This window comes from Emiliania huxleyi, assembly GCF_000372725.1.
Source record: "Emiliania huxleyi CCMP1516 unplaced genomic scaffold EMIHUscaffold_40, whole genome shotgun sequence".
Lineage (NCBI taxonomy): Eukaryota > Haptophyta > Isochrysidales > Noelaerhabdaceae > Emiliania > Emiliania huxleyi.
The window spans coordinates 148,925-277,930 of record NW_005198965.1 but is presented as its reverse complement, the minus strand read 5'-3'; the positions used below and the strand labels follow the sequence as shown (position 1 = coordinate 277,930).

The 129,006-nt window shown below is 65.9% G+C and overlaps 37 protein-coding genes across 37 annotated transcripts; 15 read left to right on the top strand and 22 right to left on the bottom strand.

Annotated features, from left to right (window-relative positions):
* Positions 1 to 1,564: 1,564 nt before the first annotated feature.
* Positions 1,565 to 2,718, bottom strand: EMIHUDRAFT_436278 (hypothetical protein). The gene has a single exon (XM_005770140.1). It carries the CDS (start codon positions 2,690 to 2,692, stop codon positions 1,799 to 1,801), a length of 894 nt encoding a protein of 297 aa, XP_005770197.1. The 5' UTR covers positions 2,693 to 2,718; the 3' UTR covers positions 1,565 to 1,798.
* A 132-nt stretch (positions 2,719 to 2,850) lies between these two features.
* EMIHUDRAFT_209731 (hypothetical protein) lies at positions 2,851 to 3,113 on the bottom strand (the record flags this gene model as incomplete). Its single annotated transcript, XM_005770139.1, has 2 exons — positions 2,851 to 2,893; positions 2,986 to 3,113. The coding sequence occupies 2 exons, from the start codon at positions 3,111 to 3,113 to the stop codon at positions 2,851 to 2,853; spliced, it is 171 nt and encodes a 56-aa protein (XP_005770196.1).
* Positions 3,114 to 4,610: 1,497 nt separating this feature from the next.
* EMIHUDRAFT_355724 (hypothetical protein) lies at positions 4,611 to 5,337 on the top strand. Its single transcript, XM_005770138.1, has one exon. The coding sequence runs from the start codon at positions 4,672 to 4,674 to the stop codon at positions 5,266 to 5,268; it is 597 nt and encodes a 198-aa protein (XP_005770195.1). The 5' UTR covers positions 4,611 to 4,671; the 3' UTR covers positions 5,269 to 5,337.
* Positions 5,338 to 5,537: 200 nt separating this feature from the next.
* EMIHUDRAFT_355722 (hypothetical protein) lies at positions 5,538 to 6,069 on the top strand. The gene is given in 2 exon segments (XM_005770137.1): positions 5,538 to 5,956; positions 5,976 to 6,069. The coding sequence occupies 1 exon segment, from the start codon at positions 5,576 to 5,578 to the stop codon at positions 5,843 to 5,845; it is 270 nt and encodes an 89-aa protein (XP_005770194.1). The 5' UTR covers positions 5,538 to 5,575; the 3' UTR covers positions 5,846 to 5,956; positions 5,976 to 6,069.
* An 865-nt stretch (positions 6,070 to 6,934) lies between these two features.
* Positions 6,935 to 8,939, bottom strand: EMIHUDRAFT_102464 (hypothetical protein; the record flags this gene model as incomplete). Its single annotated transcript, XM_005770136.1, has 5 exons — positions 6,935 to 7,291; positions 7,336 to 7,417; positions 7,568 to 7,978; positions 8,298 to 8,512; positions 8,634 to 8,939. The coding sequence occupies 5 exons, from the start codon at positions 8,937 to 8,939 to the stop codon at positions 6,935 to 6,937; spliced, it is 1,371 nt and encodes a 456-aa protein (XP_005770193.1).
* Positions 8,940 to 9,662: 723 nt separating this feature from the next.
* On the top strand, positions 9,663 to 10,226 carry EMIHUDRAFT_209727 (hypothetical protein; the record flags this gene model as incomplete). The annotated part of the gene is made up of 1 exon (XM_005770135.1): positions 9,663 to 10,226. The coding sequence occupies one exon, from the start codon at positions 9,663 to 9,665 to the stop codon at positions 10,224 to 10,226; it is 564 nt and encodes a 187-aa protein (XP_005770192.1).
* Positions 10,227 to 10,588: 362 nt separating this feature from the next.
* Positions 10,589 to 11,890, bottom strand: EMIHUDRAFT_102463 (hypothetical protein; the record flags this gene model as incomplete). The annotated part of the gene is made up of 1 exon (XM_005770134.1): positions 10,589 to 11,890. One exon carries the CDS (start codon positions 11,888 to 11,890, stop codon positions 10,589 to 10,591), a length of 1,302 nt encoding a protein of 433 aa, XP_005770191.1.
* Positions 11,891 to 14,793: 2,903 nt separating this feature from the next.
* EMIHUDRAFT_451310 (putative mitochondrial J-type chaperone) lies at positions 14,794 to 16,003 on the bottom strand (the record flags this gene model as incomplete). Its single annotated transcript, XM_005770133.1, has 7 exons — positions 14,794 to 14,991; positions 15,064 to 15,099; positions 15,168 to 15,265; positions 15,334 to 15,388; positions 15,463 to 15,531; positions 15,643 to 15,774; positions 15,842 to 16,003. The coding sequence occupies 7 exons, from the start codon at positions 16,001 to 16,003 to the stop codon at positions 14,953 to 14,955; spliced, it is 591 nt and encodes a 196-aa protein (XP_005770190.1). The 3' UTR covers positions 14,794 to 14,952.
* Positions 16,004 to 17,135: 1,132 nt separating this feature from the next.
* On the bottom strand, positions 17,136 to 18,543 carry EMIHUDRAFT_436273 (hypothetical protein). Its single transcript, XM_005770132.1, has one exon. The coding sequence runs from the start codon at positions 18,509 to 18,511 to the stop codon at positions 17,243 to 17,245; it is 1,269 nt and encodes a 422-aa protein (XP_005770189.1). The 5' UTR covers positions 18,512 to 18,543; the 3' UTR covers positions 17,136 to 17,242.
* Positions 18,544 to 19,314: 771 nt separating this feature from the next.
* EMIHUDRAFT_209721 (hypothetical protein) lies at positions 19,315 to 19,797 on the bottom strand (the record flags this gene model as incomplete). Its single annotated transcript, XM_005770131.1, has 1 exon — positions 19,315 to 19,797. The coding sequence occupies one exon, from the start codon at positions 19,795 to 19,797 to the stop codon at positions 19,315 to 19,317; it is 483 nt and encodes a 160-aa protein (XP_005770188.1).
* Positions 19,798 to 20,345: 548 nt separating this feature from the next.
* EMIHUDRAFT_436270 (Hypothetical protein) lies at positions 20,346 to 21,253 on the bottom strand. Its single transcript, XM_005770130.1, has 4 exons — positions 21,056 to 21,253; positions 20,929 to 20,982; positions 20,777 to 20,836; positions 20,346 to 20,689 (listed from the first exon to the last, which is right to left on the bottom strand). Exons 1-4 carry the CDS (start codon positions 21,056 to 21,058, stop codon positions 20,504 to 20,506), a joined length of 303 nt encoding a protein of 100 aa, XP_005770187.1. The 5' UTR covers positions 21,059 to 21,253; the 3' UTR covers positions 20,346 to 20,503.
* A 5,578-nt stretch (positions 21,254 to 26,831) lies between these two features.
* EMIHUDRAFT_436269 (hypothetical protein) lies at positions 26,832 to 28,996 on the bottom strand (the record flags this gene model as incomplete). The annotated part of the gene is made up of 1 exon (XM_005770129.1): positions 26,832 to 28,996. A coding segment is annotated over exon 1 (1,713 nt), but the record flags the coding sequence as incomplete, so codon positions are not given.
* A 3,147-nt stretch (positions 28,997 to 32,143) lies between these two features.
* Positions 32,144 to 33,310, top strand: EMIHUDRAFT_355706 (hypothetical protein). Its single transcript, XM_005770128.1, has 2 exons — positions 32,144 to 32,696; positions 32,773 to 33,310. Exons 1-2 carry the CDS (start codon positions 32,150 to 32,152, stop codon positions 32,925 to 32,927), a joined length of 702 nt encoding a protein of 233 aa, XP_005770185.1. The 5' UTR covers positions 32,144 to 32,149; the 3' UTR covers positions 32,928 to 33,310.
* On the bottom strand, positions 33,289 to 36,847 carry EMIHUDRAFT_464140 (hypothetical protein; the record flags this gene model as incomplete). The annotated part of the gene is made up of 3 exons (XM_005770127.1): positions 33,289 to 34,471; positions 34,637 to 34,681; positions 35,615 to 36,847. 3 exons carry the CDS (start codon positions 36,845 to 36,847, stop codon positions 33,680 to 33,682), a joined length of 2,070 nt encoding a protein of 689 aa, XP_005770184.1. The 3' UTR covers positions 33,289 to 33,679.
* A 649-nt stretch (positions 36,848 to 37,496) lies between these two features.
* Positions 37,497 to 38,195, bottom strand: EMIHUDRAFT_355702 (Hypothetical protein; the record flags this gene model as incomplete). Its single annotated transcript, XM_005770126.1, is given in 3 exon segments — positions 37,497 to 37,523; positions 37,605 to 37,628; positions 37,642 to 38,195. Coding segments are annotated over 3 exon segments (274 nt in total), but the record flags the coding sequence as incomplete, so codon positions are not given.
* Positions 38,196 to 45,639: 7,444 nt separating this feature from the next.
* EMIHUDRAFT_209710 (hypothetical protein) lies at positions 45,640 to 46,668 on the top strand (the record flags this gene model as incomplete). Its single annotated transcript, XM_005770125.1, has 2 exons — positions 45,640 to 45,710; positions 45,882 to 46,668. The coding sequence occupies 2 exons, from the start codon at positions 45,640 to 45,642 to the stop codon at positions 46,666 to 46,668; spliced, it is 858 nt and encodes a 285-aa protein (XP_005770182.1).
* Positions 46,669 to 47,193: 525 nt separating this feature from the next.
* On the bottom strand, positions 47,194 to 48,108 carry EMIHUDRAFT_65821 (adenylate kinase; the record flags this gene model as incomplete). The annotated part of the gene is made up of 3 exons (XM_005770124.1): positions 47,194 to 47,412; positions 47,575 to 47,754; positions 47,848 to 48,108. The coding sequence occupies 3 exons, from the start codon at positions 48,106 to 48,108 to the stop codon at positions 47,194 to 47,196; spliced, it is 660 nt and encodes a 219-aa protein (XP_005770181.1).
* A 779-nt stretch (positions 48,109 to 48,887) lies between these two features.
* EMIHUDRAFT_451307 (hypothetical protein) lies at positions 48,888 to 54,569 on the top strand (the record flags this gene model as incomplete). The annotated part of the gene is made up of 9 exons (XM_005770123.1): positions 48,888 to 49,940; positions 50,005 to 51,387; positions 51,502 to 51,807; positions 52,399 to 52,507; positions 52,585 to 52,619; positions 52,869 to 53,105; positions 53,193 to 53,279; positions 53,338 to 53,438; positions 53,516 to 54,569. Exons 1-9 carry the CDS (start codon positions 48,933 to 48,935, stop codon positions 54,567 to 54,569), a joined length of 4,320 nt encoding a protein of 1,439 aa, XP_005770180.1. The 5' UTR covers positions 48,888 to 48,932.
* A 1,511-nt stretch (positions 54,570 to 56,080) lies between these two features.
* Positions 56,081 to 58,743, top strand: EMIHUDRAFT_209706 (hypothetical protein; the record flags this gene model as incomplete). The annotated part of the gene is made up of 4 exons (XM_005770122.1): positions 56,081 to 56,971; positions 57,218 to 57,340; positions 57,863 to 58,335; positions 58,410 to 58,743. 4 exons carry the CDS (start codon positions 56,081 to 56,083, stop codon positions 58,741 to 58,743), a joined length of 1,821 nt encoding a protein of 606 aa, XP_005770179.1.
* Positions 58,744 to 58,979: 236 nt separating this feature from the next.
* EMIHUDRAFT_355695 (hypothetical protein) lies at positions 58,980 to 61,017 on the bottom strand. The gene is made up of 6 exons (XM_005770121.1): positions 60,840 to 61,017; positions 60,496 to 60,774; positions 60,361 to 60,423; positions 60,198 to 60,238; positions 59,493 to 60,002; positions 58,980 to 59,423 (listed from the first exon to the last, which is right to left on the bottom strand). The coding sequence occupies exons 1-6, from the start codon at positions 60,940 to 60,942 to the stop codon at positions 59,247 to 59,249; spliced, it is 1,173 nt and encodes a 390-aa protein (XP_005770178.1). The 5' UTR covers positions 60,943 to 61,017; the 3' UTR covers positions 58,980 to 59,246.
* Positions 61,018 to 61,371: 354 nt separating this feature from the next.
* Positions 61,372 to 64,658, top strand: EMIHUDRAFT_427424 (hypothetical protein; the record flags this gene model as incomplete). The annotated part of the gene is made up of 3 exons (XM_005770120.1): positions 61,372 to 61,652; positions 61,749 to 62,079; positions 63,281 to 64,658. The coding sequence occupies 3 exons, from the start codon at positions 61,372 to 61,374 to the stop codon at positions 63,818 to 63,820; spliced, it is 1,152 nt and encodes a 383-aa protein (XP_005770177.1). The 3' UTR covers positions 63,821 to 64,658.
* Positions 64,659 to 67,697: 3,039 nt separating this feature from the next.
* EMIHUDRAFT_451302 (hypothetical protein) lies at positions 67,698 to 70,193 on the bottom strand (the record flags this gene model as incomplete). Its single annotated transcript, XM_005770119.1, has 5 exons — positions 67,698 to 67,856; positions 68,052 to 68,588; positions 68,666 to 69,462; positions 69,634 to 70,051; positions 70,119 to 70,193. The coding sequence occupies 5 exons, from the start codon at positions 70,191 to 70,193 to the stop codon at positions 67,698 to 67,700; spliced, it is 1,986 nt and encodes a 661-aa protein (XP_005770176.1).
* Positions 70,194 to 70,666: 473 nt separating this feature from the next.
* EMIHUDRAFT_209699 (hypothetical protein) lies at positions 70,667 to 71,141 on the bottom strand (the record flags this gene model as incomplete). Its single annotated transcript, XM_005770118.1, has 2 exons — positions 70,667 to 70,860; positions 71,054 to 71,141. 2 exons carry the CDS (start codon positions 71,139 to 71,141, stop codon positions 70,667 to 70,669), a joined length of 282 nt encoding a protein of 93 aa, XP_005770175.1.
* Positions 71,142 to 71,270: 129 nt separating this feature from the next.
* EMIHUDRAFT_209698 (hypothetical protein) lies at positions 71,271 to 74,101 on the bottom strand (the record flags this gene model as incomplete). The annotated part of the gene is made up of 6 exons (XM_005770117.1): positions 71,271 to 71,776; positions 71,848 to 72,083; positions 72,197 to 72,942; positions 73,190 to 73,264; positions 73,638 to 73,766; positions 73,868 to 74,101. The coding sequence occupies 6 exons, from the start codon at positions 74,099 to 74,101 to the stop codon at positions 71,271 to 71,273; spliced, it is 1,926 nt and encodes a 641-aa protein (XP_005770174.1).
* An 859-nt stretch (positions 74,102 to 74,960) lies between these two features.
* Positions 74,961 to 78,148, bottom strand: EMIHUDRAFT_102453 (hypothetical protein; the record flags this gene model as incomplete). Its single annotated transcript, XM_005770116.1, has 10 exons — positions 74,961 to 75,182; positions 75,401 to 75,713; positions 75,802 to 75,986; positions 76,171 to 76,260; positions 76,349 to 76,497; positions 76,586 to 76,752; positions 76,829 to 76,866; positions 76,940 to 77,410; positions 77,484 to 77,602; positions 77,884 to 78,148. The coding sequence occupies 10 exons, from the start codon at positions 78,146 to 78,148 to the stop codon at positions 74,961 to 74,963; spliced, it is 2,019 nt and encodes a 672-aa protein (XP_005770173.1).
* An 801-nt stretch (positions 78,149 to 78,949) lies between these two features.
* EMIHUDRAFT_209695 (hypothetical protein) lies at positions 78,950 to 80,595 on the bottom strand (the record flags this gene model as incomplete). Its single annotated transcript, XM_005770115.1, has 4 exons — positions 78,950 to 79,036; positions 79,190 to 79,594; positions 79,782 to 79,962; positions 80,141 to 80,595. 4 exons carry the CDS (start codon positions 80,593 to 80,595, stop codon positions 78,950 to 78,952), a joined length of 1,128 nt encoding a protein of 375 aa, XP_005770172.1.
* A 2,546-nt stretch (positions 80,596 to 83,141) lies between these two features.
* EMIHUDRAFT_56235 (hypothetical protein) lies at positions 83,142 to 83,615 on the top strand (the record flags this gene model as incomplete). Its single annotated transcript, XM_005770114.1, has 1 exon — positions 83,142 to 83,615. A coding segment is annotated over one exon (474 nt), but the record flags the coding sequence as incomplete, so codon positions are not given.
* A 4,815-nt stretch (positions 83,616 to 88,430) lies between these two features.
* EMIHUDRAFT_102450 (hypothetical protein) lies at positions 88,431 to 89,895 on the top strand (the record flags this gene model as incomplete). The annotated part of the gene is made up of 2 exons (XM_005770113.1): positions 88,431 to 89,385; positions 89,489 to 89,895. 2 exons carry the CDS (start codon positions 88,431 to 88,433, stop codon positions 89,893 to 89,895), a joined length of 1,362 nt encoding a protein of 453 aa, XP_005770170.1.
* A 4,574-nt stretch (positions 89,896 to 94,469) lies between these two features.
* Positions 94,470 to 95,342, top strand: EMIHUDRAFT_55801 (hypothetical protein; the record flags this gene model as incomplete). The annotated part of the gene is made up of 1 exon (XM_005770112.1): positions 94,470 to 95,342. A coding segment is annotated over one exon (873 nt), but the record flags the coding sequence as incomplete, so codon positions are not given.
* A 207-nt stretch (positions 95,343 to 95,549) lies between these two features.
* Positions 95,550 to 96,366, bottom strand: EMIHUDRAFT_310744 (hypothetical protein; the record flags this gene model as incomplete). The annotated part of the gene is made up of 4 exons (XM_005770111.1): positions 95,550 to 95,800; positions 95,842 to 95,961; positions 96,011 to 96,161; positions 96,202 to 96,366. The coding sequence occupies 4 exons, from the start codon at positions 96,364 to 96,366 to the stop codon at positions 95,550 to 95,552; spliced, it is 687 nt and encodes a 228-aa protein (XP_005770168.1).
* Positions 96,367 to 101,004: 4,638 nt separating this feature from the next.
* EMIHUDRAFT_57763 (hypothetical protein) lies at positions 101,005 to 101,476 on the top strand (the record flags this gene model as incomplete). Its single annotated transcript, XM_005770110.1, has 2 exons — positions 101,005 to 101,262; positions 101,297 to 101,476. Coding segments are annotated over 2 exons (438 nt in total), but the record flags the coding sequence as incomplete, so codon positions are not given.
* An 8,716-nt stretch (positions 101,477 to 110,192) lies between these two features.
* Positions 110,193 to 111,013, bottom strand: EMIHUDRAFT_436254 (hypothetical protein). The gene has a single exon (XM_005770109.1). It carries the CDS (start codon positions 110,754 to 110,756, stop codon positions 110,379 to 110,381), a length of 378 nt encoding a protein of 125 aa, XP_005770166.1. The 5' UTR covers positions 110,757 to 111,013; the 3' UTR covers positions 110,193 to 110,378.
* A 1,907-nt stretch (positions 111,014 to 112,920) lies between these two features.
* EMIHUDRAFT_436247 (hypothetical protein) lies at positions 112,921 to 113,933 on the bottom strand (the record flags this gene model as incomplete). Its single annotated transcript, XM_005770108.1, has 3 exons — positions 112,921 to 113,040; positions 113,065 to 113,743; positions 113,824 to 113,933. Coding segments are annotated over 3 exons (825 nt in total), but the record flags the coding sequence as incomplete, so codon positions are not given.
* Positions 113,934 to 115,754: 1,821 nt separating this feature from the next.
* Positions 115,755 to 118,122, top strand: EMIHUDRAFT_209682 (hypothetical protein; the record flags this gene model as incomplete). Its single annotated transcript, XM_005770107.1, has 5 exons — positions 115,755 to 115,910; positions 115,990 to 116,267; positions 116,340 to 116,752; positions 116,855 to 116,906; positions 116,988 to 118,122. The coding sequence occupies 5 exons, from the start codon at positions 115,755 to 115,757 to the stop codon at positions 118,120 to 118,122; spliced, it is 2,034 nt and encodes a 677-aa protein (XP_005770164.1).
* A 313-nt stretch (positions 118,123 to 118,435) lies between these two features.
* On the top strand, positions 118,436 to 119,204 carry EMIHUDRAFT_451301 (hypothetical protein; the record flags this gene model as incomplete). Its single annotated transcript, XM_005770106.1, has 3 exons — positions 118,436 to 118,504; positions 118,574 to 118,620; positions 118,688 to 119,204. The coding sequence occupies 3 exons, from the start codon at positions 118,436 to 118,438 to the stop codon at positions 118,914 to 118,916; spliced, it is 345 nt and encodes a 114-aa protein (XP_005770163.1). The 3' UTR covers positions 118,917 to 119,204.
* A 4,236-nt stretch (positions 119,205 to 123,440) lies between these two features.
* Positions 123,441 to 123,817, top strand: EMIHUDRAFT_436244 (hypothetical protein; the record flags this gene model as incomplete). The annotated part of the gene is made up of 1 exon (XM_005770105.1): positions 123,441 to 123,817. A coding segment is annotated over one exon (356 nt), but the record flags the coding sequence as incomplete, so codon positions are not given.
* A 1,973-nt stretch (positions 123,818 to 125,790) lies between these two features.
* On the bottom strand, positions 125,791 to 126,402 carry EMIHUDRAFT_209676 (hypothetical protein; the record flags this gene model as incomplete). Its single annotated transcript, XM_005770104.1, has 3 exons — positions 125,791 to 125,939; positions 126,020 to 126,085; positions 126,216 to 126,402. The coding sequence occupies 3 exons, from the start codon at positions 126,400 to 126,402 to the stop codon at positions 125,791 to 125,793; spliced, it is 402 nt and encodes a 133-aa protein (XP_005770161.1).
* Positions 126,403 to 129,006: the final 2,604 nt, after the last annotated feature.

Here is a 129,006-nt window from a genome sequence, read left to right as displayed (position 1 = left end):
AGAGCGTTTTGCGTCCCGGCGGGTGGGAGAGCATGTGTCGTTCTGATGTGTCACTGTGTGCGTCACATCGATGTGGATAACAAGCACGGTCGATCCGTCAAAGCGATACACTCGTGTCACGTTGGACGGCTTGCACGGAGCTCTGACTGTGCCAGGCTGCCAGCACACAGAAAGAGAGCCCCCGCGCGGCAAGAAGAGCTCGATGGGGAGCGAGAACCGTCAGATTTTCAGGTGTAACCTGAACGCTGAAGTCCGTCGCGACGCGCTCAATCCCTCCCAAGCAAAAGCCTGTGGCTCCCATCCCTCCCTTGGGTTGTCTGTTTTCTTTCTTTCTTTTCCGAGAATCGGCGATTTCCCCTTCAAGACCTCACGCCCCCCACAGAAAGCGGTTTTTGCCATAAAATAATGCTGTTTTCGTTGGGCCGATTTTCGCTAAGGACGAGGACATGCGTAGGCCGCACCTCTAGCGAAGCCGCCACAGAGTGGGAGACTCCTATCACCGTCCCTGCCACCCACGGCGTGAGCCTTGGCCGCCTCTGTCAGTGTGCCCGTGATAGTGAGAGACTGCCAGTGAGAAGCCGGAGGAAGGTCGCTAGTCGAGAGAGATCGCCAGAGGAATAAGGAGTCCACCGTGCTGCGAACCTGTCGCTGTCCCTTGTCAGGAGCAGGAGAACTAGGAGAGCGCAACCAGTAGGAGCGGCCCGCGCCTGCCCCCGTGCCGCCGGGTGCAACTTTGTCCTATACGAGAGGGGAATCCCTGGGGCCCTGTCGTGTGGGTGAACCCTGCCCAGCCCCCCTCCGTGTCGCGATGCGCTCCCCACTCCCGTTCCCCTGTGTCCCTGATCGTCCTTCCAAAATCCTGCTCGTGCAGGTAGGGACCCTGTCCTCCCCCCATCCCTCGTCTGGTTTGTCTGTTTTCTTTCTTTCTTTCTTTCTTTCGAGAATCGGCGAGGGACTGCGAAGAGAGATAGGAAGAGGCAGACGCCCAAGGGTGGGCGACGGCTAGCGCACCACACTCCTCTCCTCAAAATCCCTGTGTGGTGGCGGCGTGCCGTCCTCCCATCCCTCCCTTGGTTGTCCGTTTTCTGTCTTTCTTTTTTGAGTACGCTCTCAAGTCAGAAGTGAGAAGATGAAACAGCCAGGAGAGAGAACGACGAGAGTGGGAAGATCGCGCGAGGTGGCATGACGGTCGCTGCGAGAATTAGCGAGAAACTGCAAAGAGAGATATGAAGAGGTAGACGACCGAGGGTGAGTCACACACACACACACACACACTCACACGAGGGTGGGCGACGCCGACGCGCGACGGCTAGCACTCCACTCCTCTCCTTAAAATCCCTGTGTGCCGGTGCGTGGCGGCGTGCCGTCATCCCATCCCTCCCTTGGGTTGTCTGTTCTTTCTTTTTCTTTCTTAAGACCCCGCCCCCCCCGGCTGTGCACCCTGCTTTTACAAAAAAAAATCTGGCGCAGCGTTTGTTTTTTCAGTTTTGTTTTTTGTTGTTGGGGATGTTGCGGATGTTGTCTTGTGACATATAGTTGTGCCTTGTGCGGCTTGGTGTGGGGGGAAATAAATTAAACTGGCTCATCTCAACAAAACCGCTAATAGTTGAGCTGAGGTGGGAGCTGGGAGGGCGTCTACAGTGAATCACTGACAGTGTGGAGCGCTGTGTGTGTGTGTGTGTGTGTGTGTGTAAGAAACACGGTGGCCATGGCGGCGATGGTGGTGGCGGGCTGTGACCGATCACAATGACGGCGCGGCGTCGCCACCCCCGCTGCCGGCCGCTACGTCTACGGCGGCTCACAGAACCTGCTCCGTCGTGACGCGGCCGTCCATCAGCACGACGCGCAGCTGGCCTCCTCCGCCCACCCACGACGCGTCGCTCACTCGCCGCCGGCCGCAGCACGACCGCCCCTCCGCGCCGGAAAGCCGCCGCTGCACCGCCACGCCGACCGCAAAGTAGAGAAGGGTGGAGAGGCACTGCCCCCAGACGAAGGGCGACCCGCGGTGCTCGCTCGCCGCCGACGGGTCCACCACCCACAGGAAGCGCGCGTCGATGCGCGAGAAGGCGAGGAGGGCAAGGCCAGGCACGAGCCCCACGGCGCCAGCCGCGGCGGTGGCGAAGACCATGAGCGGCTTCTGCTGGTGCGCGAGGAGCACCGCGCCGACCAGGCCGGCCACGCCGATGCAGATAAAGTAGGTGAGGTCGCGATGGAGAAACACGACGCCCGTGGCGACGCGGTGCAAGCCGAGCTCGTAGCTCCAGAAGCCGAGTGCGCCGCCCGCGCAGAGGCCCACGGACGCAAAGGCCAGCGTGAGGAGCCGCAGCGCCAGGCCGCCCACCGCCACGCCGACCAAGAGTGGCGCGGCGCAGAGCGCGACGCAGTTTGCCGCCGCGGATGCGAGGGAGAGGCCGGAGAGGGCGGCGTCGGTGGCGAGGAGGGTGGCGAGGTAAGCGACGACTCCGGCGGAGAGGAAGAAGGCGAGACGAGAGAGTCGCTCTCCAGCGAGGAGGAGGAGCAACGACCCTACAGTCAGCGCGATGGCCACGGGCAGGGAGCCTTCGAGCGAGGCCTCGAGAGCGTGTGCCTCCTGCTCGACCCAGCCCGTGGCGGCTGAGGCGTTGAAGCGGAGCACGTACGGCAGGAGCGGCGAGACCGGGCAGCTCGGGTCGAGCGGGTAGGAGTCCACCATGAAAAGCAAGCTCGGATGACCCGTCTTTTGCGGTCGTCTTGTGGCAAGAAAAAATAAACCGCGGACGCTTGACTCCGTTGGGCCACGGTGACTAGGGAAGGGGAAGCAGAGTTCAGCAACGTATTCACGAGCGCATGATTTTCAGTGCTGATTTTAAGTTACGAAACGACGACAACACAAAAGTCGACTCGCATCGGTGCCCTTGCCCATAACGGGCGGAGCTATTCTCGCGTCCACACCACACGTTCACAAAGTCTTGTTGGTTCTAAAATCTCTCAAACTTAACCAAGTACATTGCCGGCATCACGCCGCCCAATGTCTCGTGCGAGGCTCTCGAGTTTGCACAACCGCATCCGCAGTCCTTTGAGAGCATTGCTCGCGCCGACGCCTCGCCCCAGGCGCTCCGCGACTTGGCCTGCATATACTTTTCCGGCAAACAAAAAGGAAAACAGAGGGTCCCCAGCACTTTGCGTTTCCGGAAATTTCCAGGGAAAACAGAGGGTGTTTGGTGCTCCATTCTGGAAACTCGGGAGTTTCCCTGAGTCTGAGAGCTGGTCTGGGGCAAAATCTGAGGCAAAATTGAGGAAATCGGCACGATACCCAGGCGGTCGCAGGGTATTTTCCAGGTATACCCGGGGTTTTCCAGGTACGGATGTAGAGCTCTACAGCTTGAGCACTTGAGCACTGGATAGGGTCGATTCCGCATGGTACGGGACCCCTCGATCGTCTCGCCCTCCCTCACTGGTGTGTTCATTGGGGGGGGTCATAACAAACACGGTACAGGATCGAGGTGCACGCTGCTGAGGCAGTGTCGTGGTGTCGTCCCCCCTCTCCCCGACGGCGATGGCGGTGTGACCGATCGAGCTACAAGAGGAACTTGTTCAGCAGGATCCGGGATAGTCAGATGCACTACCTCACTGGGCCTGAGATCACCGTACGACAGCATCCCGTCACCGTCTCGGATTTATGTGGGTCGAACCACTCCGGGATGGGCAAGCCCATCAATTTTCGTTTCGTATCTCCCCTGCACCTGCAGGCGATGGCGAGAGAGGGATGAGTGGAGCCGAAACGGAAGGGGAGAGGAGGAAAGGCGGGGGCGGGGCGGGGAGGGGGGGGGGGGGGCTCAGATGGTCAAAGACTGCAGTCATAGCAGCTTGTAGACGTATTACACACACAAAGGCTCATAGCAACTCGGAGGCGTATTACACACACAAAGACTCCCAGCCACCCGGATCACCTCAGACAGCCTCCCCCCGTACCCGACCGGCCTCCCTCTGACTGCGCGCCGGCTGCTTCTTTCGCCTGGGGTACCGCCGCCCCCCCTACAGCTCTCCAGCGCTCTCCAGCGCTCTCCAGCGCTCTACAGCTCTACAGCTCTACAGCGCTCTACACTCTACAACTACATCCTCTCTCTACACACTACACCCTCCCTCAGGGCACAGGGGCACGCCGCAGGCGGGGCGGCAAGGCGGCATGCCGCGGCTCAACTTGAGAGGTGTTCATCTTGACGGCGGTCGCCGACGCTGCTCGAACGGCAGTTGTCGACCGCCGGCAGTTGACCGGCAAGATGAAGTCCACTGCGTTCGCAAAAAATACCATCGGAACCGTCTGTCTTGCCAAGGCGCACAATAGTCCTCACTCAGTCTGGCAAAGACCAGTTTCTTCATCCCGGGCCGCCATTAAATAAATGGCGACTGGCAGAGGCTTGTCAGAGCAACTGGATTTCACCAAAATCCAGGGCAAAGTGTGGGAGGAAGTCTCGAGAGTCCAAGTGTGGAACGCTACAAAAACCCCGAACTTAGTTTATCCCAAGAGCTCCCCGAGCCCGAGTCCCTTCCAGCTACCGACGCGGTGGCCGAAGCTAGATTTCTGTCACCAGCTTGCGCTTCCGCAAAATGGCCGGCGGCAGCAGCGAGTCCGACGAGGACGGTGCATGGCAGACTGGTGGCGAGAAGACGCTCGACCGCCGCGAGTTTCACATGCCAAATGCTGGTGCTACGTTGCACATCTCGCAGGGCTCGCTCAGCCATACGACTTGGTCGACCGGCGCGGGCACTGTGGTGTGGGAGGCTGCGGACGCCACGGTGCGCCATTTGGATACCTCCTTCGCACCGAATGGTCTTCGTGGGAAGCGTGTCGTCGAGTTGGGAGCAGGCACGGGCGTGTGTGGCATCGCGTGCGCGGCTCTCGGCGCCACTGTCGTCCTGACCGACCTGCCCGAGGTGCTGCCGATCGCAAAGTCAAACGCCGCCGCGTCGCCGTGGCACGAGCGGATCTCCGTGCAGCCACTCAACTGGGCCGACGCTGCCGTGCCGGACGCCCTGACCTGCGCAGACCTCGTCGTCGCGTGCGACTGCATCTACCAGCCCGCTGCATACGGTGCGCTCGCCTCAGTCCTCGCCGCTCTCTCTTCGCCGTGCCTTATCGCGTGGCGTCCGCGCGGCAAGAGAGAGGCCGACTTCCTCGCGCAGGTCACGACGGCGTTCGCGCTCGAGCGCGTCGCCCACGCACAGGAGCGCGAGACGTCACTCGCGTGGTTGAGACCCGTGGATGCGAACATCAACTCGACGTGGTGACGTGTATTGACCCGATAGCGCTTAGCAGCCAGGGACCATTGTCCATTGTGAGCGTTTTTGTAACTCGCGTGGGGATAAACCATAAACGCGCGCCACGCCGCAAACAAACGGCAAAGACGCGCGCGCGGCTCGCGGCTCGCGGCAAAACACACACGTTCTAATATATGAGAACTTCTTCCCTTCTAAGCATCGCCCAGATCACACACGACACAGCTCACAGAACAGGGCTCGTCTCAGAGTTTGGCCCGTTACCCGTTTTATTTATTCGTTACTAGCTGAGGGGCTCGCTAAACGCTCGCCGAGCTCCATGCTGTGCAACACCACCTCCTCACTAATCGTCAGGGGCGCGGAGAGCGCAGTGCACTGCGGTGAGGCTGCGCAGCGGGGGCTCACCCCCTGCACCGCGCTCCGCGGCGCAGGGGAGGGCGGTCGGTGGCGGCGGCGGCGAGGTGCGAGGCGGTGGCGGCGGTGGTGCGGGCGGCGGGATGACAGGGGAGGCGGCGGGATTGACAGGGGAGGCGGCGGCCACGAGCGGAGCGGCGCGAGAAGGGGGGGGGGGGCGGCGAGGCGCCGGTGAGCGAGGCGCCCGCGCCATCAGAGGGACGCGCCGCTGCGAGATGGAGGGCGGCGGTGACGGAGGCGAGGCGCGAGGCCGCGGCGGCGGCGGCGGCGGCGGCGGCGGCGGCGGCGGCGGCGAACGGCGGCACCGAGTCTCGGTGAGCGGCGGCGGGAGGAGGAGCAGCGGCGGCGCTCGCTCGCTGTTGACGGGAGCGCTTTTGAGCCTGGGAGCCCATGCCACTGCGACCGGCGTGCCCGGGAACGGAGATCGCGCGCGCGCCGCCACTCACGACGCGCGCGCGATCTTCGCGGAGTCGGGTCCCCAGAGGGAAGCGGTCTTCTCGGCCGACGTCCAGCGGCGCGCAAGGAAGCAGGCGCAGCGGAGGCGGCCTAGCACCGGCTCGGCGCCGGGCGGTTGCGCTGCCCGCGAGCCGCGTCCTGAGCCTCGGCAGCGCGCTGCGCGGCGCGGCGCTCGCGCGCTGCTGCGGTGCCGAGAGCGGCATGATGGTTCGCCAGCTGAAGCTCGAGACTCCTCGGTACCACGAGTTCCTCCGGTCACGGGGATAAACGGCGGACGACGCGAGGCCCTTATATCTTTAGATAGGGCACACATACGACATAGAGGATAGGAAAAGTTTACCTCAGTCCTCACCTTACTTACCTGTAGGGGCGGCATAGCTCGAGGGGTAAAGCCGTATTGGTCGCATGGTCGAATTTGAGGGGCACGGCGCGGCGCGGACAAGAAAGTAGACGAACTCAAGAGAACTGCGCCAGTCACGAGTCAGCAGTATGTGCGCCAGCACACGCAGTCGCGCACACTCGCGCAGGATCCCAGAAACGTGTATGCCAGTTTTGCCAGGAGGGCGCCCCGAGAGTCAGACACGCACATACAGGCAAGCACACACATCAGACTGCCTCTCCAAGACAGCAAGGGGCGCTCAACTTCTCTCCAGCGTCTCTCCGCTCGACCTCAAGCATTGCTGCTCCTCGGTCTCCTCGACTGCACACACTGCACACACTGAGCGCTACACGAGCACGCCCACACCACGTCCGACGATCATCCCCCGACCCGGGAGCGAGTTATCCCACTCTGTCAACACCTTCACGTTCACTTCACTGCCTTGGCCGCGAGCAGGCCAATGAGCGCGCCGGCGGCAAACGCGGCGCCGGCGACGGCGAAGAGCGTCTCGTTCGTGGGCGGCCCCCCCGCGGACGCCTTGTAGGCGCCCGCCCCAGAGATCCGACCGGAGAGACGGCTGGCGTCGCTGTACTCGGTGAGGCGGCGGCCGGGGAGCATATCGACCATATCATCGGCCTGCACGGGGTCGATCTCCTCGTCGAACGTGAAAAGGCCCTCCTTCTCCATCTTCCGCACCGTCGCCAAATCCGCCTCGAGCTGCTTCGCGTCCGGGTTGGCGAGGATGAGCACGCCGACGGCGGTGAAGAGGTCGACGGTGAGCTCCACCTGTTTAAGCTGCAAATCTGAGATGCTGTTCAGGAGCTGTTTACGGCGGTACAGAACAGGCCGACGGTGAGCCGCGCCTTTGATCCGACGCCGATGGGCGTCTGCAGCGCGACGAAGGAAGCGAGCCTACGCTTCACGCTCCCACGATGTGAACGGCATCTCCTCACAGCGTCGCTTATATCACGCAAAGGAAGGGTGCGAGCCGCTTCATTTTTTCATAGCCGGGCATCGAGCGGACGGCGCCGCGGAAGAAGGAGACAAGCATCACCTGTTCACATGATGTGCAGGCGTTTAGAGACGCCATTCAACCCTTCGCGCCACCAAGGAGGGGTGAAGATTCGAGCCGTCTGACCCGCGGCCTTGAACTTTGGGTAGACGGCCGGAATCTTGTCGAACGCAGGCCCGTCGACGTGCGAGCTGACGGCGACGTCGGGTTGCGAGTACCCTCCCGTCAGCAGCTTCTCGAGCGGCACCCACGAGCCGTCCCACCCGTGCGAACGGCAGTTCATCTCGACCATGCACGGCCCATCCGCCGTCATCATCACCTCACCGTGCGTCGGCCCGTTGTCGAGCTTGAGCGCCTTGAGCACGCCGAGCGTGTACTTGATCAGCACCTGCGCCACCTCCGAGCTCGACTCCACAGGGATCATGCCGTAGTAGACGAAGGCGGAGCCGTTCGTCGGCCGCCTAGGGTATGAAGTCCGGGGACATGAGGGGCATGGACGCGGCACGGCGCAGGGCAATCAGAACATCGCGGGAACACAGAGACTTGGGGTTTCAAGAGGCTTGGGTTTCAGTATCTAGGGCAAGACTTGTCGTAGACCCAAACCATGATGACCTTGTGCACACCGCCGCGAGAGACGCAATCGACTACGTACTCCTGCGCGGAGTGTGCGTGGGACGCTGGGCGGGGTCTGGGAGGGCCGCGACGGCTCGAGAGGGCGGGTGAGGCGCCTTGCCCTTGAGGAACTCTTGGCAGAGCACCGCCGCGCCCTGCGCCCCGCACTTGCGCTGCGACTCCATGAGGAGCGTGAAGTGGGCCTTGGCCTCCTCCACCGTGTGGCAGAGCTTGACGCCGTCGGAGCCAGCGCTCTCGACCGGCTTGACCACCACCGGCATAGACTCGGTCGCGACAAAGTCCTTCACCTCGGTCCAAGTCGTGCCGAGCGCCTCCCGCACCGCGCGGAGGCCCGTCGCCTTGACGGCCCGCTGCTGGACGCTCTGCCGGGAGGTGGGGGCGCGGCGGTGACGGTGGCGGCTGCAGAGGGCGAGTGTCAGCGCGATAGGGCGGCGGCGCCTTGTTGCGGCGGTCACCGAGCGGGAAGATGCCGTTGCTTCGGACTCCGAGCTCGAGACTCAGCTTGTCGGCCAAGGTGACTCCTGTCTCGGCGCCGACGATGCACGCCGCAATCGGCATCCCGCCGGCCGCCGCTTTGACCGCCGCGGCTGTTTGGGGGATGGTCGACTTCTCCTCCACTTCGGCGTGATACTTGATGCCCTTGCAGACGTCGGGCACGTGCGCCCGCATGTCCTCCGAGCACTCCTCACTCCACGCGATGATCACGGAGTAGCCCCGCTGCATGGCTTCGACGGCCACGACGCCTCCCGTGGACACTGGGTCAACGACAATAAAGGCCTGCCCGCTCATGGCTCTGATTCGCTCGCCCCTTCGGTTGTCAAGAGGCGGGGTACACGGCTCGATGCCGCCGCGCGAACGGCCACAATCAAGATGAATAAACAGTTCAACTTCTCTCCCGAATAAGCGAAAAGTAGACTACACTGAAAAAGTTGGCCGGCCGTCGAATAGCGAGGTATGAGGAGGTCTGTCTCAGATCACACCCTCGCTGGCTGTTCGCTGTCCTCCCTTTGGTGTCCTAAGAAAGAAAGAAAGAAAACAGACTTGCCCCGTCTGGTTTTTTTTCGGCTGCAGATCAGTGCCTGACCTGTGCAGGTGTATTCTTTTTTTGCTTGGGCGGACAGCATGACGGGTTAGGTAGGGTAGGTCTGGGCCCTCCCGTCGGGGTTTTCCCTCTCTTCGCGCCGGAATTTTCAAGCAAAAAAAGGAAATTTTCCGCGGAAATCACGACGTCAACCCTCCCCAAGTGGGTGATCTGGTGCTTGTAGGGCTTGAGAGTGGCCTGTCATGTCTCAGGAAGGACTGTGGTTGCAGGAGAGTACCACCAACCATCACTGTAGTTGGTATAGTATCCCACCTTCACCCGGCAAGTGATTTCTTTTTTAGTTTCCCATAAGTAGGGTAGGTAGGTAGGTAGGTAGGTAGGGGCAGGGCAGGGGCCGGTCAGGTTTTTCCAGAATTTCATCATGCTGTCCGCCCAAGCAAAAATAAACTACACCTGACCTGTGGTGACATATGGCCTGGCCGCGAAGCGCCCAGGGTGCCGCCCGTCGAGCCCACGCGCTGAAGCGAGCGCTGCTGCGCCACCTCGCCGACGAGACGTACGTGAAGCTGGCCCCATCCAGGGTGGCTGGCGTTGGTGTCGTTGCGCTTCGTGACATACCCAGTGGCATCGACCCGTTCCGTCCCGCAAACGCGCACCTTTGCACGCCGGAGCCACATGTTCTAGTGACGGAGAACGAGCTCGATGCGCTCCCGGCATTAGTACGAGAGCACGCCCTCGACTTTTTCGCGCCGATCGACGACCCGGAGGACGCCAAGCGGCCTTTCCGCACGCAGAGCGGCGCTCGCGTCTACGGCATCCACGCGTGTGGGACGGCGGTCCTCGACGCGTCTTGGTTTGTGAACCACAGCGAACAGCCCAACCTCGAGCTAGTGAACTACGAGGGCTCAGCTTTCAACTCGTTCCGCACTCTGCGACCCGTGAGGGCGGGGGAAGAACTGTTGCACGACTACGCGCGGAGCTTCCCAGAGATCCACGCTCGGTGTGTCGCTGCGACCCGGCAATGCAAAAACTAGTAGCAAATAAAGTCGGAGTTCACAAAGTAGAGAGAGCGAGCAGAGTGCGAACTGGGGAATAAAGCCGTACCGAAAAAGAGTAAAACAAGAGCCGTAAAAACACTCTCTCTCGCTTCGCCTCGACCTCGAGAGCGACGAGCGCGCGCGCACACACCCACACACACCGACACGCAGAGACGCGCGGACTCTGAGAACAGTCACGCGGATCGCGGAACCACATGGCATACATGCACGTGCACATGCACGCGCGCGAGAACCGGCAACCGCGAGATCCGAGAGAAGAGGGCGCTCTGACAACGGCTCGGACGCGCACAAGTGCGCGCGTCCCCATTGTCGCTGGGTTTGCTCTGTGACGGACTGTGCTAGTACGTCTGCTCTATCCACTCAAACACGAGTGAGTCTGTGCGGTACGTGTCAGCTTGCGCGGGCTCGGAGCCGATTCGCTCCACCGCCGCGCCGAGGAGGAGGCGCCCCCTGTCGCGGAAGGAGTGGACGTACACGCAGCAGCCGGTCGGGAGGGACTGGAGCAGCTCCCACCCGCGGGGCGCGTGCGCGTACACGTCCACCGAGGCGTTGCAGGAGGTTCCGTCGCCCTGGTTTGCGACGGCGAGCAGCCGCCGGCCGCCCGCCCAGAGAGGCTCGAGATCGTGCGCGCCGACGGTGTCGAGCCGCTGCGCCTCGACGAGTGCTCGTCCGTCGAGGCGGTAGATGGCGGAAGAGACGCGCTGCGAGGCGTCGTCGCGCACGTTTGCGATCGCGAGCAGCGTCTCGCTCCCCTCCCCTCCCTCGACTGTGAAGCACTCGGCGTCGTGCGCCCCGAGCGTCGGCAGCTCCTGCAGCAGCTGCAGCGGCTGGGAGGCTGCCGGATCGAAAGCATAGACTGCGCTGGCGGTGCGGAAGGTGCCGCCCGCGTGCCACTGGGCAAACACGAGCACCGCCTCCCCGCTGGGCGCCTCGCAGCTGGCGAACTCGCAGATGCCGGTCGCGTTGGTCTGCAAGAAGAGCCGCCACTGCGCCGCTTGCGGGTCAAACTCAAAGAGGGCGACGCGGCGCTGCGCCACGAGCAAGAAGTCTCGGCTCGGGCCACCGGCGGTGCGCACGACAAAGTGGTGCGCGGCCGACGCCGCTTCGGTCGGCAGCAGCTGCACGGGCACGAACGGGCCTGCTCCGGGCGCGGCGCAGCTGCCGCAGCTCTGCTGGCACTGCTCGCGCATAAAGGTGGGGTTGTGCGCGCACTCGCCGGCTGTTTGCCAGTCGCGGCATGCGGCGTGCTGATCGCTGCACGGCGGCGGCGGCAGAGGCTCCGGCGGCGGAACCCGCGGGTCGCTCAGCTGGTAGACGGTGGAGACTGCGCCCCCGTAGTTGGCTACGATGGCGTGTGTGCGGCCGTCGGAGAGGCGTGCGATTTCCCAGTCGTGGGCCATGTCGGTCGGTAGCTCCTGCAGCTTCGTCAACGCTCCACCGGCAAAGGCAAAGACGTGAGAGGCGCCGCCCCAAAAGTTGGCAAGCACCAAGAGGGTGCGACCATCGCTTGTGTTCGCCGATGCCAGCCCCGCTGCCGCGTGGGATGGGAGCGTTGCCAACGGAACAAAGTAGCCTGGCCGTTCGTGCAGAGAGATGAGCCGCGGGAAACTGAGCGAGAGGACCGACGCATGCAAACACATTGGGTTTGTGTGGGAGACGTCGGCGGCGATGGCGGTGTGACCGATCAAGCTACAAGAGGGTTTTGTTCCGGGTTGTCGGATGCACTGCCTCACTGGGCCTGAGATCACCGCACCACCCTTCCCATCACACCGTGAGCGGTTTTCTCTCAACAAAAGAAACGAGAGAGCGAGGTGGCATCTCCTGTCTCGCGTCTACCCATACAACTATCGGTGAAGGGGGTGAACCGCGCCATCCTCGATCGCCGTGCAAAGCTCGCTTCCGAGCTCTCACTCCGCGCGTAGGGCCTTTGAGGGGCCTAGAGAACACCCACCCCACCCGCTCCCTTTTTCTGAAGTCATTCTTCGTCGTTCGGTTCCTGCCTGTCCGTTGACCCGCGCCGATGCAAAAAAGAAAACAACTAAATTAGTCTCACTCAGGCCTTTGCTTGTTTCGCTACGTACGGCTGCTGGGAGAGTGGGGGGCGAAGACTCGTCACAGCATCCAACTTTGAATGAACGTCGTCCTGAGCGCTCTTCCGTACGTTTGCCGCGAGTCCGGCGTGCTGCGTTTATCCGTGCCGCTTGGTGGTCTCCGGCGCCATGCTGGCCGGCCTGCTGGTCGCTGTGGCCCCGGCCCAGTTCAGACACCCCAGCTCGGTACACTCCCAGATAGAGTGCGCCGATGGGCTGCCGCGAGGCATGCTGATCGACTTTACTCGCACCGAGGAGCTTGTCAACAACCTCGGAGGCTACCCTAAGGTGGAGTGCCAAGAGGATGCGTGGAGACTGCCCGTGGTTGGCAACGAGCGATGCCCTTGCGGCTGCGGCTGCCGCTGCGTGAATGATGACACGCCGCCCGGCGTGCCCAGGGTGCTGCGGTACAGCCGGGTGATCCACATTTACGACGGCACCTCGACTGAGACATCGGAGGAGCTCGACCTGGTCGTGACCAACATGACGGAGTACATACCTTGGAAGTCGGGTGAAAACGGCCTCAGCGAACAGGGCGCGTTTCTGGAGATCAGCATACTGCAGGGCATGGAGACTACGTTTGAGGTCAGCTTCATGAAGCCAGACACGGAGGAGAAGAAAGCGGTGCCGTGGTGGAGGGCACAAGCGACACAGACAGCGACGGCATCCCCGACTACCTCGACCCCGACTCGGACGGCGACGGGTCGCCCGACGCGGAGGAGGGCAGCGGCGACTCGGACAGCGACGGCATCCCGGACCGCATCGAGAGCGGCACCGCCGACTCGGACAGCGACGGCACCCCGAACGAGGCCGACACGGACTCGGACAATGACAGACACGGACTCGGACAATGACAACGTCCCCGACGCGGTGGAGGGCACAAGCGACACAGACAGCGACGGCATCCCCGACTACCTCGACCCCGACTCGGACGGCGACGGGTCGCCCGACGCGGAGGAGGGCAGCGGCGACTCGGACAGCGACGGCATCCCGGACCGCATCGAGAGCGGCACCGCCGACTCGGACAGCGACGGCACCCCAGACGAGCAGGACTCAGCCTCCGGGCCTGACTCTGACAGTGATGGTGTCCCGGACGCTGAGGAGAGCAGTGGCGACACAGACAGCGACGGCATCCCCGACTACCTCGACCCCGACTCGGACGGCGACGGGTCGCCCGATGCTGAAGAAGGCGATGGCGACTCGGACAGCGACGGCATCCCGGACCGCATCGAGAGCGGCACCGCCGACTCGGACAGCGATGGGACCCCTGATGACATGGATCCAATCTACGATTGTAGTCCCAACTATCTCGATGTTGACACCGATGGCGACGGCTCAATCAGTAAGGCGGAGCTGGCGTCGATGATGGAGGCCGCCGGACTTCCAGCGTCTGATGCGGCAATAGACGCCGCTCTGTCAGGCCCCTTTCCTTCTCCACCCCCCGCTCCTCCGCCCAGTCTTTCGCTGCTTGAAGAAGCATGTGCCCAATTGCTCGGCCTCTCCAGCTATCTGGTGGGCACAGGTCCACTGACAGGCAAACTTCAAGCGCTTACCGCACCTCTTGGAGGCAGCTCGCAACTGCCTCCAAGCTTCTTCGCTACTGTTGATCTCGATGGCAACGGTGCGTTGGACAAGACGGAGCTTGGCGGGCTCCCTGGCCTGGGAACCGCCGCGGCGATCGATGCGTACCTGTGCGAAATCCTATCACCCCCACCCCCGCCACCTCCTGCCCCACCAACCATCTTGAGCAATCTTCAAGAGGCCTGTGAAAGGCTCTTGGGGCTGGGGAGCTATCTCAGGAGTCCCGCAAGCCTGAAGGACAAGATCAAGTCGCTTGCACCTACAGCTGGTTCTTACATATCTCCGACGAAGGGAGGCAAGTGCTACATCTCGGAGGCGCACTATCGAATCAGGATGCATCACCCGACTTGTGAGTGTCATCCATCGTGCGCTGAATGTGGCTTCTATCCCGAACCCGTTGGGTACAGAGACTGCATTTTGTGCGCAAGTGGGGCCGAACCAAGCCCGAGGTACAGTGACGGCACTGGGCAATGCAACTAGCAAGGGCCAAGGCCATGTCAATTTTCGTCTTCCACGTGTCGTCTTTGGGCGCCGCTAAGAGTCGCTCCACTCGGGGTACATTCACACATCTTGCTTGTTTTTGATACAGTGCTTCCTAGACTACATTCACTCATGTCACATATGCATTTGGGTTCAAGAGTCGTTTGGATATAAACCGGAGCGAGTCCCCGATTGTTTGAGTGCACCCACCACCAGGCGCGCAGGCCGCAGCACGCAGGGATCTGGATTCTGGTGCCGTGTCGGTGTGTTGTTTGATGTCGGTGTGTTGTTTGATGTGCCGTGTTATTTTTTACCCATGTGCGGAAACATCACGTGCTGGCGCACCACGCAGCACAGCTGGCGCGCGGCGAGAGACGACCTCCAGCTCCACCGCACGCAGACGCACGCCTCGGCGCGCAGGGGCGCCATACAGCGCAGAGAGAGGCGGTCCTATCACGTTACACATACTTTCGCGTAAGAGGGTTCAAAACAACACACCCTGCCGGCTCGACCGGCTTTGAATTGTGCGGCTCGAGGTCTGAGCGGACCGTTTACGTGTCGGTGCGCTCCGAGACGGCCTCCTCGATTCGCTGCGAGCAGCAAGACTCATGCGTGATCGGGCGTATGGGATTGGTGAGTGCAAGAGGCTGACAGCGCGGCACCTGCAGGTATTTGAGACGCGCCGTCAACAAGCGCGCCTAGCAAAAGTATGGGACGTGGCTGGCGACCGCGAAGGGTCCTCGCGCAGCCCTCTGCAGCAAGAAGCCTCGCTCAGGTCGGCGCCGGCGTCGCGAGAGTCGAACGCCGCTCCGAGCTGATCACACACCTCATCGATGGCACTGCTGTTGCTCTCCCGCATCGCGCCTAGTTCGAACGCGGCGATCGTCGCGCGCCGCGACGGTGCAGCGTGCTGCGAGAGACTCAACGCTCGCCAAGCCGCGCAACAGACGTGTCGGGGTCCTCGATCTCGAAGCGCGCCTCCATCACCTAGTGTGAGCCACCCGGTCTACAGGATAGAGCAGTGGCCTCTTGGCGGCGGCCTTTTTCCCGCACGCCCTCGCCTGCGCCAGGAAGCCATCGTCCAAGACCACTTCGCCCGCCGCTTCGTCACTCAGCGGTGCACCCAGCAGCTGTGAGCGGGGAGGGGAGAGGATAACAGGCGGGCACGGAGTGGATAACAGGCGGGCGCATTTGCTCGCGCGTCTGCGAGGCTGCCGCGGGGCTCTCGCTGCGCCTCGCGCCTCGAGCAGGTGCTCAGCGCGGCGATGCGGCCGGACGAGCGTGCTGTAGGCGTGAGTGATGCGAGCAGAGCGGTTGGCGGCCTCCTGCTGCTCCTGCTCTCCGCCGAGCGTGTGCCGGTCGGGGTGATGCTCCTAGAGCGCGCATCGGAGCAGTCAAGCACGTTGGCCAGCACCTGAAACCCGGTTGAGTCAAGCACACCGCCATCAGTCGTCGGTACGTGGTGCGGAGTGCTGCGGCATCGACGGCGAAGGCTCGTGGCACGTCGAGCTCGGCGTAGCAGTCGCGTGGCACTGCAGTGCCAGAGCACCAACGGCGAGACAAACGCGCCAAGAAGCCTCGGCGCGGCAGCGAGACCCGCATTTTGGCAAAAAAAAGGCCTCCGCGTGATACGGCGCTCTTGCCCGTCCCGATCCCGATCATCCGGCCAGGGGGGTGTGCTTCTCAGCCCCCTGGCCCTGATCTCCCTCTCCCCTCACGTTCAGTACGAGTGCATGGTCCTTGCTCTGGCTGGGGATATTTCCTCTCAGTAGGCGCTGCTTCGGGCTACATACACACATGACGGTGTGGTGCTGTGCAGCACACGACACTCGTGACAGTCACACGAGCCCTCGAGTCTTCAGTAAGCTGTGGCGCTGGAGCCTTCTCGTTTGTGGATCTGTCCTCAGATGATGGCGCCGATGCCGATGGTGCCGCACGGGATGCCGGTGATGCCGCATATGCCCTACGACCCGAATGTCATCCTGATGCCGAACGGCATGCCGGCCTACGTACCGGACCCCTACTGGAACCACGGACCGCCGCCCCAGGGGGGCTACATGGAGTCGGTCTACGTCTATGGGTCGGGCGACTGAGACAGCCGTCCGCCGTTTGGGAAGCACACTAGCTCAAGGTGCGGACGATTTTGAGCGGACAGCCGTGATGCGGGCCCGCTCCGACCGCGCCCACCGATGGCCTCGAGCGTATCGGGCCACGGCGACGACCTCCACCTTCGCTTGTTACATTTCCGCCTTTTCGCCCCGCCGCTTCTCTGTCTGTCGCGCAGGGCGAAACAAGGCCGCAGCACTCTAAAGGCCGCGCGCCGCCAGAGCTGCGTGGGCGGGCATACTACTCTCAGTACATTCGAGAGCGTCCATTACTTAGATAGACGCGTTTTCATGATCGATGCTGAAAACTAACGCGCCTGAAAAGAGGTATACATTGTATATGTAAATACACTCTAGAGAGTATCTCATGGTGATGGACGAGGGAGGGAGCAGGACTTTGCGGAGATCAGCAGGAGGATGTACGAAGAGATTAGGAGCAGCAGGGACCCGAGGGACCATGTGGAAGACGGCTAGTGCTAGTCCCCCATCTCGGGAGGACGACCCCGGCTAGTCGCCGACCACACCCACAAAGAACCCTGCACAAAGATATCGCAAGGGCGGGGACCTGTTCCTTTTTACCCATCTCACAGTAGAGAGGTGTCCGTTTTATTTATTTATTTATTTATGGTGATGGAAAACCCCTTTATCGGAGGGTACAGTAATATACAACGCACACGCGCCGCGCGCGGGCGCCCGCCCCCAGGTGTCGTAACCTGACGAGTGAAAACCTGCCTCTTCATGCGCTTCTCTCAACACATTCCACGCAGTCCACCTCGAGCCCGTGCAGCCCCTCCGGGAGGCCGCTGACCGTGCGGCTCGACACCTCGCCGTCCGGCGCCACCCGATAGGTCTCGAGCCCGCCCTTGACACAAGCGATGAGTGTGCTGCCCGCGCGATCAAAGGTAAACGAGCGTGGCGAGTCGCCCGCCGCGATGTCCTGCAGCGAGGCGAGACTTTGCGGGTCGAGTCCGCGGAGCGAGCCGCCTCGTGGCACGCCTCTAGTGGTCACGAGCAGCCGCCCGCTCGGCGGGTGGAGGGCGACCTCTGCCGCGGCGGCGAGGCCGAAGGGGAGGGCGGCCAGCAGCGCCACCTTGGTGGGAAGCAGCGACGCGAGGGAGCGCGCGATGCCGCAGCCGACGCTGCGAGGCATCGACTCGAAGCTCGCACACGTGTGCAGAGCCGGGCCAACGCTGCCGTCCGCCATGTCGAAGGCGTGCAGAGTGACGACGTTCGTGCACTCGCACAGCACCGCCAGCCGCTCGTGCTGAGCAGTGAAGGCGACGTGGCGAGGGCGCGGCCCCATGCTGGCGGCGACGAGAGCCTGGCCCGCTGAGCCGACGACCGGCGACTCGCCGAGCGAGCAGGGTTGTGGTTGGCCGAGCTGGCCGCTCGCCTGGTCGAGCGAGTAGACGACGAGGCAGGCCTGCCCGGCGTCGCAGCACACGAGCCAGCCTGGGCAGGCGGCCAGGCCGTGGCAATGCGGCGCGATCTCGCCGAATGCGGGCGCCTCGAACTTGCCTTGGCGGCGTTTGCCGGGCAGACGTGCGAAGGCCGCGTTGCGGGGCGAGCCGCCGGACGACATGTCAAAGACCTCGATGTCGCCAGACAGGTAGTGCGCGCATGCGCACAGTGTGCCTTGCCACACCGCGTGGCAGGGCTGGTAGCCTCGCATCTTGAGGTGGCAGGACGCCTCCTCCTCGCCGCCATCCACCTCGGTCAGCTCTCCATCGTCTGCGATGGCGTGCGTGCGGAGGATGCCCGGGCGCTTGTCCCAAAACGAGACGAAGGAGTAGAGCCATGTTCCTGACGGGTGCGCCGTCACCCATTCCACTCGAGGAGCTCCAGACAGCTTTGCGCTGAACCCAGCTGCCGAGCTGACAAGCGCGTCGCTTTCGGGCGCCACAGACAAGGAACCAGTGTGTCGAATGGTCCCGTCGTCTGCGAGGACGCCGGTGAGTACTGACGCGCTCTCGGTGCCGCAGTAGATGAAGGCGGAGCGAGTCATGGCTCGCAGCTGTCGGCGACACTGCTGGGGCCGCTCGTTCGGCGCACACCGCCAAAAAGAACTTTACGTGCGGACCACGCCAAAGCGCAAAGGATGGGCGACGGCTACTCGAGTAGCGCATCACACCCCTCTCCTTAAAATCCCTGTGTGGTGGCGGCGTGCCGTCCTCCCATCCCTCCCTTGGGTTGTCCGTTTTCTTTCTTTCTTTCCCGTGGGAACCCTGTCCTCCTCCCCCCATCCCTCGTTACTCGTTTGGGTTTGTCTATGTTCTTTCTTTTCCCCGTGGGAAGCCCCGCGCATACTCGTACGACAACAACGTCTGTCCCACACATCCATATGTAGAAAAGAATTGTTTCGCGCGAGAAATTCCTCAACGGACAACGCACAACGCTCAACACTTTCACTTTTGTGTGCACAACACACACACACACACACACACACACACACACACACACACACACACACACAAGAAATCTCTCTCTCTCCCCCTCACACACACACACACACACACACACACACACACACACACACACAAAACAAGATCACACACACACACACACACACACACACACACACACACACACACACACACACACACACACACACACACACACACACACACACACACACACACACACACACACACACTCGCACTGAGGGACGCGTCTCTTGTCGCAAGCCGTTCTACCCAAGTGGGGTAGGTTTAGCAGTGCCCACTCTCCGCCTTTCGCACGCTCCACCTGCCAGCACCAGCAGGGGGGATTGCAATACTTCCCTGGGAAGCTGGCCTCCATCAGAGCCTGTCAGAAGCACGTCAGGCAGCAGCCGAGGCTGCCATCGTCTCCACAGTGACCGTCCACGCAGAAGTTGGCGCCCTCGAGCGCGCGGGCGCTTTCCACCCGACCGTCGCGGGCCACGCGCCGGATTCCCTTGATGGCAGAGTATGGGTCGGGAGCGACGTGGCCGCATGAGTGCGGGGCGCCGAGGCACCTGCCGTGCTCACCCGAGCCCTCTTTACGGCAGACGCCGCACTCGCAGCTCGTGCCGCAGAGGCCAACCTCCGTGCAGGCCTTGACAGGCGAGGAGAAATTTGCGAGGTACGGACACAAGCCCGCCGTGACCGCCCACTCGCAGAGCTGGTTTGCAGGCGCGGGCAGCGACGTGCATCCGTCCTTTGCCCACTCGCATCCGTTCTTGATGACCTCCTTGACAGCGATCTCGCACGCCATACAGTAAGTGTTGTTCGTGGGCGGGGGCGCGGCGAGGAGCGCCAGCGCAACTTGCATCTCTGACGCCTCCCCTCCCTATCTCTGACGGCGCGGCGTGTCGGGCTGTCTGCTATAGCCCAGCCACTCCCAGCTGCTCGTATGAACAGAGTTCGTACACCGAGCAGAGGAGCAACTCGAGGAGATCCCTCGAGTTGTAGGTATATTGTTGGCAAATCAAGACACAGAGCTCTCACAGGATCACAGCGGGAGGAAAGCGGCGAGTCGCAATTCCAGGGGTCGTTGTGGCGGGCCACCCTGTCCAGAGAGGCATGGATGCCAATCTGGGGTCTCTCGACCGAGTCTATGAAGCCCTGGCCGCCTCCCGGTGGTGGCAGAGGTTATGGAACCAAGCGACGGAGATGGTGCGGGGGTACGGGTGTTCCAGGGGGTCACGCGGTCTCTCTTTCGCTACGTGTTCGACGTCGTCGAACAACGTTCGACCATGGCACTGTTCACAGCGCGCGCGGACGGCCGTTCTGCGAGTCCCGCTCCGCTGGACTTTTGTAAAGCACGCTTGTGGCAAGTTACAGACGCTAGTATCGACCTCAGGGACCCAAACATGAATTAATAATTAAGGCTCAAAGTATGGTCGAACAACCGTCGAACAAACAGGTCGAACAACGAAAAGAGACTAGTGCGACCGCTAGACGGCGGTCTCCGCCGGCCCCAAGGCTGCCCAGCCCCAGTACCACACCGGCCACGTACACCGTGGCGCTGGAGTCGGTCAGTGAGGCACTAGACGGGCTACGGAACCATGCGCGCGCCGGCCGGACAGGCTGCGCGCAGGGGCCGCGCCGCCTCGATTTCGCACCTCCGCTCCGCGGCCGGCTGAGGGGCTAGCTCGCCCGGCGACAAGCCCAGCCATCGCCCAGCGCCCCGTATCGACGGGGGGCACGCAAAAAGACCGCACCTACGACTAGGGTGAGCACGTGAGGGCGTCGGTGTGGGCCGCGGGCGGGCTGCCAGGAGGGCGCGGGTGGGAGCATGGGAGATGCACCACCGCTCGACGAAGACGCGCCCGACGAAGCCCTGCTAGCGGAGGATGGTCGGTCCTCACCTACTAGCGTCGGGCGTGTGCGAAAAAGAGCGCAAATCGGAGCTCAACTCGCGCGCGGCTGGGAAAGGGGTGTGGCACCCCTCCGAAGGCGCCTCGCGAGGAGCAGCTGCTGCCTCCAAACGCGCTCGGGCAGCACGTCGGCGCGCCTGCGGGGTGGGTAGAGGTGAAACTATGCTTGCTGACACGCGCATCCCGCACCACCCCCACGTCCGCGCGCACCATGCCGCCATCCCACCTCACAGCCAAGCGCCATCGCCGTCGGACGCGGCGACGCCGAGCGGTGGCCTCGCAGACGACGAGCGCGATGAGGCCGCCGCGCCGCCGGGGTGGCCGGCGCGTGCCAGCCGCTGGCCCGTCCAGCGTGGCGGGACCGGCTCGCCCATCCTGGCCCGCGCGCTTGCCGACGCGAGAAGATCGCGCGAGAGGGCAAAATGTGGCAAAAATGGCCCTGTTTGCAAACCTTCACGGCGACTTCACGTCGGAACGAGTCGGATCGACGACTCGCCGCCTGCACCAGCGTGTGCGCCTTGCAATTCTATACAGAATCGATACTTGGTACGTCTTCTCAATCGCTCGTGGAGAGGATCTACGGCCATTCTCCACTTGTGTTCGACGATGTCGAACAATGTTCGACATCGTCGAACACGATCGAGTAACCGCACGACAGAGGTGCTAATGAATGCACCGTTCCACGAGACACCCGCCACGAGCGATTTGTTAGATTGCGATCTCAAGTACGACGCAGATACTCTTGAGCACTTCAGCTCACCTTTCGGTTACGAAGGCCCGGAGTGTTCCTTTACCTCTCTTTTCTGATTTGACTACTGATCTCTTGATCTATTCTAGACGTGCCACATCACTAGACACGCCACGCCCCCGGGGCGGGTCCGGCGCCCAAGGGGCGCCGGCCAATTGCTCTAGTATTACACTGATTTATCAGATCGAACTTTAGTCTGCCGTCCTCAGCATACTCCCCAACGCGTTGTCGAAGACCGACAAACAAACCTCCCAGCAGGGCAATGCCGACAGAAGCCGCCAGTGCCAGCGCGGTGGCATTGGCAATCGACACCGTGTTCGCCGTCGACTCGCACAGTGAGAATGGTCACGACGCCGCCAGCCCCGGGTCCGATGGCTTGGACGACGAAGGCCAGCGCGCTAGAGGCGAGGACGGCAGCGAGAGTGCTGCGGTGATGGTGGACGCTGACGGAGCGGACGCTCCAGTGGTGGTGGGCGGTACTGTCGCCGTCGGCATCGCGATCGAGCCCCCCCGCGACGAGGGCCACCTGTCTGCAGCGGATCGGCCTGTGAGCTACAATTCAGTGCAAGCCGCTAGGAGGCTTCAGAGCGGCGCGACGCGCGGGTCGGCAAAGTGCCTTCTCTGCTTCAGCCTTCTGCTCGTGCCGACGCTTCCGGGCGTCATGGGCATTGTCTCCAGCCTGCAGCTGCTCCTACGTCCCGGCTGTCGGCCCGACACCCTCCGCCGCTCTCGCCTCTTTGCCAACGCCTGCGCTGTCCTCGCCTTCATCCACATCCTGCCGTCATGCTTCTGCATCTGGATCTCCTTCATCATCGACTGCCTCTTCACCTGCCGCTGGGGACCGGGCTACATGGTGGGCGTCGTGCTCATCGTCTTTTGCGTGCGTCACCGCGGGATCTTGGCGTGGAGCGCACGGGCGCGCCTGTGACTGGACTTCACCCGTGGACGCCCATAGGTGCTCAACGGGATCTTGCTGATGGCGGCCGTCTCCCACTCGCGCGAGGCGCTCATCTTACAGCGGGTAATCGGCGTGCAGCGCCGCGCCGAGGTGGCCACGCGACGAGACCACGTCGTGGTCGCGTCCGAGGCGGAGACGCCCGAGCCAGCGGTGGTCACAGGCGTCATCATCCAGGGCCCCGCGGAGATTAGCGTGGGAGTTGCGGCCGACTCCTCACCTCAGCACGAGGACCCAAACGAGGACCAGGCTGCGCAATCTGAGACTGTGGTGATTCGGCCATGACGATGTCGGTGCGGACGCGCGGGCGCGCACGCACCAACACACTGTGAGACACACCGATTCGTGAGACACAATCATTGTGCACAAAACTTTGGTGCATGATCGAGAAGCCTTCTCCGGCTTCCGCGTCTCTTGGGCGAGTAGGTAAATTATTGCTCTTGAACTTGTGTAGGATTGAGGCATGAGGCCGTTTTCAGCCTCAGCCTTTTCACAGAGGAACGTACGTATATGAACCAACATCAACACACATGCCGACATGGTACGTATAATGACGTCGTACGGCTCTAGAGGTGACACACCAGACATGCAGCGCGAGACATGCGCACAGACATAGACTCCACTCGGTGAGAGATCCACACATGTGGAGACACATATGAGACGAGAAACACGTCAGTATACCAGGTCGCCACACCAACGTACTGCAATGGAGCAGGGCAATTCTCGCTAAGCGCTTGAAGCACTCACCTCCCGCTAGAGCAGGGGCAGCGACGAGGCGCAGTCCTTTCTCAAGCTGCGATTCGGCAAGCCATCGCTCGAGCCGTCCGGGCCTAGCGCCTCGCCATTCTCGAGCATCTCAGTGCCATCGCGCGCGCTGCTGGCCGCCTCCGAGCTGCCCTCGACCGAGCTGAGGGACTCGCGCAGCCAGCCCAGCCAGGGGCTACCCACCCCTCCGCCCTGCTGCGGCGCCGGCCCCGCGGTGGGCGCCTCCTCGGGAGACGGCGACGAGTCGGAGGCCTTGGAGGCCGCCTCGCCCTCCTCCAGGGAACGGCCTCGCGACGAGATCCCGCGGTCGTAGCCTGACCGCGTGCCTGGGTCGCGCGCGAGGCCGGCCTGCAGGGCGCGCGTCGTGTCCTGCAGCAGATGGGTCACCCGCGTGGTGTCCCTCGCGTAGTAGCGGCCGCCGCTGCTGCCGCCACTGCTGCTGCAGTTGCCGCTGCCGCCATTGCCGCCATTGCTGCCGCCAACGCCGCTGAGCTGCTCGTTCGACGGGTCGCGCTGCGCGCTCCGCCCGCCCAGAGACCCGCTGCTCGTGTTTCGGGACCCCCTGCTCGCATACCGCGGCCCGTTGCTCTCGCGCGACCGGTTCTCGGACCTCTGAAGCGCCGAGGCGCGACAGGGCGGCGTCTCGCCGACGCCAAACGTGACGCGCAACTTCTGCCACTGCTGCTGGGCGCCGACCGCCGCCGGCGGGTGCGCGGGCGCGAGCGAGGAGCGGGTCGGCGCGAGGCCACCCCGCTTGAGCCGGAGCGCCGGATGGTGCGACGCGTGGATCTCCTGCGCGACCGCCTGCAGCTCGCTGGTCGAGACGTGGCGCAGCGACGGCACGTCGCCGGACGAGGCCCGCATCGACTCGTACTCGCGGCTGTACCCGCGCCCCGACAGCGGGCCGCTGAGCTGGCGGCCGCTCGGGGGCCGCTTTAGCGTTGAGAGGCCGGAGGTTGGCGAGCCGAGCCGCCCCGAGCGCGCCGACCACGCGCCGCCCGGATATGAGCCGGCGCCGAGGTCGGAGTCGTCCGTCCGCTCCTCGTCGAGCGTGGCGGCGAGCAGCGTCGGCAGGTCGTGCCCGAGCATGTTGAAGTACTTTGGCGGGAAGACGGTGCCGCGCGGCTGGCGCATCACCACCTCGTGCACCTCCGCCGCCGCAGAGTCGCCCTGGCGCGAGAGCGAGAGCACCATCGCCCACAGGCCGAGCACGGTGTCGACGATCTTGAGCCGGTCCTCGTCGAGCGTGAAGTCGCCCTCGAAGACGCGCGTCGCGTCGGCCAGCCAGTCCGGCGGCGCGCCGCCCGAGTGCGGCCGCCACTCCCCCAGCGGCGTCAGTCCGACGACGCCGTCCGCAAAGTACATCGAGTGCAAGCCGCGGCCGACGCAGAGGTGCGCCCACTGCTCAAGCCGCACCCAGCCGCGCCGCGCGTACGACGCCTCGTCGGCAAGCATGCCCGTATCGGTGTGCACCGTCGGCGGCGCGACCACGACGAAGTAGCGGCAGGCGGAGGCGTAGGTGCCGAGCGAGCCGATCGAGTTCCACTTCAGGTACTCGTTCGCCTGAGGGATGCTCACGTAGTCGACCCACACGTAGAGCTCGTCGGGCGGCACGCCCTCCAGCTCGCAGAGCCGCTCGCACGCGGCGAGGATGGCGGGGTAGTGCACGTTGTTCGGGTCGGGGCTGTCCCACGCCAGCCACTGGTGCGAGCAGAAGACCGTCGGCCGGTCGCGCACAAACGCCATGAAGGCGGGGTGCGAGTCGAGGATCGTGAGCTCGCCGCGGTCGCGCAGCGTCTCGTGCGGCAGCAGCGCGCCGTGCGTGCGCAGCCGGTCGAATGCGACAAACGCGGCGGGGTGCCGGAGCTCGACCACGGAGAGGATCGCGTCGTGCACGCGGTCCCTCGCCGCCTCCTCCTGCTTCTGCCGCGCGATGAGGGCGCGCTGCAGGCCACGGTAGCAGCGGAGCAGCCCCCAGCACGCGAGGGCGGACAGGAAGACGGAGAGGCCGAGCGCCACCAGCAGCAACGTGCCGGCGACCGAGGTGAGGAAGTCCTCCGGCTGCTCGGGCGTGCACGGGCAGTCGCACGCGAAGCTCTGCACGACTCTGCTAGCCGCGTCGTCACGCTTCTCCGCGGGGCACAGGCAGGAGCTCTCCTCGAAGAGGATGCCGCCCGCCCGCCCGGCCGGCGAGGCGGAGCAAGTCCCGCCCGCCTGCGCGCAGTCCGCGCCATCCACCGGGCAGCGCAGCAGCACCTCCCACTCGCCGGCGACGCCCTGCTCGAGCGGCGCGTCGCCGTCGGGAGCCACGAGGGGCGCGGCGAGGAGGTCGTTGTTCGCGTCGAAGCGCTTCCGCGCGTGCCGGTCCGCGACGGCGACGAGGTTTAGCGGCAGCGGCGCTCGCACGTTGACCACCGGCCGCACGCTGCACAAGCCGTTGTCGCAGGAGCCGGTCTGCCAGCGGCGGCCGCAATCGAAGTCGACCTTGCAGCGCTCGGCGGCGAGGAGCATGCGTGCAGTGCCGTTCGAGTCGAGCAGTCGCAGGTGGTCGGCCGCCTCGAAGGAGGCGTGCTCGACCATCGCCCCCTCCGACCAGCGCAGGCCCTCGTGCAGGGCGCCGAGCGGCACGCCCATCGGCGTGGGCACGCCAGAGCGGGTCTGGTACCAGAAGGAGCTCGTCACGACGCCGCCCTCCACCGAGTGCACCGCCGACCCGTGCGAGCCGTCGGCGAGATTGTAGTGGTTCACCACCATCGACCCGTCGCTCGAGGTGGCCAGCTCGCGCGCGATGGTGCCGTCGGCCCGCCCGTCGAAGCCGCGCAGCATCGACACGAAACCCTCGTAGTCGAGCGTCTCCTCGCCGCAATGCGTCGCTCCGCCAATGACGGCGCACTCCGGCCCAAACGAAGCCAGGTACGAGGGCGCGCGCACCGCCCTCTCTAGCGCCGCAAAGTCCTTCGTGTCTACCGCCGCGTAGAAGGCGTTGACGGCGGCGACGCCCGCCATGTTGGGCGCGCCGTGGCCGAGGGCGATGAGCTGCGCCGCCGCCTCCAGCTCTTCCCGCCTGCTGCGCGCGACGTCGTCGAGCCCACCGCGCCTCGCCTCGCCGCCGTCTCGCCGCGCCGCCGACATGGTCCGCACATACGGCGGCACGTACACGCTTTCGAGGTTGAAGCGGCTCCAGCGCAGCCGCACGCCAACCGCGTCGGCGGCGGAGAGTGGCCTGCCATTGGCGCCCCACAAGTAGCCCCGGTACGGCGCGTCGGTGTCGGCGCCGGCGGGCGGTCCCAGCTTCCAGCGGCAGGAGGTGCACGGTGAGGGGTACGCGTCGAAGGAGCCGTGCACGCGTGTGGCGGCGGCGGCGACCGCCTTGCCCGTGTCGGCGGGCGTCGCCGCCGTGCGGGCGGCGGGCGGCAGCAGCACAGCGGACGGCTGTGGCGGGGCGGCAGGCGGACCGGCGGGCGGGTTGTACGCGAGGCAGTACTTCGAGTCGCACGAGAGGCCGTGTGTGCCCGGCTCGCAGGCGCAGAGGCCGCGCACGCACGCGCCGCGGCCCGAGCAGTCGGCGTGTGTGTCGCACGCCGCCGCGGTGAATTTGTACGAGGCTCGGAAGCCCGAGCGGCGGCCGGCGCCGTCGGAGGTGAAGCGGATCAGCGGTGCGCCGCCATCGACAGGGATGGTGAGGAGGACGGGCCCGCCGGCGCCGGAGAGCTGCGCATGCTGCGTGCCGCTGCCGTCGTAGACCTCGACAAAATCGAAAGAGGGCTCGACGTCGTACTCGATCGAGAGGCGCAAGAAGCCGCGCCCCCTCCCCGTCTCCTCGCCCGCCGCCAGCCGCCAGCCGCACACAGCGTCGTTGACGTACCGCTCGCGCGGCTCGAGCGCGCGCGCCGACGAGGCGAGCACGCCCGACGCGCCGTGCAGCGTGCGCACGCCGAGGCAAGACGCGTACGAGCAATCGGCGCCACTCCGGCCGACGCCGCACTCGCAGAGCCCGCTCTCGGGTCGGCAAACGCCTCCCGGGCCGCACGACTTGTCGGTGGAGCAGCCCGGCGCGAGCCGCAGCGACGCGAGGAAGCCGGCGGCGGAGAAGCGCGACGGCTCCGCGCCCGGAGGCACGTACACTGCCTCGTCGAAGTGGTCCGACTCGAAGACGAAGCTGAAGCCGGCAGGGGCGACGAGCGGGGGCCAGGTCAGGTAGCCGGCACAGCCCGCCACGCCGCACTCGTCCTTGGCCTTGGCCTCGCCGCTGAGGGTGGCGATCAGGTCGCCGCTGGCCGCGTCGCGCACAACCACGCGGTCTCCTTGCCACACAAAGAAGCGCGGGAAAGTGAGCTCGACCAGCTGCGGCGGCGCGCCCGCGGAAACAGCCACGGCGGCCGCCCCACCGGCCGCCTCGGCCGCCACGCCAACCTTTGCCGCCGCCGACAAGCGCACCAAGCTGACGTCCTCGACACCGCCGTGGTCGTAGTCGACCTTGTGTCGGGTCGTCTCCACCGCCGCCGCCGCCACCGCCACCGCGAGCGCCTCCAAGCCGTCCTCGGGCTCGCTGCGCAGCGCCGCTGCTCGCCGCGCCGCCTCCGCAGGGCCGAGCACGAGCCACTCGCACCGCAAGTCGGCCGGGTAAGAGACGCCGCCGGCGGCGGGCGAGCCGTCTGTGAGGGTGGACGGCTCACGCTCGTCGAGCACGCGCAGCGTCGGCGCGCTGCACGCTGCGCCGGTGGCGGCCGCCGTTGGGTCTCGGGCAGGCAACGGCCCCGGCGATGCAGAGCGGAGCATGCCCAGCGTCGGCGTGGGCGGCGCGATGCCTGCCTTCAAGACGTCGGCCCGGACGGCCGCCTGGAAGAATGCGCGGGTCTGCGGCAGTTGGAGCCGCTCGTCGAGGTGGCCCGTCCGCAGCTCGCGCAGCAGGTGGCGGCCGTGCGGCAGCAGGGTGGGCACCGCCTTCTGCTCGTACACAAAGGCGGCGGCCCGCGAGAGGGCGCCCGCCGCAGACTCGTCGAAGGCGCACGCGTCGGAGAGCGCGAGCTGGCTGCACGAGAGCTGCTGCGTCGCGGTGAGGAACCGCGACTGGTCGAGCTGCGCAAACGTCTCGCGCCGGTCGGGCAGGGAGGACCCGTTCAGCCCGATCGCGTCGGCGATCGAGGCGAGGAACGAGTCGCGCGCCACCATCGAGAAGCCGGCGCTGCCGCCCTCGCCCGCGGCCTCGGCCTCGCGCAAGCACTGCTGCATATTAGCCGACGCGTCGTAGCTCTGGGAGGCGCTCTCGCTCACCTGGTCCTCCCCGCCGTCGAAGATGAAGTCGTCCGCGCCGTCGTCGTGCAAGTCGGGGTCGAGAAACTCGGGCGTGCCGTCGCCGTCGCTGTCGCCGGTGTTCGACTCGAGCCGGTCCGGGACACCGTCCCGGTCGGAGTCGCTCCAGCCCTCCTGGACGTCAGAGAGCCCGTCACCGTCCGAGTCGACCCCGCCGGCCGCGGCGATGGTGGCCCAGTCGGGGTCGAGGATGTCGGGCAGGCCGTCATTGTCCGAGTCCTCGTCCTGGGCGTCGGGCGTGCCGTCGCTGTCCGTATCCACGCTGTTGCTCTCGAGCCGGTCCGGGATGCCGTCCCGGTCGGAGTCGCCCGTGCCCTCCACAGCGTCAGGCAGACCGTCGCTGTCCGAGTCAGTGTCGAGGTCGTCGGGGATGCCGTCGCTGTCTGCGTCGTCGAAGTTCGACTCGAACCGGTCCGGGATGCCGTCGCCGTCTGCGTCGCCGTCGCCCTCCTGTGCGTCCGTCAACCCGTCGGCATCTGCGTCGAGGACGGCGTTCGCGTCGGCGGCGACGAGCCCCTCGGCCGCCTTGGTAAGCCCCTCCTCCCGCAGCCAGGCCGTGTCGAGCATCGCCATTAGCCGCACGACACGCGCAACAAAGGCCGTGTTCTCGTCCACAAAGGCGTTCCGCCCGACGATCCCGTTGAGCGTCGGCCGGCCCCACTCGGCGAGCAGGCCCGAGTTGACGAGAGTCTCGCCGCCGCGCGCCTGCATCGATCAAGCAGGCGCCGTCGCAAGAGGCGCGCGGTGGGAGCGGGCAGGGAAGGGCGGTGGGAGCGGGTCCCCGCCGTGGCGGCCTGCAGCTGCGAGCGCGTCGGGTTGGAGGCCCACGCGGCGTCGATGAGGCCCATGTCCCAGGCGGCGAGGAGGTCGTCGGGCGGAAGGAAGCGGAGATCGATCTGCACCTCGAAGAGCTCCATCAGGAAGGAGAGGTGGTAGTGCGCTGACGAGCCGAACGGCACGCCGACCGTGAGGCCGTCGAGGTCCTTGGGCGAGCGGATGTCCTTTTGCTGCGGCGCTGTGCGCGAGACGGTGCGCGCGACGAGCGCTTCGTCCGTGTTGACGACGCGGTTAATGTACAGCAGCGACAGCCCGACGCCGCGCGCGAGCGCCGTCGCGAGCGACGTCGAGTCGAGCAGGAACAGGTCGAGCAGCCCCGAGTCGAGCTGCGCCAATGCGTGCGAGCCGACCGAGCGCGGCACCGAGCACTCGACGCGATAACGAACGTCGGCAGTGGCCCAATCGAACCAGCCGCGCGCGCACGCCGCGACATACGGGTACGGCTCGGCGAATGGGCCGATCCGCACCAGCACCTCCCGCTGAGCAGCCGTGCTGCTGTTGCCTAGCGGCGGCGGCAGCGGCGGCGGCGGCGGCGGTCGGTGCACCCTGCTATGTGCGCTGCTGCTGTGCTGCCCCTCAAACAGCTGCGCGGGCCCCTCGCTCAGCAGCGCGCGGAAGAGCTCCTCAAAACTCGGCAACGCATCCGCTGTGTCAGAGGCCCACTTTGGGAAATCAGCGACGGCGGGAACCGCCGTCCGGCAGAGGCAGAGCGGCAGTAGCGAGAGGAGCCCCAGCCGCATTCACCACGGAGCGCTGCACAGCCGCCCGTCCAGCGTTGTCTGGCTGTACAGGCGGATCGGCGGACGCGCCAGCAGAGTTAGAGCCTGCCAAAGGCGGGCAACGCAGGCACAGCACCTTGCCGCTAAATAACGCAATGCGCCGCCCCAGCCGGTAGAGGGCCTCGTGTAGCCCTCCTTTTGGTATTTTAAATAACGCGATGTACCCAGCGGAGCTGGGAAGAGGACCGCCGCGAGCGGCGTGGCGTGGAGCGGTTGAGCATCCCTCCGGGGGCCCCTCTGCGCCGGGGAGGCGTTGTTGGAGGCTAGGACGCAAGCGTCCGTCGCCCTTTTCAAACTCGGGGCCCACTCCGCTACGCTCCGACCCGAATTTGGAGGGCCTAAAAGTTGCTGCGCAAAAGGGGTCGGACACAGGGCGCAGCTCATGTTAAGAGCTAGAAGGGGAGCTAGAGAGAACGACTACCCTGTCCCGTTATTGCGTACACCAACACCACAAAAGCTCTCTCTCTCCTGTCCTCACTCAGGGAAGTCAAGCCTACCGATCGACTAGCTGCCACGTTGCCGACCGAGAGCGGATCTCCTCCTGCTCCGCAAGGAGGGTGGCCAAGGCTAAAGTCTTGCCGGAGCCGGCGGGCGCGTTGACGACTTGGAGAAGGTCGCCCTTGTACTTGTACTTGTAGAGATGCTCGAGGGGGTGCTTTGTGGGGCGGTGCGCAGCCAGGCCAGCAGTGAGGGGAGGCGCACCCTCACTCTCCTCGGTTGCAGAGCTCGTCGGAGGCTGCGGCACGACGGGAGGGTCGCGACAGCAGTCCTCGGGCGAGCCGACGCGCATGTCCAACCAGCGCTGGGACTCGTTGTGACGGCAGACGCCGGCTGCCTCTCCAACCGCTTCTGCAGCGTCCTTCTTTGCCCGGTGCATGGGCTCGATCCGATTCCGCAGCGTGTCGTCCCCAGCGGCGGTGCGCGGGAGGCGGCCGCGGGCACGCTGGGCTCGATCAGCGGCTTTCCCTCAGTTGCTCCGAAAGCACGGATTTGGCGGACGTTCTTCGCTTCAATTTACCGAATGTCTTGGCACCACAGCTGAGGCTTGCCCCCGTCCACGGCGGACATCGTCGGATTTGCACGGTATTCGGATTTTGCTATTTATTTGCTCGTGTGGGCGTATATTGCAGATTTGTGAATGGTACCGCGTCTGCGACGCGGGCGCCTTGGCCCTTGCGAGCAGAGCCCTTAGGCCACCCTTTATATCTTGCGCGGTCAAAATGGCTGTGGGTTTGTGTTTTCTTTCTTTCATCTCGCAGCGACTTTCCAAGAAGTTGGGACTAAGAAAAATTTGATCTTTCTTTTTCGAGGGCGACGGCTAGCAACACACTCCTTCCTTTCCCGATCAGATCGTGAAATCCCGATCAGAAAAAGATTTTTAGGGCTCATTTGGGCCTTACGTATGAAGCGTGAACACAGCGTCACAAGTTTTGAACAGCGTTATTTCGCCCAGTTCACCCCCACAGGCTCAAAACACGTTTGTACAGCGCGGCGGCCGCGAAGGTGGCGTCGGACATCGCCGTGGGTGCGTCGTCCGTCCCCGCACAAGTCTGTGCGGATCGTTCCCGCCTCCGAGATTTCCTCATCTTCGCTCTCGATTCTCTCTCTCTCTCTCGTCTCTCTCTCTCTCTCTCTCTCTCTCTCTCTCTCTCTCTAGGTAGGTAGGTAGAAAGGTGAAGAACAGCCAGGCTCGGACTGGACACCAACGCGGTATGGGTGGACGCTGGACAGATGATGACGACACGCACGAGCGACACACAGACACAAACAGGCTCACAAGACACACAGCCAGCTGGCTGCCACACACCCTGAGTCGGCGTACACATAACTCAGGGCCACCTCCTCCCTGTCAAAAAAAAAAACGCCGACTTTCTTGCGAGCAGATTCCATTCATCTAGCCATTCATCATGGCCCTCACCTTCCTCTCAACCCCCTTTGCTCTCATTGTCCAGCTCGGCACCGCGCCGCTGCCCGCGCTCCGGCCGCCCGCCGCCCGGGTCCTCCTCAGCGCGGATGCCTCCGAGCTCATGGTGCGTGAGGCTGCGATGCGGGTCGTTGCGGCGGCCAACAAGTTTGGCAGCACGCAGGGCGAGGCAGCAGCAGAGTGGGTGATGGAGGCGATGAGCTCTCGCTCCGGCGAGGTGGACTGCGAGGAGCTGCTCGGCAAGCAGTTGGCGCTCTTCGACGAGTGCCTGGTTGAGGACTCGGCCAACTGCGAGGAGCTCGACGAGGCGCTCTCGTCGCTCGAGGCCCAGCTCAAGCAGGGCGAGGCGGGGCCGCTCGACATATTCGGACAGAGCAAGATGGATCGCGCAGCTGCGCGAGTGCGCACGGCTGCGGCCAAGTTCGGCGCCGATTACGGGAAGGTCGCCGAGCAGTGGATTGCGGACGTGCGTGGCAGCGGCAGCGAGGTGAGTCCGTTCGCGCTGCTCGAGCAGCAGATGTCCCTCTTCGGTGTTTCCGCCCGCCCAGCCCCCGGCGCGCGCGTGCCGCCCGGCCTCGACCTGCTACCTCGCTCCTCGCCCTTTAGGCGAGTGCCTCCTCGACGTCGATGAGGAGGGAGGCGGCGCCTCTGAGCGGTGCGAGGAGCTCTCCGAGGCGCTCGGCGCGCTCCAGCTGAGCCTCGGCGTCAAGGGCCGAGTCGTCGCGACGGCCAAGAACGCAGTCGCGCCGGAGCGCAAGTAGGCCAGTCGCTTTGCGCCATCTTCGCGAGGCGTTTGGCGGGACTCGAGCAGCGGCAGCGAATGCTAGTAGCAGCGGCTGGACGCCAGGAGGGTTCGGGAGCATGAACCATGTGAAAGGGCAGGGGGTGTGGGTGCAGTGTGCGCGTGACTGTCGCCACGGAGATTGCGCAGAGGTAGGTGATTCGGCGCTCTAGCGTGCGGCGCACGGAGAGAGAGTCGTGCACAGGCGTCACTGTCGCGCTCAACGCGTTGGTGCAGGATGCAGCGCGCATCAAGCTTCTCGTGGTCGTGCCAAGTGCCAGTGGGACGATGAACACACGCCTGGGTGCGTGTGCGTGTGCGTGTTTGGCGTCCCGTCCTTTACCTTGCCAAATTACCTCAAGAAACAGTCCAAACCTCTCCACTGTCGTGTTGTCCGCACACCGAGGTCAGAGAGCCCACGTGACCGCCACAGGGCTGTCACGGCCCCGCGGCGCCGCCCCCCGGCCCCCGGCCGCGCACCCAGGGTCTCAGGGACCCCCCCAGCGCCCCGAACAAAATAGCCGTCGTCTGGCACACACAGCCGACCCCAGAGTTTCTGCAACATCCTTTGCCCCGCGTCTCCCGCCTCTGGACTCCGCCGCTCTCGGCCTCTCGCTTCTCGGACTTCCTCCCCCCGCCCGCAGGTTCGCACCGCGCATCCACCCTGACAACACGTCACCAGTGGCAATGCGCGCGCGCCGCTTCGCTGTGTCGCCCCCTCGACGCCTCGGCTCAGCCGGAGATGCCATGCTGCATGGCGAGGTTGATCAGCTCCTGCTTCTTCTTTGGGAGCTTTGCGCCCGAGCCGAGCTTTTGTTTCAGCTTGGACTGGAGCACCGGCACCGCGAGCTGGGAGGCCGGGATGACGGACGAGCGGCGGTTCGTCCCGCTCGACGAGGCGAGCGCAGGGTCAGCCGCCTCGGCCGCCTCGGCCACCGGGTCGAGGGAGGGAGTGCGGACCGCGGAGCCGGACCGGTGCCGCTTGCCGGGCGCGGTCGCCTCGTCGTCGTCTGGCTGCGGGGGCGGGGCGGCGGCGTTGACCGCCTCCGCCGCCGCGAGCCGCTCCTTGAGATCCTCCACCTTGTCCGCCAGCCGCTTCGTCTCCACCTCCTTCATCTTCTTCTCGCGCGCCAAGTCTTCCTTTGCATTCTCGAGCGCCGAACGGCTCGCGCGCAGCTCGCCCTGCGCCTGGCCCCGCTCCCGGCCCGCCGCGGCGCTCGCCTCCCTCTCGGCCGCCAAGCTCGCCGCCGCCTCCTTGAGCTTCGCCTCGGCCGCGCTGAGCTTCTCCCTGAGCCCAGCAACCTCGCCCGACGCATCCGCCCTCGCCGAGGACAGCTCCGCCTGCGTCGCCGCAAGGCTCGCCTCGGCCGCCTTGGCGCGCCTCTCCGCGGCGGCGGCGGCGGCGGCGGCGGCGGCGGTCTCGGCCTTGGCCGCCTGCAGCGCCATCGCGTGCTCCGCGCTCGCCCGCCGCAAATCCTCCTTCGCCCTCTCCTCCGCATCGCGGCGCGCTCGCTCGAGGGTCGCCTAGCCCAGGGGGTGCAGCGAAGGAGCGGAGGGTGTGCAGTCGGGAGCGTGCGGCGTAGCGACTACGAGGGCTCCTACTCCGACGGGAGGCAGCCGAGTCCGTGTCCTCGCCAGCGCCAGTCGGGGAGACCGGCGAATGTGTGTCCGGCATCTAGAGAGCGTCGCCTCGACAGCGCCGCGCACCGACGCCACGAGCTGCTTGAGGCCAGCCTGTGGGGCATGCCAAGGAGGTGTCATGGACGTGTCATGCCAAGGAGCTGTGTCATGGACGTGTCACAGACGCGATGAGCCGCAGGAGAGGCCCGCGGGCACGCTACACCACAGCTGAGGAGCTACACCACAGCTGAGGAGAGCTACACCACAGCTGAGGAGAGCTACACCACAGCTGAGGAGAGCTGCACCACAGCTGAGGAGAGCTACACCACAGCTGAGGAGAGCTACACCACAGCTGAGGAGAGCTACACCACAGCTGAGGAGAGCTACACCACAGCTGAGGAGCTACACCACAGCTGAGGAGAGCTACACCACAGCTGAGGAGAGCTACACCACAGCTGAGGAGAGCTACACCACAGCTGAGGAGAGCTACACCACAGCTGAGGAGAGCTACACCACAGCTGAGGAGAGCTACACCACAGCTGAGGAGAGCTACACCACAGCTGAGGAGAGCTACACCACAGCTGAGGAGAGCTACACCACAGCTGAGGAGAGCTACACCACAGCTGAGGAGAGCTGCACCACAGCTGAGGAGAGCTACACCACAGCTGAGGAGAGCTACACCACAGCTGAGGAGAGCTGCACCACAGCTGAGGAGAGCTGCACCACAGCTGAGGAGAGCTACACCACAGCTGAGGAGAGCTACACCACAGCTGAGGAGAGCTACACCACAGCTGAGGAGAGCTACACCACAGCTGAGGAGAGCTACACCACAGCTGAGGAGAGCTACACCACAGCTGAGGAGAGCTGCCAGCTGAGGGGAGCTGCCCACTGCTACCGAGGGAGACCCGCCTGCTGCGCGGGCCCGTGCGACTGGGCGAGGTAGTCGGAGAGGGTCTGCTCGAGCAGCGGGGCGAGCTCCGACGGTGCGCCGCTCCGCGCGCCCGCCTCGAGCCGCGCGCCGAGCGACGCCGCGACCCTGGCGCACACCGCCTCCGACTTGGCTGCCCGAACCTGCTCGGCCCGCGCCTGCTCGTCCCGCATGGCCGCCTCGAGCTTCTCCTCGAAGGCGGCGCGGCCCTCGCCGACCGAGACGCTCTGGAACCGCTTGAGCGCCTCGTCGCGCGCCGCCGCCACCGCCGCCGCCCACTCCGCCTCGCCCGCCACCGGCTCCGCCTCGGCCGCGCCGCTCAGCTTGGCGCGGAAGATTGCGGCGGCCTGGTCGAGCGCCTTTTGGCACTCGATGGTGAGCACGGCCTGCCACGCGGTCGAGATGGTGGGCACCGCGCCCTCGTTGACCGCGCGCACGAACGCCTCCGCCAGCCCGAGCAGCATCGGCCCCGTCGCCGCCGCGCCGCCGACCGCCTTAGCGCGGATCTCGCCAAAGACGCGCTGCTTGAGGTCGATGACGCCGTCGCGAAAGGCGGGGTGGAGCTTGTCGATGGCGGGCAGCTGCTTGAGCGCAGAGTCGGGCAGCTTGGTCCCCAGCGTCGGGTGCCGCAGCGTGACGCACGAGCGGCGCGGGAAGAGGTCGCGGATCGCCGCCCGCGTGCCGTTTTGCTCCTGGACGGCGGCGGAGCTGCCGGGCTGCGCGCGGAGCGACTGCTCGAGGTAGGCGTCAGGGGAGATGGGGCGCCCCTGCTCGTCCTCGAGCTCGAGCTGGAAGTCGCGCAGCAGCCACAGGAAGGACGGCATCACCTCGGCCAGCTCCGCCGCGTCCGAGCCGCCGCCGCCGTTGCCGGCCGCGTGCACGCGGATCTTCTTGGTGAGCTGCGCGACGAGGGAGAGCTGGTCGATGGCGGCCGAGTTGATGGCCTTCTCCGAGTTGTAGAGGAAGAAGGAGGAGAGCAGGATCGCCAGGCAGAAGATCTTGGCGTCGTGCCCCTCCGTCTGGCAGAGCGACTGCAGCCCCTCGGTGTCGAGCAGCAGCACATAGTCGGGCGCGCCGGCGGCCGCGGCCGAGGAGCCGCGCCGCTCGATGGGCGCGCCCCACAGCCAGATGCCCTTGGTGCACGCCTGCACCGAGGAGCCGACGCCGAAGCCCGAGTCGCGGCCGGCCAGCTGATTGAGGATGTAGCTCTTGCCGGTGCGGTAGACGCCCGCCACGGAGCAGACGCCGACGCTGCCGCGGATCGACTCGAGGACCTGCTTGCCCTTGGGGTCGACGACCAGCTTGTTCGTCTTTGGGTCGACCTGGATGAAGGGGACGGGACGATCCGCCATCGATGTGGGGGCCCGGCTGTCAAATACCCGTATCTCACGAATACTTGATTTTTCACGCCGTCTAACAATCGTGTTCAAGCGGCCCTCCTGTGAGCTGGTACACCAAGAATGGCTTACCACTGCCAGGGGCCACACTGTGGCAAGCTGTGATGAGCGTGGTTTGGCTTGTGCAGCCCATACGGACGTGGTATATATACATATATGCGGCCACGTGTCGGTCTGCAAATACCCGGGAGCGGTTGCGTTTTTTTTGCACCTGTCGAGTCCGAGCGTGGCTTTTCTTCACCTTTCTACCTACCTACCTAGTCTACTGTGAAGAGAGAGTTGTTTTGTTTAAATTCTTTTGGAGTGTCGGGCACAAGCTAGGCGACACAGGCACCCCCATGGGTTCATGTGGCCGAGCTGAAGAGGCCGCCTGCCGCTTGCTTGTTCTTGACCAGGTAAATACTTGCTTAACACGGTCACACACCGACTCGCGACTGCAACCCCGAGGCGAAAAAAAAACATTGGAGACACACACCTGCTGCTCTTTGAGCTCACACGCGCCTACGACAATCGTGCTGCCGGCGGACGCGGGGGCCGTAAATTAGCTTTTGAGAGCTGCATATGTACAACACGTTCAAGTGAATTATTCAAGAATTCAAGAAACAGTAGACAAAACTTCTCCAACTCCATGGCCCACTGCAGCGCCGTCTTGCCGTCAACAGTGCGCGCCGCGTCTGCGCCCGCCCGCAGCAGGCAGCGCACGACGGCGGGTGTGTTCATGCATATCTTGCCCCCCCCCCCCCCCCCCCGTATATCGTGTGCATGGGCCGGGGGGTGAGCGGATCTCTCACACCGAGACACACCCTGCTGCGTGTCAGCTCGCCCCTCCGCCTCCAAGAGCGAGGGGGCCTCCACGCGAGCAAGGGTGAAGGAGGGTGGGCGCCACAGCGCCGCGCCCGCAGCCTCTCTACCAGTGGAACGAGCCGTCCGCCGCAGTGTGCTCCGCCAGCATGGACTGCCCGGCGGTCAGGGCGTCGAAGGCCTCCCTCTCGAGGGCGAGCAGCTTGCGCCCCTGCACCTCAACGTCGGCCGAGCCCCAGAAGGACCCCTGCGCCCAGCCGGCCACGCACTTGGTCACCCAGCCGGGGAGCATGTCGATCACGTGCGCCGCGCGAGGGGACGCCACAGCGACGGCGGCGCGGAGCACGGCGCGCCAGTCCGCCTGCGCCTTGCCCTCGATGCCCGACGCGGAGGAGGTGAAGCCGACGCGCATCGAGCCCGCCGAAGTGCCGTCCGCGCCGCCCTGGCGGCCGAGCGCCATCTGGCCGAGCGCCGTCTCGCGTGCGAGCCGCGAGGCGGTCGAGAAGAGGACACCGAGCGGGATCTCCGCCTCGAGCGAGGCGGGAGGGTGGGCGACGTACGAGACGGACGAGCGCGTGTACGTGCCGACCAGGTCGGCGTCGGCCGCGCGCACGGTCCAGGCAAACGCGCTTCCGGCCTCGAGGTCCGCCTTGGCCGCCTCGGCCACCGCCTTGAGCTGCGAGAGGTCGTACGATCCTCCGATGGGCGCGCCGTCCACGGCGACGTCGACCTGCTGCAGCGCCGACCACGCCACCTTCACGAGGCGCTTGAGGGTGCCGACGACGGCCTGCGTCCGCTCCTCGCCGGCCGACTCGTGCGACGCGGCGAGCAGGTCGCGCAGCACCGCCATCGCGTCGTCCGCCACCTGCTGCAGCGGCTTACTCTGGCCCGCGAGGACGCCGTTGAGGGCGGCGAGCACGTCCGGCGCCGCAGTCGACGCCTCGCCGCTCGCCATCGCGTCGACGAGCGCGTTCAGCTCGGGGGTGAGCAGGATCGTGCGCAGGTCGGCCGCCGAGGCGAAGGCCTTGTCAATCGCCGGCGCGGTCGCGTCGAGGAGGCAGCGGTAGATGCCCGACAGCCGGGCGGTCGGGGAGCGGTCCTGCACGCAGGCGGTGACGGCGGCGGCGTCGCCGACTCCCTCGCGGGAGATGAGCTCGACGAGGCCGTCCCAGAGGAAGGAGAGCACGTCGGGGAAGCCGGGCGGGCGCAGGGCGTCGAGCTTGTTGACGATGCCCCAGACAAGGTCCAGCTTGTTTGCCCACGCGTCGAGCAGGCAGGAGAGCGTCTCGGACGCGGGGACGCTGCCCGACGTGTCGAAGGCCTCGAGGGCCGTCGCCGCGCAGGCGACCGACTTGTGCACGTTCTCGACGCCGAGCGCGTCGAGCACGAGGTTCGCGCCCGCCGAGTCGCACTGCACCTCCCACCACGGCGCATCCTGCACCGACTTGATCTCGAGGGCCACCTCACCCTTGCCGGCGGCCGCGGCGGCTGAGCCGGCAGCGGGCGCGGCGCGGAAGGAGAGCTGGCGAGCTCCGCAGCCGGAGACGCGGAGGGAGGCGTCGGCGTGCCCGCTCCACCGCGCCTTGGCAACGTGGCCGTCGATGAGCAGGGTGGGGGACGTGCCGCCGATGGTGAGGGTCGAGTTGGTGCGCGAGGCTGGGCCGGCGACCACGTTGGCGAGGGTGAGCTCGGCGCGGTCGCCCACCACGCTCAGCGAGGGCGAGGTGGAGAAGGTGAGCGGCACGGACTGGCCGTGCGCCTCGGAGGTGACGGGGAGGGTGAGGAGTCCGGATTTCTCGAGCGCGAAGAGCGCCTCGTTGATGGTCCACGGCGTCACGGTGGCGATGAGCTGCTGCGAGCGGTGCTCCACCGGCGGGGCGCTCGGGAGAGCGGTCGGCGCGTAAGGATAGGAGCGCGCGCCCACCGCCGGCGGCGAGGAGAGGACGGTGAGGATGTCGATGACCCACGCGGGCTTCTTGTAGCCGATGGAGGTGACGTCGGCGTCGAGCATGAGGTGGCCGGCGCGGGGAAGGACCGTTGCGAGCGGCTCGCCGAGCGGCAGGTGGTGCAGCGGCAGGTGGTGAAGCACGTCGCCAAGCGTGCCGATGACCTTGCCAACCTTCTTCTTGGCGATCCGGTTGGTCACCTTGCCGATGACGCCGGTGATCATGTTTGCAAAGAGGGAGACGCCCTTAAATTCGTGCAGCTGGATGTTGCGCATCTGGAAGTTTGTGTTGACGTAGCGCGCCGCCAAATCGGGCACGCCGCGAGCCGCGCCGAGCGAGATGAGCATCGTGATCTCAGAGTCGTACAGCTCGGCGGAGAAGGAGGCGTCCATCGGGTCGTAGCACATGAAGGTGCAGCCGGCCTGCTTGGCGAGGGAGCTGCCCTCTGCGTGCGCCGAGATGCCCGACACCTTGACGAGCAGGCCGTCGGGCTGGTTGCGCACGGAGATGCCGCCGACCGAGCAGCGCGACAGGGCAAAGGACTTGACGTCGATAGCGACCGGGCCCTCCTCGATAGACTCGTGGCCGAGCAGCTTATCCATCGGGATCCCGCAGACCACGTCGGCGATGACGGGCTTCAGGCCGGCTTCGACGGCGCCCATGAGCGCGTCGGTGGCCCACACGCGGGCGTTCGAAGGCGTGGCTGCCGCAGCGGGCGCAGACAGGAGGAGGGCGGATGCGAGCATGTTGATGAGGCGGGACCGAGGCTCCCGAAAAGCTGCTTCAAGCGCTCCTTGAGGCCGGAGGAGGAGATGGAGTCACGCGATTGTTTTTCTCGAGTTTTTTTCTTTTTACTGACAACGAGGGATAGGAAGAAGCAGACGCCCAGGGGGTAACATGGGGACGGCTAGCACCACACCTTTCTCACCTGCCCGACGGCAGCTGGGGCGGCTGGGTACCCTGGGTTCCCGTCGGCAAGCAAGGGCCTCCTGAGGGAGGGAGGGTGAAGAGGATGTAGAGTGTAGAGCGTGAAAGCACACACGTCCCGCCTCAGCGTGGATCGTGCTTGTAACTCAATCCTCAGACGGAAAACGCGCGCTAAGGACGCACGAACTCAATGTCACGCACTACTTTCCACGTGGCATGCCACGTGGAAAGGGCGTGACATATGCATCACACAGCCCCAGCACTCAGGCGCTGGAGCACACGACTCTCCACTCGCTAACACCCCCCTTGCCACGACACCGGCTCGGGGCACTTCGCATGCGAGGGGAGCACACGCGACACAGAGAGCTAAGGCATCAGAAAGGACACGTGGGTGCGGAAGGCAGCAGGCGGGAGTGGCTTGGTGAGCACGTCACTCGGATTCTCGGAAGTGTTGACGTGCTTCACTGTCAGCAGCCCATCTGTCTGGTACTCGCGCACCTTGAAGTAGCGGCGAGAAATGTGCCGCGAGTTGTGCGTGACCTTGCGCTCACGTGCCAGCGCCTCTGCACCACTGTTGTCCACGTACAGCTCGGTCGGCGCATCTTGGGGCATGCCAAGCTCGGCCAGCACCTCCCGGGTGTGCGCGATCTCGGTCGCCGCTTGCGAGGCCGCCATGAGCTCAGCCTCGGTAGACGAGAGAGCGATACAGTGCTGGCGTTTGCTCGCATAGCGGATCGGTGCGCCAGCCAGCATCAGGCAGTAACCAGTGGTGGAGTGAACGACGGCCCAATCCGAGTCGGAGTAGGCGACGAGCCGTCCCCCCTTGCTACCGTCGAAAGTGACCCCCTGGTCTGCAGTCGCTGCAAAGTAGCGAATACAGTCGTCGGCGCACCGCTCGAGTTCTTCGGTGGGGAAGGTGAGAGCACGAGCGAGTAGCCCGACGGTGACGGCGCAGTCGGGACGAGCGCACGGCACAGGGTAGATGAGGCTCCCAACCTTTGACCCGTACTGCGCCACCCGCTCCGCCGGAAGGATATGTTCCCGATCGAGGGCTCGTTCGTAGGCCTTCACCAGCGACGCGTCACTGGGGAGGGAAGGTGCATCACGACCATCGACGACTGAGGCGTAGCGCTTGGCTAGCGTAGTCGCATAGCTGGAAGCACTCAGGCGGATAATGCCTCGGTCAATGTACTCGATATTCATCCCAAGGAAGTAGTCTGGATTCTCCCGCACCGTAATCTCGTTGAACTTTGCACGCAACGCCTCGATCTCTTGCTCCACTGGCGCGGCTGCATCAGCAGTGACAAACAAGTCGTCGACATATGTGGATAGCTCGATTGACGCCCCCCCTGGGTAGCGTTTCACGAAGAGGCACGGATCGCTCTCGCAGCGGGCGAAGCCCTGGTTCACCAGCTGTTTGTGCAGCGTCCGATACCATATGCGGCCGGCGTCTCCTTGTCCATACAGCGGCGTCCCCAGTTTCCAGACGAGCGGGACACCACGTTCATCGCGGCTCTGGAAGCCGGGCGGAGGGCGGAGGTAGCATTGCTCGCCTTCGCCGGGTTCTCCCTTGAGGAACGCCTGCCCAATGTCGAGCGCGAAGTACCGCCGCGGCGCCGGAGTGGTATTGGACATCTCGTGATCTCGGCACGCACGAGGTCGCGAGTCTGGCATTTCCAGTTGCTGTGGCTGATCGCAGGGGCGAAGCACTCTAAACCAGGGTGCCGCACGTCGCGCTTCGACTTGCAATCGTTGGCAGCGCCAGCGCCCCGACGACATGAAACGCGACGCGTCCGGTGCGCGCGGTGAGCCTAGGCGTCCTCCGCACCAGTCCAGGCAGCCGCACAATCCCACGCGCGAGACGTCGCACGAGAGAGAGAGCCCCGGCCAGGTACGCGAGGTGGAGCGCATAGGCAGCCGCCAGGAAGGCGGTGAGTATCGCAAATGGTGGCGCACCGACGGTGACGTGCGACGGCAGCGACGGCGCCCACCGCAATGGCCCCTCCAGCTGCGCCGCCTCCCGAAGCCCCCCTCGCCACAGGCCAGCGAGCGCGAGCGCGGGCTGCGCGAGGAGTGGCGCCCAGCCAACGCCGATCATCCAGAGCAAAAGGAAGAGCCCCACAAGGGCGACGCCGGAGAAGAGCAGCCACTGTGAGGCGTCGACCACCTCGACGGGCGACCCAAGGCGGCCGAGGGAGCCGCAGGCCGAAGGCGGCATGCCGGTGGCAGAGGCCTCGCGAGCGAGGCGGGCGCGAGCGAGGTGGGCCGCGAGGGGAGCGAGGCGGGTGCGGCAGAGGTGCCCACGCCACACGCCCTGCAGCGTGACAACCGCGGCGACAGAGCGCGCGGCCGCCTTGTACGCGGCGTGCCGCGCGCGCCCGATGCACCCTTGCCCGATGCGCTGCAGGACGCCGGTGGCAGCGGCCTCGAGAGCGAGGCGGAGATCCTCCCGCTCCCGAGCGAGGCGGATGCGGCAGAGGCGCCCACGCCACACGCCCTGCAGCGCGGCGACAGCGGCGACAGAGCGCGCGGCCGCCTTGTACGCGGCGTGCCGCGAGCGCCCGATGCACCCTCGCCCGATGCGCTGCAGGACGCCGGTGGCAGCGGCCTCGAGAGCGAGGCGGAGATCCTCCCGCTCCCGAGCGAGGCGGATGCGGCAGAGGCGCCCACGCCACACGCCCTGCAGCGCCTCGACGCCACGCTCGGCGGCCTCGTACCGAGCGAGGCGGAGCACGGTGGCAGGGAGACCGAGCTCGCCGTGCCAGAAGCCGTGGGCGGCCGCCCGAACGCGCTCGAGACTTGCAACCTCGGCGGGCCAGAGCCTCCAATCCCAGCCGGCCTCGCACTCCCAGCCGGCAAGAGCCTCGCCCTGCCAGCCGGCCTCGAGCAAGAGCATGGCCGCGACCATATCGGCGTGCGGCGAGTCGGAGAGGATCGCGCGCACGGCGGCGCAGACCTCCCCAAGAGCCTGCCGGACCCACCGGCGCAGCTCCTCGTCCCCGGGGCGGCACTCAGCGTGCGCGGAGTGGCAGTCGTCGCGCGCGGCGGTCTCGGAGTGGATCTCAGGCGACCGAGAGGCGGCGGCCTGTGATCCGCCGTAAATGATGTAGGGCGCAGGCCACGGGCTGCTGCATGCGCCTCCGCCGCCCGACAAGGCGATGGGGGACGCGAGAACTCCTGAGCCAAGGTGGAATGGCTGCGGAGAGGCGAACCCAGCGGACCACGGCGACGCCGCGGCGCCATCGGGGAGCGTCGGCTCCTCCCGCGCCGCCGGCGACGCGACGGCGACGGCGCAAGTCGACGACCCGATGGAGATGTCGAAGGCGCCGTCCTCGCTCTCCTCTTCCTCGTCGTGGAAGGGGACGGCGTGTTGGGGGGCGGGGTGGCGGAAGGGCAAGCGAATTATCGGGCAAGCGCTGCCGGATGATCGCCGGTGGGGGAGTGATCGGCAGCCGGCTCGGGTTCGGGTTCTGAGGCTGTCCATGCTCGGTGGATCTGTCTTGACTCTTGTCCTCCCCGACATGACATGACAGAGTGTCCCTTGTAATGCATGCGAGAGAGTGCGGTTTGTGTTCTTGTTTTGTATCTTTCTCCTCTCCCCTTAAGCCCTCCTGCGTGGCGCGTGCTCCCACCCCTCCGTGTCTGTTTTCTTTGTTTATGCCTTTCAGCAGCTTCCAAGGAAGGCCACTAAAGACAACAAACACAAAACACTAAAGACAACAAAGAACACAAACCGGGGAGGAGAGAAGAATTCTCGGCCTCTAAAGGAAAAAATAACGCTCCCAAGGGACCATTGGGTTTGTACTATTAACAACGCTCCCAAGGGACCATTGGGTTTGTACTATAAAAACGAAGGCGCTCTCAAAAAATAAGAAAAACGCGTCCAGCGGGCTCCGACATCAGCGGAGCGGTGTCGGCAAACGCAGCCATCAGGGGTGATGTTCGCACTCATCTTGCTCCTCGGCGGCGCATTCGCGGCGAACCCGGACGCTCCCCACCCTCACGGCGGCAAGCTCTCGCCCTACGTCCTCGGCCCTCCCACCGTCCTGCTCTCGCGGGAGGACGAGGAGGAGCTCGCCGACGGCAAAACAATCATGCGCGTCATCTCCAACAGGCCGGCCGACGAGTCTCGGGAGGGCGGGGCGCGGCGGCTGCTCATGGTGCGTGACGTCGCCGCGCCCAAGGACGTAGTGCTCGACCGCATCGGCGACTTTCCCGCGTATCCGCGGATGGTCAAGGGGTGCGACGCGTGCCACGTGTACAAGCGGGAGGGGCGGCCGGACGGGACGGAGGAGGTGCGGTGCGAGTATCGGATCCACGCGCTGCACCTCAAGTTCCGCTACTTTATGAGCCACCAGATCGACCCCGAGGCGGGCTGCGTCGTCTGGAACCTCGACTATGAGCGCGAGTCTGACCTCGACGACTCGGTTGGCTACTGGTGCACGACCTAGCACCCCGCCCGCCTCCCCGCCAGCGCCGGCCGTGCGACGCGCTCCTCGCGCGCCGCCGACGCCGTGTGAATCCTTTCCGTTGCCCCCACGGCCTCCGCCGACTGCGCCGCGCTGGCCCCGCCCCTCACAGGTACATCCAGCCGCGCGGGCGGCAGTGCTGCCGCGTCTACTACAGCTGCGACACAAAGCTGCGCAAGTGGGTGCCTGCGCCCGTGTACGCGCTCCTCTCCAAGACGGCCGTCAAGCAGGAGATTCGCTACGCCTCCCAGACGCCTCCCAGACTCCTCCCCCCTCCCGGGCGGCCCCTCCCGGACGCCGGACGCCTCCCCCGTCATAGGCGACTATCTGGGTCAACAACGAGGCGGTGAGCGAGTGGGCGAAGCTGCGCCAGCAGCAGGGGGGGGGAGGGCCGCTCGGGCTGGGCGGCGCGATGCGCTCGGCGAGGGATGCGTGGGAGCGCGCGCTGCCCAAGGGCAGGGCGGAGCCGTGGAAGCTGCCTCGGCTGCCGTGGGCACGGCCGACCAGCCTCACCGTGCGGGGCCTCGGCGCCCATCCGCGACACCTCTCGCAGTGCTGAGGAGCGGGAGCGGCGGGCCGGCGGACGGCGAGGCTCACCGAGAGCATGCCCGCCCGACTGCCGATCCACCGATCGTGCGCGTGGGGCTTGCATGATGCGTATGCGGTGAATGTTCTGTGGGAGACCCTTGTAGTAGTAGTACAGTTTGTCGGTAAACACAAACAAAACTTCGATTTTTCTTTTTCCGGCCCAGCGCCAGCCGCCACATCCAGCCACATCCGCCGCTTGGAGGGTTTAGCGTGTGAGCCAGTCCAGCTAGGAGGTGTGCAGCACCTCCTATTGTACAGACTTGACTATCGGCTGTCCGACATGGCTCGGGCGCTGTCCCGGAAGCTGTCGTCACACTCCTTCCCGCGCTGCGACGGCGCTGCCATCGCCGTGCTGCTTCGCCCGAGCGCTGAAGACGGCGGCGACAGCTGGCGGGGCGAGGGGAGGATGCAGTCAGAGCGCCGAGCCATCCACTCACCCTTTGCTGACGACACCGGAAGCACGCTCTGGGCGTCTGCAGCTGCGCTATGCGCGCACCTCGCGTCGCTCGACCCGGCGGCGCTGCCCGCAGGCCCGCGGGTGGAGCTCGGCACCGGCCTCGGGCTATGCGGCATCGCGCTCGCGAAGCTCGATGCGGCGAGGGGCGTGAGGGAGCCGCTCGTGTGCACCGACGGCAGCGACGACGCGCTGCGGGCGTGCCGCGACAACATCGCGCTCAACGACATCCGCGCGGAGACCGAGCGGCTGGAGTGGGGCAACGTCCGCCAAGCCGAGGCGCTCCTCCGACGGCTCGGGCGGCGGCCCGGCCTTATCATCGGCTCTGATCTCACCTACTCCCTCGACTCCATTCCGCCTCTGGTCCAGACGGTCGCAGCGCTCGGCGCCACTGCCACGCTGCTCGCCTTCCCGCCGCGCATCGGGGCCGGCTCGCTCGCCGTGCGGGATGGCTTCAGGTGCGAGGAGCACGCGCGCCTCGCACGGCTCGCAAAGCAGGCCGGGCTGGTCGTGCGGCAGGCCGGGCCGTCGCTGAGCACTCACGTCAACGGAGAGGAGGTCGTCCTCCTCTCCCTCGAGAGAGGCGACTAACACTAAGGATAGAAGAGAGAGAGTGAGTGAAATACAGATAATAGAGTAGACAAAGTATCTAGAGATACAGTCGTCCTCGTCGGTCGCGCATGGGCCGGGCGTGCACCACGTGTGTGGTTTTTACAGATTACACGCATATCGCGCCGGGCTGGGCGCACGGCGCGCCGCTGGCGGTGCCGCGGGCAGTAGCCAGACCCACCACCCGACTGGGACTGCGGACTGGTGGTGGTGCCACCAGAGCGCTATCTGTCCCAGAGCTGAGTTCCATTTCACTGTGGCTTAGCCCGCGCTGTGTCCGTAATCTTCCGTATAAGGCGGTCGACCACTGCTACCACTACTAGCGCTCGGAGCTGACATGTATCGCGCGTGGTACATATCAACCAAAACCCCACGTCGTACATATCAACCATACCGGCGCGGGGACATCGGATGCGCGCACAGTGTCAGAGCAGTGCGAGCACTCACACGCTTACACACGTCGGGTGGTGGCGCGGCCGTCGTGGCCAGATCGCCGACGGAGCGGCGTTACTTTGCGACCGCCGTGGGCAAAGACGACTCGATGGCGGCCCAGACCTCGGCGGGCGCCTTGTTTGCGTCGACGCGCTTGACGGCACCCGACGGCTCGTAGTGCGCGAGGATAGGAACCGTCTGCTCGTGGTAGGCGGAGAGGCGCGTCTTGAGCGCCTCCTCCGTGTCGTCGGCGCGCTGCATGAGGGGCTCGGACGTCTCGTCGTCGAGCATCGTCTCGGCCGACGGCGCCTATCCGCCGAGGGGGCGCGCTTCGGAAGTCTCTCGGAAGTGTCGCCACGCGTCGCCTCGAGCCGCCGCGGCGCCTGCCCGTCCTGGAGCGACTTCGGGCGAGCGAAGCTGACGTGGTACGAGCGTCCCGACGCCTTGTGCACCCACCTGCGCGGGGGAGGGGGGCGGGGGTCGGCGGAGCCTCCTCCCGCGCCGCTGCGCCGCGGCCGAGGTGCTCTCGCGCCGGCCGCAGATCCGCTCCGTCAGCACCTCGTCCGGCACTTCGAGCGCGAGCACGAGCGTCACCGCGTCGCCCGACGCCTGCAGCATCTCGTCGAGCATCTTTGCCTGCGCGGCGCGGCGGCGGCCGGCTCAGAGCCGAGCCCAGAGCGTCTCCTCTCCCTCTCCCTCTCCCTCTCACGGCGCGGCCGCCTGCTCGACGGTGCGCGGGAAGCCGTCGAGGATGAAGCCGCCTCGGCAGTCCGGCTCCGTGATTCGCTCCCGGATGATGGAGACGACCAGCTCGTCGCTGACGAGCCCGCCCGACGCCATCACGCCCTGCGCCTGCTTGCCCACGTCGGTGCCCGCGGCGACGGCGGCGCGCAGCATGTCGCCCGTCGAGAGCTGCGGGATGCCGAGCACGTCCACAATCTTGGGCGCCTGCGAGCCCTTGCCCGCTCCCGGCGGGCCAAACAGGATCATCACGTTCTTGCCGTCGCTGCCGCCGGCGAGCATCATCAGCGACGAGCGGCGAGACCGCAGTGGCAGCGAGGTGGCCGAGCGCTCGGCGCGGCGGGAAGAGAGCGCGACGGCAGGGCGCTCCTGCCGGACCGCGCCAGCGGCGACCGGGCCAGAGGTGGTGACGAAGGCCGACGGCGCCAGGCCGAAGGCGAAGACCGTGGCGAGGAGCATCTGTGCGGATGCGCGCGTGTAGTGCTTCCGAGCTCGCGCGAACAAGAAAAAGCGCAAGGTTCACACAAGCATTCTCTCACATCCCTCCCTTGGGTTGTCTGTTTTCTTTCTTTCTTTCTTTCACATGACAAGCGATCCCACGATTCAATTTGCGAAAGACGAGGCTGGCTGTTCTTCACCTTCACCTAACCTAACCGCCTCGCGCTTCCTTCAAGATCCTGCTCGTGCGGGTGGGGCCACCATGTCTTCCTTCTTCTCCCATCCCTTGTTGGCGTGGCGTGTCGCGTGTTTCTTTCTTCCGCCTGCACACTTTTCCCTCTCTCTTCAGGTAGTCCCCACCACCCGACGACGCTATGGGGATCATGTGTCTTTTGTGACACAGGCGGTTCCCTTCCGCCCTCGCGGGAGTCGCTTCTAGGCAGCTCCCGTGGTGTACCTGTGTGAGTGCCAGTGCGCGCCAGTCCCGTGCCCAGTGTCGCTACCCAACGCGGCGAAAGGATACCCACCTCGAGAACCTCGAGAGAGTGTCGCCACAGCATGAGGTTTTGTTGCGATCAACCACTCCGAAGTGGACTGTGGCCGCCTTGTGCGAGCCGCGGTAGCGTTATCGTCCGATGTCCGACCAGCCCTCCTACCAGCTCGCCAGCCCTCGCGGTCCGCTGCGTCAGTCACGCGCCAGCAGGGCGTCCAGCGTCTCGCTGCGGTCCGAGCGGTGGTCAAAGACGTCTGAGGATCCGCAGCTTCTGCTCGACGCGGCTGTGGCGGCCACCGAGCTGCGGGACGGAGTGAGCGTGCTCAGCGACGCTCAGCTGAGGGTGGCGTGGTGCGCCGCGACGATGAGCGGCGTCTACCCCGGCCAGGCCCACGAGAACCAGGACCGCTTCGTTGCCAGAAACTACACTGTCGCCGAGGACGGCAGCAAGGCGGCCCTGTTCGGGGTCTTTGACGGGCACGGAGCATCGGGCCACACGGTGGCCCAGTTCGTCTGCGATCGCCTCGCCGAAGGCTTGAGGAGCGTCGCCGACACCGAGGCCATCATCGAGTCGTTTCAGCGCGTCGATGATCTCCTCGAGGCGGAGCCAGACGTGCCCAGCGTGACGAGCGGCACGACGGCGTGCGTGCTCGCGATCGACGCGGAGGACGGCGTCGCCCGCGTCGCGAGCCTGGGCGACTCGCGCGCGCTGCTCGGGAGCCTCGACGGCGGGAGCTCGCTGGCGGCGGAACAGCTGTCGGACGACCACACCCCAGCCGACTACGAGGAGTACAAGCGGTGCAAGGCGAGCGGCGCGCGCATCATGACGATGCCTCAGCTGCGCGGCCTCGAGCCGTGGGCCGACAGCTGGGAGAAGGACCGCGGCTCCGACGATGACGCCGAGGAGAAGCTGCGCATCTTTGCGCGCGACCGCGACATGCCCGGCTGCACGCTCACACGCGGCTTTGGGGACAGCATGGCAAAGAGCCTGGGCATGATCGCCACGCCCGAGATGAAGACGGTGCCTCTGACCGCGGCGGACCGGTACATCATCCTCGCGACCGACGGCATCTTCGACGCCCTCTCCAACGAGCGCGTGCTCGAGCTTGCCCGCCAGCACGGGGAGGGCCCGGGAGGCAGCCCGCGCGAGGCGCCTTTTGCCGAGCGCGGAGCGGCGGAGAACCGGCGCTTCACACAGCATGAGTTGTGAGCAGGCGTGCCTCAAGCTCGTGCGCGAGGCGGCGGAGGAGTGGCTGGCCGTCGACAGCAGGACCGACGACATCACCGTCTTGGTGGCGCGGCTCGAGTGGCTCGAGCAGGACGTGACCGCGCCGGCGGCGGCCGAGGCCGATCCCGGCGGCAGGCTCTCCACGGCCACGGAGGGCGGCTTCTCCTTCATGCAGGACTATGACACCTCGGGCTCGCCCCGCGTCTCGCCACGCGCCTCGCCACGCGCCTCGCCACGCGCTTCCTCACGCGCCGCGGCGCACAAGCCAGCAGAGGCGGCGGGAGGCGAGGCGGCGCCCGCCGCCGCAGCGCCGATGCCGATGGTGCGGCCGCTGACGATGACGAGCAGCCTTCGCGCGCCGTACGTGCCGCCTACGCACATGCGCAAGCTGCCGCAGCCGCCGCCGGAGACGCCGAGGGACGAGGCGGGCAACCCGTTGCCGAGCGCGAGGAGCGCTAGGAGCGACACGAGCGAGCCTCCGCCGAGCGCGAGGGGCGCGCCGAGCGCGTCTGTCCTCGCGCACCTCGCGCACCTGCAGCGCGACAACTCGGAGAACTCCGAGTCAAACAGCGCCAGGCTCAACCCCGACTTGCCCTCGCCGAGCACGACGCAGAGGCGGCCCGCCCCGCCCCAGCCCTCTCTCGGGACGCGAGGAAGAGCAACCCGAGCCTCGCTCGTGAGCTGTAGGCCTGGCGCGAGCCCTCCGTCGCGCCCGCTGAGCTCGCTTCAGAGCTTTCCGCGGCGGCCCTCACCGACGCGGTCGCGGCCAGAATCGCCCGTCTCCTCGCTGACTTCCGTGCCCAGCGACGGCGAGCTGGTCCCCACGCCCGACAGCGAGCACACGCGGCTGGGCTGCTTCCACAAGCGGTGCGGCAAGCTTCTGCACACCTGGAAGCGGCGCTGGGCCACCATCGGCGCCGGGTCGCTGAGGTACTATGCCGACGCCAGCTGCACCGAGCTGCGTTGCTCGATCCCGCTCGAGCACACCTCCGTCGCGGCGGTCACATTCGAGGCGTCGCAGCTGCCAAGGGGCGTTGGTCCTCGCCGCGGCTTCCGGCTAAACATCAAGGGCAGCAAGGCGCTGCTCGGGTTCCCTGCAGATGCCGGGGCGGGGGAGGAGTCGCTAGAGGCGGCGGCGTGGGTCGCGCGGCTCCAGTCCAGAACGGACGTCTCGCCGCTTGCCGCCAGCATCGCGTCGATGCAGGAGCCGGCCGGCGAGGGGACCGACTTCATGTCGGACGCGGAGACGCTCCCACCGACGGCGCGCGTCTCGCAGCGGGGCGAGGGCGACGTGCTCGCCCGGACCGTGCAGCAGGTGCTCACGGCGGAGCTGGAGGAGCTCGAGTTTGCCTTTGAGGAGTACACAAAGGTGTCCACAGAGGCGGTGGCCGTGGCGGCGGCCGCGACGCAGGCGGCGGCGGAGCAGGCGGCGAGCCTCCGGGCGAGCAAGGCGTGGCAGACGCGCGGCTCGTCCACGATCAAGGAGCCGGTGGAGGAGGACCGCGCCGACGAGGAGCACGCGAGCGAGCGCGTGCCGAACTCGCACTCGCGCTCCACCATCACCGACCGGCTCTCGCAGCGGGCCTCGCAGCGCGAGTCGGCCACCATGGGCAAGCTGGTCTCCGAGCTCGCAAAGACGCGCAAAGAGGCGGCGGCAAAGGAGGAGGCGTGGCAGGCGGAGCGGCAGCGGCTCCAGCTGCAGGCGGACCGGAGCAAGGCGCTCGAGGCGTCGCTCCAGGAGCAGCTGCAGCAGGCGAGGCGAGAGCTCGCGGGCGCGAAGCAGGAGCTCGTCTCGGCGAGGGAGGCTGCCGCCGCCGACCCCGCGCCAGCCGCCCCGCCGCCACCACGGCCCGAGCTGCCGGCGCAGCGGTCGGGCGGCATCGAGTCGGGCCGTGTTGCGAACTTCAAGTCGCTCTTTGAGGGGAAATGATGTAGCATGTACCAGGCCGGCTCACCTCGGTCCTCGCTGTGGGGAAGGGAGGGAGGGTCGGAGTGGAGGGGGGGAGGTGGGGCGGAGAGGGGCTGCGCGGGTAGAGGGTATTTGTGGGGCTATTTTGCGGTTTCGCCGTTCTCCTCGGCGAGTCTCGTGTCGTCTCGAAACGATCGCGGTGTTGGCTAGAAAGCGAGCGCGCCACACGCGCGCGCAACGTGCCCATCATCGCGTTCAGGCCCAGTCATGACACGCACGAAAACTTCTAAGCCGCCTCCGGCTGTGCGAGGAGCTGGGCGCTCGCACACCCTGTGGACACACGCGCTCACTGCAGTGCTCGCTGCAGCCGCAGCCGCCGCTGCCTCCCGCCACCTGTCGACAGCCGCATTGGCCTCCACGCATCGTTTGGCCGCCTCCCGCTCTCCTGTCAACGAGTCTGAGCGGCTGCAGACCGAAGATGCTCCAAGGTACGCTGAGCATCTCGGCTCGTACAGCGAGTACATCATCATTGGCGCCGGCCCGGGAGGCATGCAGCTCGGGGCCTTCATGGAGGATGGAGGTGGCTCAATCGATGGTGCAGCCACACCCTCTTGCCTTTCACACATCTTTATCCTCCCTCCCTATCATTTCCGTCAGGTGTCGACTACCGGATCGTGGAGCGTGGCTCTCGCGTTGGCACCTTCTGGGAGACATACCCTCGCCACGACCAGCTCATCTCGCTAAACAAGCGCTACACATCGCGTCCGAGGGAGGAGTTTGACGAGTTCAATCTGCGACACGACTGGAACTCGCTCCTTCCGGCGGCGGCGGCGGCAGCCGGGGTCGGCGGGAGGTCGACGGGTGCGCGCGGCGCTCGAGGCGGCGGGGGCGCGTCTCCGCGATTCACCGACTTCTCGTCCCGCATGTTTCCGGCGCGCGAGGAGTACCTCGCCTACCTGCGTGCGTACCACCGCTTCCACCGACTGAAGGTGCAATTTGAGTGGGAGGTGGCGCGCGTCTCGAGGCGACGCATCGGCGATCACGAGGGCTTCGCGCTGCAGTCGTCGGCCGGGCGTTTCCTCACGTGCAAGTACCTCATTGTGGCGACTGCGCTCGGGCGGCCATACGTGCCCGACATGGAAGGCATTGAGCTGGCGGACGGGTACGAGTCGGTGGACGTGCGGGAGGAGGCTAGCGAGGGAGGCGGGCGCTGGGATCGTGGTTCGGGGAAGGCTCCTCATCCATCTCCCCTCGCCTCTGCACAGGCGTACAAGGACCAGCGCGTACTCGTTCTCGGGCTCGGCAACGCCGCCTTCGAGGCGGCAGGCCGCGCGCAGGCGACCGCCGGGTACGTGCACATGATCGGCCGCTCGCACGGCGGTCTCAAGCAGTCTTACTTGCCGCGCGCAGGCGACCGCCGGGTACGTGCACATGATCGGCCGCTCGCACGGCGGTCTCAAGCAGTCCTACTTCACGCACTACGTCGGCGACCTACGCGCGGTGAACAACGGGTTCTCCTCCCCCGAGACCGCGTCCGCCCTCCCAATCCCCGCCCGTGACATACACATATGTCGCCGCGTCCCCGCAGCCTCCTCGACACGTTCTTCCTCAAGTCGCTGGACACGATCGACGTCGACACCGACCTCGAGGGGCGCAACTGCTCGCTAGCACGCCGGGTCTCGCCGGGCGGCAAGCCCGAGATCGACTTTGGCTGCGGCGGCGGTCACAACCCGTCGTACCGCGAGGGATACGATCGCGTGATCCGTTGCCTCGGCTGGGTCTTCGAGGACCGCCTCTTCGAAGACGCCGTCAAGCCGACACTCAACCGCGATCTCGGCCTGCTCGGCGGTAAGTACCCCGCGCTCACAGAGTCGTATGAGTCCGTCAATGTCAAGAACCTCTACTTTGCGGGCACCCTCTCGCACGCGCACGACTACAAGCGGTCTGCGGGCGGCTTCGTGCACGGCTTCCGCTACACCGCGCGCGCGCTGTACAGGCTGCTGCGGCTCAGCCACCAAGGCGTGCGCTGGGAGAGCCAGCGCGAGCTGGGCAGCACCGCGGCGCGTTCGGTGGCGCTCGCCCTGCAGAGGCGCTTCCAGTCGAGCTCGGGGTTGTACCAGATGTTTGGCGAGCTGTGCGACGCGGTGCTGGTGCGGGACGCCTCCGCCACCTACATGGAGGAGGTGCCGCTGCGCTTCATCGCGCACTCTGCCTTCCCAACCTCTCTGCGGCTGCTGCTGACGCTGCACATGGACTACGGCAACAAGGGCCACAACGGAAGGGGAGACCTCTCCTTCGCGACCCGCGAGGTGGGGCGCGCGCACTACTCGCAGTTCCTCCACCCCATCCTGCGCGCGTACGAGCCGTCGGCCGAGAGTGGGCTGCCGTCCCTTGTCTCCGAGTTCCACATTATCGAGGATTTGCTGACGACGTGGGACGTCGACGCGCTGCACCTCAAGCCGCTCGAAGAGTGGATCAGCCGCGTGTACGAGGGCGACTACACCTCGCAAGAGGAGCGGCTGACTGCCCGTTTCAAGGAGTACGAGGCCAACCTGACGCGCGAGGAGCGCCGCGCCGGCGCGAAGAAGGTCGATCCCTACTTTGGCGCATTCACCTTTCCCGCGGTGAAGGGAGCGATGTGAGAGCGCGAGCGCTGTGGGGCTTCGTGCGGCCTGCTGTGGATTCTTGGTGTGGCCACCAGTACGGTACTAGGTAAAAGGGTGGGGGTGGGGGGGGGTTAGGGGGGGGGGCACGCGGGCCATCAGCCACCTTGAGGCAACCCTCTCTGGCGCCGGCAGAGTTCGCAGTGCCCCGCGCAGACAGCCAGCCGCCGCGTCTCCCGGCTCGCCCCCCGGTGTGTATGCCCGGTCAGTGCCTGGACGACCACAACCACTATACCGCGTTCGGCCGATCTTGTTCGGCCGATCTTGTTCACGGCCAGCCAGCTGATGCCGGGATCCGGCAAAAAGTTTTATATTCGGGGGACCAAGACGGGTCGGTGGTGCCCCTTAGCCCTAGAAGCAGAAAGAAAGAAAGAAGACAGACAAACCCTAGAAGCACTCCCAGGGAATGGGCTTTTCCGCATGCGGGCTTCCCAGTCGCAGGCACCCATGCCGGCCTCCTCTAACCGGTTGAAGCGAAAAAGAATTTTACAACAAAACTCCCTCGCACGACACAAGGGTGAACCTTCTTTTCTAGACGGCTAGGATTGAGAGCAGCCTCGCTCTCAATCCTAGAAGTCGAAGATTGGGAGCAGCACTCCTCGCAATCGTAGCATCTCTGTGCGATTGTGAGCGCCTACGCTCGCAATCCTACACTCTTCTAGGATTGCGAGCGGGTCCCCTCGCAACCGGTGGGATCACTGTTTGGATTGTGAGGAGACCATCCCGGCGCGCTCACAAGCGCTCGCGGCTGGAGCGACTGGGAGCGCCCCCTGTGCGCCTGCCAGCAATCCTTGGATCTTTGGTACGATTGTGAGCGCAGCCGCTCATAGTCCTACATACAAGATGTAGGATTGCGAGCGCTACTGCTCGCAATCGGAGGCATGTTGCTAGGATTGTGAGCAGTGCTGTCACTCACTGTGCTATTTCGGGGCCCGGGGTTGTGCGTTTATGTGAGCAGTGCTGCTCGCAACCCTAGACTTTGCTCGGATTGCGAGCGCGCTGGTAGTAGTCGTAGGCGTCACCAGTCACCTTGGTTGGGAGCGGAGCTGCTCGTAGTCCTAGAAGATGTATGTATGTAGGATTGCGAGCGTAGGTAGCGGCTACGGCGTAGGCGCTCACAATCGCACAGAGATGCTACGATTGCGATGACTGCTGCTCACAATCCTTCGACTTCTAGGATTGAGAGCGAGGCTGCTCTCAATCCTATAGATAGCCGTCTGGGAAAAGAAGGTTCACCGACACTAGGAACGCTAGCAAAAAGAATTCTCGCGCGCGCCGAATAACGCGCTGCTGGCGCTGGCGCTGCAGTGACACTAGGCTACTCTCGCGCGCGGCGGTGCGTGCCGCGCCCGACTCGCGCCTGCGGGGCCGCACGTGCTTCTAGGGCTAAGGGCAGAGGCCGCGCGGGCGCGCGCGCTCGAGCAGGCTGTAGCTAGGAAACTCCTACACTTCTTAGCGGGAGCACTCTGCTGCAAACGACGAGCTCCCGCATGCTCCCCGAGGCGGACGCCCTTCGTGACAGCCTCGAGAGAACGCTCGCCAGCGTTCCGCGGCGATGGTTCACCTTTGAGCATTGCGAGCTCGAGGTCTCCTTTCGACTCTGGCACCACGTCGTGTACCAGCGAGAGCTTCGTGCAGGCTTGCTCATCGCCAACTTTCTCTACCTCGCGTGCGCCATCGCCTTCACCTCGTGGGAGAATCTACAGCACGCCGCGCCCGGAAATCAAACCTCCGCCGAGGCTCCTGCAGCCCGGAGCGGCTCGTCTGATCCGTACGAGCTGCTCAAGTTTGGGATGGAGGCTACTATCGTCGTCGTCCTCTCCCTCTCGTTTGCGCTCTCATTTGCGCCGTGCGTGTCCCACCGCCCACAGCTCTTCACGGCGGTCGTGCTGCTGCTCGTCACTGGTTTTGTCACCGTCCGCTCGGCCCTCAACGCGGACGGCGTCTTCTCTGCTCCGGCGCTACTAATCATCATCGTCTGCTTTGGGCTCGGCGCCTCGCTGCTGCGGATGATGTGCCAGGCAACCCTCATCGTCGGCGCGCTGCTTAACCTCCTCTACGGCGCGTTTGCCATCGCCCAGGCCTCCGACGCGCCTCCAGGCGCCGGCTGGTTTCCCGTCGCACTCTGCTTCTCCACGCTCACTTGCGTCATCGCGGCGCGATCCCTCGAGCGGGCGCAGCGCGACCTCTTCCTGATGCAGCTCGCGCAGACGCGCGCCGACAGGGCGAGCGCCGACAGGGCGAGTGCGAGAGGTAGCTTCCAGCACCACTCGCTCGCTGGCGCGGCTGCGCCGGCGACTTCGCTCGTGTCCCCTCTCCTCGCCGCAGCCGCCGCCGCTGCATCTGACCGGGCCGCTGCGCCCGCCGAGTCGACGGGCGCGGTGACGCCGCTGCGGAGAGCGGACGGCTCTCCTGCGCGGACAGCGCACGCTTCTCCGGCGCGGAGCTTAAGCTCGCCGCAGCCGAGCCCCAGCCCCAACCGCCCTCCGACTCGCTCCCACTCGGCATCGTCGCTCGACCAGCTGCGGCACGTCCACGGCCGCCCTCGCGCCGAGGAGGGGGAGGAGGAGGAGGAGCCTTTCCCTGCAGCGTCTCGGCACCTCCCCGTAGGCCTCCCCCACGGCGAGGACGCCTACTCGACGCCCCTCCCGCCGAGCAGCGGCGTCGCGCTGCACCGCGCCGTCCTCTCTTCGCTGCACGAGCTGCTGCAGCTCCGCGGCCTCACTTCGGGCGCTCACTCGCTCGAGGCGGTGCAACACGCCCTCGCCGAGACGGGCTCCTCCCTCCTAGATGCGGAACAGCCACCCGTCTCTCAATTCCAACCAGCCCTGGATCCGACGCATGTTTGGCCGTGTCGAGTCGCCGCAGTTCGTACACGCAGGCTCCTCCTCGCTGCACGAGTTCCTCGGCCGCTCGCTCGCTCGCTCTCTCCACGAGCTCCCGTCCCACCTCCGCTTCCCCCTCCCGCTCCGCAAGCGCGCCGTCTCCTCCGCCGCTGCTCTCGCCGGCCCGTCCATGGACGCCGCCGCCTCTGCTGCCGCCGCGCCTCCCGCCGCGCTGCTGCTGCTCCACAACAGCGCGCCGCAGCGGGACACCTTCGAGCTCGTCGATGCGAGCCAGCTGCCGCGCTGGCACACTCCCTACCCGCACATCCTCACGGGCTACCGCACGCGCTTCACGCGTCGGCTCGCGTGGGCGCCTATCCATCAGCGCAGCGAGACGCCCCGCCCCACCTCTGAGACCAGAGGACACGACAGAGATGACGCGGATAGGCGTCGCTCTTCCGGCTGCACAACGAGACGCTCAACGTGTGGACCGAACTACTGCCCGCGGCGGTGTTTGCGGGCTGGGCGGCCGAGATGCTGCACGCCCACGAGGCCGCGCCGCTCCACGACCGCTACATCGTCGGCGCCGGCTTGGTGTGCGCGAACGTGCTGCGGCCGCTCTGCTCGGGCCTCGCGCACTTGTTGCACTGCACCTCCGCCACCGGCTACATCGCCTGGTGGTCATGCGACTACATCTCCATCTCGCTCGCTATACTGACCACGGCGTCCGTCTACGGCCGCTTCGCTTTCTACTGCTCGACGCAGCTGCAGGTCCTCTTCTTCGCCTCGACCCTCGGCCTGCTCTCCACCTCGCTCGTCGCGGTGCTCGTGTCGGGAGACTCGTCGCCCGTGCTGCGGAACATGGCCTTCCTCCTCTTCTGCGTCTTCTCGAACGGCACACGCCCCGCCCACCACGCACCGTCCCCGCGACCACGCACCGTCCCCGCGCACCGCCCCCCCCCAGCTGCCCCCCCCCGAGTAAGCTGCCGGGGAGGGCCCGCGCTGATCTCGCCCCCGGCGCGGCTGCAGGGGTGCCCTTCATCTACGAGCTCTCGCTCCAGTACGGCCACGGACCTGTCCATGTGGCCGTGCCGTCCCCGTACATCTGGTACTGGTCCGCCTCGATGGGCACCTTTGTGCTCGGCCTCCTCGTCAAGGGATCTGGCTTGCCCGAACGGGCGCTGCAGCCCGCTCCGTTGGCGGACCTTCTCTTTACGAGCCACCAGCTGTGGCACTGCCTCGTCAATCTCGCCTTTGCGCTCGGCACCTTTCGTGCTTGGGACGTCTACTTGAGCTGGCGACCTGAATGCATCGACCCGGACAGTTGACCCTCAGAGAGGTAGGAATGCGTCATGTGGTGTGTACGTCGAAGAGTACAGTGTTCCCAGTCGAGTTTTGTACGTATACACGTTGGGGAGCGGAGAGTGGAGACTGGAGAGAGATAGGCACACAGAGGCCACTCGACTCTTCCCGGGGGCTCGCCCCGCGCCCCGCCCGCCGCGCCCCGCGCCCGCGGTGCCTCCGGTGAGCTTCGTGTTTTGGTACTTGTCGCGTTGCACGAATTCGAGAAAGATTAGAGAGATCTCACAAACGGCTCTGACAAACACGGCGCACATAGGTAGGAGTAGACATTCATAATACACACACATGAAAAAAGATCATCACAGTTCACACTAAAAATGTCGTGAGACTGAGAGCCCCGGACAGCCAAACAAACCGCTTGCCAATGTCCTTGCGGTCCTAAAGTGAATGGGGAAATTCGCTGGGTCCCCAGATGCTCGCACAAACTCCCCTGCATTGTGCCAAGCCAAGCTGGTGGCACGCGCCCACCTCACCCCTTTGAGATCGAGATGAGGACGCAACCGACTGCAGAGAGCAAGATGGCGACGCCGAGCCACGAGTAGTTGCGCCGGCCGCGAATCTCGCCAAAGACAAAGATGCCCCAGAGCGCGCCGATGGCGCCCGGCCCCGACGTGACGATGGGGAATGCGATCGACATCGAGACGGCCTACAGCGAGGTTCAGAGATGGGTCGGAGCAGGGGCTGAGGACGGGGAGGCGGTCGGCATCGGAGCTGCGTTGTTTGCGAGGAACCAGCAGGTCTGCGCGACGGCCCAGATGACGCCCGAGAGGAGGCCGGGCAGGATGAGCCTCGGGTAGACACGCGGCGCGGAGCGCATCGCCACGCAGTAGCAGACAAAGTAGACGGTCGACGCGAGGTAGATGCCGCAAAAGTGCGAAAAGACGTAGTCGAGCGGCTCGGGCGAGCCGTGCCGCGTCGCGATCAGCACCGTGTTCGGCGTGAAGTTGGCGCCGTAAAAGACGCCCGACAGCATCGCCAGCGCGACTCCGAAGAGCCGGTTCGCAGCAGCCCCGCGCGAGCCCGCCGCTGGCTTGGGCGCCGCCGGCTGCTGCGCCGCCGCCCCCTCGCCCGCCGCCATCGCCTCGGGCGGAGGCATCTCGAGGAGGACGTTGCCGCTCGCGTACGCCGACCCGCGCGGCAGGTGCTCGGGCGGGGCGGGGGGCCCATCCTCGGGTCGGACGCGCGTGTAGAGCGCGAGCGCGACGAGGACAAAGGCGACGCCAACCTGCGGGGCGGGAGGCGGGAGGGGCGGTGGGGCGGCGGGGCGGGTGGTGGGCCCCGACGGCGGGCGGCCGGAGGGGCAGTGGGCGGCGGCGAGGGCGGCGGAGAGGGCGGCGGCGAGGGCGGAGGGCGGCAGGGGCAAGGGCATGTCCGTGGGGCCATCGTGGCCGGGGGGGAGCGGGCGGTGCGGTGCGCGCACGTCGTTGAGCCACTCCGTCCTTAGCTCGTCGGCGGGCACGCCTGTGTGGCCAGGCGAGAGCCGGGCTCGGAGCCGGGCGCAAGAGGTCTCCCTCAAGTGCTGGCTCGAGAGGGGGATGCGACGAGGGAGAGCGCTGCGGCGCGGCAGCGACGTCGTGGCGCACCGGGAAAGAGGGCGTGGTTGAGGAAGCGACCGGAGGCCCAGCCAGTGAGCATGTTGGTGCAGCCTTCGGGGCAAGGGGGCGAGCGGTGAGGGGCGACGCCGCTCGAGGATGCCGCGGTGAGCGAGCGGCGGCTGCCCCACAGCAGCAGGCCCATCCCGAGGCCGATCGAGTTGATGACGGGCACTGCGCAGCAGTTGCCCGTCGCCCAGAGGGCGCCGCCGAGCAGCACGACCGGGTAGAACTTGACCGAGTACGCGTCCGGCTTGGCGGCCAGCTCGATCTCTGCCGCCGATGCGTTCCCGCCCGCCTCGGTCAGCGTGGTGCCCAACGGGTGGAAGAAGAGCACGATCTGCAGCACGAGGCCAAAGACCCAGATGCCGGTGCACATGACCCACTGATAAAACATGCCGTCGCCTGCGGAGGCGTGCGGCACGTGGGCGCTCTGCGCGTGCGTCTTCCGGGAATGAGGCGGCGCGCACCCGTCTCAAACTTTTTGACGGGCACAAAGTTGCTTCCGAAGCCCAGGATCGCAACCGCGATGCAGGCGTAGCCGGTCGAGGGCGAGATGGCGGCATCCGGCATCCTGGGAGCTCACTCACAGTACCGTGCGCGTCGTGTTGGGAGGTGGGCGCAACCTTGGTGGGCGCAACCTTGGCGGGCCTTGGCGGGCCTACCTATCTAGGCAGAAAAGAATGTATCTTCCGAAGGAAATGCGCAGAGCAGTGAAGCGCACTCGGCTTTTATCTTCTTGTGATTGTGCGGATGGGGGTACGTCAGGACGGGAACGCCACTCCACTTTGGTGATCGAGCTTTTGTACATGCGAGCACCTCAAACTTTGGTGGAGTCCGTTGGGATCTACATTACGCCACGCCTAACGCACCCCCTATCTGGGTAGGCGCAGGAACCCTGGGTGATCCACGCGGCGCACAACGCCTTGTGTTGCCGCGGTATCACTCAGCCACACCTGCACTCCACAACCATTAACCAGGAGCTCAAGCACTCCAGGCCACATGACAAACAACCCCGACAACGACGCGGGCAAGGCGCACTTCAAGGCCCGCCGGTTCGCCGAGGCGATCGAGTGCTTCACGCGTGCCCACGCCAGCCTCCCGAACGACGCTCTGGTGCTTGGCAACCGGTCCGCGGCGTACTCGAGCCTCGGTCAGCACAGCAAAGCGCTCGCCGACGCGCAGGCCGCCGTCGCGCTCGACTACGCGTATGTGAAGGGCTACTACCGCCAGGCGACGGCGCTGCTCGCGCTCGACCGAGCGGCCGAGGCTGCGCAGGCGGCGTCGGCGGGCCTGAACCTCGAGCCGCGGAACGGCCAGATGGCCGCGCTCAAGGACCAGGCGATGGCGCGGCTGGCTGCGCAGAGGGCCGAGGAGAGCGAGGGGAGCGGGGAGGGGTCAGACGACGACGACGACGAGGCGGAGGAGGCGGAGCAGCAGCAGCAAGACGTCCGGATGAGCGCGGAGGAGGAGGCGGAGCAGCGCAAGGCGCGCGCCGAGGCGCGCAAGGCGGCGGGCAACGGCCACTTCAAGGAGAAGCGCTACCGCGAGGCTGCCTCCGAGTACTCTCGCGCCATGGAGATTGACCCCGCCAACGCGACGTACCCGCTCAACCGCTCGGCCGCGCTGCTGCAGCTCAACGACGGGAAGCAGGCGCTCGCGGACGCGCAGGCGGCGCTCGAGCTGTCGCCCGGCCTCGTCAAGGCGCACGTGCGCGCGAGCAAGGCCCTCTGCCTCCTCGGCCGCTTCTCCGATGCGCGGAGGCGTGCGGGGCCTCGCGGGCGGCGCAAGGGCGCGCGGGCGCAGTCGCCTCACAGTCGGCCGTGTGGGGGAGTAGGCAGCTCGAGACGGCCGCCGGCGTGGAAGGCGCCTCGGCGACGCTCGCGCCCGAGTTCGTCGAGCTCGAGCGGCTCGAGTCTCTGCTGCGCAACGGCCGCGCCGCGCTGGAGCGCACCGACGCTCAGGCGCGCTCGAGCGGCTCTCTGCCTGCCGCCTCTCTCCTCCCTGCCGCCTTTCTCCTCCCCTGCCGTCTCTCTCCTTGCTGCCGCCTCTCTCCTCTCTGTCGCGCTCTCTCCCCTCGCCGCTGCTCTGCACCGCCGCTCTCCTCCCGCCTCCTCCCTCACCGCCGCCCCTCGCCCTGCCCGCGCCAGGCGGCTCGCGAGGCGGCGATGACTCTCTCGACCCTGGCGGACAAGTGCCCGTGCGCGGTCGGCGTGGCTTGCCTGCAGATGGAGGCTGTGCTCAAGTCGCGGCCGCAGCAGGGCTCGGCGCAGGTCCTCTCGAGCCGTCCCGCTGGCTGCCGGACATGTCCGCGACACGTCCCTCACATGGCCGAGACATGTCCAGGTCCTCTCCGAGTCGTCCCGCTGGCTCCGCTCGCACAGCGAGGAGCCGGACTTGCTCACCGTGCGCGGCAAGGCGCTGTACGCGTCGGGGCAGCTGGAGCAGGCGCGCCGTCCTCCCCGCCCCCGCCCCCCTCCCCTTCCCCGCCCCTCCCCCGGTCTTCACGAGGGGCGCGAGGCGGCGCGGCGCAGGCGCTCAAGCACTGCGCCGAGGCGCTGCGGCTCGACCCGGACCACTCTTCCGCGCGGAAGATGCGGCTGCAGATCAAGGAGCTCGAGGCGCTCAAGGCGGGGGGCAACGGCGCCTTCAGCGCGGGCAGGTACGACGAGGCGATCGGCCTCTACTCGCAGGCGATCGAGTTCGACCCGAACCTGCTCGACCTCCACCTCACCCTCTACACCAACCGCGCGACCGCAAAGTTCAAAAAGGGCGACTACGCGGGCGCCATCGCTGACTGCGACGCGGCGCGGCGCCGGCGGGCGGCCGCCGCCCTGCCGCAGCCCCTCGGCCGAGAGTCGTGTCTGTGCACCTGCCGTAGGCTCTCGGCATCAACGGGCGGCACCTCAAGGCGGTGCTGCGGCGCGCCGCCTGCAGACTCGAGCTGGAGCAGTACAACGAGGCGATTGCCGACTATGAGGAGGCGCAGCAGCTCGAGCCCAACGACCGCGGCATCGCGCAGTCGTTGCGGCAGGCCAAGCTCGAGCTCAAGAAGAGCCTGCGCAAGGACCTGTACAAGGTGATCGGCGTCGGCAAGCACGCGACCGAGAGCGAGATCAAGAAGGGGTACCGGAAGAGCGCGATGCAGTGGCACCCCGACCGGCACTCGGCGGGCACAGACGAGGAGCGCGAGGAGGCGGAGAAGCGTTTCAAGGAGGTTGGCCAGGCGTTCGACATCCTCTCCGACCCGCAGAAGAAGCAAAAGTACGACGCCGGCATGGACGTCGAGGAGATCAACGGCGGTGGCGGCGGCGGCGGCGGCGGCCACCAGCACGTGGACCCGATGGATATCTTTGCGCAGATGGGCGGCTTCCCCGGCGGCGGCGGCGGTTTTGGCGGCGGCGGCATGGGGGGGATGCCCGGCGGCTTCAACTTCAGGCATGGCTACTAGGGCGGGGCCGCCACGGGCCTCGCGCGCCCTCGCCGGCAAAGCCCTCCACCGCACGGTGCCGCGGGGGCCCAGCGCACACGCGCGCTGTGCAGGGCTTTGCGCGCTGCGCGCGCTTTCGGGGTCAAAGATCTCGGCGCACGGAGATGGCGCTGCCGCTGCGCGCTGGCCGCTGCCTGTGCCTCTGTCTGGCACGTGTCCGGCGGAAGCTTCGACTATATATTCTAAATGAGGAAGAGAAACCGCGTCGGTACGCTTGTCGAGACACGTTCAACCCCTCTTCTATATTATCGGCGGAGGACGGGCAGCTGACGTGCAGGTGCAGGGAGTGCAGGCCCGCCCCGAGCTGTGAGGGCTCGCGCTCGCGGGGCCCCGCACACATGCATCTGCCAGCGCCACGGCCCATCCGTCTAGGGATGAAAACTGGACCCAATCAAAACGACCATGCTGCGAGCTCACGCGTTTGCCTCCATCGACGACACCAGGTGAGACAAGAAGAAATCCTCCGAGGCGGCGTCGGCGATGTCCGTGAGGTCCTCGAGGCTGAGCGCCAGGCTGAGCGCGTCATCGGACATGGAGCTTGTGCGCGAAGTCGCCGGCAGTGGTGGCACCGGCCTCATTCCGTGCAGGCTCATGACGAGCCCCTGCTCGAGACCGTGCGAGCACCGCAAAGTGCTAATATCGGAAGCGGCGATCGCTACGCGGCGCTGAAGCTCGATCCACCTCGCAAAGGCGAAATCAGGACGCTCGCTTTGGATCTCAATCCCCTTCTTGACAGCGAGATGAACGGGAGTCTCTTTGGCTTGCGCCATAGCTCTGTGGCGAAGCCCCCCGAGACCGAGAGCAGAGACCGAGCTGAGACGCTCTCGATTGAGGTGAGGTTTAGTTTCATTCAAAAGTATGAATCTGAGACCTTTCTTCGATTTTTCTGTTAAATAAAAATCTCAAAAGCAGCCTCTCCCTCGACCAGCACATTTTGTCCGGTGAGAGCGGTCCAGGCCGATGAAGCGGGGGAAGCTCGCGCCGCCGAGGCGGCCCCCCCACTTCTCGCCGCTGGCCGCGGGCGACCGCACGTCCCACCCAAAGGGCGGGCTGGCGCCGTCGGCCGCAGCCTTTGCGCGCCAGTCGAGGTGTGCGAGGAGCAGCCGCTCTGGGAAGTTGCCGCACGGGTTCCTCCCCGACGTGCGCACTCCCAGCGGAAACCACCAGGCGAACCGCTCCAGGTCTGCAAAGAGGCGCTCGTACACGCCCATCGCGCCAGCCGGGCCGACCGCGTACTGGTCGTCCGCCCAGCAGGCGCCAGCGGGCCAGCGCGTCGCCCGCTCCTCACATACCCGCCAGGAAGACCCACTGTGATCCTGGGGCCCTCCACCGTGGCAGCCCAAGTGCACGACGTGGCCGCTCTCTAGCGCGAATTGCCGCCAGTCGAGGCGCTCGGCGAGGATCAGGTCGGGTCGCGCTCGTACCACCACGGCATGCTCGCAACCGGCGGCCATCTCGTGTTGCAGCCGCAGCTGGCTGGCCACAAACACGTTGCGCCACATCGAGATTGTGCGCGCGAGCTGCCTCTTGCCCCCGGAACTCTTGCCGGCGCAGTTGACATCGAGCCACTGCAGTGCATTCCCACCGGCTCTCTGGACGTGGGCGTGGAGTTCGGGGCTGTAAGTCTCCACGCTCGCAGCACAGAGCGCACGGCCAAAGACTCCACGGAGATATCTTCCGACCGAGGTGGCGTTGTCGCTGCTCACAAGCATGTGGGCAAACACGGCAACGTTGTCGCTGCCCGCCACCAGCATACGCTCCAGGGCCTCAAGCCCCCCCAGACCGGCGTAGCCGCCACTGAGGTCGAGTGCGTACCTGGAGCAGCCACGCGGGTATCCGGCCTTGTACGACCACGCAGGAAAGACTTTTGTCAGGTGAGGTGCATCAGGCTTCGAAGCTCGTAGAGCGAGAGGCAATGGCGCGGCGGCCGCTCCTCCTCCAGCGGTGAAGTTGCGCCACAGCGCGTCGCGGCTATCGCAGGTGCAGGGTGGAGAATTCTGAAGGGCTCGGCAGCCAGTTGTGGGGTGGTGGAGGGCGTGTTCCAGAGCTTGGTCGTACACTGTGGTCAGCATCTCTCTGCCATCCAAACTCGCACGTTCCCGCCGTGTTTGCGCTCGCCGGCCTTGTCGCATGCACATCACTCCTGATATGTATGTGTCCTCGACGTCGAGCGGTAGCGACTGCGACGCGGCGTCGACGGCCTCAGACCTCGTTTGCCACGAGTTCAGCCAGCCACAGGTGGCCCTCTGCCTCGGAGGCGCTGCGCGCACGTTTGTTCAGCCGCTCGTTTGGCGATCGATCCAGACAAACCTGATGCAGGCATTTGGAGGAGCTGTAACGGTGCTGGCGGCCATCAAGGCGTCTGACGACCGCGGTGACCGTAGACCGTCGCATGGGGGTCTTGTATCAACCACGGTGGCGCAGATCCGCATGACACTGCGTCGACTGGGTGCTGCGGATGAAAACACAATTGTGGCTGAAGCGCAAACACTACCCGGCTCGCTCACGATTCCCGCATGCCAGTCTGGGCGGCAGCGCGCCACGCCACTAACTCAGAGACAGCTAGACCTACTGGACTCCTTGGCAGGCCAGCTCAATGCTCGACGCGCGTGCTCACTCCTCTTGAGGAGCGCGGAGCAGCGGCGGGGCTGGCGTTTTGATTATGTCATCTTTGCACGGCCGGACCTGATGTGGGCATTTGCCATTCGCCCGTTTTGCCTGTGGGACCTGAGTGTCTCCGTCCGGAAAGGGGATTGGGCTGTGATGGGTCCACGTGCGCACGCCGACGAGTGGCTCACGCGAAACGCCGCCGAGTTCTTTGAGTGGTGCGCGCTAGCATGAGTGAAACGCCCGTGTAGCTCTCAGGGCGCCTCCTCTCACAGCATTGCGCTTGCATACAGCTCGCGGGCCTTTGATGTCGGCTCTCAAGTTCCGGAGCACTACATGGCCAACACCAGCGTTCAGAACGACGACTTTGGCGAGCGTATCAGCGCGCAGCTGACGCGGCAGCGAGGTCCAAACTACCCGCACAACACTTGCGGGCTGCGGGCTGCGCTGGGCAAGAAGCGCTCAAGCCGAAGGGAGATCGCCCAATGCCTAAAGATTTCGGATCAGAACGCGTGCGCAAACGTGCAGCTGTGAGAACTGAGATCGCCACAGCGGGGTGCCTCTCGGAGTGTACTCTCGGGGGAGGGTTTGAGGGCTGTGAGCGAAGTGCGAGCCGATCAGGCTCCAAAATACGCCCTCCCGTCTCCCGCGTCGACTAGTCCGCGACGAAGGACCGGGAAGCGAGGACTGACTGGGGTGCAGTGCGCCTGTCTGAGTGCGCACTATAGTCGCGTCCCCCCGCCCGCCGTCTGATCCTGTTGTATGTTGTTGAAGTGGGGACTCTGTCCTCATCCCATCCCGCTAATAAAAGCCGTAGAGCGTGTAGTGCGTACGTCAGTAGAGCGTAGTGCATTGCGGCCCGACGTCTCCGTTTGCTCGTTTCTTAATTCTTTTGTTTGCCTTTGTTAGTGCTAGCACGCGTCGCAGTACGCTCTGGCTCACAACACTCGGCACGGGACTAGAGCGCGCACTGGCACGGCGGACACAGGTACATCACAGGAGCCGCCTAAGCGACTCCTGCGGAGGACGCACGCTCACGGCGGGGTGCCAGGTCGATCTAAAAAGGGTACACCGCGGAGACGCGCTCCGGCCAGTGGAGTCTGACTCCTAGTCATTCACATTGGGTCTCCTCGAAAGGAGAACGCCTCATATTACATTGGGTCTCCTCGGAGGCGGAGAATGCCTCATATTACATCGTGGCGGAGAGAAGGCTCAGCTTGCGTTGCCGGGCTCACTTCCACTTGCAGAGTGGCGACTTTCCGATGTTGCCCATCTTCGCCTTGATCTTGTCCTTGAGGTATTCCGGCATGCCAACCACGGTGTCAGGGTAGCCCTCGTAGCCCGCTTTGTGGCTCCAGTCGTACGGGCAGTCGAGGTCCCACGCACCGCTCTTGATGTCCGCTGAAAGGGCGGGCGGGCGGGGGGGGGGGGGGGGGAGTGCCCCATCTCATCTATAGGGCTGTTGGAGGGAGTGAATTGAATAAGTTGTTGAATAGGAGGGAGGGGAGAGGGGAGAGGGGGGGGGGGGGGTTTACGCGCCATGAATCGCGTCCTTGTACGGCGAGATCAGCTTGCCGCCCGCAACCAGCTTCTTCTGTAGGTAGTCGCAAACGGCGAGGGCCTTGGCCGGCTCGTACTTCTTGGACTCGCACGTGATCATCGCCGGGTGCCACGGATACTGCGGGTGCTTGTCCTCAAAGGAGCCGTCGCGGTATGGCTTCCACACGCCGCCAGTCGAGTTGTAGTAGGTCTTGGACGTGTCCCAGTAGAACTCTGGGAAGTGCACGGTGTTGATTCCGGCACGCTTGTAGTAGTGCGTGCCCATGACGGCGCCCGTCAGCTCAGATTGCCCAAAGTGCACGACGACGTCCGGCATGCCCTGCAGCATGGGGTAGAAACCCTTCTCGGCCACGTAGCCCGACATCCAGTGGTTGTCCTGCACCGCGTACGCTGATGCCCCGACGTGGCCGTTCGGGGAGTTGAAGTTCTGCCCGTGCCACTCGTGCGCGTAGGTGACGCCGTCTGGCGAGCCGTACTTGAAGATGGTCTCGAAGAAGCCCTCGACGTTCAGGTAGTACCAATCCCAGCGGCTTGAGAAGCTGATGCCGGTGTCCTTGGCATCCTAATTGTCAAAAGGGGGACTCAGAGCCGGCTGCGGGAGCGCAGCGAAAGCGACCTAGAGAGAGGAAGGTCCTGAACGAGCTGGTTCATTGGCCCGAGGTGCTCGCCGAGCGTGCTCTTGACGCTGACCGTGGCGCCCGTGTCCTGGAGCGCCTCGAGGACATTGTTGCGCTTGCCACCAAAGGGAGTGTCGAAGGCCCACGGCCACGCGGTGGTGTTGTGGTTGTCGGTGAAGCCAATCGAGAGCGTGGAGATGTCCACCTTGGACGGGTCCTCGAACGGCACGTCTCGCGACATCGGGTCGCCTGCCGACTTGCCGCGCATGTAGTTGTACATGACCGCGCACGACATGACGTCACGACAGAGTAGGCCGGGCCGATCGGTCTCGAGCGAGTAGAGGCCGGTGCCCTCGCGCGAGAACGTGCCGAGCGCGGGGATGATCGTAGAGATGCCGTTGCCGAGCGCGGGTGCCTGGCACGACGAGCCCGTCTGCTCGCAGATGGCCACCGGCACGACGCCGAGGCACACGGCGTTGCCGGAGCCGATGGACGAGCCGCCCGAGTTGCCTGGCCCCGCGGAGTAGCCTCCGTGCAGGCACGAGTACACGGTCCCGTTGAAGTTGGCCGTTCCCCAAGTGAGTTGCGGCACCGACGACTTAAACACGGGCACGGCGCCCGCCTTGATCGCGTTGGTCGCAAGTGGGGACTCGAAGTCGTCAATGACGTTGTTGAGGTACTGCCACGAGCCGTACGCGGTGGCGACGCCCTTGAGATCGAAGGTGTCCTTGATAGCGAACGGGATGCCCTGCACGAAAGAGGTGTACTCGCCGCGCTCGAACTTTGCGTCGGCCTCCGCCGCCCAATAGCGCGCAATCTCTGCAACCGCTCACACACGCACTCAGGTCAGGCACGGTCCCGGAGGCTAGAGATGCTTGGGGCTTGTGTTGAGGCCGGTGGTGGGGGCTTGTGTTGAGGCCGGTGGTGGGGGCTGTTGAGGCCGGTGCATGGTGGCGATCCGATGTGAGAGGCAGGTGAGGGAGCTTGCACCGTACGCTGGCACTTCGACCATGTTGTACTCCGCATCGTACTTCTGGAGCATCGCGATGGAGATCTCGGTCAGCTGCGAGGATGTGATCTTGCCGGAGCGCAGTAGCGACTGCATCTCCAGGATGGACAGCATCATGATTCCCTCGTCCGTGTCGGGCAGGTCAACATTCGGCAGGTCGAACGAGACGTCGTACGGGTCAGTGACCGAAGGTGGCTCGTTGAGCACACGCGTCTGGCCCAGCCCCATGAGCACCTTGTTGCGATAGTTGTACACGCTGCCCGAGGCGGTCTCGCGGAAGGCGCGTGAGGCCTCGACCTTGCTCGACCAGGCGGTGACGTCTTCCTTGTAGTAGACAGAGTCCTCGTCGTCGTCGTAGTCGTCCACCAAAAGGAATTGCTCGAAGTAGTACGCGCCATTCTGCCAAGTCACAGGGGCGAAGCGAATCAGCGGCCGGGCGGGGCAGGAGGGGATTGCAAAAGCGTACCGCAGGGCAGGTCGGCTCGGGCTTCGGGGCGAACGCCACGAAGTTGGGCAGCAGCAATGACAGGACTGCCGTCATGGTTCCCTTGACGGCGGGACAGAGGCGGAGGGGTGAGAGCTAACACGCGCGCAATCCGCCGCCGCACGGCGGACCTGAAGCGGACAGCGGAGACAGGGGTGCGGCCTCAGAAGGGGACAAAGGGGGACAAGATGTGTATCGCCACGAAGAATTCTTTTTGCCCACAGCACCCCCACCACTCATTCGCCGGGGCGGGCGCCTGAAAGCGCCGCTGCGCAAGTGCGCAACAAACCCGAGGCGCATCGTGTGAATGAGTATTCTTATACGAAACCACGACGACACACACCAGTCGACTCGCATCGGTTGCCTCGGCATGAACGGCGGAGCTATTCTCGCGTCCACACCACACAATTTTAAGATTTTTTTTGCAATACATTTTTTCTTTGTTTCCTTGGCAAATAGCAAAAGGGCGGATTCGAAAATTACATTTACCAGCCCTCACCCCGGCCGTGCACGAGAACGCGCGAAACCGCTCAATGCGCCTCTTGCCAGTCTCGAATCCGCCCACGCAGCGCTTGGTTTGGGAAGAGGAAGATATGCTCGAGTGCCTCGCCCGTCATCGGACTCGTCGACTTGGTCGCGAGCCAGCGCTCGATCTGCTTCCGCTCGTAGGCGGATTCGATTATTGAGCGGCTTGTCCAGAGAGCGTACCCTTTTACCTTGCTGGCTGCACCGAAAAAGGTACGCGAACACATTTACGCCGCTCTCTTGATTTCGCAGCGCGCTTGCACAAGGGACAGAGACCCGCGAGGGCCGAGGCAGAGGACCACCAGCACCACCTAGACCCGTACACCACTCACCACGGAGGCAGCGTCGTTGACGCGAGGGCGAGCGTCGACCCGCAAGACCAAGAGCGACACCAGACCATCGAACAAGACCAGCAGGTAGCAGGAGCCACAACGATGGGGTCGAAGCAGAAGCATCTAAGAGCGCCCGCTTGCCATTCATCACGAGCTGCGCGCGCTCTTTGCTGAGCAGAGAGTGTGGTCAGAGGACAGAGGTCTCTCTCCCCCTCTCCCCCTTCGCACAGACTAGAGCGCGCAAAGTGTACAGGATTGCCTTGCGAGGCTCAGCGCCTCAGCCGCAGGTGCCGCCGTCACAGCCTCCAGTCACGACCTTGCAGGACACCGAGACGCCGATGTTCTTCTTCTTGGCGTGGATCTTCGCCTTGAGGTACTGGGGCATGCCCGAGGTGTCCGGGTATCCCGCGTAACCAGGTTTGTCGGACCAGTCGTACGGGCAGTCGAGGTCGTGGGTGCCGTCTGCGATCGCGGAGTGGATGGCGGCGATGTTTGGCGAGATGAGCTTGCCGCCTGTCACGAGGGTCTTCTGCAGATAGTCGCACACGGCGAGGGCCTTGGCCGGCTCGTACTTCTTCGACTCGCAGGTGATCATCGCCGGGTGGTGCGGCGTCGCGGAGTAGAAGTCTTCGTAAGCGGCCTCGTGCGCCGAAGTCCAGTCGCCAGTCGCCGTCACGTCCCAATAGTACTCCGGGAAGTGGACGGTGTTGATGCCCGCCCGCTTCACCATGCCCTTGTTGACGGCGCCGTTGAGCTCGCTCTGCGCAAAGTGCACCATCACGTCTGGGGGGGGGGGGGGGGGGACTCAGTCGCAGCCGCTCGAGGCCGCGAACAGGTAGGGGAGGCGGTCCCACTGCCTGGCATCTGCTCCTCGAGCATCGGGTACATGGCCTTCTCGCTGACGTAGCCGTGGATCCAGAGAGTATCGAGGTAGGCGTAGGCGCTGGTCAGGATGTGGTGCTTGTGGTCCCCCTTATCAAAATTGGTGTTCTGGCCGTACCAGACAGGGCCATAGCTGGTACCCTTGTCGGAGCCGTACTTGAACAAGTCCTCGAAAAAGCCCTCGACGTTGAGCCAATACCAGTCCCACCTGTGCCGACGGATCAGGCGGGCAATCAGCGGGCACCGTGCGCCAGAGTTGGGGAGGAGCCGGGTCAGGGGGGGGGGGGGGGAGCGGGGAGGGGAGGCACGGGAGATACTGACCAGCCAAACCACTCGTTGCCGATACCGGCCTCCTCGTAGTCCTTGAGAAGCTGAGGCGGGTCGAAGAAGTCCGCAAGATGGTCCTTCTGGGTCACGGTCGCGCCGGTCGCGACGAGCGCGTCGTACACGTTCGTGCGCTGCCCTTTGAGCGGCGTGTCCCAAGCCTCGGGCCAGCCGGCCGTGTCTGAGTTGTCGGCGAAGCCGATGGAGAGCGACGAGATGTCGACGGATGCGGGGTCCTGGAAGGGCACGTCGCGCGACTGCGGGTCGCCGTCCGACTTGCCGCGCATGTAGTTGTAGAAGACGGCGCACGACATGACGTCGCGGCAGAGCAGGCCCGGGCGGTCCGACTCCATCGAGTAGAGGCCGTTGTTCTCGCGCGAAAAGGTGCCGATGGCGGGGATCATCGTGGCGATGCCGTTGGCGATTGCGGGCGCCTGGCACGACGAGCCCGTCTGCTCGCAGATGGAGACGGGGACGACACCGAGGCAGACCGCGGTGCCGGAGCCGATGGACGAGCCGCCAGAGGAGCCCGCGCCCGCGGAGTACCCGCCGTTGAGGCACGAGTAGGTGGTCCCGTTGAAATTCGCGAAGCCCCACGTGAGCTGGGGTACCGAGGACTTGAAGAGAGGCACCGCGCCGGCTTGGAGGGCGTAGGTGACGAGCGGCGACTCGGTCTCGACCACGTTGCTGAGGTACTCCCACGAGCCGTAGGCGGTGGCGTAGCCGGCGAGGTCGTACGTGTCCTACTCGCGGCATCTGCCCTCTTTGCTCTCTACCGCCGCGCTACTCCCCCCCCCCCCTCTCTCTCTCCCTCTCTCTCCCCCTCTCTCTCCCTCTCTCCCCCTCTCTCTCCCTCTCTCTCTCTCGCTCTCACTGGAGGTGCGCCTTGATGGCGAACGGAATGCCTTGGATGTACGACTTGTAGGTGCCTGCAGCGAAGTCGGCGTCCGCCTGCGCTGCGTACTGCATCGCCAGGTTCTTGGTGGGCACCTCGACCATGTTGAACTCGGCGTCGTACTTGTCGAGCATGTCGAAGGCGATGTTGGTCAGCTCGGTCGACGTCATCTGTGGTGACGCAGTGGGGCGAGCCATGCTTTGTGGTAGATGGGGGAGCGCGAGGGGGGGCAGGGGGTGTGAGGGTGGCGGCGGTATGGGTGGTGGCGAGGACGGCGGAGGAGTGGGTGGAGGCGGCGGCGGCGGAGGCGCGGTGGCGAAGGCAGCGGCGGCGCGGGGGGCGGCGAGGGCGGCGAGGGTGAGGGTGTAGGTGAGAGGGCGGTGGCGGCGAGGGTGGGAGGGAGGGTGGCGGTGGCGTTGGCGGCGTGGAGGTAGGGAAGGCAGGTGAGGGTGAGGGCGGCGGCGACGAAGGGGGCGGCGATGACGACGACGGTAGGGGTGTGTCTGCCTGTCCCGAGCGGAGCAGGTACTGCATCTCGAGGACGGAGAGCATCATGATGCCCTCGGGCGTGGCTGGCTTCATGACCGCCGGCAGGTCAAACGTCACCGCGTCCTTGGGCGTGACGGAGGGCGGCTCGTTGAGCACGCGCGTCTGGGCCATGCCCATCAGCACCTGGAGGGAAGAGGGCTTGTGGCGGCGGGTGGCAGGGCGGGCGGCAGGGCGGGCGGCAGTGGGAGCTGCGTGTGCAGGCGTGTCAGAGGCGGCAGCCACACCTTGGACCGATAATTGTACGCTTCCTTTCCGGCCGGAAGCGTACGGAAAACTCGCGAGGCAGCCACGTCGAGCGGCCATGGGTTGTTGTCGACGCCATCTTTGTAGTGCAGCGAATCGGCAGACATGTCGACGCCCTCGGTCCATGCAATGGTCTCGGTGAAGTAGGTGGCGCCGGGCGCCGGGCACACCGGCTCGGGCGCGGGGGCAAAGCCCAGCGAGAGGAGAGTCAGCATGCTGAGGGGTGCAGAGGCCAGCGAGGGGGGAGCAGGCAAGGGCTGAAGCACCCGGCGATCACTGCTCATCATATCACGCGATTTTCTTTTTTTTCCGAAGATAGGAGGAGAGGCCAAGCAGCAGGGCCGTGGGCGGCCGCGGGTATGGGTCGTCGGCGGCGTTCCCGGACTTGCGCCTTCGCCGTGGCATGCATCTCTTGCGCCTGAAGCGTGACTGGGCGTGTGTGAGCGACACTGCTCGGCGACTGCCGGCACACTGTGAGACCATGGGCGTGAGGCTCAACCGCGCTACCAGCGCTTGGCCACATCGGCCCCGAGGTCAGATCATTCTACTCTGTTGATGGTGACACTTGTCTACTCGCGTGGAGCCGAGCAGGAGGGCCCGGCGCACAACCCCTCGACACAACCCCTGTGCAACTCATCAGCCTCCGGCTCCGCAATCCGTATACGCTCTACGGCTCTTTCTAGCCGCTCTTTCTAGCGCAATCAGAATCGCACACACGACAGATACAGATCTGGATCGCACACGCAGTCAGTCGCACACGACACATACATCATCTGGTTCCGATCTCAGGCCCTAAGAAGCCCCCTCTCGAGACCGCCAGATCTGCCATGCGAGGACGGGAGAGTCGCCGCAAGCGCTGTGTACACTAGCAAGATTGCCGAGGGGGTCTGGATCCAACGCGTCTATGTGGAGAGGCACACCAACCGACGGCCGGGCGACGATGTCGCGCAGTCGCTCGCGCTGCAAATGGCCGCCAGGAAGTGCGCACCAGGGAGCCTCGAAGAAGGACGTACAAAGTCCCCGGACCGTTCCGCGGGGTTCGGGGTCGTGGGCGGAGGCGTCCTCGTACAGACTTTACATGAGGCCGTCCGCCATGGCGAGGGGCGAGGGGACGCGCTTGAGCGGGGAGTCGGGCCCGTGGAGCGCTGCAACAACCTTCTTCACCTTGTAGAGGAACTCGAGGTCGAAGGTCTCGGCGCACTTGTCGCAGAAGGTCTCCTCCTTGGGCATCGCCTTGCCCCAGATGGTAAACGACATTGGCGCCCCGTTCTCGTCGACGCCGATCGGCACGACCACCTGCACGCACGGCAGAGCAAACAGCCAGCAATCATGGGTGTCGGGTAGCGACGCAGGTGGTTGGCGCCGCGCACGCCTTGGAGATGTGAATCATCTTGAAGTAGGAGTAGTGAACCGACCCGGTCGTGCCAGTCGAGCCCATCTCAACGGTGTCGTAGGTGCCGTCGGTCATGTTCTTGACTTCGATTGGGATGGTGCCCATGGCGTTCTCCGAGTACCTGTGCCGAGCGCGCACAGCAAAAGGTGAGGACCTCTCGCCTCAGGGCCCAGGCGGGGGGTGAAGAGCACTTTTGGATCGGGGTGAACTGCGTGGGCGTGATGATCATGTCGACCCCGGTCTGCTCGAAGTACATGTTCCAGAATTCGGGCGCCAAGGTTTGGTACACGCCGCAGTAGCGCAGCTTCGACTCGCCGGTGTTGCCGTTGTAGCCGCGGAAGCAGCCCGCCGGACCGTGCGACACGCCGACGGGGCGCGTGTCGTCGATGACGTCGGCGATGGTCGTCGTGTTTGCCAGAAAGTAGTTGTGCTGCCTGCGCGCAGCAGCAAGGGGCGGGAAGGGGGGGGGGTCCCATGGCGTTCGTCGGAGGATGGCCCGAGAGGGAGAGGAGCGGATCGCACCACTGCGCAATCTGGCCGGTAAACGTCTGGGCGCAGACCGAGTAGGTCCAGGGTGTGCCGGGCTCGAACTCGAAGCCGGAGAGCATGTGGTAGAGCGCGTTGACCTTGCCGAGCGTCGGCGACTCAACCTCGGGCCACTCCTCTTCGGTCATCGAGAAGCCGGCGCCCGACACGATCATCTTGGCCTGCCGCGAGACACGGCGGGCGCGGTGGGTAGATGCAACCATTCGGGCTGCTGCGGCGGGGCCAAGTCCGGCGGGGCAAGTCCGGCGGGGCAAGTCTGCAGGCCTGAGAGAGAGCATTCCGCAGCGAGGCCGACGCACGGCGATCGGGGCCGGAGTACGAGAGGCCGCCGTCGAGCGCTCGGACCGAAGCGGGCACGTTCAAGTTGACGAAGATCTCGGTGGGGAAGCCGATTTTGATGGCATCGTTCGTCATGGCGGCGACTTTGGCTTCCGCCTGTGGCGAGGGGGGGGGGGGGCGTGCAGTGCCTACGAGAGTGCGGCAAAGGGGGCCCCGGTGGGGGGGGGGGGGGGGGGCGGCGCACATTAGCGTGCTCGTCTTGCAGCCCGAGGACGGCCATGTCAAAGAGGAGGATGTCGTCCATCGAGCGTGCGTTGGTGCCGAGCTGGTCGCGGAAGTGTGTGATGCCGGGGTTGCCGTCGTTCGGGTACTTGTTGCGCGGCGGGTCGTAGCCTGCAGGGTTGGGCGGCGGCGCTCGAGATGTGCACTCACTGCACGCAGGGTCGAATGAGTCGGGGCTGGGGAGCAACTACGTCCGCACCAAAGTTGCCGTTGGCGTGAGCCGGGCAGCGGGTCGATCCGCCCGTGTCCTCCGTGATGGCAAGCGGCGCGATGTAGGAACCGACGGCGGACGCGGAGCCGCCTGAAGAGCCGCACACGGCCAGCTCGAAATCGTACCCGTTGCGTGTGACGCCGTTCATGTGGTTCCTGCGAGACGAGGGCCGGAGGGATGCAGGATGGCGGGGAGCTTGGGTAAGAAGAGGCGGGGAGAGGAGACGCGCACATCGTCTGCCACGAGCAGGCGTACTCAGGCACGTTGGTCTGCGGGGGCGGACGGGGGAAGGGGGGGGGTGAGCAGATGGCAGGCCAGGGCTGCAGAGGAGTGCCAAAATACACGCGCCTTGCCCATGATGATTCCATTGGCCTCCTTGATGAGCTTGAGGAGCGCGGCGTCGTCGGTGGAGTAGCAGCCGTCGAGAATGCCGAGGCCAGCGCCGCCCGGGTAGTCAGTTGATGCCATGGTCCCCTTGGCTGGCACGGGGAGGCCGTAGAGCGGCGCGACCGACTCGACTCCATCCGCGGCGGCCTTGTCGTCGATCGCCTGCGCGTCCTCGATGATGTAGTGCGAGGTCTCGTACGAGGTGACGAACCACGCGTTGAGCATCTCGTAGTGCATCATCCGGTTGACGAGCGCTTCCGCGTACTCTTTTGCCGTCACCTCGCCCGCCTTGAACGCGGCCACATAGTCGGCGGCGGTCATCTGGTACAGCATCTTCTCCCGCGCCGTCGGCTCCATGGGCGGGCAGGGCTTCGTGGCGAACACGTCGGTGAACCACGCGCCAATCTCCGGGTACAGGTCCGGAACCTGGGGAGGGCGGGATCGGAGCGATGTGAGGTCTGAGGGAGGAAGGGGAAGGCGGCCGAGGGAGGGGCCGGACCTTGGCAAAGCCTTGGCCGCGCTCGTAGTCCTGGTCGATGATCTCCTTGGGCGGGAAGTCGGGGTGGAACTTCACGCACTCGATTGAGTACTTTGGGTCCTCGCACATGAACTTGCCGACTGAGGGGAGGAAGGGGGGAGGGATCGTCAGCGAGGCAGTGAAGCAGCGGGACGAGGCCGCAGCGGCGGGTCGAGAGACACAAACCAGCGGAGTGAGAGGCGAAGCAACGGAGCGCGGGCGTAGCGAGGCTCTGGCAGTCCTCCAGTGCGCGGGCGTGCTGCGTGTGCGCAGAGGAGTGTGCGCAGAGGAGTGTGCGCAGAGGAGTGTGCGCAGAGGAGTTGCGCAGAGAAGCGTGCGTGAAGTGAAGTAATAGGCGGAGACGGGCACGCGCCTGCGTCACACTCGTACTCGGGCGGCGACGGCGGGATGACGATCGAGCTGAAGAGGAGTTTCTTGTCGCCATGCGAGGCGCCCTTGGAAGGCTTCACGGTCGCCTTTTCGCTCACGCGATCGACGAGGCCATCGGCGTCCACCACCAGCTTGTCTGAGGCCGTGGAAAGCTGGCGGCGCGAGTCGCGCACGCCGAGCGGGTTGCGCCGCGGCTCCTTGGCTGTCGCCTCCGGGGCGCCCGTCAGGAGAATCAGGAGGGGTGCAACGCGAAGCATTGTGGATGGGAGTACAAGAGGGGGTGCAGAGAGGGGGTTATAACACGCCCCACAGAGGATTCTACTTTGTGGAGGGTGAAGGGATTAGCTGCCGTCGAACCCCGCGGCTCTCGCTTCAGGTGTGAGCCGGTGAGCGGAGAGCGGTGTGTGCGTGAGTCCTGAGTGCGTGAAAATAGAGACGGATAGACTGAGGTCACAGGACGCCTCGAACCGTCACCGCCACCCGCTCCCCGCTCCTCGCCGTGAGCCGCGCCGCCACGCCCGCCGCGTGCCGCGGCGGCACCAACTCGGGCTCCGTGGCTCGGGTTACACCAATCCTCGCTACCCAGCGCGGCCAAAGGATGTCCACCTCGAGAACCTCGAGAATGAACACACCAGTGAGGGAGGGCGAGACGATCGAGGGGTCCCGTACCATGCGGAATCGACCCTATCAAGTGCTCAAGTGCTCAAGTGCTCAAGTGCTCACATCATCGAAGCCCTCAAAAAATTCTGCTTTCGCGCCGCGGCAGTCATTTTGAGCATCTGACTGGGGGCACGCCGAACTGGTACTGGTAGAGGTCGAACTTCTGCCTATCCCTATGCGTGTGCAAGGTCTAACCGAGGCGCTGCCGTGGATGTTGTCATTTTCCATTTTTTAGTACAATACGTTCCAGTTGTCGCACGGACGGCCCCAGGGGCGGTCGTGCTAATATTTTCGATCTCGTGGGCGGCGGAGCGCCCACATCTCTCTCTCTCTCTATCTCTCCTCCTCCTCCACCTCCATCCTACACCTCCTAAGTGCGCACGCGAGGGGCGCGGAGCTCAAGACTCGAGGTAGGTGCGGAGCCGCACGACGAGCTGCCGCTGGTCCTGCAGCTTGCGGAGGCACTTGGCCTCGATTCTCCGCACCTGCGGTGTCCGCAGGGCGGCGGATCGGGGAGGCAAGAGAGGGGGGCGAGCAGGGGCGGAGAGGGGCAGAGGAGGGGCCGGCGGGGTTGTCGGGAGGGCTGGGGTGGGATGCATGGGTTGCGAGGGAGGAGCGCGCGCCTCCCGCGCCGACACAGAGAAGAGGACCCCCACCTCCTCCGCCGTCCTCCGCCCCTCGCCCTCGTCGAGCGCGTAGAGTAGCTCCATCATCTTCGCGTCGCGCGGGTCGAGCAGGCCGGCGAGGGACTGCTTCAGCAGCGCGCGCAAGTCGCGCGCCGCCAGCGCGTCCGCGGGGTCGCACCCCTCCGGCGCCGGAAGCATGTCGGTCAGCGTCGCCGACCCGCGCCCAGACGCCCCGCCGGCAGGCATCTGCGCCTCCAGCGAGACGGTGTCGAGGCCGGAGCGGAGGGCGGTCTGCAGCTGCCCCTCGGTGATCTCGGCCGCCTCGGCAAGCTCGCCGTCGCTCGGCCACCGCCCCTCGCGCAGCATGAAGAGGTTGCGCAGCTGCTTGACGCGTCGCAGCCGCTCGCCCGCGCGCACCTGCGGCGAGGCGGCGGCTGGCTTGGAGGCGGGCCCAGAGGAGGGGCGGAGGGCGAGAGAGGCGGAGCGCGGCGGCGGCGGCGGCGGCGGCGGCGTGCTGGGTGGAGGGCGCGCGGGTGGAGGGGTTGGGTTTTCGGCGGTGATCCAGCCGAGGGGTGGGTGGCGCGGCATGGCGGGCAGGCGGCACCGGCAGGCGGATGAGGCGCGAGGAGGTGGAGGCGAGGCGTCCGATCCGCATCTGGATCCAGTGGACGGAATAGGTGGAGAAGCGGCAGCCGTACGACGGGTCGTACCGCTCCGCCGCGGAGATCAGCCCCAGTGTCCCTTCCTGGATCAGGTCCTGGATCGGGACTCCGCAGTGCCGGTACCTGCTGTGCGCGTCGAAGGACGAATCGGCGGGCGGTGCCGCGGGCGGTGCCGCGAGCGGTGCCGCGGGCGGCGCGAGCACAGTGGAGGCGGAGGTGTCGACGGGCGTGTGCTTGTGCCACAGACGGGTGGTGGGGCAGGGTGGCGAGGGGAGAGGTGCTCTCGGAGGATGCCGCCCACCGCTGCGCGATGTGAGCCACAAACGGGAGGTTCGAGACGATGAGGCGCTCCCGCTGGCGGTAGAGCAGCGCGAGCGAGCGCACAAAGGCGCGCTCGTCCCCGACGAACCCGATCGCCACCGACCACTCGAAGTGGCTCGGCGCCCTCTGCAGCCGCTCCGCCAGCTCCTCGCGCGTCGCCGTCCACCGGCGCAGCATCTTCATGTCGAGCGCGAGCCCCTGCTCCTCCTCGGGGGTGAGGCGGCTCCGTATCCGCTCGGCCACCTCCTCCGCCGCGGGCCGCTCCGGCATCTGCAGCACCGAGGCATCACACATGGCGATGGACCTCGCAGCGGCAGTGCGCTGCAGCGCAGGCTCGGCCCGGCCGGCCACGGCGCGCAAAATTGGAACCGGCGGCGACGAGAGGAGCGCCGCGGGCGACGGCTGGACGCCAAAAAGAGCTGCCGCTATCAACATGGCGCAGCGACACCGCCGAGAAGCGAGATGCAGAAGCGGGCTGCAAAAGAGCACCTTTGGCTTGATCGGCAGCTCTGAGCTCGAAACCCCAGGGCTTCGACGACATACTTGAATATAAAGAAAATCACGCGAGCACCGGGAGGCATCACCATGCGGAATAGACGATACACAGACGAACACACACACACGTCACACCGCGCCACTCTCACAAGCTCGCTCACCTACTAATATTTAACATCCACTTAGAAGTGGACTTTACACGATTTGAGCGCGTCGCGCCCAGCGGCTGGAGAGTGGACTCCCCTCCCCGGCGCCGCCGGCAGGGTCACGGCTCGGCGCCGCCGGCAGCGCCACTCAAAGAGTCAAAAGTGTCTGCACTCTTTGCGTGTCCGGGGTGTCCGGCTGTCGCGCCCAGCCAGCGGCTGGATTGGGCGGAGGGACGGGCGGCTCGACCGGACCGCGGAGGGCTCGCCGCCCCTTGGAGGGCTTGGTCCTGCAAGGTCGGCCGACGACGAGGCCATCGCGGAGGCACAGAGCAGTAGCACCGGCGTATAGCCCCTGTAGATTGACGTTTGGCCCCGGCATAGAGCAGGCATAGAGTTGTTTGGTATTGGCGGCGCGTCGCAATCACCCGCCCGCCGTCCCGGCGGTCCCGCAGCTCGCGCACATCTCCCTCTTAACCCACCTGTAACATCACATAATGGTATTGCTAAAAATCGCAACTTGGATGGACTTTCTCTTGTACGAAAAGTTCTTCACATAAACGCAAGAGGCAAGTGACAGTCGTGATTTCTTGTTGGTCTTCAAAAATCTCTCTCTCTAAACGCACAACCCCGGGCCGAAATCGCAGGCTTCTCCGAGCTGGCTCCGAGAGCGCCGACGCGCGACGGCCCGGCCGAGGTTTTCCCGGGCGGGGGCGGCGACATTAAATCGTCCCGCCGCCGCCCCTCCTCGGGAGGTCGGGCCGTCTCTCCGGGGAGGCGTGGTCCTCCTTGTCGCAATTCATGCATGATGGTCAGGTTGCCGCCGCAGTGGGTCTGCCCCCGCGCCCCGGCGAGCCCGTGTGTGCCCCGACACCACTCAACAACTCGCAGAGGCCGAGTCAGCTTGTCTCCCTCACCTCCTCCGCTAGCTGAGTCACTTGGAGCACTTGGAGTGCAGTCATCAACCGCACATCCAGGGCCGACGATAAGGCGGCCGCCCTGACCACCCAAGACAGCGCTTGCAGAGCTCCCGGAGAGGCAACATTTCGTAACGATCGTCGCTATTGGCCATCTGCCTCCTGCAGCCTCTGTTGGGGTGGAATGCGCGGGATTTTCGGCGCGATGCCTCCGGCGAGTATACGGTACTGCTCTGCCGCAAGCTCTCCTGCGCGCGCGTGACGTGTGGGGCGCACGCACTGCGCTCGAAAGTCGCGATTTGGGAGAGAGATGGCAATAGGCGCTCGAGCCGGCGCGCAGTGGAAGGGGGCGCCGCGCAGGGGGGTCGGGGGGGTGCGAGGGGGGGCGTGGGTCGAGCGCGCACCGGCCGGCTCCGAGAGCGGCCGTCACGTCGAAGAGGGGGGCTGGTGCTGCTCGAATGACGAGGCGTGCCGCTCTGCTGCGCTGTCGACAGCCCCTCTTCCGAGCCGGCGCGTGGCGGCGAGCCGCGGCCAGTGTCGCTGGTGCGGGGGCGGCGCAGCGTGCATCGGCCGGCGGCGAGAGCGGCCTTCACGTCGATGAGGGGGGTTGTCGGCGACTCGTGTGGCTCGAGGCCTACGCTGCGCCGCCCGAGCCCTACTGCCGATCCAGCGCCTGGCGTTTGGGGCGAGCCGCAGTCGTCGTCGCTGATGGTATGGCGGCGGCGGCGGCGGCTCGCCCTTCCCTCCGGCCGCAATTCCGATCCCGCCGCGCTCGCGGGAGGTCGCGCGTATATATTTATAGAGAGGAAGGGCTATCCGTGCTGCTGTGCGCCCCCTGTGGTGCGTGGTTGCTTTCAAGTTCTTAGATCACAACCCAAGGATGATATAATAAGGCAAAAAGATCGTTGCGCCTTGCCGATCCGCACCTACCTAGGCTCTTGGCGCGCGTGCTTTTTTCTTTTCCGTTTTTTCGCGGTACACTTACACAACCATCATGTGTTTGCTGTTCGGCCCCCTCGTGGCGCCTGATTTGCGCGTCTCTCCTATCCCGTGCCCATCGCTTCGGCTCGGCGCACCCGCGCTGGCGGCGCACGGCTCGGCCGACGACCTCTTCAGCCGGTACGCCGCCGCGGCGCCGCCGGTGCAGGCGGGGCTGTACGCTCGCTGCTGGAGCATTGTGGACGAGGCGGTGCAGGCGACCGTCCCCGGTGCGAGCGTGGACGCGAGCGCCTACGGCGGTGAGCTGGAGGCCTTCGTCGCAGCCGGCCCCGACGACCCGGAGGCGGTCCCTGAGGAGCAGCGCGAGATGCTCGGCAAGTTGGCCGACACGGCTGCCTCGTACGTGCGGCTGGTGGATCCGGGCCGCCTGTCGTACGGCACCCGCTACCGCACGCTCAACGCACCGCTCGGCGCCTACTTTTGCGGCATCTCGCTCTGGCCGCGCGAGAGCGTCGACGTGCCCAACTTCACGCTCTACTTTGGGTCCGGCTCGGCCGTCAACCCGGACCGCGTCTTCCTGCGGCTCGAGCTCGTGCCGCGCGTGGACACGGACACGGACGCGGCGTACGCGGAGAGGTACTACGCCCCCTTCAACGACCGCTTCTTCGCCATGGCCGCCGACCCAGCCTTTGAAGCATACGTCTCCGACTCGGCGTACGCGCGCGGCGCGCAGGCGCCGTCGGGGCTGCGCTACTTTTTCGACGGCACGGAGGCAAACATGGAGGCGGCGGCCTCCGCCGTGCGCGAGCTGGCGGCGCAGTGGTCCGGCTTTGTCGACGCGGCGGACGAGGTCCCGCCGCCGAGGGCCGCGGAGATTGCGCGGCGGGACGCGGTGATCCGGCGGGTCGCCGCGGACTCGTCGCCCGACAATGCGAACCGCGCGCGCGTCTTTGGGGCGGAAGCGTTCGCGCGCACCAAGAACCTGCTCTGCGGCGAGCTGCCCTGACCGAGCCGTGACCCTGCCGGCGGGCCCTGCCGGCGGCGCCGGGGAGGGGGAGTCCACTCTCCAGCCGCTGGGCGCGACGCGCTCAAATCGTGAAGAAGTCCGCTTCTAAGTGGATGTTAAATATTAGTAGGTGAGCGAGCTTGTGAGAGTGGCGCGGTGTGACGTGTGTGTGTTCGTCTGTGTATCGTCTATTCCGCATGGTGATGCCTCCCGCTCGCGTGATTTAATGCCTGATGATTTTCTTTATATTCTCAAGTATGTCGTCGAAGCCCTGGGGTTTCGAGCTCAGAGCTGCCGATCAAGCCAGAGGTGCTCTTTTGCAGCCCGCTTCTGCATCTCGCTTCTCGGCGGTGTCGCTGCGCCATGTTGATAGCGGCAGCTCTTTTCGGCGTCCAGCCGTCGCCCGCGGCGCTCCTCTCGTCGCCGCCGGTTCCAATTTTGCGCGCCGTGGCCGGCCGGGCCGAGCCTGCGCCTCTGCGAGGTCCATCGCCATGTGTGATGCCTCGGTGCTGCAGATGCCGGAGCGGCCCGCGGCGGAGGAGGTGGCCGAGCGGATACGGAGCCGCCTCACCCCCGAGGAGGAGCAGGGGCTCGCGCTCGACATGAAGATGCTGCGCCGGTGGACGGCGACGCGCGAGGAGCTGGCGGAGGAGCAGGAACTCCAGGCTAACCTGGTTCGTGGGCCACTGCCGACGCATGCGGCCCGCGCAGCGCGAGTGGCGGCGAGGTCGAGCGCGGCGGAGCAGGCGAGCGCGCACGCAGCGGTCGGCCCGACGGCACGCCCACGGGAGGCGGCTCTATGGACGGGGGGGTGGGGGGTGGGCGAGGCGAGGCTGAGCGCGAGGTGGGAGAGGGGCGTGCTGGCGCTGCCGAGCACCGGGGTAACTCGAGTCGCTAAAGATCGAAGAGGCGCGCGCAGCGGCGGAGGCGCGGCGCGAGGAGCCGTGCGCTGGCGCCGCGCAAGCTTCGCCGGCGGTGGCAGCGGGCGCTTCGAGCGCAGCCATGCCGACCCCGAGGCTGCTTGCGGGGGGAGGGAAGTGTGCGCGGCCGCATCCACGTGCTGCAGCATCCCCGCCGCCGCCCGGCAGCGCCGTCGCTGGCAGAGCCGCGAGCGTTGACGGCACGAGCAGTGCCGTCGAGTCGGTCCCTGCAGCGTGCGGACGAGGCGGGAATATGGGAGGTGAGGCGGTTGCGGCGAGATGCGCGACGCTCGACGCGCCTGGCCTTGGGTGGAGCGCCGCGTCGAGCGAGCCGTGGTAGGCGCGGTCCCCGAGCGACGAGCGTGCGGACAGGGGCCGTCGAAACTCCACCGACGTGTCTTCCTTTGCCTCGGCCGCATGCACAAGAGAGCCCGCCATGTGCTTGGCGCCGAGGCTGCCGACGCTGCTGCGGCCTGCGGGCATGCGAGCCGCCTCCACTGACGTGAGGCCGGCCATGCCTGGCGCCGCCACCGGTGCTTCGGGCCGGCGAGGCGATGGGATGCGGTGCTGGTCGAAGATCACGTCGAGCCGCACGCTCGCGGCGCCAGCGCAGCCAGCGTATCTGCCTCCTGCGTGGACCGGCGAGCTCTCCACCGGCGAGGACTGCATGATGAACCCGCCGGTGTGCCGTCGAAGCAGGTGGCGTTTATTTTTGCTTGGGCGGCACTCATGCTGAAATTCTGCAAAAACCCTGGCCGGCCCCTGCGGTGCCCCTACCTACCTACCTACCTACCTACCCTACTTATGGGAAACTAAAAAAGAAATCACTCGATGGGTGAAGGTGGGGTACTATACCAACTAGAGTGATGGTTGGTGGTACTCTCCTGCATCCACAGTCCTTCTTGTGACATGGGAGGCCACTCTCAAGCCCTACAAGCATCAGATCACCCATTTGGGGAGTGTTGACATCGTGATTTCCGCGGAAAATTTCTTTTTCTGCTGTGAAAATTTCAGCTTGAAGAGAGGGAAAAACCCGACGGGAGGGCCCAGACCTACCCTACCTACCCCGGCATGAGTGCCGCCCAAGCAAAAATAAACGCCACCTGGTCGAAGCGAAAGAATTTAGCTGTGAACGCCCAGGGCCTCCAGGGCTCGAGAGGCGAAAGAGAGCGTCGGGCCCGCTCCTCTTCGAGACAAGGCGTCACGGCTGGAATAACAGAGACCTCGCATGCGACTTCGCACGCAACCTAGCCAAGCAGGGGATAGCGACATGGTCGGACGTGTCACAACGGGGCACCGGGGAAGTGTTGTCTGTTGACGTGGCCGCAAATGAAGCGAGTCTATGGCCTCAAAGACAACACGACGGAACATAGCGAATACAAGAGGCTGGCGGAGCAGCTGAACCGACCAGAGTGGGAGCAGCTGCGAAGGAGTGGAAGTGGGCGGTAACAGATCAGAGCGCACACGGACAGGAGACGGGATGGAGGGAGCCCAACAGGGTACTGAAGGTGAAGGCAGCAAGGAAGGCGCCGACCTGCTATGGGGGGGGCAGGGAGGAGGACGGTCACGGATGGAAGTACCTGTGCGAATGGGAAGGTGAGCAGAGCGACAGTTGGGTGTGGCACGATAAGATGGAGAGCGTAGGATATATGTCGGTGAGCTCGCTAGCACATGGGAACGGGAGCTAATACATGCGCAAGGCGTGGGATGGAAAGCGGCGTCCTTCCGAGAGTGGCTAGAGCACCGCAGGCGGCTAGGGAGCGCAGGACACGGGCCGGAGGCAGCGCAAGCGGACAGAGCACTAGAGACATGCGACGGAAAGAGTAATGATCCGTCGTGGAGCGATGTGCTCGACCGATTCATTGAATACAGCAGGGAGGTAAACGGGGTGTGCACAAGCGCACCCAACATGACAGAACACACGTTTGAAGAAGGGCGAACCAGGATGGACATCCGAGTGGAGGGGAAGGCCAGGACGCTCCTACCTCGGAGGGAAGAAACCGGCGCAAGACAGCGGCACGCACCTGGGGTCAAGAGAGGAAGGGGACCAGCGAGTGATAAAGCTAGAGGGGACCCCGGGCCTCGATACGAACGCGACATGGGAGGAGGAGATACCCGAGCAAAATAAGATCACGAAGGACGCGGTGAGAAAGATGATGGAGAGACAGGAGAGGGAGCGACAGGAGGGGAGCCTCGGGGCGGATGAGACGTTGTTCCCAGAGGGGGCGCCCCAGAGACTCATAAACTGGAAGAAAGAAGACTACGAGCTGTTTGTGGGGCACGGACACGGGGCGAGCGCGATCAGAGTAGGGGAGCTACAGGAGGACCCCCTCACGCGCTTCTTGCTCAGATACGACGAATTTGAGACGGGGGGAGAGCTGACGGACGGCAACGGAAAGCGAATTAAGATGGGAAAAGACAGCGAGCCGCTGCGGTCGGGGAAGGGACGAGCCCTGAACGTGAAGGTAGCGCAGACATGCCTCGCGTTGCACGTCTCACACCAGTTCACACACTTTGCGGCGACGGACGGAGGAAAGGACCGTGAGGACAAAATGGCGGAGGATGGAAAGTACGTGCCGAACCCTAGGGTGGCGTACGGCGTGTTCGAAGGACCGACACGATTCGGAAAGAGCGTCCCGGGAGACGCACAGGTAAAGGATCCCAACGGAATCGGACCCTGCGAAGAAGGGGAGATACGGACAGCGTTTGGGGCGGGAATGTGGGGAGGAAAGCTGCCGAACATGTGGGAGCCGATAGACGCGGAGATGTACGCGATACTCGCATACTTACGCAAAATGGCGAGCGCGAGCAATGCGCAATCGCGGAGGTGCTTAGTGCTATGCGACTGCAAAAACCCGCGCTGCAGCAGATTGAGAATGCGCACCGCAAAGGGATACCAGAAGGCCTGAGGGACTGGGACGTGGGAGAGAGGCGGGCTCCTGGAGGCGATCGCTTACACTATAGATCGAAGCTAGAGGCGGTGGTCTTCATGTGGGTGCCAGCACATGTGGGAATAGCCTGCAACGCTTACGCCGACGCGGTGGCGACAGCACACCTCGGGGACAACGACTCAGAGGACGCCTCGTGCTATCGCCGCATCGACCACCTTGTATATCGCATCCAGGCACGTTACTGGGCGCGCCCGTTCGAGGTCTTTCGGGAGCGGCGCCACGTCACCCAACTTGAGCACGGAAGGATGCGCTACGAGACTTCCTGAGCGGTGCACATGAGAGAGATTTTAGGAAACCAACAAGAAATCACGACGCCACAGTGATTTGGGCTCGGCAGCTTGTCAGCCCTCAGCCGAAGCTGGGGCCGGTCCCGGCCGAGAGAGCCCGCGCCGATGAGTTCGACGCGGTCGGGGGGGCCTGCGGAGAGGCCAGCAGATGCCAGCGAGGTGGCGATCGCTGTACTTCATGGTGCCCTCGGTGGGGCGGCTGACAAGCCAGAGGTCGATACTCTGGACGACCCATAGGATGCCACGAATGCCTGAAGGAGAGGGAGGCGAGGCCAGAGGCAGGCTCAGCTGCTCTCGGGTGATCCCGCTTTGGTGGCTGAAGGACCCGATGGTCCTGTCACATTCGTGTTCCGAGTCGTACGGGTAGAAGAATATCGCAAGGAAGGGGCCTCGCAAAGATGAGGTGTGTCGGACAGTGCTGCCAGTTCGTCCATCGTCATGAGCCGCCCCGTCTTACCCAAGCTGTGGCGCTCGATCTCCCGTCGCAGCTCGGCCGCCTAATTCTTTTTCTCGTTTCGCGCTTGATATCCCCCCCCCCCCCGGTCGCCGGCCGCCAGTGTCGATAGCCACGCGAGCCTGTCACGCGGTCGACAACCCACCGCCGCCTCCCGCATGAAGCTCTCGGACGACGAGGAGAGCGAGCCACTGCAGCGGCAGCAGAATGGTCTGCGAAAGGTCGGCCGGCGCGGCCGGCCAAACCTGCTGCCGTGGCTGATCGCGGCGGCCGGGTCTGCCATAATCATCGGCGCCGTGATCCTGCCGCTCTCGTCGCGCTACTCGCTCTGGATGATGCTGCTGCCGCCCTCGGCCAAGACGCTCCGGCTGAGCGCCGCCGAGGCCGAGGCGATGGCGCGGCGCCACCGCTTCCTCTTCATCGCCGGCCCGCACCGCGGCGGCACGACGCTGCTGTGGCGGCTGCTGCGGCTGCACCCTCAGGTGGGCGCCTTTGCCGAGCGGACGGACGGCGACTTCTCCGAGGGCGCCTTCTTGCAGTCTGTGATGCCCACCTTTGGCGTCGGGCGCGAGCGCGAGGACTGCCTCCGCGCCGGCGTCCGGCGGGTCGGCTCTCCGCCGGCGCGCGGGGTGGGGCGGTACGGCTTCGACCCGGGCGCCCACCTGACGGAGGCGTCGCCGCTCGCCTCCCTGGCGAGCCGCGACGCGCTGCTCTCCCAGTGGGGCTACTACTGGGGCGAGGCTGGCCTCGAGCGGCCGCTGCTGCTCGAAAAGACGCCCACCAACATGCTGACGGCGCGGCTGCTGCAGTCGCTCTTCGCGCCGCGCACCTCCTTCCTCGTGGTGACGCGGCACCCGCTCGCCGTCGCGCTCGCGCAGCACCGGATCACCTCGTGCGGCGGCGGCGGCGGCGGCGGCGGGCCGCCCGAGGCGGTGGGCGAGGCGGTGCTGCACTGGGCGCTGACCCACACGGTGCTGCAGCGCGACTTGCCCGCCCTCTCCTCCGCGCGGGTGGTGCGGTACGAGGACCTCGCCCACGCGCCAGGCCGCTGCCTCGCCGCCGTGGGCCTGCGGGCCTCCCGGACTCCCGGACCTTTCCTGGAAGCTTCCTCCTGTAGGCCGCTGCCTCGCCGCCGTGGGAGAGTGGCTCGGCGCACCCGCCTCCGAGGGCGGGGCCGGCCTCGACCCCGCCGCCACCCGGCGCTGGATCGGCGCAGCGGCGGGCGAGGCGGTCGACGGCGGCACGAACGCAAAGTACGAGCGGCAGTATTGCGACGGCCAACTCGCCACCGAGCAGGGCCGGCAGTCGCACTGCCGCGTCGCCGGGGCGCTCCAGCCCGCCGTCGCCGCGCTCGGCTTGCAGTACGACGTGGAGCGCGGCGGGCCGCTCGGGTTCGCGTGCTCGGCGGAGCGAGTCGATTGCGGCGCGGCGGGCCGAGGAGGTGGCGTGGCGGCCGAGGCGCGGCTGCTGCGGGAGAGGCTGCTCGGCAGCCTCTCCTCCTACCGCGAGCCGGCCGACGAGCCGGCGGGCGGCGGGGTGCCGCTCGGAGGGCCGCTGCTCCTGTGCGCTGGCGCTGGGGACACCATTATGCGCGAGCGACATACAGCAGTGAGATCGGCTTAGCGGGTGGAGCAATTGGAGAGTGCAGTCATTACGTAATGTCATTAAATACACTGCCGGGTTTTGTTCTGACTGCGCCTATGTTAGTGCGCCCCGATACCGATCATCTGGAGCAGAGAGTTCCTCAAAAATGCGACGCATGCACGGTGTCGCCCACTCGGGGCGAGGCGGTTTGTGGTTCTGCGTCGACACATCTGTCACGACGACGCCAGCAGCTGGCAGAAGCCGCTGCAGATGCTGCTGGATCTCGTCGACACCAAAGTCTGCCGCGTGCTCGCACGAGTCCATCTCGATGCGTAGGCCGCGCAGGCTGCCGAATTTGCGAAAGCTGCTCCACTCCTCTGCGCTCATCGCATCAGCCGAGTCCCAGTTCAGTATCAGGTGCTCAAGCTGAGCGGGCAGTACACTGCACAGGTTGCGGAGCCAGCCTCTCGTCGCCTGGAATGAGAGCAGACCCAGGTCGAGGTTGCGAAGGCGCGGCAGCCGACCGAGTAGGGCGAAATCTTGCATCGAGTCGAGGTACAGAGATACAAGCACTTCAATCTGAGGGCTGCCGCGCAGGAAGGCAGGGACATAGGCGACTCGTTCAAGGGTAAGCCCCACGGTGAGCCACTGCAGCCTCGGCAGTGCCGCGTCGACGATTCCGCGCTTGTCCCACCAGGCGGCAAAGCGAGGGTACACGTAAAGCGGCAAATTCAGTGGTAGACGCTGTAGGGTTTCCATATGGTTCGTCAGCCATGTGAAGAACTTGAGCTCGGTGGCACGCGCCCGACGCGCCGCCTGCTGGTGCACGTGCAGGTTGGGAGGGAGCGCCGTGCAGGAATGCGCCGTCGGCGGTTCGTAGTCCATTGGTGTCAAGTCGAACCACAGGGTCGAGAGGCGCGGGAATCGACGCCGAGAGAGCGCCTCGATCATCGGCAGCAAGCGCTGGCACGCATCGCGGTAGCTCTCGCTCATAATGGTCTTATCATACGGTTCTGGCAGCTCCGGCTCGACTTTCACCAGTGGGATCTCCTCGACGAGGACGCACTCGACATGCGCGAGCCAGGCGTCTGGGATGCGCCGCAGCTCGTCCGCGCTCACGGGCAGCGCACCGACGGGCGCCGCCAGCGCGTCACGTGCCTGGAGGTACGTCGCCACTTCGCCCTCGAGTGCGCAGCCTGGTCGGCGGCGAGGCTCGGGTGTGTTGGCAGTGAGCGCGGCCTTGTCCGCAGTGAGTAGGAGACAACGCGACAAGGCTGGCGTCTGAATCACCGCATGCCACTCGGTTGACAAGCGGCTGAGTCGCACTCGCTGCCATACTGGAACGTGGCCGAGCACGAGCGCCCACATGTCACGAGGCAAGACCGGCAGCGGCCCTGCAAGCTGCACGTTGTGCAGGGCGACAGAAAGCTTTGCGTGTGGAAACTGCACTCCCACGCGTAGTTGAGCACGCAAGTCTAACACGTATCCAACGCTGCCGTTGAGGTCCGGCCGGCTTCGCAGGTTGTCGATTCGCACTCGTTGGCCTACCGGCAGCAGCAGCAAGATTTGGTCCTGCATCCGTTGCTTGCGCTCGGCAACGGAGCATTGTGCCAACGCGTCCATAATCACGTCGCGCCGCGATTCCGATATCGCGTCGCTGTCGATTGCAGCGTTCATGAAGTCGTCAAACAGAGCCTCGACGTCGGCATCGGCGCACGCCATATAATGGATGCGGCACGTGTAAGGTGTAACCAGGGCAGGACCAGGCAGCGCGCGCGGCTGGCCGGTGCGCGGCCTTATTTCTTTTCCTAGCTCTCGCCAGTACGCACCTGTCTCGAGCCTGTCTGAGAGAGAGTTGTTTTGTTTTAATTTCTTTTCCGGCACAGTAGTTCAGCCTTGTGAGAAGAAAATACGAAGCAGACTTAGCTCGCTTTTCTTTCTTTTCAGAAAGAAGAAAAGCTGTGCGCCGCGCTGGCTCTCTCCGCCTCTACTAACCGCTACCGCAGCCCTCCGCCGGCAGCTCGAAGCCGCGCTCTTGCGCCCACAAGCGGATGCCCTGCTCCGCAAGCGGGGCGTGAAAGAGGAGGGAGACGGCGGCGACGCGAGCGATGTCGAGGGGGCTGTCGCAGCGAGAGAGGGCGCGCTCGAGGAGCTCCCTGGGGAGGTCGAGGAGGCGGGCGGGCGGCGGCACGTCTGGCGAGGGAGCGGCGGTGGCGACACTAGGCACGGGACTGGCGCTATGATGTATCTTATTCGGACCCCCCCCCTCGGGCGCCCTCGTTTTTCGTGCGAAAGCCGCCCGATCTCGGCGGGGCATCAGCGCCTCTCGGTGGGGCATCATGAGCTCGCGGGGCTGCCCGGCGGGGCGGGCCTCGTGCCGATGGACCCAGCCGAGGTGCCCGGAGCGGCCGCACATTGCTCGGTACCCCCCCTGCACATCTAAAGTCATCCCTGCTGCTAGGGGGGGGGGTCTGACCCCCCCAGCAGCAGAGGCTGCTGCTGGGGGGGGGGTCCCGACCCCCCCAGCAGCAGAGGGCATTGGACCCAGCTCTCCCGGCTCCCGCCTCTTCTCCGCCGCCGCCCCCTCCCACCTCGGCTCGTGTTTTAGCGGTACGTACGCTCGAGGCGGCTGTGTTCACCGCGCCTTCGAGCCCAACACACCTTCGTCGTGTTGAGTGCTGGCGTTTTACTAAAGACTTGTGACCATGTGAGTCTATCTTGTACTTATGTACTACCACACTAAAAGCCGTATCGTGAGCCACTCACTCGGGCGTCTCGGCTGACGTTGATCGATCAGCGTTGTTGATCTCTCTAGCCTATCGGTCCAGGGCCAGGGGGCTAAGAAGCACACCCCCCAGCGGGCCAGATGATCGGGATCGGGTTGCGGGCAAGAGAGCCCTAGCCCTGGGGGGTGCGCGTTCGCAGGGAAAGGGCCGTAAAGTAAACACGGGTCTTCGAGGGTTGGTCTGCGCTTTGGGTGTCCCCTAGCTGCGGAGCGCCCCCTCTACTCGATGTCGGAGAGCTCGATAATGGACACCAGACACGCACACGATGTCACGCCTCAGGCCTCTGGGGCTCTCCTATCCTCCCGGTCCTCCCCCCGGCTCGCTTTCCGCTGGTCGGGCAGCGGCTGCGCCCGCCTTCCCCTCTTATGCTTCTTCGGCCGCGGTCCCACCGCCGTCTCGTCTTCTCTGCCTGATCCCGTTGACTCCGTGGGTGGCGATCCCGTGCCCGACTCCCTGGGCGAGGGCGGCGGCGTTGGGTCACGCCACCTCCCCTCCCCGGGGGGTCGGGCCCGCTCTCCCTGGTCGACGAATCGCGCCCGAATCCGTGGCCTCTCTACCGTACTCGGCTCGCCCCCCCCATCCGCCGTCTCCTTCTCGAGCTCGGGGGGTCGCGGCCTTCCTTGTCGTAGATCATGATGGTCCGGCTGCCGCCGCGACGGGTCTACCCCCGGTGAGCTCGTTTGTCCCGACTCCACTCGTAGAGGCTGAGTCAGCTCGACTCTCACCCCCTCCGACAGTTGACTCCAGGTCTCACCCGGGGCCCTCCGGTCTCGGCCTTCCGGTTCGCCGGCTGACCCGCTGTCTTCTCGCGGTACCTCCCCACCCTCGGTCCCCTCCCTCAGGTAGCCCAGCCTCCGACTGTGCAATCGTAAATTCTTCTGATCTGTTCGCGACGAGCACGTGGCGATGGACGTGTACGCGCGGCTGCCTGGGAGCGTCTCGACTGCCGCCGGGCCCGTCGGAGGCGGTGGCGCGCCGTTCTACGCGCTCGAGCGGAGGCGGAGGAAGCGGATGCCGCCGACCTTCGCGCCTTCCTTGCGGCCGCCCGCCGCCGCCTCCACGCGGACGCCTGCTCGTCCTCGGGCGACCCCTCCCCGCGCTCCCCGCAGCAGCAGCGGCGGCGGCAGCGGCACGTTGCTCCGACTTTCAGGCCGCGCAGGCTGGTGCACCTGCGCGCTGGAGGCTCCTCGTCCTCTCCGCCCGACCCCCCGCCGCCGCCGCCCGGGGCGCCCTCTCGGGGCGAGGGCTCCGCTCGCCAGACGCCGGCTTCCTCCCGCCGCTCTCGGTCGGGGGCGGTGGGGCAGGAGGCGGCGCCGCCGTGCGTGGCTCACCGGCGGCGGGCGGATCACGGATATGTGCAAGGGCGTCGAGAATTCGACCGTCAAATATCCGGCGCTTCCGATGTTGGCGATAGCCGTCGGCATGGGCCACGATCGAGTGGTCGCCGTGCTGCTGCAGCACGGTGCGGACTCCGACGAGCATTACGAAGGAGGCCTCACGCCGCTGATGAACGCTGCCAAAAACGGCCACCTGCGAGCGTCCGAAATTCTTGTGCGAGGCCGCGTAAAATTCTTTCCCGCACCACGACTGCTTCGTCGAGCGCCCGCGCCGGTCCTTCCTCTAGCGAGACACGCTTACGACATGCCGCTCGCCGTGCGCGGTGCCGCGCTCTTCTCGAGGGCGGCCGCTCTCGCGTTGGTCCTTCCGCCGCCGCGGCTTACAACCCGTGCGTCCGCAGCGATGCTGTGCCTCCCGCGTGGCGGCGGCGACGACCAGCCTGGCGAGGAGTGGGCACCGGACGCTTCTGGCGCCTCCTCGCTGACCAAGGGCACGGTCTACATCGTGGGGACGCCCATCGGCAACCTCGACGACCTGACGCTGCGCGCCGCGCGCACGCTGCGCGAGGTGGATGTGGTCGCCTCGGAGGACACGCGGAGGACCGCCGTGCTGCTGCGGCATCTGGGCGCCTCGCCCAAGAAGCAGCTGTCGCACCACGAGCACAACGCACGCGCCGCGTCGGCGCGGGTTGTCGAGCTCGCCAGAGGCGGCGCCACCGTCGCCGTCGTGTCTGACGCCGGCACGCCCGGCATCAGCGACCCGGGCGCGCTGCTCGCTGCCGAGTGCGCCGCCGCGGGCGTGCCTCTCGTGCCGGTGCCTGGCGCGTGCGCAGCCATCGCGGCGCTCTCCATCTCGGGCTTCGCCGCCGCCGGCTTCCGCTTCGGCGGCTTCCTCCCCCGCGCGGGCCGCGGTCGGCGCGAGGCGCTCGCGGCGCTCGTGGCGGACGAGAGAGCGGCGGTGCTGTACGAGTCCCCGCACCGGGTGGTCGCGACGCTGCGGGAGCTGGCCGCCAAGGGGGCGGGCGAGCGGCGCTGCCTCGCCGCGCGCGAGCTGACCAAGCTGCACGAGGAGACGGCGCGCGGCACCGTGTCCGAGCTCGCGGCGCGGTACGCGGCGGCGCAGGACGAGGCGGGCAAGCTGCGCGGCGAGTTCACGATCGTGCTAGCGCCGCTCGCCGAGGAGGAGGTGGCGGCGCGGGCGAGCGAGGCGCGCGACGCGGCGCAAGACGAGGCGCGCGACCAGCTCAGGGAGCGGCTGGCGACCGGGCAGCCGCTCTCGAGAGCGGTGCGCGAGGTGGCGGCGGCGGTGGGCGCGCGGAGGGGCGCGGTCTACCAGATTGCCCTCGAGCTCAAGGACGGCGGCCAGGAGTGAGGAAGGTCCGCGCGCTTTACTGTATGGACAAATTATATGTGCCGATCTTTTCACGCGCAGGCCGCTGACACAACACATACAGACAACGTACTACCACGGCCTCTCGCGACGGCGCCCGCGGGCGGGGTCGCCGGCACGCCGGGTTCGCGCGCGCACACCTCTGACCTCAACTCCACCGCCGCCTCTGTACCTGTTTCTTCAAGTTTTTCTCGAGAGTCTTGAGGTTGGCGCGTGCCTCCTCAGCCGAGACCTCTGCAGTCGCTTGCAGCGCGTAGTGCGCCGTGCCATGCCTTTGGCGGCCGCGATGAAGCCGCAAAGCTTGTCGACGACCACGCTGGCCACTGTGGCGCTGAAGCTCGCCCCTTGCTCCTCCACGAGCATCCTCAGGCGGCCTTCGTCTAGCGCGTACCGCGCCACCTCGCACCGCACCTCTGCGCTTCGAGGCTCAGCTCCATTGAAGAGGCACCGGCCGCGATCTCGCAATTCCGACCCTCTTCCTGGGGGCTGGGGCTGCCGCTGGGGCTGCCGCAGCTGTCAGCTTCGTAGTCCGGCCCTTGTCCGCGGCTAGCGATCGGGCTGCTGGACCCGGGCTGGCAAGGGGCTGCTGCAGCTGGGGAGCGAGGTACATCCTTCCGGCGGTGCCTGTGGCGCTGCCGCACCGAGCGAGCCGACCGCTCGCTCCAAGTAGGCCTGACGCTCATCGGCCGTGTTCAAGCTGTCCCACTCATGGAATGGAACGCTGATCATCCTCCAGCAAGCCGCGGCGAGGAGGCGCCGCTTGAGCTTCGTTGGGCCGTTGGGTGCGCACGCCTTGGCTATCGGGCAGCAGGAAGTGAGACGGGCCGTCCACCTCGATCGCGATGCGTGACGAGGGTAACCAAAACGCCAGGTCGAGCGAGTAGCCGGTGCGCGGCTCGAGATACTCCTCCTTGAAGCCGTACCGGACGGTGGCGAGGGAATCCGCGACGGAGCGCTGCAAGCGCGAGATCGTCACTTGCGTGCCTTGGGCTTGCATGGCGTCACAGCAAAGCTGGCGCTGGGAGTTGGAGAGAAGATACTGCTGCGCCTCTGCGCCGCGTTCCAGGAAGAGCTTGAGCTGCCACTGGTGCAGTTGGGCGCGGGCCTCGACGCCCCACCTCGCTGGGTCTTGCGCGAGCGAGCAATCAGCAAAAAGCAAAGGGTTACACCGATTCGCCGCCGCATACGCCCACACCGTGTTGGACAGCTCCTGAGCGTTGAAGCCAGCCAGCCCGCCGCGGCGCACCGCCGCCCCCGCCACCGCCGCGTACAGCGCGTCTGCAGCCACGCCCGCCGTCGCATACGCCCACACCGTGTTGGACAGCTCCTGAGCGTTGAAGCCAGCCAGCCCGCCGCGCACCGCCGCCCCCGCCACCGCCGCGTACAGCGCGTCTGCAGCCACGCCCGCTGTCGCATACGCCCACGCTGTGTTGGACAAGTCCTGCGGGTTGAAGCCAGCCAGCCCGCCGCGCACCGCTGCCTCCGCCACCGCCGCGTACAGAGCGTCTGCAGCCACGGCATACGCCCACACCGTGTTGGCCAGGGCCTGAGCGTTGAAGCCAGCCAGCCCGCTGCGGCGCACCGCCGCCCCCGCCACCGCCGCGTACAGCGCGTCTGCAGCCACGCCCGCCCTCGCATACGCCCACACCGTGTTGGCCAGGTTCTGCGGGTTGAAGCCAGCCAGCCCGCCGCGCACCGCCGCCTCCGCCACCACCGCGTACAGCGCGTCTGCAGTCACGCCCGCTGTCGCATACGCCCACGCTGTGTTGGACAAGTCCTGCGGGTTGAAGCCAGCCAGCCCGCCGCGCACCGCTGCCTCCGCCACCGCCGCGTACAGAGCGTCTGCAGCCACGGCATACGCCCACACCGTGTTGGCCAGGGCCTGAGCGTTGAAGCCAGCCAGCCCGCTGCGGCGCACCGCCGCCTCCGCCACCGCCGCGTACAGAGCGTCTGCAGCCACGCCCGCCGTCACATACGCCCACACCGTGTTGCTTGAAGGAAGTCATCCCTCTCCCAAGGCCGCCTCCGCCATCGCCGCGTACAGCGAGCGCACCACACTCACAGGCAGCCGGCACCTTGCCACTCCGTGAGCGATATTAGCCAGCTCGCGTGCTTCGCATGACGGTATGAGTTCGAGCGTGCGCTTCACCAGCCGCTCAAGCTGCTCCTCGTGCCGCCGCTCGATGCGCAGCTTGCCGAGTTTGTTCCACAGGTTCGCAGCGTGGATGTGGCCACGTTGGTGCTGTGGGCAGCAAAAAGCGAGAGCAGCTCGTCAGCGTCGCTGGCATGCGAGATGTGGCTGTTGAGTTGCTTGGCTCGCGAATGCTCTGTAGAAGAGGTACAGTTGTAGGTAGGTAGAAAGGTGAAGAACAGTTAGGCTCGGACTGGACACCAGCGCGGTATGGGTGGACGCGAGACAGATGATGACGACACGCACGAACGACACACAGACACAAACAAGCTCACAAGACACACAGCCAGCTGGCTGCCACACACCCTGAGTTGGCGTACACATAACTCAGGGCCACATTCTCCCTGTCGCCCCCCCCAGCACTCCCAGGTGCCAAGAGAACAAACAAGGGCACAACAAACAACAGACAACAGGGGCGAACGCGTGAGGCTAGAGCAGGCTTGCTCGGCCTCTAGCAATCTCCGCCGACCGCGAGGCCGGACTAGACCGTGTGTGGGTTCTTGTGAGGTGTCTCTGGTCACTCTCCTCAGAGGCTAGCCGCCAGCCGCTTGCCCTATCTCGCTGAAGATGGCTGGCGAAAGAAACGCCCGCCCCGCTGCTGGGCGCGAGCAAGAATCATGCTCGCCTCCCACATGGCCAGCGCCAACGGCGCGGCGGGCGCGCTCTCCGACCCCTGCTTCGCTCGCTTCCGCCTCGAGGAGGACACGGTCGTCTTTGACGTCCGAGCCGGCGACGCGACCGGCAGCGTCAACCTCTCGCTGCACGAGCGCTCGCGGTACCCGCGCTCCGGCGCGCTGGCATTCGCGGACGGCTCGGACGCGCTGCTCCGCGCCGTCGAGTCCGTCTCCGAGCGCATCTCATCAGGCGCCTCCCTCCCCGCGGTGCTCGAGCAGCTCGGCCTCGCTCTCGGCTCCGAGGCGGTCTTGGCGCAGCTGCCGTCCTACTCCCAGATTGGCAGCGCGGACGGCGGCGCGTCCTCATCGGCGGGAGCCGGCGGCTCGGGCGATCCGCCCGAGGGCGGCGGGGACGCCTCGTCCGACGACGAGGACGAGGACGCCGCCTCTGGCGCGTCTTCCGACGACGACTACGACCTCGGCTTCAAGGCGGGCGACGAGCTCGACGAGCGGCTGCTGCGGCTGCGGCTCGCGTGGGAGGAGAAGGACACGCGCCGCCGCGAGGCCGCGCGCCGCGCCGTCGGCCTCGACCCTCCCGCCGACGACTCCGCGCCCGCCGCCGCGCCGGCCGCCGCCGCGCCAGAGCCGGCCGAGTCGAAGGAGCCAAAGCGGCGGGGGGACAAGGGCGACAAGCAGACGGGCAAGCGCGGGGCGGCGTCGCAGATCTTCTCGTCCGCCGAGGCGACCCGCATCCTGTGCAACGAGCTCGTCGCCCTCATCCGCGAGCGCGCCGAGGGCTTCGCAGGTCGCCCCTCGCTCGCGCCTGCGACGCCGGCGGGGGGGGGAGGGCGCGCCTCGCCCCGAGGCCAGTCTCTGCACGAATAGGGATCCTCGCCGACTGCGTCGACCTCGACATCCACCACTGGGTCGTGGAGATCTCGGACATCACGCCGGGGACGCCGCTCCACGCCGACCTGCTGCAGTTGGGCGGCCCAGACGGCTGCGCAAACGTGCAGCTCGAGCTGCGGTTCCAGCCCGACATGCACCCCTTCTACCCCGTCCAGATCTCGCTGCTCAAGCCGCGGCTGCTGGGCGTCACCGGCGACGCGCTGATGTCGCACCCGATGCTCTCGCTCGAGGGGTGGGACCCGATGAAGTCGATCAAGGCGAGACCCCCTTTCGCCGCGCAGGACACGTCCAGGACACGTCCAGGGCCGTCCGGCACACGCGTGCGGCGCGTGGCTGTGTAGGCAATCATCCGCGGCGCGCAGGCCTTCCTCGAGACGCACGGCCGCGTCGCGCTCGACGACCCGCGCAACGGCGGCGGCCCCCCCGCCTACAGCAGGGCCGAGGCGTGCCTCAGCCGGCTCGAGCTTCTCGCGGGATTGCGCCCGTGGTGGGCGGCCGAGGCGCCGAAGCTGCTCGCGGCGCGGCAGGCCGGCGTCGACACAGAGCGGATCCGTGAGCTCGCGCGCGCGGAGGGCTGTGGGCAGGCGGCGAGGCCAGCTATGAAGTGTCCCCGTGCGAACAGGCGAGCTGCACTACGGCAAGCGGCAGAAGCGGCCCGCCGGGCAGCAGCGCGGCGGCTGGGCGTCAGGCGTCGGGTACGGCCACCAAGGCAACGAAGGAGGTCCGTCTTGGGACATCGCGACGGCCGAGGCGGCGCAGGCGCAGCAGGACATCGAGATGCGCGAGCTGCTCGGCCGGGTGACGTCCGAGGCGGAGGCGGGCGCCATCTCCGCCGACGTGGCCCGCGACTCGTGCCTCCGCACTCTCCTCTGGCAGCAGCTGCGTTGCGGCTCGCTCCTCGACATCGGTTCGCGCCCCGAGCGCGCGCTCATGTTTGCGCACGTCCTCTCGCTGCTGCGCGCGGTTGGGCGCAGCCCCGCCATGGCGGGCGTGCTCGCCTCTCCCCCCGCCTCGTCGCTCGGCGGCGGCCCGCCCGCCGCCAGCGGAGAGCCAACCACAATCCTCGAGGCTCTCGGCGTGGTGCAGCGGCAGGCAGCTTTCCTGCTGCGCTCCCAGCCGGCCGCGCCCACGCCCGCCGCCGCGCCCGCCGCCGCGCCCGCCGCCGCGCCCGCCGCCGCGCAGGCCGCAGCGTCGAGCGGCGCGTCGGACCAGGCCGCTGCCGGCGACACGCTCGCGGCCGTCGCCGAGGCTGTCGCCGCTGCGGTTGCAGAGGCTCGCGCTTCGGCGGCGAAGGCCGAGCCCGCTCCGCCGCAGGCCGCGCTCCGGCCTGGCGCGCGCGCCGCCGTCTCCGCCGAGGCGCTCACGCCGCTCGACAATACCTTCTCCGTCCCTCTGGCGCGCCACATCGTCGCCGTCGCCGCCGACCTCGAGGCGGCGCCCATCGCGACGCAGGCGCCGCCAGCGGCTGCACCGGCGCCGGCGCCGGCCAACGCCTCCAGCGCCGCCCTCCCCGCCCCGCCCCCCGCCCGCCGCTCGCGCCGCGGGGGCGACGCGGCGGCGGCCAACCCGCCGGCGACGGCCAACGGTCGGACCACCCGGAGGAGCGCCGCCGCTGCGACCACCGCCGCGCCGGCCGCCGCGAGCGGCGGCCCGAGCGGGGGCGCCTCCTCCTCGGCGTGCGATGGGGAGGCGGAGTACTTGCGCCAGATGCGGCCGCTCGTCTTCGAGGCGGTCGAGTCGCTCCACGGGCACCACTACGAGGGCAAGGCGGGCAAGATGGACGCACTCGGCTCGCGTTCTCGCCGGCTGGCGCTCGAGGCGGCCGATGTGGTGGCGGGGGGGTGGCGGGCTGTGAGGAGGGTCTCTTCAGACCCGCTGCTGCTGTGAGCAGGCGGCCGACATGATGGGCGGCGGGCTGCCCGTCACGATGTCGTCGACGGTGTGGTGCCGCGTGCACGAGTCGCAGATGCACTTGTGGCGCGCGATGATCTCTGGGCCTGAGGGGACGCCGTACGAGGGCGGCCTCTTCATCTTCGACATCCTCTGCCCGAACGACTACCCAAACACGGCGCCAAAGGTCAACCTGCGCACGACGGGCGCTGGCTCTGTCCGCTTCAACCCGAACCTGTACAATTGCGGCAAGGCTTGTCTCTCGCCCCCGGACGATGCACCGTCGCTTGTGACACGCCCACCACACGTCCACGTCGCTGCAGGTCTGCCTCTCGCTGCTGGGCACGTGGCAGGGCGACGCGGGCGAGTCGTGGCACGCGAAGACCTCCACGCTGCTGCAGGTCCTCATGTCGGTCCAGGCGCTCATCCTCGTGCCGGACCCGTTCTTCAACGAGCCGGGGTACGAGCGGATCCGAGGCACGCCGCAGGGCGACTCGCAGTCGCGAGGCACGGCCGTAGATGCGGGGTACGGACCGAACATCTCCAACTAGCGCTCGAGAGTGCACGGCGGGAGTCTTACTGGGGTCTTTCCGCGCACCCCCTGTTCTGACGCCGGGGTGGGCTGACGCCGCAGGCTACAACGAGCCGCTCCGCGAGGCCACCGTGCGGTACGCGATGATCGAGCAGCTCCGCTCGCCCGTGCCGGAGCTGCGGGACGCCATCTTCGCACACTTCCGCCTCCGCCGCGCCGCCATCCTCGCCAACGTGCGGCGCATGGCGTCGGACCCGAAGAACTCCAAGGCGCACGCGAGCAACATGGCGGCCCTCGTGCGCCAGCTCGAGGAGGCGCTCAACGCGAACCTGCCCGCCGAGGCGTGAGACGGCGAGGGCGCGGGGCCAAGGGGCGCTGCGGCAATTCTCTCGGGAGAAGGGGGGGGGGGGGGGGGCAGGAAGAGAGAGAATTGTGGGGACCACTCAACTCTCAATGTCGGAAACAATGTGTGGTCGTGTGTGACGCGTGTGTGCATTGTCGTCCGTGAGTGCATTGTGTGTGCCTCTCTGGAGTCTCTGCGCACGCGCACGCTCCCCGCCGTTGTGAGAGCGAGCCTGTTCTGGAGCGGGTCCCTACGCACTTACAATCATACGCATAAACACTGTTCACTGTAGTCGGCCCCGTGAACCTTCACGGGACAGTCTGCTGTGAGAGCCCCTGTGTGAAGAGTGCGTAAGGAGAGTACACTTACGAATTAGATACGGAGCGCGGCCTAATCCGCGTGTCTCCAGCGATGGCGTCACCGAGCGCGCAGCCGCGCACCAGGCGCGCACAGCCAAAGCACAACGATCAACGTCAAGAGCCGACACCTCCTCCCTGGCGACGGCATTACCTGCTGCGACGAGGCGAGAAAGCTCGGCCAGCGGAGGTCGAAGCCGAGAGGCGCTGGGCTGTTCAATGCCATCAAAGCGCGCATGGGTGTGCTGGCAGGGGCGGAGCTCGTACTCGAGCTCCCTTTCGCCGCGACCGCGCGTGCGCACTTCAATGCGCAAGGGCCCCGGATCACGCCGAGCGACGTGACATCCTGAGGCGGCGGAGTGCAGCGGTCGAGCTCGACATCGCCCTGCGGAGCAGAGAGCGAAAGCTCCGCCTCTTGCCACACGCCGCCGCCTCCGCCGCCTCTGCCGCCTCCTCCGCGCGCAGGGCGCGTCGCCGCCACTCCGACGCCTCGAGGCGGGCCGTGCGCAGGTCCACCTCCAGCGCCGCCCTCTGCCCCTCCAGCCTCGCAACCTCGCAGCGAAGGGCTGCCTCCTCCTCGCCTCCTCCTCCTCCTCCTCCCGGCCGAGGGGGAGGCCCACCGCTTGCGGGCTCGTCCTGCCCGCGCGTCTGCCGCCGAAGGACGCGGCCGGCCTCGGACCCGCCAACCAGCTCGCGGTTCGAAGCCGAAGCAGCCACCCACTGCGCCTCCGCCGCCGCCGCCCGCACACCCGCGGCCTCGGCCTCCTCCCGCAACGCATCTCCCGCAGCGCGAAGCGCGCGCAGAGCTGCCTCGTCGTCGCCGCCGCCGCCGCCTCCGCCGCCGCCGCCTCCGCCGCCGCCTCCGGTGTCAGCAGCCGGCGGGCCTGCGGGCGGCGCGGCGCGGCGCGGCGTGGCGCTCGCGTCCGCAGCCACCGCAGCGGCCGCAGCGGCCGCAGCAGCTGGCGGGGGAGCGCGTGGTGGCTGCTCTGATGGACGGAGAGCCTGCCCAGCGACAGCGACGCACGCGGCGCCCGCAGCGACGGCGGTGCCCGCGGGCGACGGCAGCGCGGGGAGCGAGGGCACCAGCGTGGACACCAGCGGCAGCGGCGAGACGGTCGGCGAAGCCGGCGGCAGCGGTGGCAATGGAGACGGCGGCGGCGGCGGCGGCGGCGGTGGCGCAGGCAGTGCCGACGGTGTCGGGGAGAAGCTCGAGGCGACCGCAGACTTGGCTGTGTCGCGCGTTGGCCTGCTGCCGGCCGAGTAGCCCACGGACGCGGCCAGCGGAAGTAGCGCGAGGACCGCTCGGCGGTTCGGCAGAGCAGCCGCCGGCGCGGCTGTTGCCGCCTGCTGCTTGGCAACCTCTAGCTCCCTCGACAGGCGCACGTTCCGCGCCTCGGAGAGGGCGGCGATCGCGGCAGTCGCAAGGCCCAGCGCAAGCCCGGCTGGCGGCCCCACGGACGGTGTGGTTGCAATCGCTGTCGCTGCCACGTAATCGTCAATGTCGCGCGATACGAGGTCGAGGAGGGGAGTGATGTCAGCCTCGGTGAGCATGCTTGGAACGGAGGCGCGAGTCGGTCGGTGCGCGAGTGGTCCGGCGCAGCCACCACTCGTCGAGGTCCGAAGGATGGTCGGGGCCACTTGCATGGATGCTAGGACGGGGGCAACTTCGGGAAGGCGCATGGCCGATGATGCGAGGGGAGGTGCGCTGGCCGCGAGGGCGCTGTGCCTGGCGATGAGTGCTGATTTTCGCGGGAAATAAAAAACCCAGCCTCCGCTGGCGCGAAAAAAAGATAGGCGACACAAGAGGAAATGACAAGGGAGAGAACGACGAGAGTGGGACGACCGCCGCGAGGTGGCATGAAGGTTGCAGCGAGAAGCGGCGAGAGACTGCGAAGAGAGATAGGTAGGAAGAGGCAGACTCCCTAGGGTGGGCGACGGCTAGCGCATCACACACCTCTCCTTAAAATCCCTGTGTGGTGGCGGCGTGCCGTCCTCCCACATCCCTCCCTTGGGTTGTCTGTTTTCTTTCTTTTAGGGAAAAAATGTGGACAACCGAAAACGGAATGAGAGAGAGAGAGAGAGAGAGAGAGAGAGAGAGAGAGAGAGAGAGAGAGAGAGAGAGAGAGAGAGAGAGAGAGAGAGAGAGAGAGAATCCAGGGCGGCTGATGGGGGGGCGGAGCCGCTGCCGCGGCGGCTGGGTGGGGCCGCCCCCCCCCCTCTTTAGAGGGTTTGGATGTTGAGAGTTGAGGAAATCAGATGACGCGACACACTTCGCCACGCAGACGGTCCCGCGGGCGCCTCGCCGCCATGACGGGCAATTGTGATCGGTCAAAACGCGGGCAGACGCGGACGCCACGCGCCAGGCCGCATGGGACGCCCTCCCGCCGGCGGCGGAGAAGGTGAGCCTCCCTGATGCGAGGGCGCCACCGGCGGTGCCGCCGGGAGGCGAGTGGGAGTGCATTGACGCGCACAGCGCCTTCCAGTGCGCCGTCTCCCCGTGCAGTCACGTTCTCGAGGTACCGGATTCGCTGCGAGGCGAGTGGGCGAGAGCCAATGTCGACGTCTTCGACTTCATTCAGGCTGCCAAGAGCTCGGGCGATGAGCTGGCGCTCGAGCGCGGGCTCAAGTGGCAACTATGTCTGCATGACGTGCTCCTGCGAGGGCCGGCGCGCACCTCTCGGGGCGGCGGTCGCTCCATCGACGTGTCGACGTCTCTCGCCCTGCGCTTCCAGCGGTGGCGCAACGGCGAGCGGGCCGCCCTCCTCTGCGCCTGGGAGGCCGATCGCACCAGAGCGTGGTCGGCTCGGCGTTGGAGCGCGCATCGCCGCGAGAGCTTCGAGGAGCGGACGGAGCGAGAGCGCTCGGCAGCGGTGTCCGCGGCGCTCGCGCTCTTCGCGGACGGCGAGATCTCTCGCGCGATGCGGATGCTTCACTCGCTGGGCATTGCCGACCTCTCGGCCTCCGTGCTCCTGCAGCTGCGCAGGAAGCACCCGGAGCGCGATCGCCCCGTCCCGCACGACCTGCCCGTGCAGGTCCCGGCGGTGCGGGTGAGCCTCACCGAGACGTTCCGCAAGCTGCGGCGGCGCGCGGGCACCGGGCCTTCGGGCAACCGCAACGAGTACCTCAGGGTGCTCACCCACTCCTTCGACGACGCCAAGGCCGACAGCGTCATGCAGAAGTACGATGCCTTCGCCTCGGAGCTCGCCAGCGGGGACTTGCCGACCTGGTTCTCGGGAGAGCCCAGCCGTGCGCGCGCTCGTGGGCAAGAGCATCGCCTGCTCCGGCCGCGGCCCTCCTCGAGTCTGCGATGCCTTTGGCGTCCAGCTGGGCTTGGCGACGCTCAACGACCGCGCCCACGGCAACTGCCACGACGACATCTTCTCACGCGTGATCGGTGATGCGCTGCACGCGGGGCTGCGCGGCAAGGAGGAACCGCGCGAGATCTTCAGCGCCGTCATCCCGCCTGTCACACTCAACGGCACAGCTGGCACGCGCGGCAAGAACGGCATCGTGCCGGATGGGCGCCTGCACTGCAAGCTGCGCGAGTCCCGCACGGCGCGCTGCACGGGCACACGAGGCCAGGCGCATCCGTCTGTCCGGTGGCGCGGCACGACAGTGCAGCGCGGGCCCGAGCAGCCGCCGGCGGAGCACCTCCTCGAGGGCAAGACCATCCACCGCGGCGGGCCTCACTACATGAGCGCTCGGGCGCGCGACGATGGCCAGGGCGGCGCTGTCGCCGACAGGGCGAACCTTGTCCAGCGCGACTACGAGGCGCGGGCGGCGGCGCTCGATGCCAAGCCGCACGTGCAGGCATGGAACAACGGCTCGAGGGACGCCGTTTCCTCCGTGCTGCGCTCGTTTGGCACCGTGCGCAGCCTCGTTGTCGGGGCCTACGCGGAGGCGTCGGACGACCTGCACCAGCTGTTCGACTGTGTGGTGGAGTCGGCATCCAAGCAGCACTGGAGGCGGATCGGCGCGCGTAGCGCGAAGGAGGCGCGGTCCTACTTCGCTACGACGCTGCGGCGGGCGTGGGGCGTGCACTTTGCGCGCGAGTTCGCGCGGCACCGCATCCGACGCGTGGTGTTCGTGGGGGCCCCGCGGCGACAGCCGGGCAGGCCTCTCGCGACGGCCGATGGAGACTGGCCAGCGCTGTCGGCGGGCGAGTTTGCGGCGCACGCGCTGCGCGTAGGCGGCGCGTGGGCGGGCGGCCCGCCCGGCCGTCGGTGAGCACCGGACGCGAGGGTCGGTCGGCTCTTAACTAGCTGTATATAGTCGCGATCTGCCGGCGTGCGTATGAGCTCACTAGCTAGAGCTCACACTAGAGGCCGTCATCGCATTCGCCTTCCTGGGACCCAGCGCTGACTTCTGACTGTCGTTGCTGTCTCTCCCCCTTCTCGACTGTCTGTGCTTGTGCGTCTTGGGTCCGGAGTTGTGCGTTTATGTGAACGCGGCAGGCCGCCAAGCCTGGTGCCGCCTGTGCACGATGTCCATGATCGTGGTGCTCTGCGCCACGAGCAGCAGCGCCCTACTCGCTCAGCGGCCGCCCGAGGAGGCTCTCAAAGCCAAACTCCGCCAGGATATCATCTCCTCGCTGAGCGAGGTGCAGCGCCCGGTGGCGCAGCCGCCCGCTCTCTCGACGCTCGATCGCGTCCTGGTCCCGCTGGCTGGCATCGCCACTGCCCGCTCGCTGCTGCAGCGGAGGAACGAAGCGGGCTCACCGGCTGAGATCACGGACAAGCCGCCCGCATACGCCAACTCGGCGTCGGGAGAGTCAGTCGCGGCCGGAAGACGCCCTGTCCTGCAGCAGCTGCTGCTCGCTGGCGGTGCCGGAGTTGCCGTCGGGCGGCTCGCCAGCCCGCCGGCCGCGCCGCCGCTCGTCGCCCAGGGTATTGAGGCGTCGGAGAAGGAGGGCGAGCAGAGGCTTCGCCAGATGGCAGCCCGCATCGCCAGCTTAGAGGAGGAGAAGGCAAGGCTGCAAGGGCAGGCCCAGAGGTCGGGCGCGGCCACGCCGTCGCTCCCGCTCGGGATGCTGGCGGCCGGCGAGGGGCTCCTGATTGCTCTGCTGACCAGTTCGCTCCTCAAGGCGACCGACCGCCGCGCGCGAGAGACGCCCGAAAGCCCTGACCCAATCACCAGCACCCACAGACCCACCCTCGCCCGACAGCCGGCACACCGGCTGATGAGGCCCCGCCCCTCGCGCAGGCGCGCGCCGCGGCGGCCGCGACTCGTCGGGCAGAGGCCGGCGGGCCCGCGAATCGGCCAGCGCCACCACCGTGGGCACAGGCGGCCGCCACGAGCTCGACGAGTCGCGCGACCGCTGGCGACGGCGGGGCTGCGGCTGAGGTGCGGCGCGCGGCGGCTCGCCGGGTTGGCACGAGCCGGCAGCCGGCCTCGCCCGCGGAGGCGGCACCTCCGCCTCCTCCGCCACAGCGGGCGGCAGCCGGCGGCGGAGGAGGCAGCGAGCGATCCGAGGCGCTGCGCGCGGAGGCCAAGTCCCGGATAACGAGGCCGAGCGGCGAGTATGCCCGGCGGCGCATCGCAGAGGAGGTGGAAAGGGCGTCGTCTGCCGCCAGCAGGGAGGAGGGGAAGCCTACTTGGGAGGGCACGGAGTGGGAAGATTGAGAATTGAAGGCGGTTAAATCTTTTGTAAACCCCCGCGGGCCGCCGTCCCGTTTTGTCTTTTTTGATCCTCTCGGACTGAGGTGTGCATAAACCAGATCCCACTATGTTATATCATAGGATATAACATACTGAGATACCAGGCTCTTCCCTGGCATATCAGCTATCAAGAAACCGTCTGACTTATAGGAGGAGGAGCTCTGTATTCTGCTTTTTCGACACATCCCACAGAAAACACATCCGGGCCATGGGAATATCGGTCGTTCGGTCCAGACACTCTGGGTTCTGGTTTTTCGAGGTGTGAACGATCTCCCCGTGGAGGGGTCATTCCGGCGGAATGACCCTTCATTAACTAATCGGATTCCGAATGGGTCGAACGGGAGTACTAAGACAGCAGCATGTTCTGGGTGGGAGGAACCCTTGGGGGGAACCGTTTTATCGCTCCAGGCATTATGGTTTCTGGTTTCTGGTTTCTGCTCCGAAAGCGAGGTTGGCGGCGCGCCGCGCTGCCACGCACTTTTGTGGCTCACGGGAGGGAGGCCTGCGATGCGGTCGAGTCCGCCAGGCTGCCGCGATCCCGAGCGGAAACGCCGTGGCAGCCAACATGGCTGCCTCGTGCATCGGACGCCGACCGGCGGGGCCGTTGCTTGTCATGCCCAAGCCCTGAAAGGCTGAGCTGTGAAAGCAGGCGTTGTGTGAGTGTTTTGAGTACCTATCACCTATCAATAGAGTGTTTGGATCTACTCTGTTGGAGACAGAAAGAAGCTCTATCACAACGTCGGCGGAGCGGCCAATGCGCGCGGCGATCTTGAGGGCACCACCAGGAGCTGGCAAGGCCTCATCGCACGCTACCACACGTGCCGATCCGTGCCGAGATTTACCCGCACCCGGCGTTGACAACCTCAGCTTAACACTCATCACCAGTCGCGACCAATCGGAGCAGAAACCAGAAACCAGAACGCACAATGCATGCCGCTTTTTTGCTGTTCCACTTGAAAAAAATCGGATGGGGGACACCTGTTCATTGGCCGGAATGAGCTCATTAGGACGAAGCGGGAGATGTATTCACACCGCAGAAACCAGACCCACAGGCAGATCCCACGGGAAATCGAGGCGGGTGTCCCAGAAAACAGATCCCAGAAAAAACAGAGAGCGCCGCAGAAACCGACCGACCCCTGGGTTTTCGGCTATGGGAAACCGCCATGGGAAACCGCAGCAGAAACCCGATGGGAAACCGAGGTCTGGTATCTGCTTTGTGCACGAATGCTCGGACTCGGTCTGTGCACTGTGGGCGCCTGCCCGCCGCCTCTGAGGGGGTCGGCCCCGCCCCCCCCCTAGTCTGAAAACAAAAACAAGCTTGAAAACAGCCAAAACCAGCCTGCGAGAGAGGCACTGCGCGCCGCTGACCTCATGTGGGGATGTGTGTGCCCTTTTACAGTGGCCAGGGGCGGGGCTTGCATTTTTGCCGTCGCCTGTCGCCGCTACAGCGCAGCACACCTATTCTTCTCAGAGAGAGTTTGAGCAATAGCCCTTCTCTTTTCTCGCGTTTTCCTCCGTTTTCTTTCGCCGTTACAGGTTTCGAAGTAACTTGAAGCCCGAACGGTGTTATTTCCTCGAGCGCCGGATAAGCGATTCACACGAGGGCCGTCCCGAATAAATAAATACAACGGACATCCCAAGCTAGGGCTGGGTCGAGGACAGACACGTCCCCACCTTTGCAGGATTTTGCAAAAGCGAGGGGGGAGGGCGCATCGCCGCGCGGAGAGGGCTGGGCACAGTGCACAGGGGATCTTCGACGTTTTTCTCGGTTTTGTTGTAAAATTCTCGGCTCGCCCTCGCCCGGCCCAGCGCTATGCCGGCGCGTTCGCTAGAGGCTGCTGCCGCAGAGCGGAGGCGCGTGCGTCGCCTCGCTACTCTCGCGGCGAAGTAGCTGCCGCCGCCGAGACGCGACGCGGCGTCTGCCGAGGAGAGAGAGCCAGCGCGGCGGTCGCCGACGCCGCCTTCGAGCTGTGTGCCACTTCTCGGCTGCACGAACAGCTCTGCGCGGCAGCAGCATCAGCAGCCGCCGCACCGCCACCCGCCTCGCGCCTGTCGCGGCCGGAAGGGAGCACGCCGACGCTGCCGTGGTACCGAGGGCCGGAGCCCGACTCTCGTACAGTCGAGCGGCTCCGAGGCGAAGCGCTGACACCACAGGGCATGCCGCGCAAGGAGAGCGCGCCTCGAGGCCGGCAAGTGCGCGTACGTGCCGCGCGGTCTTGGTGGCGCGAATTTCTGTGCATCGGTAGACCTTGTGCGAGCGCGTGTGTTCATCACACAGCCACAGCTGTCGCGAGTCCACAGTCAGCGCGACAGCTAGAGAGTGTGTATTGTAAGTTCGCAAAGAGAATGATTAAGAATGCACGGGTCCCCACGCACACATGCACACACACGCCGACCCGCACGCACACGCGTACCCGCGCACTCGCGACTGGCGACAATCCAGACTCCGCGCGCGACCGGGAAGAGCGAGGACCGAAGAGCAAGAGGCGTGTCACAGAGCCAGCCCTCTCACACGCTCACACCAGCACGCCGCCCTCGTCCTCCCCCACGCACGCCATACACTCAAACTCCGCCGCGCAGTCCGCGCAATCGGGGTCGGGGCACATGTCGCGAGAGGCAAAGGCGCCCGGCGTGGCGGCCACGCTTGCGGCTGCCGACGGCAGCGAGGCGTTGTCGGGCCCCGCGCTCTCCGCCGCCGCCGCCGCCCAACCCGCCGCCTCCGCCAGCGCCTTCTCCCTCGCCGCCTCCTCTGCCGCCTCAGCCACCGCCTCGGCATCCGCCTCTGCCGCCGCATCCGCCGCGCGCGCGGCACGCAGCCGCTGCCTGAGCTCCTCCTTGTGCGACTCGGTGAACGTGCCGCTCTGCATCAGCTCCCGCGCCGCCTCGTCGGCCATCGGGTAGAAGTAGTGTGGACGTCCCACTCGTAGGTGCGCGCGTCGACCCACGCCTTCTTGCGCGGGTTGTCGGCGCCGAGGGCGCGCGTTTCGATCATCTCGACTAGCTGCGCGTCGAAGCAGTCGCGGCAGCCGCCATAGGCGCCGCCCTCGCGCCAGATTGGGTGCCGCGACGTGCAGCCGCACAGCCAGCCGCGCTCCGCGCGGCTCTCTCGGAGGTCGCTCTTCAACTTCTCCTCGATGAAGCGGCGCTGCTCGGACGACTCGAAGTTGACCTCGTCCGCGGCGGTGCCGTACTCGCCCTTCTTGACGAGGCCGTCGATGAAGTCGTCGCACTTGTCTTCCGGGATGGTCTCCTCGAGGCGCAGCCGCGCGTGCAGCGACGAGAGGAGGACCGCGTGCACATCGGCGTCAATCCTCTGCGCGGTGAGGGCAAAGCAGAGGCGGCAGGTGCGGAGCTCCTTGGTCGTGTACCAGTGGTCGTATCGCGAGGCGTGGGAGTACGTCGGCCACGCGACGCTCGGCCAGAGGGAGATGGCAGGCATGCAGTGCTTGACGTAGAGCTGCTCGAGCTTCCCCGCCTCCTTCCGGCCGTCGCGCGCGATGTTAAAATTCTCCTCGAAAGAAAAGGCGGGCCGGCCCTCCTGAGCGCGCGCGGCAAGGAGGGTCGGTGCGGGTGCGAGGGGTGGAGGTGAGAGCGGGGGTGGACGCACCCGCTCGTCGCGCCGCTGGATCGCGCGGAGCTCCTCCTGGATGTCGCCGCCGACGTTGGGCGCGTGCGTGCCGGAGCCGAGGTGGACGGTGATGCGCAGGAAGTGCGCGTGCGCCTCCTTGTCGCGCGCCGTCTGGTCCGCCTTGTTCATGGCCTTGCGCGCGCGCTGCAGGTCGGCCTTCTCCTGCGCCTCCATCTCCAGCATCTGCTCGCGGAGCTGCTCCCGCCATAGGAATTTCTCGAGCCTCTCCCGCCGCTTGCGCCGCGCCGCCTTTGCTGCGAGCGGCGCCTTGCGGTCGAGCTCCGCTCCCTTCGGCGGCTCGTAGCCGTCGGCGAGCAGGAAGTCGTGGAGGCGCGCCTCGAGGTACCATTCCCTCTCCTTCTCCAGCACCGGCCACAGCTTGCTGCCGTCGTCGAACTTTTCGTACTCGAGCAGAAACACGTCCTCGAGCGTCGGCTCGCGGCGTCCGTTCGCCTCCGCTCGCACATAATGGTGGTAGCGAGGGAGGTGCAGCGGCGGCAATGTGTACGACTCATACGGCTTGTCGTCGAGCGCGGCAGCGAGCGAGGCGGTCTCCGCGAGGCCCGTCAGCTCCAGATTGCGCTCGCGAGCCTTCACCACCTCGCCGCTGCCGTCCAGCTCCACCTTCCACCGCTCACCGTCAGCTCCCGCGAGACGGCCCACCTTACCGTTGAGCTTGGTACGGCTCGCGAGGTCGCGCAACGCGACTCTCTGGCCTTGAAGGCGACGCACCTCTTGCGGCGTGCGGCGCATGAGCTGTGTAGAGATTCGCTGCCGTCCCTCTTTTGATCGAAGAAACCCTCGCCCGAGCGGCTGCCCGCATCTTTGATTTGCTGTGTGAGTGTTGAGGTGATGCGAGCGCGCGTGCGCGCGGCGCGCGTGCCGTTTTGGGTCTCTTTTATACCAGTGATGAAATATAAACCGACTTTACCACGCGCGCGCACGCGCGCGCCGCGCTCCTCGACTCTCTCGCACCCGCCCCGAGCCACGCCCCTCACGAGATAGGCGGCTGCGACCCTGAGAGTGCGCAGCGGTGCCGCTGGCGTGCTCACCACACCCATCCATCATGCCTGCATCATTCCTGCACGTACTGCCCGGTCTGGTCGGGGCGTGGGGCGAGATCTGGCATGGCGGCGCGCTTGAACTGAGCGCCTTCGATCGTCTCGCGGCGACAGCTCGCAGGCCGGGCGGCCAGAAACTGTGCCGCTCAGCCATCCGCCGAAGCGAGCGCGCCGGCGGCGGTCCGCCGCCGGCGCGCTCGGCTCAGTGTCTTCAAGCCCGCCGGTGGGGAGCTCCGCTTGCGGGCAACGATTGAACTGCGGGCAGCCTCGCTGTCCGTGAATCAAGCACTCTTCACGGACTGTTTGATTGTGGAAACAACCAATCTCTACACCACTTATGGGATGTCGCAACGACCAGTCGGAGATTTGAGCGCGAGATGTTGTTCACACAAAAACAACCCCGGACGCGCATCACACCTAGAGCAACCCTGCGGGAGAACTTCGGTGGTTCCGCTAGACGTCAAGAAAGACAGGAAGAAACCAGTGCCAAAATGAGGCCAGCCGCACAAGTTGAGTAACACAAACACCGAAGCTGCAGGCTGTGGCTGCAGCCAGCACAAAGGACAGACAGCCCCACAACACACGCCTCTCCACGCACCACACGCTCCGCCAAGCGCGCCTCGCCCCGCAACGCGGCGCGCAAAGGCGCCGTGCACGTACACGATGGACTGCCGCCGCTCCGGCACCGACGGCCCGACCGACTCCACCCTGAGCCGGGTGCCTGCTCGGCAGCGTGTGGTAGGTGCACGGTGGGCGGCGGCGGGAACGGAGCCGCGGCTGGAGTGAAGGGCGAGCCGCCGCCGCCGCACCACCACCACCAGCGACGATTGTTCGCGGCTCGCCCCCGCCGCCAGGCGCCGGATCGGCAGTGAGCCACACGGGCCGCCGACAGCCCCCCCCCCTCCTTTCATGACGGTCGCTCTCGCTGCCGGCCGATGAACCCTCGCCGCCACCGCACCAGCGACACCAGCGACACCGGCCGCGGCTCGCTTCCACGCGCCGGCTCGGAAGAGGGGCTGTCGGCGGCGCAGCAGAGCGGCTCGCCTCGGCGCTCGAGCCGCCGACAGCCCCACTCCTCGACGTGACGGCCGCTCCCGGAGCCAGCCGGTGCGCGCCCGACCCACGCCCCCTCTCGCACCCCTCCGACCCCCCCTGCGCGGCGCACCTATCCGCTGTGCGCCGGCTCGAACGCCTATCGCCAAATCGCGACGTTTGAGCGCAGCGCACGCGTCCCACACGTCACGCGCGCGCAGGAGAGCTTGCGGCGGTGCTGTAGCGTGTACTCGCCGAGGGCATCGCGCCGAAAACCCCGCGCGTTCCGCCCCAGCAGAGGCTGCAGCCGATGCGACAAAAACACCACTGTAAAACGGTGAGTACTTGGGGTTGAGTGGGCTTGCTTGCTCCCTTAGCCGGGAGCAAAAATGCAAGAAAACGCCTTTTGTTCAAAGCCGACCCTAAGCGCCATCCTTCCTGCTCTCACTTGATGCTGCTTCCCCGCGCCGCCTCCAGCGTCCAGGCCTCCTTCCTTGGCCCCCTTGCACGTATTTTCTACTCCCAGTGGGGGGGGGCGGCCCCCCCGGCCCCCTCTTGTTTTCTGTTTGAGCACTTGAGCACTTATAGGGCCGATTCCGCATGGTACGGGACCCCTTTCCTGTTTTCTGTTTTTCAAAACGCCCGCCCGCCCGCCACCCCGAGGCGGCTCGGCCCCCCACAGACCGAGAGATCAAAACGGGACGGCCCCGCGCCCACGCCCACGCCGGTCACGGGCACAGTCTCAGTCACGCCACACCCCGACACACAGCCACAACACCGCATCGGCCATCTCGCGCATGGCCATGCACACCGACACACGACGATGCGCGGGGCCTCCTTGTGCCATCTGCATTCACGTGCGTGCACAATATCAATAAATAATATTGCCGCGCCGGCGTCGTACACAACGTATACAACCTCCTGCACGCATCTTACCACTTACGTCAGATCTATCTATCTATCACCGCATGGATGGGTTGTCTGATGAACTCTCTCTGCTCATGCGCTCATGCGCTTGGCCGCTGCCACTCGACCTCGAGCTCTTCTCGAGAGGATGGTCTCAGGCCCAGTGAGGTAGTGCATCTGACTATCCCGGATCCTGCTGAACAAGCTCCTCTTGTAGCTCGATCGGTCACACCGCCATCGCCGTCGGGGAGAGGGGGGACGACACTGCCTCGGCAGCGTGCACCTCGATCCTGTACCGTGTTTGTTATGACCCCCCCCAATGAACACACCAGTGAGGGAGGGCGAGACGATCGAGGGGTCCCGTACCATGCGTAACCGACCCTATCCAGTGCTCAAGTGCTCAAGGAGACGAGACACGGTTTTTAATGTACTTTTGCTCGAGGATGAAATCCTGCCGATGAGCAAAACTGGTTGCGACCAGATCAGAATCTTTCGGCGGGCCAAAAAGTAAGAACCAAGGTCGAACTCTATTTACCGATCCCGGGTCCACACGAATATGCATGGCAGAGCAGCCGCCCCAAGAGCACGATGACGACTCCGGCCCAGCCGCCCAACCTTCTTTGCCGTGTCCACTGCACTATATCGACGTGGCCGTGGGGTGATCGGTGCTCTTGGACAGGCTGTGCAGGCTGCACTGAATGCACGGCGCCGGTCTGCGAGCGCTTCTGCACACAGAAGACCCAACCCTGGGAGATGAGGTGCTTTTGGGACGGCTGCCGAGGGTGTACCGAATGTTTTGTCTCGCCACCACCAACGATGATGCCTCCGCAGACGCCGACCCAGCTGCTACCGAGCTTATGCAAGCAGCACTGTGCCGTACATTCCTACCCGTGGGTGACGCGTTGCACTTGGCCCGGCTGTGGAGGCTGCTCGGAGTGTTCCTCGCCTCGCTCACAACCCCAGCCTTCGCCCTCGCCGCCTCTGCCCTTGCCGCCTCCGCCCACGCCGCCTCCGCCCTTGCCGCCTCCGCCCTTGCCGCCTCCTCCGCCGGCGTTGCCTCCGCCCACGCCGCCTCCGCCCTCCCCGCCGCCTCCCACGCCGCCTCCGCCCACGCCGCCTCCGCCCACGCCGCCTCCGCCCACGCCGCCTCCACCCTCGACACCGCCCTCGCCTCCGCCGCCACCGATCTGCAGTCCCTTATGTGCGGACAAGACCGCTCCGCCGGAAGTGACGTGCCGTTGGGACGGCTGCGGTGGATGTGCCGCATGCTATGTTTCGCCACCACCGCCGACGCCGCCTCCATCAGCTCCTCCATCTCCGCCATCTCCGCCAAGCTCCCTACCGTGCAGACAGCACTGTGCTGCTCAGACGTTCCCGCCGGAGAAAACGTGCACTTGGTCCGGTTGCGCAGGCTGCCCGGAGTGCGTTCCTCCCGCGCCGTCGCCGCCTCCCGTGTCGCCGATGGAGGTAGATGGTTTCACGTACGTCGGCTGCTACCAGGATGACGCTGACCGCGACCTTCTACAGCCAAAAATCGATGACGGGTCGAACTGGGGGTTCGATCACGCGACGTGCAACCGTGCCTGTCAGGCGTACACGTACTTTGCGTTGCAGCACGGTGTCCAATGCTACTGCGATGACACGTACGGGACGCCTGCACAGCAGTACCCGCGCCTCCCGGACGTCAGATGCCATATGGAGGGCTACTGCGCAACATGCGGCAGCGGCTACTCCAACTCTGTCTTTGTCGTCTCGCCGCTGCCGCCCCAGCCGCCACCGTTGCCACCATCTAATCCGATACCAAGACCGCCGGGCGCACCACCGCCCTCGCCACCATTGAATAGTCGAAGGAATGTTCTCTTCATCATGGTTGACGATTTGGCGCCGCTCCTCGGTACGTATGGGCGCCAATCGGGCTTCGCGCCGGCGATCACGCCGATCATCGACCAGTTTGCGGTTGAGGGAAGCCTCTTCGAGACGGCCTACGCTCAAGTCCCCATGTGTGGCGCGTCACGCGCAAGCCTGATGACAAGCCTGTACTCGACGCCGATCCGCTTCAATCAGTGGGACTCGTGGGCCCAGTTCGATGCGCCCGGCGTCCCTGACCTACCAAAGGTGCTCAGGTCCAAGGGCTACAGGACGATCTCGAACGGCAAGATCTACCACGAGCATGCGGACAACGCGGGCTCGTTTCACGAAGTCTGCATCTTCTGTCAACAATGCGTTGGCTCATCGGACTCAATCTCCTCGTGTCCCTACAGGGGTATGTGCTGCCCATACAGGGACTACCCACCGAACCCACCCAGCCCGCCCTTTGCGCCGCCTCCTCCGCCGCTGGTACCTGGGTGCAGTACCTTTTGCACAGGCAACACCAAATCGTGGACGCAAAAGTGCAACTGGAAGTTGTCGTGTAGCGGGTGCGCAGAGTGCACATCACGGCCACAGGCCCCTCTGCTCCAGCGAGCGAGCGAGGGGGCGAGCGCGTCCTCGGACTCCAGAAGGCACGATCGATTCGACCCGTTGGCGGAGAACCGGAGCACAGTTTCGCTCCTCACGCGACCCTCGGGGCCGGGGGGGCGGGTCGGCGGCACGTCGCCGGCGTATGAGGCAGCGGACGTGGACGACTGGACGTACCCCGACGGAGTGATGACGGAGAAGGTGATCGGAGACATCCGTCGTGCCCACGAGGACGGCGGCCCGTTCTTTATCACCGCGGGGTTCAATCGGCCGCACCTCCCTTTTGCTTGCCCCAAGCGGTACTGGGACATGTATCAGCGCTCCGAGCTCCGCCTGGCCAGTAACCCGTGGCTGCCCGAGGGAGCGCCGATTCGATCGATCCACTACAAGGAGCTCACAGCCTACGGCGACTTTCTGGGTGAGCCGATCCCCACGTACAATGCGGGGACCGGCGGACCGAGCGGCGGCGCCGTCAACCTGCCCGATGAACTCGCAAAGGACCTCGTCCACGGCTACTACGCCTGCGTCTCATACGTCGACGCCCTCATCGGCTACCTCTTTGCAGAGCTCAAGTCGTTCTCCGCGCCGCCCTCGCCACTACGCGACGCAGGGTCCGTGACGCCCAGGACAATGTACGACGAGACGATCATCACCTTTACGAGCGACCACGGGTATCACCTCGGCAACAAAGGGACGTGGTGCAAGCACTCGGTGTACGAGACGTCGCTGCACGTGCCCATGATCATCAAGGCGCCCGACTTCGCCCCGTCGCGCATCGCGGCGCTCGTCGAGAATCTAGACCTCTACCCGACCATCCTCGACCTGATCGGCGTCCCCGCGCCCGCGCACGTGCAAGGCACGTCGATGGTGCCCCTGTTGGCCAACAGCAGCGCTCCATCGAAGCCCGCGATCTTTGCGCGCTACCGCGACAGCGACACCGTTCGCTTTGCCGACAAGCAGTTCACCGAGTTCTGTAAGAGGCCTCAATGCTGGTCGATCGAAACCTGCACCAGGTCTTGTGAAACGACCTCGGACAAGCACTACATGCTTTACGACCACAGCATCGACCCGGACGAGAATAAGAACCGCGCAGACCTGCCCGCGTATAGCGAGGTGGTGCGGGAGATGCGCGCGGCGCTGCACGCTCACAAGGAGTCGCGCGCCCCGCCGCTGTAAGAATACTCGAGTAGGTGTCGGTCCCATAGCCCATACGGCTTTCATTTTTTCATAGATTCAGTTGTAGGAGTGAAGTCAGGAAGAAAGTTTTGCCGCACCTTTCAAGTTGGGCCACACCTTGCTCCTTGGAGCACTTGGTGCAGTCATCAACGAACCGCACCATCGTGTCCGAGGAGGCCACCGGCCAAAAGCGCATGTCTTGAAGGTCCGATACTGGAAGCCCATAGGCACCTTACACATCGGAAGGGCCGGGAGTCAATCTCCACGGGAAGAAATTATTTTCGCGGGACCGCTTCAACATCGACAGCTTCGGATGTCGAGCAGCCTGCTCGCGCGATCGGAGGAGGTGACGCTGAGACGACTGAGCGCCAAGGAGCTCAAGGTGCAGTGCTGCGCCGTGGCCATCTCGCCTCTTGCCCAAGGCGCCTTACATTAGCCACGGCGTCCACAGGCACGCTGCGCGGCAACCGGCGTCGCAAAGGGCGGAACCAAAGAAGAGTGCGCGCAGCCTCATATCGCGTCGTCGTCACCTCGATGTGTGTAAGGCCATGCACGTTCACTGCAGGATGGTTTCGCGGCTGCTCAATCCTGCGGCCCACCAGGTCAAGGCGAGGGCCGTCAAGAAGCGGAGTCGGCGCGTGATCGTCTGCAGCGACGACGATGACGAGGAGCAGGAGACGGAGGAGGAGCAGGACACTTGCCCCTCTTGCCTTCGCCCTATTGACGCGGAGGAGTTCATCCACCCTTTCAACGGCAACTGCCACGCGTGCCAGGAAAAGGAAGGTCTGGCCTGAGCACGGCAATTCACCTTCCTTCCGCCGTGCCGTGCCAGTCATACTAGCGAAGCGCTGGCACAAAACGTGAAACGATCCATGAGGCATGATCACGCAGATCCGGCAACGCGCTCGAAAGAGCGTGCCACGACGTGTCCAAGCGCGCAGGGGTCAGGCACAGCGCCTGTGAGAGCGCCACCCAAAGGCACCGCGCAGATCCGTGCGCACACGAAGGCGAGGCCTCACAGATGGAGGGGTGCTCGAACGGTCTTACCTGCTGCCTGGATCTGTGCATCGCGCCTACGGCTTTAGGACCGTAGTAGGAGCTCCCGACCACCCGACGTTTTGCGAGACGGCGGTGCGGCAAACGTTCTGGTTTTTGGTTATTGCGTGGGTGATAGATCTATCTATCGTTTGTATGGCTGGCCGTCATATCGGACGACTACTCGCCCCCTCGTCCACCGAGGAGAGGGCTCGCACGGCTCCGTCCTGCCACCTCCCGAGCTGCTGAGCGGCGGGCCCACCGGGTCGAAAGAAGCCGTGGCGGTAGGCGGCGGCTGCCCCACCCGCGAGCAGTAGGAGCACGACGAGTCGCCCGGCCCACGAGCTTGACGTCGACGGGCACGCGCGATGTGTGACGACGGTCGCGACGGTCTCGCACATTGACGGCTCAGCGACGCCACGCAGCTTGGCCTCGCTCACGCTCGGGTCGCACACGAGAGAGAGGGTGAGGCTCCGAGAGCCCATGTCGACCGTCTCGTCCGTCCCGCGCAGGCAGACGTCACCCTTGCGGTAGGTGATGTTTACGCCCTTGCGCGGGTCTCGGGCGTCAAGGAGCGACAGGCTGCGCGTGGCCTCGTCGCCCAGGTTGTTGCACTTTGTGCCGCGCCACTTGGAGCCGACCGAAGGCGCGCCGTTGCACACAGTCTGTGTCGGCCCGCACGCCGAGATAAAATACCTGAAGCCGCTCTCCGACGTGGCGCTCAACTCGGACGGCACAGCGCCTCGCAAGTCGAAGTGATGGCCGGCGTGCTCGTACGCGCAGGGCGCGGCGACCCTGGCGAGGACAAGCGGGACGAAGGCCACGGCCAGCATTTCCTCTTTCGATGGGCGTCGAGGAGAGCTGCAGCTGGCGGCCCGCGCAGTGCAGCGCGTAATTTCTTACTCTAGGCGCCAAGTAAGGCTAATTTAGTGCGCGTGAATGAACTTTAGTGATAGTTTAGTGCGCTATTTAGTGCGTGTTCGAGTGCGTGTGTAGTGCGTCTTTAGTGCAAATTTAGCACAAATTTAGCGCAAATTTAGCACATATTTAGCACATATTTAGCACATATTTAGCACATATTTAGTGTGTTTTATCTCAAATTTAGCGCCACATTTAGTTCACTTTAGGTGCGGGCAGCTGCAGTACATTTAGTGTGGGTCCCGCATCTTTAGTGCGGGCACGCATCTTTAGCACGGCTTCCCGGCCACACCACAGCTAGCCAGGGCCGCGTGCTTTGCTCCTTGGCTGCCAAGAATGCACCACAGGAGATGCCTGGCCCCTGCCCTCATGACCCAAAGGCAGGCTCCTAGTGAGGCTAGATATGCAGCCCTCCAGAGCAAGATCTCCCGACTGAGCACAGGCACATAACCGATTCCCGAGAGGAGGACCAGCACAGTTGAATGCGCCACCGCAAGCACCACCTCCGACCGCACAACCCATGCTGTGCCCGTGACCACCAGCTGTAATAGAGTAGAGGTGAGGGTCGGTCTTGGAATTTCAAAACCAATGTTGAACCAAAGGATGAAGGATCCATACCACGAGGACAGAAACGGCCAAATGGCAATGATCCATGTAGTCACCGCAAGCAGCTTTACATACGCGTGTGCTCGTAGCATGTTGGATCCAGCCCCAGCCATGCACCTCCTCCTAAGTGCAATGGCAAATACACCGAGGAAGAAAATGCTCAATAGCTCGATGCCGATGCCATGGGAGGATGACTGCTTGCAGAATCACACTGTGCACGTGAGCATCAGAGTATGCCGGCCCTTCACGAAAGGAGGATGCGCCCACGGCATCCGGGGCGAGGGTGAGCTGTGCAGCACGTACAGCCTGGACAAATGCTTCGCTACGTGCCTGGCCAGGTGCGGGCAGTGGTTCACCAGCTCAAGGATGGCTGTGTGCAGCGCGCCGTAGCCGGAGCCCGTGAGGGCGGACTGGAGGGAGCTTGCCTGAGGGAGCTCGAAGCAGATGCCGGCGAGAGCGGCCCCCTTGAGCAGGTCGCTGAGCGGCGAGGTTTGGTCCACCTCCTTCAACTGGAAGTACCCCTCCTCGTCGCCGATGTGCACCGTGATGTCGCCCGCCGACAGCAGCACGGCTGCAAAGGGAGGGCAGAGAGGGGTCGGGAGGGTGGGATGGTCAGTGGTAGGTGCTGCGTGCACACCTGGGAACTGCTCCTTCAGCTTGATGGCGACCTCGCTCACAATGAAATCCGGCCGGAGCGGGACGTGGTCGAGCACCTCGGCGCGCTGGTGGGTGTAGACGCGCACCTCGGTGAGAGGCTCGGGCGGAGGCTCCTCGGCGGGTCGACAACCGCGTCCTGCTTTTGCGTGTCGAGCTTGCGCTTGAGGACAGAGCCGGCCTTCCTCACCTCGATGATGACCGCGTCAAACATCACCGCATCGCAGTCGCTCGTTGAGGCGCAGCTTGAGGTCGCTCCACCTTGGTCGACGCCGGCAGGTTGAGCGTGCCCCTCGCATCTCCCTGCTGCCACAGCAGCGCCACCATCGTCTGCTCTGCCATCGCAGTAAAGTCGTTATGTTCACGCCCCGCTTCCCGGCAATCGTTTTGCCGCTCGGCGGGCCCGGAGAAGCAACCCGGAAAGCACCGGAGGTTGATATTCAGCTCTCTTTCGTTCGGTTGGGGACGGGACGGGGAACTTTTGCGAGTCGGCAGGGGACTGCAGGGGGACAGGGGGAGGGAGGCCCAGCGAGGGGCTGCGGCTGGATCCTACTGCGCGGCTGGACTAAAGACGCACTAAACCTCGCTAAATCTGGATGTAAAGTCGCAGTGAACTCGCGCTAAATTTGCGCTAAATTTGCGCTAAATTTGCGCTAAAGTTGCGCTAAATTTGCGCTAAATTTGCGCTAAATTTGCGCTAAAGATGCAGTAGATAAACACTTCACACCGCACTAAATTTAGACCCAAGCGCTGCAGTGTCCCCGGGCGGGCCCCGCGCAGAAACCCTGCGTTGTCCGATGTCGGCCAGCCGCCTTCGGCCCTCCTCGCGCTGGTGCGCCGACTGGCAGGCATGGGTCCAGCACAACGTCAACGCCGCGCCATCGCGCTTCAACGCGGTCGGAGCCCAGGCCGAGGCGTGCGAGGAGCGGCTGACGCTGCACGCTTCGATCGCCGACAGCATCAACGAGTGGACGGCGACGTCTAGAGTCTCGCTCCTCTTCAAGCGTGTCTCTGGCTCCTCGGACGCCGGCGTCATCACGGCAGCCGGCGAGCACGCAAGCCTGGTCGCCGGGCTCGCGGCGACGCAGATCGACCGCCAGGCCCTCTCGCTGCGCTCCAACACCCGCAAGAGCCACGACGCGCTCGGCGCGGCTCGCATCGTCCAGGACCATCGCGCCGCGCTCGAGCTCCTCTTTCGCGAGCTCGACTCCGGCGCGCCGCTCTCTGTCGAGCTGCTCGTGCGCGTGCACCGGACGCTTCTGGGCGACGCGCCGCACGCCGGAGTGCTCCGCACGAGCACACCCGCGAGGGTCGGCTCGATCGAGTTTGCGCCGGCCGAGCAGGTCCACGCCCTGATGCACGGCCACGTCGCGGCGGTGATCGCGCTGTGCTCGCGACCCGACATCACGCACCTCGGCCTGGCGGCGGCCGCGGCGCACGGCCTCCTCTCCATCCACCCGTTCCACGACGGCAACGGCAGGATGTCGCGCCTTGTGGCCAACGCGATGCTGCGGATGCGCGGCGTCCCCTTCGTCATCAACGTCTGCGCCACCGAGGAGCACCGCGCAGGCTACGTGGGCGCCATCATCGCGAGTCGGGAGGGGAGCGGCTCGGTGGCGCCTTTCGCGACGCTGCTCGCCGACCACCTGAGCCGTGTGTGGGAGGAGCTCGACCGGCTGGGCGAGCGCGCTCGCGCGCAGAGGGACGAGGCGGCGAGCGCGGAGACGCTGCGCAAGCACCGCGAGAGAGCGAGGAAGGACCCGTGCATGATCTGCCTCGAGGAGCACTGCAACATGCTCACCCTCTGCTGTGGCGCGGCGTGCCACATCAACTGCATGGCGCAGTGGCTGAGCGAGGCGGCGAGCCCGACGTGCTGCAACTGCAGGGAAGAGCTGCCGCGGCCGCAGCCGCGGCCCGCGCCGCCTCCTCCCGCCGCGCCGGCAGCGGCGCCTGCGGCGGCGGAAGAGGACGACACCACCACCATTGCGGACGACGACGACACCACCCTCTTCTCCACCGACGACACGCAAGTTGTCGACGACGCCACCACAATCTCCGCCAGAATCGACCGATTCGTCCAGGCGGCCGCGCAGGCGGCCGCCGCCACGGCGCAGGCGTCGGCCGCCTCAGCCAACGACACGACGATTTCGACCGACGACACCACGACCCAGGCGATGCAGCTCAGCAACGACACGACGACCGACGACACGACGGCCCTACCTCAGCCTCGCTACGACGCGCGTGGGCGGCCTGTGTGCGTGTACTGCTCCAACCAGCCGGCCCCCTCCTGCGCCAACTCGAGCTGCGGCCGTTGCTGCGTGCTGCACGCACCCTTTGCGTGTGCGAGGCACAACACGACGTGAAGCATGACGTGAAGGCGGGGCGCTCTGTTATTGTGTTCGCTCCTCGTGCCGTCACTTACGTAACTGTCACGACGTGCGTTACACGGCTGCGGCTGTAGGTCGCAAACAGAGGTAGTGTGCCTGTGGATATACGTGCGCCATTGTCGCGGGCGACGCCCGTCCGCAGAGGGCGCAGGCCGCAGCTGACACGTCGTCGGTGACGATGACGGCGAGGAGCATCACGGTGGAGAGGATCACGGCGCTGCCTGGGCTCGCTCGATTTAGCGGTCTAGGCATGGGCACGCGTTTTTCACGTATCAGGGCTTGAGCAGGTTAACCTCCAAGAAAGAGGCTTCACCGCCGCGCAGAAAAGACCGTGGGCACACAACCAACGAGCAACGTACCCGCTACACGACACCAGACGACCAGAGGCGAAGGAGGGATTTTCGCATCAGGTCCAGCCTAACCCACCCCTAGATCACCCCAATCGCGTTGGATCTATCCCCAAAAATCTTTTGCTGGTCACCAGCACCGTACACGAGAAAGAGCGCCAGTCTTTTCTGCGGTCGGAGCGGCCGCTCACTGCTCGGTACCCCCCCTGCACAACTAAGCTCATGGCCGACCCCCCCCCCCCAGCAGCAGCGCTCATGGCCGACCCCACGAACCGGCGTCTTGTTGCTAGCCCCTCCCACCGCCTTCAACCATGCCACATCACCCCCTCCCTCCAAAACGATCACCTCCCTCGTCCATAAGAATCAGAGCCACAAGGCGCTGCTGCTCAGAGCCAATGTGCAACACTGATAGGGTCTCACCCGCTGAAAGGACGTCCCCCGCTCGCTCCAAGTTGCCGCAAGATTGGTGCACCTAGTCGCCGCCAGGTCGCTGGTCACCGTGGCGTGGCGCCCCGTGGATCGGGAGCGGCTTGTGGTCGGAGGGGCAAGCATGGGCGGCTACGCTACTTGGGCGCGGCGCACCCTCCCCACACGAGTCCAAGCCTTTGGGAGTGACGGCAATGATGGTGATAGGAGCTCATTGCGAGGCGGCCGGGCCTGTTCTCCGCTGCTGTGCCAATCAGTGGCGGGCTCGTTCGGTCACGAAACGTATCGCACGACCGCGTGCGGATATGCGCGTCGCGCAGGGCACGGAGCGCGAGGCGGACCGCGAGACGAGATGAGTATCCGGCCGGTGGAAGGTGAGCCCTGGGCAGAGGTGCGATACACGGTGTACACTGGTCGTAGCGCGAACGCTTCGAAGCACAACGCGAGCCATGAGCGACCAGCGCCTGCTGAGGTGGCTGCTGCCGCCCAAAGGCAGGTCGGTGATGGCGGCACCGAAGGCCCAAGGCGGTGGGCGGGCGGCGCGAGATGCGCATGGCCCAAGGCGGTGGGAAGACGGCGCGAGCCTCAAGAGAGGCCGCTGTTCGTCCCGACCGATGCTGGGGAGATGAGGTGACGTGCGTTGGCGAGCGCGTTGCCAACAAGCAATGATGCTCGAGCTCAACCTTTACTGCCCGGACATGGACATGGCATGCACATGCATTGCTCCATATCTCGTCGAATCTCGTCGTGTCCGTGTCATGCTGCCACCGCCGCACCGCGCAGAGTCGCGCGAGGGTGGCATAGCAGCATGTGTGTGATTGCGAGAGCGGCCCATGTCGCATGTGCAGCATGTGTGTGTGTGTCAGAGGAGAGATGCCGCATGTGTTTTAACCCGCGGCTGAATTCTTTTTGTTTGTACGGACCTAGATCCTAGAGTTGTGAGAGAGCGTTTTGAGATCTCTCTCTCCGACGGCGGCGACGTAGGCGAGACGGCGGCGAGGGTGGCGACGGTCACGATGAAGGTGGCTTGACGAAATGGCGATCGTGACGCCACATCGCGCAACGCGCAACGCGGCGACATGACATCCTCGCTGACGTCGTCCTCTAGGCGGCGCGCAGCGCCGCTCTCGCAGGCTGTCTTTGACGGTTTCTGCATTTTATTTTTGTTTTCAGTCTAGGGGGACCGACCCCCTCAGAGGCGGCGGGCGGGCGCCCACTCACCGAGAGATCAAAAACGCGCTCGGCCCAACTCTCGATCCGCGTCACGGCGATGACGATCGTGACGAGTAATTTCGCTATAGATAGTGATACGCGCTGTTTTCATCGCCATCCTCGTTCATTCGCGCTTCTCGGTCGCTCTTACGCCTCTGCTCTCTGAGCTTCCTTATCCGCTTTGCAATCCGCAGCTTCTCCAGCTCGTCGTAAGTGCCTTCCTCGTCGGCAGCTTTGAGGCGATCGGTGGCTGGGAACCTAGCTTTAGGCTCGGACCACGGGATGTCCAGTCTGATGGCTGGGTTACCGTACCGATTGCCTCTTCCATCCCGACCAGGTGGACTTGGTGGTTCTGATTGCCGCAATTCTGCAAGACGTCTTGTGGGTGGCGGCTGGTGCAGTGGTTGCGGCGAGGCCACTGCAGGTGGTGGCTGTGGTGCCGGTGGCCAACTGGCATCGAGCCTCTCTGGCCGCACTGCTGACTCCGATCGCCGCAAACTTTCAGCACCAGCCAGGGACTGCCGCTGCTTCTCAGCATCAGCCAGGGACAGAGCGAGCGCGATGAGGAGGAGGCTCAACAGGTAGACAATGGTGAGGACGTTGGTTGCGCGGCAGCGGTAGCGCAAGCGCCTCGAGCGGTCGTCGTCGTCTGAGGGGTCGACTTGTTTCTCGCTGCCGAAAGCTCTTCTGAGCATACCGGCGAGGGGGGTGCCTAGACGTCGGCGGGCAGCTGCGAAGGAGTCTTGTGATTAAAAGAATTGACTCCGCGCCTCGGGAGCCGCCTAAGCGACTCCCGCGAGGGCGGTGAGGCAGCTCCGTGCACTCGACCGGTGTTGTGTGATTCAAAAAAGTTTCTCGCGCTGAAGGCACCAAGGAGGAAAACCGAAACCGTTTGGGTGTCCGACATTTGCAGCGAATTCTTTATAGTACCCAAAAAAGAAAATCGCGCGGGCCGACGAGGGGAGGAACGAGCAGAGGAACGAGCAGCCGTGCGGCGCGGGAGCGGCGTGGGGCTGATGGACGAGGCTGGAGACCTTGGTGGCGACCTCGGCTCGGGCCCAGCGAGCTGCAGCGGCACGTTCATCGACGCGTGCCCGTCGGACTGCTTCTGGTGCGTTGACAGAGACGTGTGCACCGACGATTGGACTGCTTGCGAGATGCGCGTCTCTGCACACTCTTTTCCGTCCCTCCTCTCGCTCGCCGCGATTGCCCTGTTCTTGGTTGCTGTTTGCTGGCTCCGCCACGGCAGCTTGAGTGCCGACGAGGAGGACGACGAGGACTACCGGCCGCAGCAGCAGCAGCAAGCAGGCTGCGCTCCTGCCAGGCACGACTCGTCCTGGAGCGTCGTGGAGCTCGTGGAGCCGAGCAGAGGAGACCCAGGCACTTGGACGGGCGAGGCGGTGAGCGAGCCGTTCTGCAGCGAAAGAAATGGGGTGGTGCCCGAGGGCCAACGGTTGCTCGCTGTCGTCTGAGCGGGGGGTGTATTCAGGAGGTGGTACCTGGTACGTCAACGTGTATATATCTGAATTTTGGTGTAGTGGCGTAGGGCTCCAACGACGCTGCCAGAATTGGGTGCCAATATAAAAAAGCCGTAAGGGCCCACGCACATAACCGCCTCGGCAGAGCGCGCGTTCTTCAGGGCAGCTCGTCCAGGACGGGGCTAGCGCGCATGGCGCGCCAGTCTGCTATCGTTGCGCCGAGCTCCGTGAGGCATTCTGGGTTCGATATCTCCGCCACGTCGCCTCCAAAGTTGCCGGCAAAGAGCTGGCCGACGACCTGCCGCATCGGCTTGGAGTTGTGCGTGCGCGGGATCGCGCCGATCGGGATCAGGTCGGTCGGGACGCAATGCTCGCCGTGCGCCTCGTGCACCAGCTTTTTGAGCGCCGCCACCAGCTCCTCGTTGAGCGCGCACCCCTCCTGCAGCACGAGGCACGCCACCGGCGCCATCTCCGCCGGCGCGCCAGCGCCGCGCCGGCCGCCCTCGCTCCTCGTGCGCGGCAGCTCGCCCGCCTCTGGCCCGACCGGCACGACCACCACCAGGCAGTCGAGCACCGCCCGCTGCTTGAGCAGCGTGTTCTCGACCTCGCACACGCACACGCGGCCGGCGCCGGCCGCCGCCTTGCGACCGGGAGAGCGCTCGTGGTCGGTGCCGCTGCTGAGCATCAGCTCGTGGTGGCGGCCGATGACGGAGACGGACCCGTCCCCCCACCGCTGCGCGAGATCGCCGAGCGAGAAGGCGCGCTCGCGCTCGCCGTCGACCAGGTACTCTGGCCAGTAGGCGCGCGCGTAGAGCTCGTGGTCGCCGCGCCAGCCGGCGGTGCCCAGCTCGTCGACCCGGCCCCACACCGTCCGCGCCATCGCGGGCCACGGCCGGCGGCACACGAGCACGCCCGTCTCGGAGCCGTCTTGGCTCGCGGTGTGGAAGCTCGCGCCTGGAGCACTCGCCCCCCACGGCCGTAGCAGCGCCGACGAGCCGACCTCGCGCAGCGGGGCGCCGGCGAGGGAACCGGCGGCGTCGTCGCAAGCGGCCACGCGCTGGCTGGCCCGCCCGCCCCCCTCGCCCCCCTGCGAGGCCGGAGCGTCGGGCACCCACACCGCTGCGTCGACCCAAGGCAGCTCTCGCATCCTCGCGTCGGCGCGCACCGGCTGCTCCGCGTTGCCGTAAGTTGGCGCGAGGACCATCACGCCGTGCTCCGTCGCCCAATACGCGTTGATGTAGTGCGAGGCGAGCGACTCCATCGCCAGCTCGTGCGCCGTGGCGGAGAGCGGCTCGCCTAAGGGACAGCTCGAGTCCGTCAACCAGCGGGACATCGTGAGGTTGGAGCGGCGGCGGAGAGCGGCGCGCCGCACGAGACGCCGACGCGCAAATGTGCCGCGCCCGGCTCCCGCCCGCGCTCGCCGCGGCCGAGTGCGCGCTTGAGCACCGACGCCGAGGCGATGAAGCCGGTCACGCGCGCGTGCGCCATCACGGCGGAGAGGGTCGACGGCGCCAGCTCGTCCCACGGGCCGAGCACGGTCGTGCAGCGGCAGCCGAGCGCGCCGGCGACGGCGTACGCCTGGCCGGTGATCCACGAGGGGAGAGGTGGGGAGAGGTGGGGAGAGGTGGGGAGAGGTCGGGAGAGGTGGGGAGAGGTGGGGAGAGGTGGGGAGAGGTGGGGAGAGGTGGGGAGAGGTGGGGAGAGGTGGGGAGAGGTGGGGAGAGAGTACGCCTGGCCGGTGATCCACGAGGGCGCCGCGCGCACGAGTACCACATCCGAGCCGCGCCGCACGTCGAGCACCGTCTCCATGGTAGGACGCCC

Excerpts from the sequence above, each read along its gene's own strand:
- EMIHUDRAFT_355695 (XM_005770121.1), bottom strand. The coding sequence starts at position 60,942 with ATGCCGGATGCCGCCATCTCGCCCTCGACCGGCTACGCCTGCATCGCG. Across the intron at positions 60,775-60,839 it reads CGTCAAAAAGTTTGAGACGG|GCGACGGCATGTTTTATCAG; the intron begins GTGCGCGCCGCC and ends ACGCCTCCGCAG. Across the intron at positions 59,424-59,492 it reads GCTGGTTCCTCGCAAACAAC|GCCGTCTCGATGTCGATCGC; the intron begins GCAGCTCCGATG and ends ACCTCGCTGTAG.
- EMIHUDRAFT_436270 (XM_005770130.1), bottom strand. Across the intron at positions 20,837-20,928 it reads CAGCAGCTGCTCCTCGCGAG|GTGAGGACCGACCATCCTCC; the intron begins GCGCCTTCGGAG and ends CGACGCTAGTAG. Across the intron at positions 20,690-20,776 it reads CGCGTCTTCGTCGAGCGGTG|GTGCGGTCTTTTTGCGTGCC; the intron begins GTGCATCTCCCA and ends CCCTAGTCGTAG.
- EMIHUDRAFT_436254 (XM_005770109.1), bottom strand. The coding sequence starts at position 110,756 with ATGGCCGACGAGGCGGCGCGGGAGCTGATGCAGAGCGGCACGTTCACC.
- EMIHUDRAFT_436273 (XM_005770132.1), bottom strand. The coding sequence starts at position 18,511 with ATGACTCGCTCCGCCTTCATCTACTGCGGCACCGAGAGCGCGTCAGTA.
- EMIHUDRAFT_355722 (XM_005770137.1), top strand. The coding sequence starts at position 5,576 with ATGCTGTGCAACACCACCTCCTCACTAATCGTCAGGGGCGCGGAGAGC.
- EMIHUDRAFT_436278 (XM_005770140.1), bottom strand. The coding sequence starts at position 2,692 with ATGGTGGACTCCTACCCGCTCGACCCGAGCTGCCCGGTCTCGCCGCTC.
- EMIHUDRAFT_355706 (XM_005770128.1), top strand. The coding sequence starts at position 32,150 with ATGGCCCTCACCTTCCTCTCAACCCCCTTTGCTCTCATTGTCCAGCTC. Across the intron at positions 32,697-32,772 it reads GCAGCAGATGTCCCTCTTCG|GCGAGTGCCTCCTCGACGTC; the intron begins GTGTTTCCGCCC and ends CTCGCCCTTTAG.
- EMIHUDRAFT_355724 (XM_005770138.1), top strand. The coding sequence starts at position 4,672 with ATGCCAAATGCTGGTGCTACGTTGCACATCTCGCAGGGCTCGCTCAGC.